General features: G+C 34.9%; 5 protein-coding genes, 1 long non-coding RNA gene and 2 pseudogenes across 7 annotated transcripts; 4 read left to right on the top strand and 4 right to left on the bottom strand.

Moving 5' to 3' along the window:
* Positions 1-4,249: 4,249 nt before the first annotated feature.
* On the top strand, positions 4,250-5,194 carry LOC132304711 (ATP synthase gamma chain, chloroplastic-like; annotated as a pseudogene).
* Positions 5,195-32,546: 27,352 nt separating this feature from the next.
* On the top strand, positions 32,547-54,905 carry LOC132302723 (DNA-directed RNA polymerase 1B, mitochondrial-like). The gene is made up of 19 exons (XM_059799645.1): positions 32,547-33,608; positions 34,781-35,017; positions 35,108-35,241; positions 35,345-35,411; positions 35,576-35,634; positions 35,971-36,088; positions 36,277-36,390; positions 36,582-36,713; positions 36,807-37,223; positions 37,979-38,029; positions 38,468-38,538; positions 47,022-47,106; positions 47,374-47,523; positions 47,704-47,778; positions 52,001-52,090; positions 52,215-52,262; positions 52,869-52,983; positions 53,102-53,205; positions 54,126-54,905. The coding sequence occupies exons 1-19, from the start codon at positions 32,814-32,816 to the stop codon at positions 54,234-54,236; spliced, it is 2,973 nt and encodes a 990-aa protein (XP_059655628.1). The 5' UTR covers positions 32,547-32,813; the 3' UTR covers positions 54,237-54,905.
* A 573-nt stretch (positions 54,906-55,478) lies between these two features.
* LOC132302722 (amino acid transporter AVT6A-like) lies at positions 55,479-63,438 on the bottom strand. Its single transcript, XM_059799643.1, has 5 exons — positions 62,771-63,438; positions 59,531-59,683; positions 58,950-59,153; positions 56,875-57,340; positions 55,479-55,983 (listed from the first exon to the last, which is right to left on the bottom strand). Exons 1-5 carry the CDS (start codon positions 63,213-63,215, stop codon positions 55,836-55,838), a joined length of 1,416 nt encoding a protein of 471 aa, XP_059655626.1. The 5' UTR covers positions 63,216-63,438; the 3' UTR covers positions 55,479-55,835.
* A 618-nt stretch (positions 63,439-64,056) lies between these two features.
* On the top strand, positions 64,057-65,584 carry LOC132302168 (uncharacterized). Its single transcript, XR_009480759.1, has 2 exons — positions 64,057-64,419; positions 65,371-65,584. It is a non-coding gene; the product is annotated as an uncharacterized LOC132302168 (long non-coding RNA).
* Positions 65,585-68,718: 3,134 nt separating this feature from the next.
* Positions 68,719-72,700, top strand: LOC132302721 (putative U-box domain-containing protein 42). Its single transcript, XM_059799642.1, has 3 exons — positions 68,719-69,906; positions 70,417-70,726; positions 71,005-72,700. Exons 1-3 carry the CDS (start codon positions 68,770-68,772, stop codon positions 72,588-72,590), a joined length of 3,033 nt encoding a protein of 1,010 aa, XP_059655625.1. The 5' UTR covers positions 68,719-68,769; the 3' UTR covers positions 72,591-72,700.
* Positions 72,701-74,091: 1,391 nt separating this feature from the next.
* LOC132302720 (transcription factor bHLH49-like) lies at positions 74,092-79,341 on the bottom strand. Of its 2 annotated transcripts, none has more exons than XM_059799640.1 (8): positions 79,023-79,341; positions 77,320-78,346; positions 76,993-77,223; positions 76,838-76,903; positions 76,658-76,726; positions 75,687-75,758; positions 75,396-75,596; positions 74,092-74,826 (listed from the first exon to the last, which is right to left on the bottom strand). In XM_059799640.1, exons 2-8 carry the CDS (start codon positions 78,250-78,252, stop codon positions 74,725-74,727), a joined length of 1,674 nt encoding a protein of 557 aa, XP_059655623.1. In that variant the 5' UTR covers positions 78,253-78,346; positions 79,023-79,341; the 3' UTR covers positions 74,092-74,724. The 2 variants fall into 2 exon arrangements, with proteins under 2 accessions (XP_059655623.1, XP_059655624.1); XM_059799641.1 differs by having other exon boundaries at positions 75,396-75,593; positions 79,023-79,339.
* A 13,450-nt stretch (positions 79,342-92,791) lies between these two features.
* On the bottom strand, positions 92,792-92,890 carry LOC132305769 (small nucleolar RNA R71; annotated as a pseudogene).
* A 17,018-nt stretch (positions 92,891-109,908) lies between these two features.
* Positions 109,909-112,225, bottom strand: LOC132302718 (pentatricopeptide repeat-containing protein At5g48910-like). The gene has a single exon (XM_059799639.1). It carries the CDS (start codon positions 111,995-111,997, stop codon positions 110,099-110,101), a length of 1,899 nt encoding a protein of 632 aa, XP_059655622.1. The 5' UTR covers positions 111,998-112,225; the 3' UTR covers positions 109,909-110,098.
* Positions 112,226-137,288: the final 25,063 nt, after the last annotated feature.

Raw genomic sequence — 137,288 nt, 5'->3', positions numbered from 1 at the left:
GACACATTAAGTCCACTTCTTTATTAAAAGAAATAAGTGACTTTCCCTTACTAAAGGGGCGAGCTGGGTGAAGCTCGTAAAAATATGTTCCTTCGAAAGAAGGACGGGCTGAGTGAAGCCTAGGAAAGTAAAATGAGTTCTGTATAAGGAAACAACAAGTATGAAACAATACCATGAAAGACAAAAGTAGAGCAACTATTCTCTGGATTCAGAGATATTCTGAAAAGTTTTAAAGGAACAACATACTGAGAAATCAAAAAACCTAATATATATATATATATATATATATATATATGACTAATACTATGGAATTCAATCTTTCTCTTCGCTCTCACTTAGAACGTCATACATAGAAAAGTCTATGTCTGGACGATCTTTGCCGACAAGAGCTTTGAACCGGTCAAAACCATCACAGCAAGCCTTGCCTATGAGCACCTTGAATTCATCAGAATTTTTAAAACTCTCCACGGCAGCTAGCTTCTCGAGTTCCAGCTTATCAGAGTATTCTTTGGTAAGTTTCACTTTCTCGTCTTGAAAGTTTAATTTTGCATTAGTCAAGTCATCTTCTTTTATTTTAAGTATAGAAATAACATCTTCATATTTAGCCTTGAGGGAAGCCATCTCTAGGGAAAGCTTCTCATATTCTTTGGCGATAATAGCAGAGTATGTATTGCCCTATAAATAAATAAATAGTGGCGAATAGTTAAAAATAAATAAATAAACAAAAAAAAGAGATGCACATAATAAGGGTAAAATCTCACCTGGCTGATTAGATGAAGAAATTTCTTTGAAAGCTCAGATGCTGGCAGACTCTGCAATCTGGCAGTGTCGTCTTTTACTACCATAGAAGGGAGAGTACTTGACCGGAGTTGGGCTAGGAGCCTTTTACTAAGCATCTTGCCTGCATAAAGAGTAATAAGGGAAATACTTAATGAGATATTAACTAAAATCAGTAAGTTCACATATAAGTATCTTTGTTTTTCTTACCTTTCTCTAAGTGGGTGGAGGTTTCCTTTGAGCTATGAGCTCGTACATACAAATCTAAAGCCTCGTCAGTTATGAGATCGCTAAAGGTCTTCACTGAGTAAGAAGAGGCATTACCAACATGCTTGGCTTCTGGAATGGAGAGGGTTGGTTTGTCCTTAAATTGTGGGAAAAAGAATAATAAGTTGCACTAAATATATATATATATATATATATATTTTCCTATTCATGAACAGTACCCGCGATACTGTTCCCTCGGGTGCAAAAAAAAAAAAAAAATTATTTTCCTATTCATGAACAGTACCCGCGGTACTGTTCATGAACAGTACCCGAGGGTACTATTCCCACGGGTGCAAAAAAATATATATTTTCCTATTCATGAACAGTACCCGAGGGTACTGTTCCCTCGGGTGCCAAAAAAAAAAAAAATCCCTATTCATGAACAGTACCCGAGGGTACTGTTCCCTCGGGTGCCAAAAAAAAAAATCCTATTCATGAACAGTACTCGAGGGTACTGTTCCCTCGAGTGCCAAAAAAAATAATAATAATAATTAATAAATAAATAAATAATAATAATAATTTAGAAACTATATACATATAAATCTTACCTGTTGGATCTGAATTATTCCAAACAGTTGAAAATTTCCCGTATGCATCAGAAATAAAAAAGAAATGACTCTTCCAACCTTTATTATTTTCAGGGGTTGCAACAAGGAGGAATGTCTTCTTTGATCTACACTGGAAGTACCAAAATTTGTCTTTTTTCTTCTTGGGATAATAAAAATGCAGGAATTGATTTACTTTTAGACGGCCATTGCCACACTTTCCCCAAACAATCAAACAGCCTATAATAATTCTCCACGAATTAGGAGCAATTTGAGAAGGAGCTATCTTCAGATGAGAAAGAATTTTTTCTACAAATGGATGAATCGGAAAACGCAAGCTCGCAGCAAAAGTCGACTCGAAAAAACATACCTCACCCAAACGAATAGAAGAACATCTATCTTCTGGTTTGGGTTTGTGAAGACGAATAGATGAAGGAATGGAATATTTAACTCTACAATTCTGTAAATTCTCATCCTTAATTAAGGATTCTTCTTCACGAGGAGGTTGCTTGGAAAAAGCAGTCCTTGGTCTTGAGGAGTAATCAATACTAGATTCATCAGCATAGTCAGGATCGAGTTCTTCAATACTTTCAGAGGTTGAGTCCTCGGATTGAGATTCAGTATTCAAGTTATTTTTCTGCACGAACATGATGAGGTATCGGATATCGCGAAAATAGCGAAACCACTTTGGAATTACACCGATAACCCGGTATAGACAACTTGACCCAATTACGTATCTACAACGATCCATAATAAACTCACAGTTAGGATCCAGTTTGGAGGATTTCAGACCAAAAAGAAAAGGATGATACATAAATAAATATATATATTTATAGGAAAGAAAATTCTTTTTCAAGTAACAATGAAGTTCTTGTAAAGGAGTCCTATTACAATATGGAAGGGGCCTGTAGTAAAAAGGAAACAAATGGAATATAGAAAGTATTTCCTTGGTCCACCACGTACCCGGAAATAGGAGGCAACTGATAGGGAAAAATAACCCTAGCCTATCTTGACTTAACGAAAAAGGTAATTAAATATTGACCGGCCACCAGATTTCTCCAACTCTCAGACGATAATATCTCGTTATTAAGGATAACCATTTCTATTAGATAAGAATGATGACAAATCGTATCTAGGATAGGATTTGTCATGGGATAAATTCAAATCTTATCAAGAATAAGATTTCCACGAGGTAGGCTCCATGGGTTAAGGACGATGAAATTCCCTTATCAAGAATAAGGGAAGTGACTATAAATACAAAGACGACTCGGGAATAAGGTACACACAAAAAAACTCCTACTAAGCGAATTACGATTAAAATTCTTTATCGAGAACCCTTACTAACTTGATCGTCGGAGGGTCAACGGCCGGCACCACACCGGTGTTTGACTTTGCCATCCTTATTTTGCAGGAAACGGTGTCGTACTAGACCGCGGCAAAATTCAACCTCAACAAAATGAATTAACAAAAATTCTTAAAAAACTATTCGAATCAAGAACACGGGTGGAAAAAAAAATAATAATAATATAATAGATGTTATCAATGACTACCATAAAATCTAAAAAGTTTATTTTGGGTAAATTATATGGCTATAACAGTTAGTATAGTTTGATAACTCAATTCAGTGAACCAATTAAGCTTTAGATTCACACTTAATGTCTTGAGAAATATTACCAATTAAGCCTGTTTGATAGCGCAAATTGAATCCACTAAAAATGGTAAGAGCATCTCCAGCGGTCTGTAAAAAAATCATTTTGTGTAAAATATACACTGTCACATAGGATTTGTAAATTTTTTTCATCTCCCACAGTCTGTTAAGATACACTGCCACATCACCAATGTGTAAAAGGGTTGTATATTTTACACAGCACATTTACACTGCCATGTAAGCATATTTTCTCTCTCCTACTCCTTTCCCACTCACGGTTCTCTTTCTTCTCATCTTTCCTTTACACCTCTTTGTTTCCCACTTTTCTAAAGTGCAATAGAGAATAATCTGTAACTGGCAGCAAGGTAAGAACTGTTCGACAATCTTTTATTTATTTATATATATTTTTTAATAAGCATAGTTTAATTCATCACTTTCGTTTGATCTTTGTCTTCTGCAATCATACTGTAGATTCTAAGGTTTTTTTAAATTTTTTATCATTTTACATTCTATTCTAATGAGATAAATATGTACTAGCCAAAGATTAGATATATATTTTAATCACGTAGTCTTTACATACTTATCTTATTTTTATTATGGGTTAACTTCAGTTACACCCTCTGATATATGTTCAATCTTCAAGGTGACCCTCTCACGTTTGTAAAAATTCAATCAGATCCCAATGTCTGTCAGACATTGTCGGCTGACAAAAAATAATAAGTAAATAAAATAAATAAATTATTTTTTTGTCATTTTCTTCTATACACTTAACCAAACCAAAATTTGTATACCTTAAACCCAATTTTGTTTTATTTTGTGAACCAAACACCTTGTAATCACAGTTAAGGGTTATTACCAATTTACCATTTATCAATGTTCATTTGGTAAAAAAATTAACTGATCAAAACCATGTCCGACTCCAATTTTCTTCGTTTCTACAAAACCCTAGAAAAAACCGATCAAAACCATTTTCTTCATTTCTACAAAACCCTAGAAAAAACTGATCAAAACCATGTCCTGCTCCAATTTTTCAGTTTGGATGTCATCGAAAACTTCTATTCATGACATATCTTCACTTTCTTTTCAATCTCGGCTTAACCCATTTTACACACTTCACTATCCTCTCTTCGCAAATGGTTCGTCTAGATCTTCCACAGTTCCTTCAATTCACTGTGATCTTCGTGAACTACATCAATGAACAGATCCAATTAGAAGACGTAGATGCACCTCTGTTGAGCATCAGGCCTGTTCAGAAAGTTGCCCTTGTTGTTATCACTGGCGAACGAGGTCTCTGCGGCGGTTTCAACAATTCAATTCTCAAAAAGACAGAGACCCGGATCACGGAATTGAGGAATCTTGGCTTGGATTACACTGTAATTAGTGTTGGAAAAAAGGGTAATTTGTATTTTCGTAGAAGGCCTAATGTTCATGTTGATAGATTTGTGGAGGGAGAGAGCTATCCCACAGCAAAAGAAGCTCAGACTATAGCAGACAATGTGTTTTCGTTGTATGTGAGTGAAGAGGTTGCTAAGGTTGAGCTTTCGTACACTAAGTTTGTGTCATTGGTCAAGTCCAATCCGGTGATTCAGACGTTACTTCCCTTGTCATCCAAGGGATCTGTGATGTGAATGGGAATTGTGTTTTTTTTGTGTGGAAAGTAATGGGAATTGTGTTGATGCAAGTGAAAATGAGTTCTTTAGGTTGACAACTAAGGAAGGGAAATTGACTGTGGAAAGAGATACTATGAGGACGAAGACGGGGGAGTACTTACCTAATTTACAATTTGAGCAAGACCCAATTCAGATTGTTGATGCATTCCCTGTATTTGAATAGTCAGATTTTGAGGGCATTGCAGGAGTCGGTGGCAAGTAAGCTTGCATCGAGGATGGGAGCCATGAGTAATGCAACGGATAATGCAACGGAGTTGAAGAAGACCATTTCAATGGCTTACAGATAAGAGAATAGCTATTTCAACAACTTGTAACCTTGAATTCACAGCTTGTCTCTGCAACCTCAATTCAGCAACAACCTCAAGCAGAAATTGATTTGCAGGTGAATACTCCTCAGCAGCACCAACACCAGTAACAGCAACAGCAATAGAACCATCTATAGGGTTTCACCATTTCCAAAAACTACGTGTTGATTTTCACAAGTATAATACAACCTTTCTTTGTTGTAATTTTTGTCATTCTCTGTAACCTTCACTATAGCAAAATCCCTACAGTGACAAATCTTGTTCGTATACTGTATATAGCCTCTGCCGCCTCTGTCTCTACCTTCACGACTATTTACGCTTGATTAAGACATCACTTTAAATAGGAGAATAAAAGAGAGAATGTGTCAAACATTGTGCCCAGCTATCTCCTATTTATAGAAGCCAAACATGACCGTTGGAGAGTTGAGGGGCAATCTGGGCATTAACATGGACTTCATGGGCAATCTAAACATTTAAATTGCTTTATAACCTGAAGCCAAACATAACCATTAATGTTTGTAGCCAAACAGAACCATTTAAGGGCAATCTGGGCATTAAAAGCTCCTTTTTTGCTGATGTCGGCAAAAAGTAACTCTGACCAGCTTTGACCGTTGACTGAGGGGGGTGACTAATGTGTGTCAGAAAAAGTAGGGAGTCTGACTGAATTTTTGCAAACGTGAGGAGGTCTCTTTGAAGATTGGACATACTTCGGGGGGTGTAACTGAAGTTAACCCTTTTATTATTTGTTATAAGTTTCCGGTGGTGGTGGCATAAAAGGTTTGCTATTGGCGGGATGGGAAAGTGTAATATAGGGGGAAATTATTATTTTTTTCCTAATTAAGGAGGATTGGGACGTGAAGTTTACTCGTCAAAAAGTAAACTGAATAAAGTATGTTTGTAAAAGTTATGTAGAGTATTGGGTATGACACGTGGTTGGTTGTTATTGGGGATACTTTTTTATACAAAAGGTATAAAACAACCACTGAAACTAAAAATAGTTAGTACAAAATTTTTGTGTAAATCTACTTTGACACATCAGATCTACACAAAAAAAATTTAATATACCGCTGGAGATGCTATAAGTGTCATTTAAAATAGAGATATCACTCATTATTTAATGAATGTTGAAAAAAAAAAAAAAAAAAAAAAAAAAAAGATATCAAAAATTTTTTTTTTTTTAATTACCACTTTAAATCTTCTTTTAAAAGTTTTGGCATTTAATTTTTCAGCTTTATCAAACAATACGGTATAACTATATAAGAGAGACAACTTAACTCCTAAGCTACTATTTTTAGCCTAGAGAAACAAGGAGGAGAACAAGAGTGAGTGCAAAAGAACATAGAATATTGGATCTCCTCATTATATAGACTTTCGGATCCATAACTTTAGTTATGTTATATTTATTTTTCTCACAATTATAGCAAGCCATCTTATATTAAATAAGTTTTAAGTGTGCTTTAATCAAGTTTTATGTGAAGAAAGAAATTAAATTTTAGGAGCTGATGCTACTGATATGATAATGCAAAGGGAAGCTAGGTTTTCCCCCTTGGATTAATGCTTGGGCATAGAAGTTTATGAAGTTAGGTCACTTGTTTTTTTTTTAGGTCAATTATACGGACCTCCCCTATGATTTGATATAACTATCGAAATCTTTCATGTAGTTTGAAAAATTATTTAGACCTCCCTTAAAATGAAACTAACCATGACGTCATGTGATGGTTGAAAAGCTGCGCCAAACTGGTTTGGCAAACCATGCTTAAAACACTTTATTCATACATATATATATACTAGCAAAATTCACGTGAGATGCACATGGTGAATTAATTATGATTTTTTTTTTTTTTTTTTTGTTTTTTGCACACACTAAAATCAAATTGAAATATACTTAAATCCTTGAATAAACACCATTACAAAAAATTTGAAGTATAAAATCGAAATTGAATTCAATATATACGATCATAATTTACACAAATCCATATAATACAATGATATACTATGATTTCAATTCGAATAAACAATTAAAGTAAATACAAAAAAAAAAATATATATATATATATATATATATATATATATTATTAATAAATACAAACATATGTATATTGAGTATTTTGGAACTAATTATAACCAACTTATTAGATATGATTATATAAAAGATTTGAACTACGAATAACAAATGCAATGGAATTGAATATGGTTCACACCATGCACTAAACAAATATTTTATTTTACAAATACTAAAATCAAATTGAAACACACTTAAATCCTCAAAAACTACCATCATGAAATATTTGAACTATAAGCTCCAAAATGAACTCAATCTATTCGATCAAAATTTACACAAACGCATACAATACAATGATGTTCTGATTTCAATTCATATAGACAATTAAAATGCATATAAATAATTAAAATTTTAAAAAATACAAATATTGAATGGACCCTAACTTTCTAAAGGCTTACCGAGATAATTAGAGAATTAATTTATTCAGTTCTTAAAAAAATTAATCTATAGCAAACAAGTATCACAAATTCGATAATGAATTGAAAAGGCAAACACCATTCACTTGCATGACCAATATTTTTCCATAAACAATATCATATGAATAATTTTTTAAAAGACACTAACTGATAAAAGAAAAAAATGAAAAGTTTTAATAAATAACATATATAAAAAATGACTTGAATTAAGGTTAAGGTTACCTAATATTGATGTCATAGTTGGAGAGTTCTTCAAGAATATCCTGCAACAAATAAAATTTTATTTTCTTCAATTCCTTGTTTGAGGTAACAAAACTTCCAATTTTATTGGTAGGAACAACTTGGTTAGAGATTCAAATGAATCTATGTGCATTTTTTAAATCATATACCCAGTTTTTTATGGAGGAAGAATATGTACTCCGGGACAAAAGTGATGGGAGGTAGCTTGTTTTTGCCAAAAGAAAAAGGGAAAGAAATGAGATATTTTATTTTAGTACTAATACATGAACATGTACAAATGTTATTGAGCTAATGAAAACGAATATCAGAGATATATATATATAGCATTCTTCTTCCATTTTTCATATTCGAAATGAGAATGCCAAATGCATTACTCACATTGCTATAGAAGGCAGTAATGCATTATCTAACCCCAACTAAACAAAAAGATGAAGATTCTGGACACACCTTGCAACAATGAACCATCACATAATTTAAGAAAAATAAATGTTAGAAAACTTTGTAGACAATGAACCATCACATAATTTAAAAATACTATTAATAATATTTTTTTAATTTAAAATAGTATAAAAATGTATTGAAATAATTAACTTTTTTATACATTTATAAGTAGTATAGATAGATAAGAATATTATATTGAAAATATAAGTGACTGTGAAACTGAGGTTGGGTGGACGTCTGTTTTAAAAACAAAAATAGTAGTCTCTTTTTTTCTCAGCCTTTTTAGTTTTTTTATTTTAAAACAAAAATGGTAATTTATTTTTCCTTTTACATTTTTTTTTCTTTTTTGTTTTAAGGAGGCATTATAAACCATTATATATAGTTGATATATATGTTAATAAATTTTTTAAATTTAAAATAAAAAAAAAATTGGAAATAGAGAAATTTTTTGAAGTTGGGTGGACGTGTGTTTTAATAACAAAAAATGGTACAATTTGTTCTTTCCCTTTTATGTTTTCTTTTTCTTTTTGTTGTGTTTTCTTAAAAAAAAAAAAAAAAAAAAAAAAAAAAAAAAAAAAAAACATAGTTGGTACGATTTTTTTTTTTTCCTTTTACAATTTTTTTTTTTTTTTTTTTTTGGAATAATGTGAATTAGGCTCTAGAATTTTTCGGGAGGAAATTTTTGGGAAGGAACAGGTTTGTTTTTAAATAGTGGAAATATTATAATTTTTTTCCATGTAAGTTTTTTTTTCTTTCCTTTTTTATAGTGAAGAATAAAAAGTATAATTAATTTGATTTAAAAATACTTTTAATATTCTTTTAATATAAAAACTATGGTTTAAATATATACATGTTGAAGAATCTGAACAATACAATAGAGTAATTAATTGGATTAAAAAACATGTTCTTTTGGTCTTCCTCAACTTTTTTTTATAAACTATTAGGTCATATATAATATATACATTTATATATCCTTATCTATCTCCCAATAGGACTCAAGTGTTGTATTTACATATAATAAAAATAAAATTTAAAAAAATTATAACTTTATATGGAGAGAGTTGTCCTACCGAAAGAAAAATAAATTCTTAAACTATCACAAGCTGAAGAAATCCAATATTACCAACTTAGCCATAACTTTAAAGTAATTTATAGATAAAAAATACTCTAAACTCCAATATTTTGTTCACAATTCATCCTCATCACAAAAGAATCGGCAATTGTGTCATACATAAGGATCTCCACTTACTCGCATCTACAAAATCAGTTAAAAATCTTCTTATTCCAAAACACATAAATTCCGAATTATCAAATTTTGTACAAAAATTCAGTAAATGTACATTTATATACCTACCCCTGTGATCTTTACTTCATAAAAATTATTGACAATAATATCTTCATAAAATATATTGTGTCGCATTTGTGCACCCTATATATACACACATACACAAGATAACATATACATGCATACATAGATATCTATATTATAGAAGAAAAATAAAAGAAATTGGTGAAAGTAAGCTTACGGTTTCCTTACCAGAATAAAGTTGACAATAATATCTTCATAGAATATCTTGTGTCGTATTTGTGCACCCTATATACACACACATACACAAAGATAACATAGACATGTATATATAGATATCTACATAATATATAAAAAATTTAAAAGAAATACAAAGATAACATAGACATGCATACAAATTGGTGGAAATAAGCTTACGATTTCATTACGAAGTTTTTCTCATTCCCAGGACTTTCTCGAGCAGTATCATCTTCTTTATAAAAGTAAGAGTAGAAAAAAATAATGATTATGCAAGTGAGAAATTCAAACGGAAAATGAGAGCAAAGATTTTCTTATGCATGTATGTGTAACACAATTTAGTAAAATTAAATAGAAAGATGGGAAGTCAAAAGTTGTAACTCTTGAAATAAATACAAGATATTTTTTTATTTGAAATAAATAAAAATGTATAAATGTTATATAGAGAGAGAGAAAGATATTCGTGTTTAAGTGTAAGGCAATTTTAAAAAATTAAATAGAGAGATGGAAAGTCAAGTAACTCTTGAAATAAAAGCAAGATTTTTTTGATATAAAAAAAATGTAAAAATGTTAAGAAATTCACAAAATGGCTTACACTTTTAGAATAAAATTAAGATACAATATATATTAAGAAAAAATTTAATAAAGGTAATTTACCTTTTAAATGTATTAATTATTGATTTTAATAAATATAAAATAGACTTGTGATTTAGGAAAAAAAAATAATAAAGGTAATTCAGTTTTTAAAGGTATTACCTTTTTGTTTTAATTCATATAAAGCAATTTATAATTAATGAAAATGTATCTAAATAATTGTAGAAAAAAATGCTTACATATAAGTAATATTAATGCTAGATGGGGCAACTCAAATGACATAGCTATTGAATGATTAAAAGATTTTAATGTAAAGTATTTTATAAAAATTATTTTGTATTTTTTTAAAATCTAAAAATGTTAATAAATTAGCTACACTTTTAGAATAGTATCCTTTAAAATGTATTAATTCTTGATTTTAATAAATATAAAATAGACTTGTGATTTAGGAAAAAAATTAATAAAGGTAATTTAGTTTTTAAAGGTATTACCTTTTTGTTTTAATTCATATAAAATAATTTATAATTAATGAAAATGTATCTAAATAATTGTAGAAAAAAATGCTTACATATAAGTAGTATTAATGTTGGATGGGGCAACTCAAACGACATAGCTGTTAAATGATTAAAAGATTTTAATGTAAAGTATTTAATAAAAATTATTTTGTATTTTTTTAAAATCTAAAAATGTTAAGAAATTAGCTACACTTTTAGAATAGTACTAGCAAAAGAGCACATGCATACGCACGTGGTGTTAATCCAAATTATTAATAAGATTATAATAAATTTTTTAAAAAAAAAAATTTATTTAATCACTGATTAAGTTGATAAAATATAATTTATTTGATTTAATGCTTTTCATTGTGAAGTAAGGAATATGAAAATAATCTTCATATGTCATTTATATCACAAATGAGCTTCTATTTTTAATTTGCGTTTTTGTTACTTGTATTAAATATTTTTTTAGTTTTATCACACTTCTATCTGTAATCATTCTATGTAGAAATCTCTCAGTAGAGCAATTCTCATATAGTTTCACGTCCAAATATTTTAAATGATCATCATGCACCAAAAGATATCTTATTTCGCTTCTTGCGCTTTAAACTCAAAACCATGTATATTAAAATATATTCTAAAATATAGATTCTAATCAATTATATATATATATATATATATATATATATATATATATATATATATATATATGAGTATCATTTTGTAATCCAAATGGATCAAGTACAAAATGAATAACCTTCCAACATTTTTGCATTATAAGAAAGAAGACACTTTTCTTTCTATAACATTATAACATTTTTGTTAAGGCTTTCCTTTCTTGGACTCAAGTTTGTCGAGATGAACGAACTTTTAAAAAATAAATACAATGGAGAAAAAAAAAAGAAAAAAATAGCAATCCAAAACTCACAGAAACAAGTTGACATACAAATACCATCTAAATTTTTTCAAGAAATGGGACCAAGAAAGATTAAGCAAAAATGTTTTAAAAATTGAATTAACAAATGCAAATCAAATGAAAACCAAAACAATTGAAGGCTTTGGATAACATGAACAACCAAACTAAAGTCCTCATTAGGAAAAAAAAAAAAAAAAAAAAAAAAAGGGGGGGGGGGGGGGGGGTACATGTAATCCAAAGGACGAATACAACAAAATACTCATATTCAAATAAGTACTTCAACATGAGTACAGGAAAACTCAATAATTGTTAATTTGTTGAACGAAACCTAATAATCATTTTATCATCACTACGCCTAATATTAAAACAATTTAATATGAATTCATCACTATGAGTTAAACTGAGTAGAGGATTCAAAACAAGCAAATAACTTAACCAAGCTAATTGATGCTCTTGATTTGTCGCACATGAATTATCATCCTCACTACCAAAGCTAATTGATGAAATATGCTCCTTGATACTTCTTCTTCTTGTGATCCCTACTTGTAATACTCTTGTTGACATCTAATCTTACTGCTCCCTCAATATTAGAGCTTGATCTTGTAATTTTTACCACTATTTATATAATAGACTTTTATGTTATTGTTCAAAATTTTAAGAGACATCAAATACTATTAAAGTTTGGAAATTTCAAGAATTACAAAAGTTTTGCATTAAACATAAAAATAATAAACTTTTAATGAAATTTAAGATTAAAAATTCCAAGAGGTTGTACACGTTTTGTAGTCCACTTTTAATGACATTTCTTTAGGTTGAAAATCCCAAAGGTTATTGACCATTAAAAACATGAAATGAAATTCAAGTAATTAATGTCCACTAATACTTTTTAATGAATTTGGATTTAATTTAAAGTGAAAAAAAAAAAAAGTTAAGAAATACTTGGTTGGAGATTTTAAGTATCAAAATAAAAATAATACAGTTTTAATAAAATTTAAGGTTGAAAATTCCAAGGGTACCATTTCACTGTTATTCGGATTAAAAACATGTGTTTTTTGGTTTTCCTCAACTTTTTTCATAAAATATTAATGATGCATGATTCTTTATGCTTTAACCTTCTTTTTTTTTTGTTTTAACCTTTCTGGAGGCATTTAAAACCATTATATATAGTTGATATATATGTTACTAAAATTTCTAAATTTAAAATAACAAAAAATATTTGAAAATAGAGAAAATGTCTGAAGTTGGGTAGACGTGTGTTTTAAAAACAAAAAATGGTACATTTTTTCCTTTCCCTTTTACATTTTTTTTTTTTTTTTTTTTTTTTTTTTTTTTTTTTTTTGTCTATTGTGCGTTTTTTTTTTTTTTAAACAAAGTTTTTTTGGGAGGAAACTTTTGGGAAGGAACGGGTTTGCTTTTAAATATGATTAATCTCTGAATTCCAATAGTCACATATGAGTAATGAGTGTATATATATTTTTATTATTTCTTATCATTTTTAACAATTTTGAATTAGAGTATTTATTTAATGGTTAAAATAAAGAGTTAATAAAAATACTTTTTATAACTAAATACACACATACCGGAATCAATATTCAGAAAAAAGAAAAAAAAAAAAAAGAAAAAAAAAAAGAAAAACATTTTTCATCTCACTTCTTAAAAAGCAACCCATTTTTCTTCCTGAAAAATTCCATGCCCTAATCCACAATATTTAAAATAAAAAAAAATACTAAAAGTGTAAGAATTTCTGAACATTTTTAATTTCAAATTTTAATGTGTAAAGCACTTTCTCTATTTCTTAATATTTTTAATTTGTATTTCAAAAAAAATGTCTCATTAAATTATGTAATTATTCATACCATAATGATTTTTTGGTTATTGCAATTCTTGAACTTCTAACACAATAATATGGAGATATTCAGGTTCTCATTAAATCATGTAATAATTCATACCATAATGAGACTTTTTTTTTCTTTGTTGAAATGTATTTTTTGGTTACATATATTTATGCCTAAAATAATTTATTTTTTATTCTAAAAATGTAAAGAATTTTTTGAATTTCTAAATGTTTTTCATATTTGTTAAATAAAATAATTTTGTTAAATGTATCTTTTTGGTTATATATCTATACCTAAAATAATATATTTTTTATTCTGAAAGTGTAAAGAATTTTTAGAATTTCTAAACTTTTTTCATATCTTTTTGTTGGAATATATTTTTTTTCCTTTTAAGTTTTTTTCCTTTCTTATATTTGAGAATATGAAGAATAAAAAGTATAATTAATTTAATTTAAAAATACTTTTAATATCCTTTTAATATAAAAATTATGGTTTAAATATATACATATATAAAAAGAGTTAAAGAATCTCAACAATCAAATAGTATAATTAATTGGATTAAAAATATGTTCTTTTGGCCTTCCTCAACTTTTTTCATAAAATATTAGGTCATACATAATATGTACATTTATAATCTATACTATTAATGAGGCATGAATTATTATACTTTAATGAACTTTTTAATGAGACCAAAAAAAAAAAAAAATGTTAATAAATTCCCTACACATTTAGAATAGAAAAATAGTATATAATTAATTGGATTAAAAATATGTTCTTTTGGTCTTCCTCAACTTTTTTCATAAAATATCAGGTCATACATAATATGTACATTTATAATCTATACTATTAATGAGGCATGAATTATTATACTTTAATGAACTTTTTAATGAGACCAAAAAAAAAAAAATGTTAATAAATTCTCTACACATTTAGAATAGAAAAATAGTATATATATATATATATATACCTAAAAACTTATACAACATCAATTGTAATTATTATGGGATTTCCTCAGGAATTTACACATCATAAATCAAATGTCAAATTTAGTTCCTATAATTTTTTAATCTTTTACTAAAATTCTAGATATGAAATGACCTTGTTTAAGATTTTAAATTTTTCAAGTTGAGGAGGACAATTCAGATCCCATGGATGTATTAGATTCATAATCCTTCCATCAACAGGTTCCATAACTAGGAAAAAAGAAAATAAATAAATAGTTAAGTGCAAACAAGAGATTAGTCAAAAGATTTGCATGGAAAAAAGCTTAAAATGCTAATATTTGATTATAAATTTGTCATGATTAAAAAGCATGTACTAATCGTTAATGCTCATTATCCACTTCCCTTCCAAAATTCCAATCAAAACCTTGGGGTTGGTCAACAAGGTCCATATTCATTTGTTGAAGAAATGTCTCCCGAAAGTTAAAGGCAGAAATGTTAGAATACATTGTTACCATATATAAGAAAGAATATGCAACTCTCACAACAATAAAGAATTGGTAATGAATAATTGGATAAAAACACCATAGCTATAAAACATCAAAGAGGGAAGCAATTAAAATATCAAATAGAGAAGCTTAATTTGCTTTCCTTTTCGGCCAATCAAAAGATATAGATAATTCTCCATTAATGCAACTCTAGAGAATCTCTCAAATTCATAAACAATTTTGTGCAATTCAAGCTAGCAGACTATTTACAACTTCTTTGGTTCGGTGTAGGAAATGAATCGAGAAATGAAAATGGTATACTACCACTATTCGGTCAAAACAGTGAAAAAAAATATCAAAAGGCACAAATGTTAAATCATAATTAAGAGCAATTGAATTGCAATTATTATGATTAAAAACTATATTAAATCAAATAATAAATACTTTTATTATTAACTACTTAGAATTCCAATAAAAATTGCTGAAAATGTGTAGAAAGGGTCTATAGTTTATAAATAAAAAATGCAATTTAGTTTTAAAAGGTAATGAGAAGAATACTTTTTAACATATTGTATCGGTTGAGAAAAGGAAAAGACATGTGAAGTATAAAAAAGAATTGTTTTTTTAAAAAAAAAAGAAGGTAATTTAACTTTGAGAGGTATTAATTCTAGGAAGGGCTATTATAACACGTTACTAATCATTATATTCATTCACATTACGCTTTTAAAAATGTATGTCCGTTAAGAAAAGGAAATGGTCTATAGATTAATAAAAAAAAATACTTAAAACGGTAATTTAGCTTGAAAAGGTACTCCTAATAATTATTTGTTTTAACCTTTCAAAAAAAATAAGTTACTAAAAATTGTTATAAATATATAAAAATTATTATAAATATAAACACTTTTATATATAAGTATATATAAACAATAATTCCTGTATGTGTGTATTTAATTTTAAAAAGGCACTTCTATTAACTCTTTGTTTTATCGTTTTTTTTTTTTAAAAAAAAAATACTGTAATTCAAATTTGCTGAAAATGTGTAGAAAGGGTCTATAGTTTATAAATAAAAAATAAAAAATGCAATTTAGTTTTAAAAGGTACTCCTATTAACGGTTTGTTTTAACCTTTTAAAAATTATAGGTACTAAAAATTGTTCAAAATGTATAAAAATTATTAAATTTAAAAATTATAGGTACTAAAAATTGTTGAAAATGTATAAAAATTATTAAAAATTTATACACTTTTATATATAAGTATATATAGATAATGTAAAGAAATAGTGGCTATTGGAATTCTAAGTAGTAAATAAGTATATATTATAATGTAAAGTATTTAATGAAAATTATTTTGTATTTTTAAAAAATCTAAAAGTGTTAAAAAATTACTTACACTTTTAGAAATAATTTTTTAGTTTTAAAAGGTAATGAGAAGAATAATTTTTTACAATTGTATCGGTTGAGAAAAGGAAAAGACATGCGAAGTAAAAAAAAAAAAAAAAAAAAAAGAATTGTTTAAAAAAAAAAAAGGAAGGTAATTTAGTTTTGAAAGGTATTAATTCTAGGAAGGGCTATTATAACACGTTACTAATCATTATATTCATTCACATTACGCTTTTAAAAATGTATGTCCGTTAAGAAAAGGAAAGGGTCTATAGATTAATAAAAAAATACTTAAAAAGGTAATTTAGCTTCAAAAGGTACTCCTAATAATTATTTGTTTTAACCTTTCAAAAAAAATAAGTTACTAAAAATTGTTATAAATATATAAAAATTATTATAAATATGCACACTTTTATATATAAGTATATATAGACAATAATTCCGGTATGTGTGTATTTAGTTTTAAAAGGTACTTCTATTAACTCTTTGTTTTAACGTTTTTTTAAAAAATAAAAATACTGTAATTCAAAATTGCTGAAAATGTGTAGAAAGGGTTTATAGTTTATAGATAAAAAAATAAAAAATGCAATTTAGTTTTAAAAGGTACTCCTATTAACGTTTTTTTTAACCTTTTAAAAATTATAGGTACTAAAAATTGTTCAAAATGTATAAAAATTGTTAAATTTAAAAATTATAGATACTAAAAATTGCTGAAAATGTATAAAAATTTATACACTTTTATATATAAGTATATATAGATAATGTATAGAAATAGTGGCTATTGGAATTCTAAGTAGTATATAAGTATATATTATAATGTAAAGTATTTAATGAAAATTATTTTGTATTTTTAAAAAATCTAAAAATGTTAAGAAATTACTTACACTTTTAGAATAGTATAGATATAGATATAGATATAGATATACATACTAGAAGAATCAACGTGCGTTGCACATGATGAAAAATGTTTGTTAATTTATTTTTTGAATTTTTCTTTTTTGTTTCAATGATCTTTATGATTTAAAATTTTCATCTATAATATATAATTTAATTCTAAAAAATATATCTATTTCTAAAGGGTTATCTTCAAATTAAAACATTTATTGTGTTGAATTCTTTTCTTTTTTTTTCCCTATATATATAAAGAGAGATGATGTGAAAATTGGGTGAGCTGAGAATTTTGGAATTAATCAATAAAAAAAATAAAAAATAAAAATTCAATCGAAAAAGATGTGACTATAAAAGAATAAAAAATTAAAGATATCTATATATATATATATATATATATATATATATATATATATATATTATATTGAGAAAACATATCACTTCTACAAACACAATGATGCAAGGTTTCTGGAATAAATCAATAATAAAAATTCAAAAATCTAAAATACGGGAGTATAAAAATAAAAACGCTATTTACTTTTCAAAATAAATAAATAAATAAAAACACTATTTGACATTTTGGTACATTATTTGTATCTACAAAATTCAATATAACCACAAAAAAAATAAAAAAATAAAAAAAAAATAAAATGTAGGAGTGTAGGTCTCCTGAAATTACTCCGTAATAAAATATAAAAATAAAAACACTATTTAACATTTTGGTACATGATTAATACTTACAGAACTCAACATAACAAAATCTATTCATTTTTATTTTGTACATGTATAATTATTTTGGTACACTGGTAAATGAATAGTATGAGTATAGGTGTATAATTATTTTGGTGCATGTATAATTATTGGTGTACCTCACCATGAAGTTGAGAACCAATTTACCAGTGTAGTGTCCTTAATCCATGACATAACATAATATGTCTATGCCTCGATAGAATTGAACAAACTTGAAAATAGAATAAAAGAACATTTTAAATTTAGTAAAATAAGGCAATAAAATAATAAGATATTATATCAAGATCAACATCACAGAAATTCAAGAACGGTGACGCAGAAGAGAGTACAGATTCGGGGTCGGCATGAAACAATTGGATGGATTTTCTTTATTTTAATTTAACCAACACATGTGCTTTCAAGAAAAATCATTCTTTTATTTTATTTTATTTTTAATGCATATGTACTCTCCAATTCAAGCCAACTTTGGGCAAGTGAATTGAATTAAACAAAAAAAAAAAAAAAAGGATTTCATACCTTTGAAAAAATTGGGTTTTGATTTGTAATTTGTTACACACTAATAAAAAATTTGTCTCCAACGAAAAGGGGTTGAAGGTAATTTAGGTTGTTGGAATGTTCATTTACCTTTTTATATGATTGAGTCGACATATACTTTATTGATATATACTTTCAAGAGTCTTGCGGTTTGAAGAATGAAATAGCGTTAAAAAAAATTATTAAAAAATATAATATATACAAAATAATTAAAATATAGAACCGATGCATTTTAATCGGATATTATATAGAGAAAAGGTGTTTAATATGAATATGAAAAAGAAGAGGTGTTCTTTTTTAGGTATTTAAATTTAAAGAAAATCTTCATAAAAGTAGGCTACTTGGTGAGCAAAATATATAAATTATTTATTTTATAATAGGATAGGTGTTGGATTTTTTTTCACTCCGAGGTGTTAGTGAAAGAAACTATTGAGTCCAAAGAGATCGTATTACCTCCAGCCATGAAATCAGTTTGATTAATGCTGTAAAACAAATTTGGAAATCCTAATGATGTTCACGCCTATACAAATCTTTATGGGTGTACTTGATGGAGACAACACAGACTGTTTTTGTTAGGCATGGGACCTTTGTAAGGATTCTGAATAAATGAAACGAGAGAGAGCAATCCATCATGTTAACCCTTGTTTTGAATTAATCAGATGATAACCACCATCAACTTCCCACAACCATGCTGCTGTAACTTCCCACAACGTGTAACGTTGTGTCAGACGCAGTGGATTAGAATATAAATGTATTGTGGCAATATAGGTCACACACGTGTTATAAATATACATGTCTAACATTCTCCCACTTGGTCAATATTGACACACTTACTTTCCTTATAGGTTTCAGAACTAAAACTTTATCTAAAGAATTTAAGTGTATAAAATGATGGCGAAAATCACACTCTATATATGAGTATTACCTTCCATATATCATTATATCATTGCCTTTCTTTAGATAAATATCTTTATGTAGTAGTACTTTATAAATAGTTATTTCAAGAAAAACTATTCAAGGAAGTCAACTTTATTGTCCCAATGGACTATCTGTATGAATAAACTCCCATAAGCCTATTATGAGGTCCTACTTTATTATCCAAAAGGATAATTTGTCATTTATAAACTTTATGTATACTTAAAAATGACAAATAAATACTAAGAATCATCAGAACATAAATACAATTGCAAACTTTAAAGTGTCTTAGTAAATCAAACACAAGACATATCAATAAGCCCCATATGTCCTACATGTTCCTTAAAAAATTTGGGTGGCAAACCCTTTGTCATAGGATCTGCGACCATTAACCTTGTTCCTATGTAATCTACTAACACTTGATGATTCTGAACTTTTTCTTTAACAACAAGGAACTCTATGTCAATCCACTTGTTTGAACTCCCACTTGTATTGTTGTTACAGAAACGAACCGCAGCGGAATTATCACAATAGATTCTCAATGGCTTAGAGATGGAATCCATAATTTTAAGACCTATGATAAAATTCTATAACCATAAGGCATGTCCTGTAGCCTCATGACATACTACGTACTCCGCTTCCATAGTAGAGGAAGTAATTGATTTCTGTTTTAAGCTTTTCCACGAGATAGCTCCTCCTGCAAAGAGGAATATATATCCTGATGTTGACTTTCTAAAGTCAATGCATCCTCCAAAATTAGAATCAGAATATCCAACCACTTCCAAAAGATCTTATCTTTTGTATGTCAGCATGTAATCCTTTGTCCCTTGTAGATGTTGCATCACTTTCTTTGCAGCTCGCCAATGATCCATTCTTGGATTACTTTGGTATCTGCCTAACATTCCTACTGCAAATGCAATGTCTGGTATAGTGCATACTTGCACATACATTAGACATCCTACTACAGATGCATAAGGAATGACTTCCATCTCTTCCCTTTCCAAATCATTTTTTGGGCACTGATTTAGATTGAATTTGTCACCCTTGACAATAGGAGCAACACTTGAAGCACAACCCAACATTCAAAATCTCTCTAAAACTTTATTGATATAGGCCTTTTGGGATAATCCAATCAATCCTTGGGATCTATCTCTATAAATTTCTATACCAATGACATAGGATGCTTCGCCCATATCTTTCATATCAAAAATTTTAGAGAGAAATTCTTTAACTTCATGTAGCAACCCTAAGTTGCTACTGGCAAGCAAAATATCATCCACATATAGGATCAAAAGAATGAACTTACTCCCACTAACCTTAAGGTATATACATTGATCAACGATGTTCTCTTTAAACCCAAAAGAAGATATAACATCATGAAATTTGTAATACCACTGGCGTGAAGCTTGTTTCACCCCATATATGGATTTCTTGAGTTTGCAAACCATATTGTTTTCTTTATCTGAATGAAAACCTTCAGGTTGTTTCATGTATACCTCCTCATTCAAGTCCCCATTAAGAAATGTCGTTTTCACGTCCATTTGATGTAATTCTAAATCAAAATGAGCTACCAATGCTATGATAATACGAAGAGAATCCTTTGTAGAAACGGGAGAAAATGTATCATGGTAATCAATGCCTTCCTTTTAGGTATACCCTTTGGCTACAAGTCTGGCCTTATATCGTTCAATCTTGCCTTTTGGGTCTCTTTATAAACCCATTTACAGCCAACTGCATTAGCCCCTTCTGGCAATTGAACCAAATCCCAGACTTGATTTTTAGCCATAAAGTCTAGTTCCTCTAACATGGCATCATACCATAACCTTGAATTTTCTCCACTCATGGCTTGTGAAAATGTAATTGAGTCTTTATGAATTCCAATATCATGGTCAATTTCTTGTAAATATACAACATAATCAGAGGGGATTGCAGGTTTTCTTACTCTTGAGGACCTTCTTAACTCTATATGTTCATTTAGAACAGGTTCATTGACAACAGGATTCTCGTGGGTAGGAATTTCTTGATTTACCTGCTCTTCCATAACAACATCTTGAGAAATGTCTTGAAGTACATGTAAGGGTTCTTTAGTCACAGGTCTAACAACCAAATCCCGTATTTCCTCAAAAATTAAATTTCGAGATTGTTCACTCCCACGAATGTCAACATCCTCAAGAAACCTAGCATTTCTCGCCTCAACAATAATGGGTTTAAGCGAAGGACAATAAAACTTGAACCCCTTGGACTTTTTTGCATAGCCAATAAAAAACCCACTTATTGTCTTTAAGTCTAACTTTTTCTTTATAGAATTGTACACCCTGACCTCAACTGGACAACCCCATATGTGTAAGTGTCCTAAACTTAGTTTTCAACCATTCCATAACTCAAATGGTGTTTTTGGAACCAATTTGGTTGGAACCCTGTTTAAAATATACACAGCAGTTTTTAAGGCCTCACTCCATAGAGATAAAGGGAGAGAAGAATTACTAATCATAATTCTTACCATGTCCATTAGCGTTCAATTCCTTCTTTCTGCTACACCATTTTGTTCTGGTGTGCCTGGCATCGAATATTGTGCTACAATGCCATTCTCCATAAGGAATTTTGCAAATGGACCTGGTCTTTGTCCTTGTTCTGTATATCTACCATAATATTCTCCTCTTCTATCCAATCACACTATCTTGGTTTGTTTTTCCCTTTGTTTCTCTACCTCCACCTTATATGATTTAAAAGCATCAAGTGCTTTACTTTTATCATTTAGAAGGTAAAGATACATAAAACGTGTGTAATCGTCAATAAAGGTGACAAAATATTTTTGACCATTGAAACATGAAATTTGAAAAGGTCCACATATATCAGTGTGTATGATCTCTAAAACTTGAGAACTCCTTCTGGCACCCTTATTGGTTTTGTTAGTCTGCTTACCCTTTATGCAATCCACATAAATACCAAAATCAGAAAAATCAAGAGTATCAAGTACTCCATCATTTACTAATCTTTTAATTCTTTATAAGGAGATATGTCCTAATCTCATGTGCCATAATGAAGAAGATTTCTCTATTTTAACCTTACGCTTGATGCCAATATTTCCATGCTAGGTTAAGTGGTTATGGTCAATATTAGGGTTTAAATCTAATTTATATAAACCATCAACCAAAATACCATTACCAATAACAACAAAATCTTTTACAATACTTAAAGAAGTATTAAAGAAATTAAAACTAAAACCAAATCCAATAAGTTTCGAAATAGAAATCAAATTATTTGAAAAAGTTGGAATATAAAAAGTTCTTTCAAGTCTAATGTAAGGCCAGATGGTAATGTGAGTCTGTAGGTTCCAACCGCCTCCACATGTGAACTCATTTTGTTTCCCGAACAGATGAAACGTTCACTTTTCATCGGTTTCCTTAGGTTGATTGAACCCTGCATGGTATTGGCAATGTGAATTGTAGAACCAGAATCAATCCACCAAACATCATTAAATGTATTAACTACATTTGATTCATGAGATTACCCTTTTTAAGTAGCCAAGCCTTATACTTTGGACATTCCTTTTTCATGTGCCCTTTCTTTTTGCAAAAAAGCATTTGATGGTATCCTTATCGTCAACTTTGCTAGTTGATGCATTCCCCTTCTTCTTAAATTGCACACCCTTTTTGATATGTCCCTTTCCATGAGTCACTAGATGGGCATTTTCTAGCTTCTCCTGATTCAATCTCCTCTCCTTTTGAACACACATGGTAAGCAATTCATTAACTAACCATTTTTTCTTATATATGTTATAAGAAATCTTGAATGGCCTATATTCAGCAGGCAGGGAGTTAAGTATAAATTGGACAAGGAATGTTTCTGAAAAGGTACACTCCAATGAGTTCATTTGGGCAGCTATATCTCTCATTTTTATAATATGTTCACGGACCCCTTTATTACCCATATGCTTCATTGATGATAATTTGGTTATTAGAACTTACAAACTGTTGTTCAATTACTGTCATGTATTCTTTTGCCTTAGTACATTCAGGAATTGAACTCTTTATATTTTTCCCAATATGACTTTTAATGAGACATATACTTAAGCGACTTGATCGCTCCCACCTCTCATAAGAAGCCCTTTCACTTGGCGTACTTGATTCCGTGGGGATGGGTGGTTCATCCACACAAAGTGCCAAATCAATGTCCATACACCCCAATGTCAGAAGGATTTTCTCCTTCCAATTTGAGTAATTATCACCAGTTAAAAATGGGATATGAGATGAACCAATATTGACAGAACCAGATAAAATTACTGCAAAAAGAAAACATGCCAAACATTATTTTACTATACAATAAACTTTATTGAAATTCTTAACCCACGTTAAAATTTTCATATCAAAACAATGTGTTATTATAGCCTTCCTGTGGGCAGAGATTTTAATACACTAAAGTTTTGAAAAATATAACCAAAATGGGATAAAATATTCTTTATTGGCATTAAACTGATAATGATACAGTCCTGTGGGCATTTGTATTCATTGCCAGTTTAATTTCATATCCCTTTTTTTTTTTTTTTTTTTATTTTTTATCCACGTTCATTCATAAACAATGATTATTTCCCTGTAGGGCAAAATAAAATACTTTTTATGAATGAACTATAACCTTTTAATGCATAATCTTTATGTGATATAAATATCATATATTAAAAATTTTTTATTTTTTTTATTTTTATTTTATATCACAAAACCAACAACCAAAGATGTTGTGGCTACTCTCTAGTTAAAAAATACACATTAAAATAGTAGTAATACTCATACTTTAATAAACTGCATGTATGAGAATATATTGGATATGAATTTTTTTAAAAAACACAGTAACTGTACAACTCTGGAGTATTCTTCATTTGCATAGAAATTTCAAAACTATACAACTCCAAAGTATTCTGCATAAATAAAAATTCATTATAAAACAAATCTTAATGGTCTTATGATGAGATTCACCCTTTTTTAAAGCAGTCGTGAAACTGCTCGGGTCTGAATCACTTTTACCATAAAAAAGGCCAACGTTGTTCCCACTGTATAAATCCACGATGACATTCTCCCATATTTAAAGCAGTCGTTAAACCGCTCGGGTCTGAACACTTTATTCATCGCAATCCTTATGGGTGTAGTATTCTACCACTTCATTCCGGCTAACGTAACCAAACGATAAAACAGTACCGGAAAGATATTACAGACAGAAACACACCCACCAAAAATAATACAGAACAAATAGAACACAAAAAAAAATATTACAGGCCAAAAAGACAATGGCGACATAGCCGCTAAACAAATCTTACAGGCCAGAAAAAGAACGGCAACACAGTCGCTGAACAAATATTACAGACATACAAACCGAAGGATAACATAGCTAAAAGGTATCGCTCTGATACCAAATGAAAGAAACTATCGAGTCCAAAGAGATTGTATTACCTCTAGCCATGAAATCAGTTTGATTAATGTCGGCAAAACAAATTTGGAAATCCTAATGATGTTCACGCCTATACAAATCTTTATGGGTGTACTTGATGGAGACAATACAGACTGCTTTTGTTAGGCATGGGACCTTTGTAAGGATTCTGTATAAATGAAACGAGAGAGAGCAATCCATCATGCTAACCCTTGTTTTAAACTAATTAGATGATAACCACCATCAACTTCTCATAACCACGCTGCTGTAACTTCCCACAACATGTAACGTTGTGTCAGACGCAGTGGATTAGAATATAAATGTATTGTGGCAATATAGGCCACACAAGTGTTATAAATATATGTGTCTAACAGTTAGTAGTTAAGAAGATAACTTTTGAAGTGTTTTAATTTTATATTTGAAATTGCATGTATTGGCAAGGAATATTAAAAATATTGAAATGCTAAAAGGTGTAACGTTTAGGAATTCAAAAGGTGTATAATGTAAAATAAAAAATATGTATATATATATATATATATATATATACATATTTACAATACAAAAATATATATTATTTTAGAATAAAGAAGGTGTTTGCGGTTAGAAAGTGTCTGTTATAAGAGTTTAATTATTTTATTATTATTATTTGAAAAGTCATGTTTCTTGAGAAAAAAAAATTTAAAGTCATGTTTTCTTTTAAAAAAAAATAAAAAAAAATAAAAAAATAAAAAAAATAAAAAACTAATTTTAGTGTATATAAATAATACAAAATAAATCCCCATTTATAAGGGATATAAATATAAATCTATTCAATACACATATTACAGATAAATATATAGCAAAATGATTGAATTAAATACCATTTTTATTCTAAATGCAACTCTAAACAGTTTCTTAACTATTCTTATCCTAAATCTTCATGGGACATACTTCCAAAAATCTATTCCAAATATATAGATATTGCATACGGGAATCATAAATACTTTGAAGAGAATTAGGCAATGTAGAGAACCTACAAAAGAACAATATTTCCTACAGAATTAAACGAAAAAAATACAGAATTAGACATAAAATCAACATGGAACAATAAACACATTATATACGAAAAAAAGATATATAGATGCTTTAGATTGTTGGGATCACAATATAGTTAGACAAAAATAATTTGTTATAATATAATATAAATAGTACAAATAAAGTATTATAAAATAATAATAGTTTAGTAAAATATCAATAAAAGTATATTAAAATAAGAGAAAATAAGAAACTTACTTCTAACCTCTTGGAGAGTCATGACTATGAAAGGCTCCAAAATTGTCAAGTTGAAAAACATTGATCAAGCCTTACATTGCCATGTGGTTCAAAAAAGAAACATTGATCAAGTCTTACATTGGTTGGACCAAAGAAGAAAGTTTAGAAAAGAAACAAAGTGAAAGATGTAAAACATATATTGTTTTTATTGGATTACTATTTTATTTATAAGCTACTACACACCTATTCAAGAAAGGATATGTCTATTCAACTATAAGAAGTTTTTACCGTTAACTTTTTTCATAACCGTTCATATTTCTTTCACACCATTCATCAATAGATTTTTAAAAACTTTATTTTGTTAAAAACTAATTTGATGCATGCTAATAAAAAATGTGTAGGGGTTAAAGATGACTGTAAATAAAACCTCTACTAAATTTTTGCAGAGAAATTTTTACATAGAAAGATAGGGAGAGAGAGAGAGAGTGTAAATTTGGGAGTGTAAATATCCCTCCATGAAAGAAAAGGTGTTTAATGTGGATATGTGTGTGAATTTAAAAGAAATTCTTTTCTAAAAGAAGACAACTTGGTAAGAAAAAAATAAAAAATATATATTTTTCATATTAAAAAACTATCTAATGTGTAAAAGTGGCATGAAAATATTAAAAAATGTTGAAATCCTAAAAGGTACAACGATTAAGAATCAAAAGGTGTCGAGTAATGAATTTTTTAAATAAATTAAGTGTTTTAAAATAGATATAAATATTAGAAAATGAATCCACTTTTATTAATAGTATATATATATATATATATATATATATATATATATATATATATATAAATAATAATATTTTTTAATCTTAGTTTTATAGAGGGAAAACTACACATAAATAGACTTATAAGTACTAAATAACAAAATCATCTATTTTCAAAGCTCATTCTTTAACTTGATTGAATTAAACAAAATAATTTCAAATATATCAAGAATTATTACTGAAGTCCAAAATACCCTCCAAACTTCTTATTCTAAAATATCAAAATATTATTCTTAAAATTATATAATTCCAAAATTCCAGATTATTGCAGAGAAAATACCTTTCCGATGTATTAGAATGAAACTGCATAGCACTTGTAATCATCTTGCTCCAGAAGCTTCCTCCCTGGTCCCTGCCGATACCCCATCAGTGATTATTATGTTTATTAGTAGTAAGTATACATTACTGTGTCTTTTGGATGAAAACCACATATATTAGTGTGTGTTTTGTATGAAAACCACCCACCACTGTCACATATGCAATTTTATCTTTTGGCTGATAGAGTCTCAATCAATTTAGTCACCATTAAATCATTCTCCATTCATCAAAACTGGTCGTTGAGCCATTGCTTTATTGACTAATGCAGGTGAGGGAAGAGTTCTCTTTCTTCTTTTTTCAATTTACACTGTAAATGGGCGGGTCACGAAGTGTTGCCATATATAGTGGCACTGGTAGGCTAATGTAGGATTAAAATATACATAAATCTTTATCATTCAATTATTTGACTGAATCTTGTATTAAGGTATTTTCATATTTAGTTTCTGTGACCACTTTAGTTATTCAATTTGAAAATTATACTTTACTTAAAAACAAAAATTATTACAACGGATTATATATTTTGTAATCAATGTTTGCCCGGCCAAGTGGGAGAATGGAATATTTTTTGGGTTTCAATTGATTAAATAATATGAAAACTGGATTAATAATTGAAACCATAAACAGATTACTATACCCAATGCAGTTATAATTGTTGAACTAATGCTATATTTGGGTGCATCAAATCGACGCATTAGAATTAGAAATACAAATGCAGTATTCAAATTTAATGTGCCGATTCAATACTCACAAATGCAACATAAGTAAATTTGAACCAAGTAGAAAACAAATTTCACTTAAAATCAAATATAATTTTAACTAACAATTAACAAAAATTCAAATAAGAAAAAAATAACTAATCAATTAGCAATTAGCATATAAAAATTAGCTCTTAAACTTTTAATTTTATCACAAACACCATCTAAAATTGTTTGAGAATCTCTTTTATTTTTTAAAATTCATTGTTTGAGAATCTCAAGAAGTGATTTAAGTTATGTTTATTTAAATAATAGGGGTGCCAACACAATTGAGTCAGGTCTTGGCACATTTAAATCCTGTTTATTAACAAAAATGATTCCTAATTTCTACTACCAATTCCTAAAATTGAGAATTAAAAGTAAAAATTATATTTAATAAAATACTTTTACTTTTTAATTTTAAGAAAGTACTTTCTAATTTTGTGAAGGGAAGGGAAAGTGAGAAATATGTGCTTTCTCTAATTTTTACATTGTTCACATAAATTACTTCCTCAATTGTAGTATTAATTTTAAGAAAGTACTTTCTAATTTTGTGAAAAGAAGAAAAAGTGAAAAATATGTGTTTTCTCTGATTTCTACATTGTTCACATAAATTACTTCCTCCATTGTAACATTATTAAAATAAAATAAAATAAAAAAACCATCTAAAATCAACAACCATCTCTATCTTAACAAACCATCTTTTTCCTCACCGCCTGACGATGGAGTTGGAGTCACATCCGATGAGAGGAGAGAGAAGACAGAAACACTCTCTTTCTAGTTTCTCTCTCTACTGGTCTCTAGGAGGTGAATATCAGTCGCCTCAATCTCTCTCTATACTTTTTCTATATACCCATGGAGATAGCATCAGGATCCCATCTTGCAGAAACCAAACCAAGTCAGTGAAATTCTCATCGGTTAAGTGATCTAATAAGGGGCTTCCTAAGTTCAATTGTAAACATGGGGTTTTGATTTGCCTAAAGGTGGGTGGAGTGAATCCAATTGATCTAGAGAATGACATCTATTTACAAAGGTTGTATATATATGTGTGTGTTGTAATCATTTGTGCGTATATATTTGGGTGGTGGTGGGCAGGTCCATGCTGATAGAGTGAATTGGGTTCAATTCAGGCCAGAAATGTGAGAGAAGGGTTGAAGAAATTTTGTACCTACAAAATAAAAATTCTAATTATTGAAAATGCTTTTGTATTTCTTGCTTTGAAAATACTGAAAGCATAGAAAAATTAGTGAACATGATTATATTTGGTATTTTAACTTCCGAAATGAAAATCATAATTTTGCTTTTGAAGAGAGTAAAAATAAAAAAGTAAAAGCGGCCCCTTAATAATTTTCTTAATTAATTTTGTAGTAGGATTATCGGGAAGCTAAAAATTCTATTTAGTAAACGGCCCCTTAATAATTTTCTTAATTAATTTTGTAGTAGGATTCTCGGGAAGCTAAATCAATAGTTTTAATTGTTTTTAAACATAAATAAATTTTTCATTTTAATATAAAAAAAAAATGTAATAAATTTGTCATTGGCAAGAAATGAACCGAGTTGTTCATGAACAACTCGTGCTTGGCTCGTTAAAAGTTAGGTTCGGGATCGTTCATTTAGTAAATGAGTCGACCTCGAACTCAACTTTCAAGCTCATTTAGTAAACAAGCCGAACTTGAACAACCGAACTTGAACAACCTTGAGCTTGGTTCGGTAGGCTCATGGACAAGCTCATTTAGTAAAGGCCCATTTGTAAATTTGTAATGCTATCTAAAATGTTTAGCCCACATTCTATCATTTTGTATTTTAAAAGTTTATAGCCCAAACAAGTTTGGCCCAATTAACACCATTTATTAATAAGGCCCATCATTCAAATAAGATTGAATCTCAACCATTAATCATTAACGCATTTCAGCCCTTGATTTGCTAAAGTTAATAGGAGGTAAAAATATGCTAGACAAAGAATTCTACAGCCGCAACACTCTTCTCACTTCTTTATCTCCTCCCTCTACCGAATGATCTAGTCGGCATTCTTGTCTCTAATAGCTCTCATCAAGTAACACACAGTTATTCTCTCTCTCTCTCTCTCTCTCTCTCTCTAACAGATTTTAAGGTGTAGATTGGGAATAAAACCTTGGAAAGTTTGATTTCATTTTTAGACTTATTCTCTATATATATATATATATTTTTTTTCCTTTCTTGTCTAACATGGAGTTCGAATGGTTTTTTTTTCTAGTCGGAGATGGAGATTTGATGAGTTTGTTTCAACAATTCAACAAATTACCATGATCTCTGCTATGAAATCCGATCTCCATCTCTAACCATCCTGCGCCAAGTCGAACCTGAGCCCGAGCCTACCGAATCTCCACCAAGCCGAGCTTGAGCTTGGTTAGGCCGAGTTTTGTGGAGCCTAATAACGAGCCGATCCCGAACAAGCCAAAGTTTGGCTCATTTGCAGCCCTAACACTCACACACCCATTTTGCTTCTTTAGCGAGTCAAACACTCGCCATCCACTTTGGGATTTTGCTTCTTTAGCAAGTCAAACACTCGCCATCCATTTTGGGATGTAGAAAAAATACTATTAGATTTGGTAAAAAAAAATGTAGTAAATTTAATTATAGCCTCTATTATTTTTCTCCATCCATTTTGGGATGTAGAAAAAATACTATTAGATTTGGTAAAAAAAAATGTAGTAAATTTAATTATAGCCTCTATTATTTTTCTCCATCTTATAGCGTACAAGAGAAATGTATGTGTTGATTAGAGTTAATTCTCTACTTTGTTTTGGATCAAAACTTGAAATAACCAAGCCAAATATATATATATATATATACTTTTAAGGTACATTGAACATTTCTTGAGACTTAGGCAAATTACACATAAGTAAAGCATTTAACCTTTGTTTAATATTTTCTAAAATTTGACGCTTGTGCTCAACGACACCCTTGTTGTTAATAAATATTTTTTTAAAAATGACTAAGTTGCCCTTTTTTTGTATTAAAAGAATCTAATAACCTTATATTTTGATATGAAATGACATTGAAATTCCAAGTATCAATTTTCGTACAAATTTCATATTATTATATTTTACAAAAATAAATTATTTATTTATTTTGGTTAATGACATTTGATTAGGTTTCTTTTTATGATTAAAATCACGCCCCCATCTACTTTCAAAATTGTGCATAAAATCCCACAAAAAAAAAAAAAAAAAAACCCTCCTGAAATAACAAAATTTATCAAGTTATCCCCAAATTCGTGATCTTCTCGTTAAATGGGTTGTGAAATGTCAAAATTAACTTTACTATTTAATATTAAAATAAAAGCTATTAAATCAAATTTGATTTTCAAAGCGTTTGGGAAGAAGATAATGGTATTTTTGTAATTTTAAAATAATAATTATAGCATTTAATTTAATATTAAATAGTGTTGATATGAAAATCAGCACGATCCAGAAATGACGATGTTTACTTGTAAAACAATGGAGATTATGTCACTTTGAATGGCATCGGTGGGGTGCCGACCGAGGACCCTCCGACGATTAAGTCAATGTTTGAAACCGCATAACAGAAAAATTAATTATGTATTCAATGTTCAGGAGTTTTTTTCTCATACATTGTTTAATGGCTCTCTATCGTATTTAAGGTTGTCTTGAGATCCAATTGGTTGCGTAGATGTCGATTGGAGAGATTTTGTTTATATTCCTTAACCGATCTCTCTTATTTCTCGTCAACTGAATGATAATAGCTTCCTCATTATCGTATGTTGTTACTATCCTCTTTTCCACAAAAAGAGAGTTGAAGGGAACTAATTAGTCAAGGCGACTGGTCAAACTTAGGGTTATTTTTTCCCTATCAAATGGTAAGGTCAAATTTGACATTTCATAACTCATTTAATGGGTCTATAACAAATTTTGGGATAACTAAATAAGTTTTGTTAGATTATGATGTTTTTTAATTTTACTGGGGTTTTATGTTCGATTTTGAAAATAGAGGGAGGTTTTTTTTATTTTAACCCATCTTCTTATGGTTTGAATATGTTTTTTTCCCAAAAAATAAAAAAGTAGAATAATATAATGTTTACAAGAAGGAAAAAGGGTAATAAAGTCTTTTTGTTCGACAGATCTTTTTATTAAATTAAATAAGGGTATGAAAAATAGATGAAAGTAATAAAAACTAAATGTTGTGTAATTTGTTCAAACTTTATAAGATGTCATTGTAATTTTTTCATTTATAACATTGAGTAGTTTGATTTTTATACTAGCGGTTGGGTTAACCCATATTTGAACCCGCTAACGTTTAACGGGTCAGATTGTTGAACACTACTACACTGGAAATTCGTACTAGGTTTTATGGAGGGTTTATGGCGGCTACAAACCATCTCATCATCGCCTGGCTCTTTCTCGATCTCAAGATGCTCAACCTCCCAAAATCTTCGCTCTCTCTCGCTCAGCGTGTGTAATTCTCTTCGTGCCCCTTATTTACTCTTTGCCTCTTCTCCATAAAATTTCTCGGAAAATTTGGTCTTTTTGATGTGCTGCATCATACTCTCACATTCTCCACTAATTTTCTCAGAAACCCAGTTCGCAAACTCAAATCTCCCAATAAAACAAATTTATAAACCATCCGAAAATGTGGAGAAGTTTATCCAGACAAACCCATTTGAAAAAGTTAAAATTTTCGTCCGAACCCCCTTCTTTTTTACCTCCTTATAGCTCCGCAATACTTCCTCAAGATTCAAGGTTTTCCGAGAAAACTGGGACCCAAAGCCATGTTGGTTTTTCTTACCCTGTAGTGGGTTTTCGAAGAATCGGTGTATTATTTTCTGGGAAAGATGAAATGGGTAGGCTTGCGTCTCTGAGTAATCCTTCTAGTCTTTTTGGGTTCTGTAATTATCCGAAGGGTTATGCGAGTATTGCCGAGGCCATTGCTTCGACTGAAGAAGAAGATAGTGACGAAATACAGGAATTGGTAGAGCAGATGAACAAAGAAAGCAAGGTGAAGTCCAATTTCCAGCAAGCCAATCAGCCTAAATTGGTGAATGGAATTGGGCAGGGAAAGTACTATGCGCTTCGGAGGCGGCAGGTTAAGATGGAGACAGAGGCATGGGAAGAGGCAGCCAAGGAGTACCAGGAGCTTCTGGTGGACATGTGTGAGCAAAAGCTTGCACCCAATTTGCCTTACATGAAGTCTTTGTTCCTCGGATGGTTCGAGCCTATACGGGATGCCATTGTGGCAGAGCAGAACTTGTGCAAGGAAGGGAAGAACCGGGCTGCATATGCCCCGTATTTTGATCAGTTGCCAGCTGATATGATGACTGTTATTACAATGCACAAGTTGATGGGATTATTGATGAGTGGTGGTGGACAAGGCGGTGCCAGGGTGGTTCCAGCTGCTTGCCAGATTGGTGAAGCCATTGAGCAGGAGGTGTGTTTGTTGATACTTTAGATTTTCATTTCTTCTCTATTTGTGGATGGGTCATGGAAAATGTGTAAATTGTGGCGACTCTTGTTTTTTGTGATTATTTCTAGCCATAAAGTATGTGGAAAATACTTTATAACACTGAATAGTTTGTTGCTAAAACCCTAAGACTGCAACTCATATTTAGCAACTAATTTTTAACATCAATGTATATGGTAGAAATTCAGAAGGAGAGTTCATTTGCATTTCAAAACAATAAGTTTCCTTTGGCTTATGCTATTGTCATTATTCGAGAATAGCCTCTCTTTTTCCCCCCCTACAATCTTCAATAAATATCAAGACTATTATGTAAAAACACTAACATGGTATGATATTGAATTAGCACCTGTTTCTGTTGTTTTCAACATTAGCCATCACTAACATGTTATGGCTACTTTTTGCATGTGAAATATCAATGCTTTGAAATCGATTTTAAAGGTTCGTGCAAACTTCTAATGAAGTGGGAATGTGTTCTTCTAATCGTTTGCCTGTCACTCTTGCGGGATACATGTTTGTGTTTTGTGGTGAGCGTGTCTGGCATATTTCTCTTCCCCACCGATGTTGTGTCACTTCTAACATGGGTTGTCCATACTTTTTTAATTATCTTCATAAACTAGAAATATGGCATTCAAACATGGTAAATTCAGTTCTTTTGAACTATCCCAACTTCACTCATCTTTAATGGGAAAAATTAAAAGTGGACATCAAAACATAGTATTTTTGCTTCCATATATATATATATATGTATATATATATATATATATATATATCTGTTTTTCTTTTTGATCCTCAACTTATTTTTGGTAGTGAGAATCTAACTATTCCCTTTAGCCTTTTATTATGATTCTGAATTCTGCATAATTTGGCATCTTTGATAGACGAGCTTATTCAGTGTGTGTGTGTATATATATATATCTGCAACCCATCTTTTTCATGACTGGACACTATCTTGATTCTGCCTCCTGTCTTGTCTTTGACGGCAACCTTTCTGGGCTTTGGGAATGAGCTTCTGGATCTTTGTATGCGCTTGTATTCGTTTGGAATCTGTTGTTCTTTGGTCTGAGGAGGGACATCTACTAGCCTTCATCCGTTTTTTTGATTCCTATATATATGTGTGTGTGTGTGTTTTTGTGGATCAGGTTAGGATACACAGGTTTTTGGAGAAGACAAATAAAAAGAATGCATCAATTATCATTTCTGAAGAAGGATCTGAATCATCTGATCCTGTAGCTAAAGCGAAACAGAAACTTGAAGAGCAACAGAAACTAAGGAAAAAAGTTAACATTTTGATGAAAAAGAAAAAAATGCAGCAAGTAAGAGGGATAGTGAAAGAACAGGATGATTCAAAGCCCTGGGGCCAGGATGCTCAAGTCAAGGTTATACCATTTAATTAATTATCATCATAATAGTCATAGTTGTTGCCATTGTGGGTTCAAGAGGTTTTATCCCAGTTATGTACTTTCCAGGTTGGTTGCCGTTTGATTCAGTTAATGATGGAAAAAGCTTATATACAACCTCCAGTTGATCAAATAGGAGATGGTCCACCTGATATACGCCCTGCATTTATACACACTCTTAAAACTGTCGCCAAGGAATCAAAGTGAGTAAAAGTTTCATCTCTCTCTCTCTCTCTCTCTCGTGAGAGCAGGCGCTCTTTCACTTTTAGCTATGGATAAATTTTCCCAATTCTTTTGTTTCAATAGGAATTTCAGCAGGAGATATGGGGTTATTGAATGTGACCCTCTAGTTCGAAAAGGAATGGAAAGAACTGTAAGTACAACATGCTGTTTCTTCTATTGTTCATATCACCAGTTTTTGGTTTAAATCTAGCAAGCTACCTGGACTTTAAAGTTTGAATATGCATCGCTATATTTTTTTTCCTGCACATTATCTTTGAAGAATCGGGATGATTATATTTTTTGTTGTCCAAGCAGGCTAGACACATGGTGATTCCATACATGCCAATGTTGGTGCCTCCACTAAACTGGACAGGGTATGGTATTTCAGCTTCTGTTTTTACAGTTCTTTAAGTTAGGTTTTCAAGATCCGGGCATGTTTAGTCTAGTTGAAAAGATGTGTGCTAACTTCTAATATACAGTTATCTTGAATACAGACAAGTTGATTGTTATTTAAGAAAATCCCTCTTGTTTTTTAATCCTTTTAAGGTGGAAATGATTTTATTTGGGATCATGACTGCTTCTCAAAGGTTGAACATGCTGCTTAGATATTCAAGACAAAATTATAGCTTAATTTTTTTCTTCTGGGATTATTTGGTTAGCTTATTCTTTACTGTGTTTGTATAAATTTTTTTCTTTTTATATTTTGGCAGGTATGATAGAGGAGCACATTTGTTCTTGCCATCCTATGTGATGCGCACGCATGGAGCAAGACAACAACGTGATGCAGTTAAAAGGACTCCAAAGAGACAATTAGAACCTGTTTTTAAGGTCTGGGGACCTTGGGATTAATTACTTTTAACTTTTTTCATATCGTGTGCTATTTGATTATTTCTCTTAATCCCCTTTTGTGTTAAATAGCCTTGGGGAGTTGATCTATATTTTTCATGTTTCCACTTCATGTGGAATTTGAATCTTTTGTTTGTTGCAATAACGCTGTGAATTTTTCTGTGATGCAGGCCCTTGATACACTTGGCAGTACCAAATGGAGGGTTAATAAAAGGGTACTTGGTATCATAGACAGAATATGGGCTAGTGGAGGTGGTCTTGCAGACTTAGTTGAGCGTGAAGATGTAGGTTACCTTTTCATAAGAATCCAGAATTTTTTTTTTCCTACTTTATGTTTTCGCAAAAAAAAAAAAAAAAAAAAAGAACTCGTCTTGTTCATTAAAAATTGTATAACTCCATTGTCACTTTGCAACGTCGAATTAGACATTAGGACACTGGTTTTAGTAATTATTCTTTGCAATTTTTGCCATTTTAGGTTCCTTATCCAGAGGAACCAGACACAGAAGATGAAGCAGAAATCAGGAAATGGAAATGGAAAGTTAGAGCTGTGAAGAAAGAGAACATTGAGAGGCATTCACATCGGTGTGGCACAGAACTCAAACTTGCTGTAAGATACTTTGTTAAACAAGTTCGCGTCGTGCCATGAATGTTCTGATGGATTACATATTAATGTATACATATATATTATCGTGGAGAGCAGGTTGCGCGAAAAATGAAGGATGAGGATGGCTTCTACTACCCACACAACCTTGATTTCCGTGGCCGTGCATACCCCATGCATCCATATCTGAACCATCTTGGATCTGATCTGTGCCGAGGTGCCCTGGAATTTGCTGAGGGGCGCCCTCTTGGCAAGTCAGGCTTACGATGGCTGAAGATACATTTGGCAAATCTATATGGCGGTGGAGTGGACAAGTTTTCCTATGAGGGTCGAATAGCGTTTACTGAGAATCACCTGGATGATATCTTTGATTCTGCAGACAGGCCTCTTGAAGGAACGCGCTGGTGGTTGGGTGCAGAGGATCCTTTCCAGTGCTTAGCGACATGTATTAATTTGGCTGAGGCATTGAGAAGCTCCTCTCCGGAGACTACTATTTCACATATGCCTGTGCATCAGGTATTACGGTCTGACAGTCTCAAATTTCACTCCGGGGGTATTAATCTGCAAGTGCGGTTAATTTTCTGAGGATATATATGTATGCATGCCTGTATTTATTTTTATGTGTGCGCTTGTGTATGCTCAACTACTTTGCCGCGCCTTGGATCCTAAAGTAAGGGGAAAACAAGAAAGAAATAAAGTAAATGAACCCAGCGATTTATAAACGTAAAAAGAATCTTATTAAGATTTGATCTTCTTGGTGAGGGATATCTCTGTTTCAATCACGTCTGCATGATACTGCATGCATGCACGCACGCACAAAATCAACTCAATTCAACAAGCATTGATGCCATAATTCACACAAATTCAAACATTGTTTAAGATGTGGCTCACAAAATATATGTACAGTTACCTTATGGATCCATGCTCCCACGCCATGATCTTTGGTGGCTGCCCTTTTTGACAGTCTGTTGGAATTCGGCACCATCTTCTTTTCTGTCCACAGATCAACTTTATGGCGTAGTGTTGCTACTTTTGAAGCTCAAAAAAAAAAAAAAAAAAAATCTAGTGTAACCCAGACTTCAATTTCTTACTTTCAAGTTCTTGCATTTAGATATTTTTATCCAAAACTTTTTTTGAGGTGTGTTGCTCTTCTTTCTAGGATGGTTCATGCAATGGCTTACAACCCAGACTACAATTTCTTACTTTCAAGTTCTTGCATTTAGATATTTTTATCCAAAACTTTTTTTGAGGTGTGTTGCTCTTCTTTCTAGGATGGTTCATGCAATGGCTTACAACACTATGCTGCCCTTGGAAGGGACAAGGTATGGACTTCGTTCACCCTTAAATGATATTTAGTTGTTGACTCCTGGCAATGTTGCCCCTTTTTCTGGAATGAATAACACTGGAAGATGCATCCTATTTATCTCAAGTAACAAATCTTAGTCTTCATTTCTCAAGTATGGTGGCTCGTATTCACTTATAAAAAAAACGTATGGTGGCCCTTATTCTAATGCATTTTTTAATGGTTGTTATATGAGAATAGTGCGTTAGGGCATCTGCTAAGGGGTCATAGTACTTCAAATGATTTTCCAAATAGTTTTCCCGAAGTAGCAAATTCTACTAAATCCAAATTCTACTAAATCCTTAGTTTTGTTGGCAAATTGATTCTTACCTTCCTATGCAATATTTTGTATGTGCATTTAACTGATTTTTTTTTATTATTCTGGTCATTTCTCATTTGAAATGCTCCATTTGTTCAGTTAGGAGCAGCTGCAGTCAATCTTGTTGCAGGAGAGAAGCCTGCAGATGTCTATTCAGGAATTGCTGCTAGGTAAGCTAACATTTCTAATAAGATGATTGATATTTTTTAAGGTGAGGGGGTTATTATGATTTATTTATTAATTTATTTTCTGTGTGTATGGGTGGGTGCATAGAAATGAGGTGGGATAGGAAACTGTTATGTATTGTTAATAATACTATAATTGCCATTTGCATGAGCATGCCCACTATCTTTGCCACAATCTGAGGAAACTAATTTGCAGATCTATGAAATTTTCGGGTAGAGCACCTGATTAAGTTCTCTATAAATATGCATGAGAATTGGTCTCAAATATCAGCAATAGGCGACACTCCCATCCCTGCCCTTGAGATTACTTTGACATTGATGTGTGTGGGTGGTCTCAAATATAACACTCCCATCAGAGGCAACGTTGATAGTCCCTGTCCTTGAGATTACTTTGACAGTGATGTGTGGGATATCTGGTGTCTGATATGAATTTGCGGATACATCAAGGCCCACATCATTAATAATTGCCTGGAGCTCATGATATTAGGATTACCTTTTTAAAATATACCTACTACTTATACATAACTGGAAGTGCTTGGAAAGCTAAATTATGAAGCAGTGGGCTAAGAAGCATTGTTATGGATATGGGACATGGAAACAACACGACACGGACATAGCGACAGTGCAAATCCTAAAAAATTAAGACAAACAAGGCGGGGACATGACAAATAATAAATATATATTTTTATATATATGATCATATATTATAAGAATCTAATATTATTTTTCATCAACCTGTGAATCAAAAGCCCACAAATCACAATAACTAATGAGCTACTACAATAATTCTCACTTAAGAGAGAAAAAAGAAAGAGTGGGAATGGGCTGGAGTAGAACTGCTAAACTCCCTTTATAAATTTTTCATGACTAAAACACAAAATTAAACAGAAGATTGTACTTGTAGATAGAAAGAAAGATGACTCTGTTAGGGAGAAGGAGAGAGAATCAGTTAAAAGAAAAGAAAAAAACAAAGAATAAGGGAGAATTTTGGTTTTGTTGAGGCAAAAAATTGGGCTTTGTTGATAATAAAAGAGAGAATGTGTAAGGGAGGAAAAGGGTTTGTGATGGAAAGTGGACAAAAAGAAACGAAAAATAGAGACAGATAAGGAGGAGGCTTGCTGGCAGCCAACTAGCCAAGCTTTAATGATTGGTCGTAGTGAATTCGATGGCTTGATTGCAAGAGAGAGCAAGACTCTTCTATTTGCTCTTCTTGATCTTTTACAAATTTTAAAGTAAATTGCTTGATAAATTTTAAAAACAAAAAAAAAATCTATTTTTTTTTTTTTTTAATTTTTTTTTTTGGCCTCTGTATTATTGAAACTTCTCGAAAATGGTCACATCCTTTCTAATTTAATCCTTTTTTTTAAACTTTCTAGAGAATTTCCTTTTATTTGCTGCTTGTTCGTGATGTGTCTACCTTGTGTCCATTGTGAGATGTTTTTTTGGCATTGTCCGACACATGTTAGTTCATGTCCAATGCATGTCTGTGTCTGACACGGATACTTCAACTTTTTTGGCCTGTCGTGCATTCTAATTGGTGAATGTGTGCTCCTCTTCCATCTCATTTGTGGAAGTTTGAATCTGAGTCTCTTTGCATACATGTAAAAGTTAATCTTCACATAGAAAAAAGGGTTAATTTCACTGACACCTCCTCAGGTTTTGCCAAATATCACTCTCAAACATCTTTCGAAAATAACTATCTTTTAGGTCCATTTTTACTTTTCCGTCACAGTTTCCGCATGTACCTCTTGTTTTGGATTGTGGTGGTTTGAGGTCTAGACGCACTCCTTTTAGATTCGAAAACATGTGGCTTAGATCTGAAGACTTTCAAGGGAAGGTTCAGTCTTGGTGGCAAAAAGGGTCTTTCACAGGCTCTGCTAGTTATGTGTTAACTAGAAAGCTTCAGTTTCTTAAAACTGAGCTTAAGAGATGGAATAAAGAAGTTTTTGGGAATCTTGAATGGAAAAAGAATAGAGCCCTTGCTGATATTGCTGAGCTTGATCGTTTAGCTGAGGTGGGACAGAGTAGGGAGTCTTTACGCTCTCAAAGAGCCTCTTGTCAAGCGGTTTTTGCTGAGATTGCTCATATGGAGGAGATTTCGTGGCGTCAAAAGTCTCGGGCTTTGTGGTTAAAAGATGGTGATCGGAATACAAAATTCTTTCATAGACTAGCCAATGCTCACAGAAGGTGTAATCATATCGGACGTATTCGGGTTAATGGTTCTGATTTGTGGAGAGAAGAAGATGTGCGCGGAGGAATTGCTTCTTTTTATCAGCAGCTTTACACTGAAACTTTGGATCGAAGACCTACTCTTGATGGTCTTCCATTTAATACTATTTCTGCGTTGGATAGGGATAGTATTGAGATTCCATTCACGGAAGAGGAAGTGCTTAAGGCACTTTCTAGTTGCAACGGGGACAAAGTACCAGGGCCAGACGGATTTACTATGCGCTTTTTTAAGGAGAGTTGGGAGGTGGTGCGAGAGGAGGTGATGAGCACTTTTCAGGATTTTTATTCTCATGGCACATTTGAAAAATCTTTGAGTGCATCTTTTATTGCTCTCATCCCTAAAAAGGGCGGTGCATCTGATATCAAGGATTTTCGGCCAATTAGCTTAATCGGATGTATGTATAAGCTTATTGCCAAGGTTCTTGTCTCCAGGATGAGTAAAGTGTTGGATGGTCTTATCTCAGAATCGCAGAACGCTTTTGTTGGTGGAAGGCAGATTTTGGATTCTGTTCTTATTGTTGGGGAATGTGTTGACTCTAGATTAAGAAGTGGGGTTCCTGGCGTTTTGTGTAAGCTTGATATCGAGAAAGCTTATGATCATGTTAATTGGAAGTTTGTTTTGTATCTTCTTCGGAGGATGGGATTTGGTGATAGATGGATAAAATGGATTGACACTTGTATCTCATCAGTTATGTTTTCTGTTCTTGTGAATGGCTCTCCTGCGGGTTTTTTTGCTAGCTCACGTGGTCTGCGACAAGGTGATCCATTATCTTCTTTTCTTTTTCTCATCGTTATGGAAGGTCTGACTAGATTAATGAGAAAAGCGGAAGATTTGGGTTACATTAGGGGGTTCAGAGTTGGCAGAGATGTTGATCATCAGATCCAGATTTCCCATCTTTTATTTGCTGATGATACTTTGGTATTTTGTGATGCTGATATTTCTCAACTCAGATATCTGAGGTGCACTCTTGCTTGCTTCCAAGCAGTTTCTGGGCTTAAGATTAATGTCGGAAAGAGTGTGCTTGTTCCAGTGGGGGATGTTCAAGATATTTCCTCCTTAGCTGCTATTTTAGGGTGCGGAGTTGGTTCTTTTCCTCTTCCTTATTTAGGATTGCCTTTGGGAGTTTCTTCTACTCTGGTTGGGAATTGGGATTCAGTGATTAATAGATATGAGAAAAGATTAGCAGGATGGAAAAAGCAGTATCTATCTAAGGGTGGGAAAGTCACACTTATAAAGAGTACTCTTTCATCCCTTCCTATCTATTTTTTTATCTTTGTTTCAAATTCCATGTTCTGTTGCTGATAGAATTGAAAAAATTCAGAGGGATTTTCTGTGGGGTGGAAGGGGAGAGGAGTTTAAGTATCATCTTGTTAATTGGGATCAAGTTTGCCAACCATTGAGATTCGGAGGGTTAGGCATTCGAAAAATTGTTCCTTTTAATTGTGCTCTCTTAGGAAAGTGGTTATGGCGATTTGGAAGGGAACGACATCGTCAATGGAGAAGAGTTGTCTAGTGTCGTTTTGGTGAGGGGAGTGGGGGTTGGTCATCTCTTCCAGTCACTATTACGGGAGGCGTTGGTTTGTGGAAATTTATTCGGAAGGGATGGGATGTCTTCTCTACTCTTATTAGATTCAAAGTTCGTAATGGCAGGCATGTTCGTTTTTGGGAGGATCTTTGGTGTGGCGACCAGTTGCTTTCACACTCATTTCCTAGGCTTTATAGCATTGCAACTATTAAGCATGTTTTCGTGATTGATTGTTATCATCTTGATAACAATGGAGTTACGTGGGATGTGCGGTTTAGGCGGTCTTTTCAGGATTGGGAAATGGAGGAAGTCTCTGCTTTTTTGGATATTTTGTATAGGCAGAAGGATATTGGTAGAGGGTGTGATGATATTTTGTGGGTTCCTTTGGCTCATGGTCGGTATGATGTCCGCTCTATGTTTATTCATTTATCCAATTTTGTTGGTTCTGAGTTTCCTTGGAAGTCCGTGTGGTGCTCTAAAGCCCCTCTTCGAATCGCGTTCTTCGTTTGGACAGCTACATTGGGGAAGATTTTGACTTTGGACAATTTGAGAAAGAGAGGCAACATCATTGTTAATTGGTGTTGTTTATGCAAAGATGATAGTGTATCCGTGGATCACATTCTTTTGCATTGTCCTGTGGCGTTTGGTTGTTGGAGTTTTATTTTCAGCATATTCGGCATTTTTTGGGTAATGCCTAAGCACTCCTCTCAATTGATTAACGCTTGGAAAAGCTGTCCTGTTAAGAAACAAGCTCGTGCTTATTGGAAGATTGTTCCTCATTGTGTCTGGTGGTGTTTGTGGCGTGAGAGAAATAACAGATCCTTTGAAGGAAAAGAATCGTCCTTAGCTAATTTAAAAATTCATATTCTTCGTTCTTTATTCTTTTATGTTAGAGGAAGTACATGCTCCTCGATTGATGATTTCTTTGATCTCTTGGATTCTATTGGTCCTTAGATCTTTTCTCTTGTATTAGGGATGCGTTCCCCTTTTGAACGTTTTTCTAATATATTTTTACTTATCAAAAAAAAAAAAAAACAAACATGGGAAAATACAACTTTATCCCTAATTTTTTAATCACATTTATTCCAAAAATATCATATTAATTAAAAGACAATTATACCCCTTACAATTATGCTCCTCTGGACGGCAGCCTTGGAGGCATCCATCGAATCGAGATATTCTTGGCAAAGAATAGATCAGGAACGACACTTAATCTAATTGATGCTTATCATCATCACAAACAAGAATCTAATCACAAAATTCTCCACCCCACAAACAAAATCCCTAACTTCATCATCTCTCTCCGACGATGTCAACGCCCTCTTCGAATGAGACAAATCAGATCATTAGGTAGATGGTGTTGTTGGTTGTGGCGGTGGTTCCAAAAATTGAGACTTTTCTGGTGGTGTTTTGAGTGTTGCAGAAGAGAGAGATAGTGTATAAAGAAAGTGGTGGTTGGTGGTTGGCGATAATGGGTGGTGGTGGTGGTGCCGCCGGCGACTGTGGTTACATAACCCAAACCCAGTTTTGTTTTTAGATATGTTAAGGAAAATGATATATTTTTCAAATTTGGAATAACCAAAACAAAATTTTGATTAGAAGTGAGGAACACGACCTCCAATCCAGTCCCCAAACACTTTAATTGATTATTTTGTTTGCATATTGATGTGTATGATAGAGAGAGAAAGAGATGAAGATGAATTAGGAATATAGAAAAAATAACCGGGTTGGAAGCAGTGGTGTGGTTCACAACAGCAACTTCAGGTGACAGAAGCGGCAACATGGTTTAAGGCGACGTCGAGATAGTGACGGTAGGGTGGATGATTTAGGGCTTGATTTATGAACGATTTATAGATAATATGGGTTACAATTGGTTTTGGGAGCTCTGCGATCCATTGATGGATCTGAATTACCAGAGAAGAGGTAGCGTCGAGAGCAATCCTGTAGGTTTCACATACCAAGAAATCAATGGACTATCTTATTTGCAGATGCTTCCAATTAAAGGTTCAAACCAAAATTCCTAGGATTTTATCGTAACTGTAATCTAGTTTGTTCAAATTGGGTTTATAGTATATCCATTAATTGGGTTAATAATTTCAGGCCTGAGAACAAGACGTAGGACCTTCAAATCGGAATATATGGAGTTTTACAGCATATGATGATATATATATATATAAGAAAAAAATAAAGATATATAATATAATATGTAAATTTACAAAATAGTTAAGGATTAAAATTGATTTAAAAGGTCTATCTTGAATCTTCAAAAATATGTGAAGTACTCACGTTGAACATGACTCTGGCATAGGAATGGGCATGGATACATATCCGGCATGTCTATTGTTGGACATGTGACCAGCTGGATGTGGTAGTATTATGTTCAATTTTTTTTTTTAAAAGGCCACATAAGACATTTTAATGCAAATAAAATGCTAAAGGTTAGGTTCTTATCCGATCAACCCCTCCTAACACCCTTGATTAACGGGAACCACCCGGAGTAATGAGCCTTTACAAGAAATTCTAATATGTTCCTTTGTTATATGGTTACTTCAAAATGGGCAACATATTTGTTTGAAAACACGGCGTTAAAAAAATACACCATATTTGTATGAGAAAAAAAGAAGAGACACTAAATACTTTGGCTATTTTTTTTGTGGGCCAAGTCCTTGAATTTTGGGATCTGATGAGAAATTGGCATTTGAACACATGCCTAACATGTAACCAACTGGACGTGGTAGTATTTTGAACATTTATTTTTAAAATTCCACAGAAGACATTTTAATGCAAATAAAATGCTAAAGGTTAGGTTCTTATCCAATCTACCCCTCCTAGTACCCTTGATTACTGGGAACCCCCCGGAGTAATAACCCTTTACAAGAAATTCTAATATGTTCCTAATGTATTTGTTTGAAAACACGATGTCATATAAATACACCAAATTTCTATGAGAAGAAAAGAAGAGACAATAAATACTTTGGCTATTTTTTTTGTGGCCCAAATCCTTGAATTTTGGGATCTGATGAGCAATTGGCATTTGAACACATGCCTAAATGGCACATGTACGCATTCCATGTAGCAGAGGTAAAGGTAGACATTAGAAGGGGTCCAGTGATGAGAAACAATATATTGGAAATTTAATTTGTAGTCTTGAGAAAAATCCTCCTCCATGGACAGGTAAATCACATAAAGGATTGGCTGTAGGTTTTAGCTTCTTTTGTGAAATAAAGTATCCGTTATTCGGGGAAAGCTGCAGAGAAAGCAGATTAGATTTTCTTAAAAGATTTAGAAAACCATAACAAAATGGGCAGCAAGAAATACTAGACATACAAAGCATCATAAAAGAAATACAACTATCAGTTACCCCCAGAAATAACATGGGAAATTATTAGAAGGGGTCTAGTGATGAGAAACAATATATTGGAAATTTAATTTATAGTCTTGAGAAAATCCACCTCCATGGACAGGGAAATCACATAAGCAACAGATGATTGGCTGTAGGTTTTAGCTTCTTTTGTGAAATAAAGTATCCGTTATTTGGGGAAAGCTGCAGAGAAAGCAGATTAGATTTTCTTAAAAGATTTAGAAAACGATAACAAAATGGGCTGCAAGAAATGCTAGACATATAAAGCATCATAAAAGAAATACCACTATCAGAGGTAAAGGTAGACATTAGAAGGGGTCCGGTGATGAGAAACAATATATTGGAAATTTAATTTAGTCTTGAGAAAAATTCTCCTCCATGGACAGGGAAATCACATAAGCAACAGAGGATTGGCTGTAGGTTTTAGCTTCTTTTGTGAAATAAAGTATCCGTTATTTGGGGAAAGCTAGATTTTCTTAAAAGATTTAGAAAACGATAACAAAATGGGCAGCAAGAAATGCTAGACATATAAAGCATCATAAAAGAAATACCCCTATCAGAGGTAAAGGTAGACATTAGAAGGGGTCCAGTGATGAGAAACAATATATTGGACATTTAATTTATAGTCTTGGGAAAAATCCTCCTCCATGGACAGGGAAATCACATAAGCAACAGAGGATTGGCTGTAGTTTTTAGCTTCTTTTGTGAAATAAAGTATCTGTTATTTGGGGAAAGCTGCAGAGAAAGCAGATTAGATTTTCTTAAAAGATTTAGAAAACCATAACAAAATGGGCAGCAAGAAATGCTAGACATACAAAGCATCATAAAAGAAATACCACTATCAGTTCCCCCCAGAAATAACATGGGAAATCATTCCGAATTAAATCTCAAGTTTGATCTGGTTTGTCTTCTGTATTTTGGCTGAAGTACAGATGATCATATTGGAACTTCATTAGTGATTAAGTATGTAGTCAAATAGCGCATATATTTTTCACTCGCTATAGAAATTTCATTAAGTTTTTAAAGTTCTTGTTTTGTTGCATTTCATACTGTTGCCTCTAAAACCTGGCTGAGATGATGAGGTAAATCCTTGTTCATGTACTTTGAAACAACAATTCTATAATTGAACTGATTGTTGCCATACTCCAAAATCTAGTAAAAATGGAATTAGTTTATATTTGACTTATGTGAATGTAGGCAAATATAATTATAATTCCCAATTTTTGATTGTATTTAGTTGCCCAAGTGGTTCAAAATTGTTACCATCCAGGTTACTCCTGGTACAAGCTAGTGAATTTTGCCTGAAATGTAGATCATCTCTGATACGTTGGAATTTTTATGTTGCAATGCAGAGTTCTTGATATCATGCGGAGAGATGCAGAGAAAGATCCTGCAACTGATCCTAATGTATTACGTGCCAGGCTATTAATCAATCAGGTTTCATTTTTCTCATGTTCTTTTAATTTAAATGGTGTTATCATATTAATAAGATAGCAAAACTGAACTAGTTGCGTGATACTTGTGTTTCCTTTGTTAGGGCCACAATAATTCTTTAGCTTTTCCAATGATTCAGCCAATTCATTTATGTTTTATAGAAAATTTGGTAGCTCTGCCTTCCTCTCGTCAGAATTCTTTTCCTGCTTATACCTGCAGGCATCTGATTGATGTTGTATCACTAATACCTTTATAATTATGATTCCTCAGGTGGACAGGAAATTGGTTAAGCAAACAGTGATGACATCAGTATACGGTGTCACTTATGTTGGTGCCCGTGACCAAATCAGCAAGAGGCTCAAGGAACGTTGTGCTATTGATGATAGTCAGCTGTTTGGCGCATCTTGTTATACAGCAAAAGTAAGAACACATAGCTGCTGTATTCTGCAGCTTTCTTGAGTTTGCTTTTATCTCTGATAAAATAACTATAGTTACACAATGTTGAGAAAATGATTGATCACTATGAAATTATCTTTCTCCATTTGTGTGGACACATGTTAATGAAGGTTTGAGCTTAATTATATTCCATTGAATGAGCAGATCACCTTGACTGCCTTGGGAGAAATGTTTGAATCTGCACGAAGTATCATGGGTTGGCTTGGTGACTGTGCAAAGGTGTGTTTCATTTTAACTTGTGATTTTATCATAGTAAAATACATTTGTCCAGACTCTACTATCAATAACTGCATGGGCAGTTCATGTGCGTGGATTAGGGGTTTTAATATACTGTATTATAGGTTACCTATGGAGGTTATGGAAATAAAAATCCTGAACTGATGATTGTATTAAATGAATGTATGCCTCCTAGTATAGTTTATCATTCATTTTAAATAGTTCTATAATATGGTTTGTTCTGATATTTCTATTTGCTTCCTATTGGACATAGTGTTCTTTAGTAAAATTTTACAAAGTCCCCATGCATCTTTATCCCCGAGACTATAAACTATGGTTCACAGTTGCAGCCCTAGACTTGGACGCAGACTTGGTGTAATAGAATCAGGCTCATATCGGCGTAATGCAATGGAATCGGTTATTGCAGTCGTGAATTATTTTTGACCTTGCACATCAGGATCAAAATGTACTGATACGCAACTATATAAAATCTAATTCGCTAAAGATGATTAGTTAGTGGAATTTAGTGAATTTTTTAAGACCATTTAACATGAGTAATAACCAATTTATGAAAATGATATAAAATTAGAAATTAATGACAAAATAAAATTAATTATGAAATAAATGAATATTAATCGTACCATATATAACATGTGAGAATTAAAAAACAGAAAACAAAATTAAAAAAAAAAAATCAAAAAATCAAAATGAATTAAAAATATCATTTTTTCTACATTTAAATCAATTAAGCCTAAAATATGTGTGATTTTATGGTAAAAATATAAAATAAATTAGGCACATAATATGTAATTTGTAATAATTAACTAGCTAAAGGGTCTTTATTCAATAAATACGAAAGGAGTCCTAAATAGGACGAGATGATGGGTGGATGGGTGGCAGGAGCACTCCGCTACTCACAAAAGGTGCCAGGTTCAAACTTCAGGGAAGTTTATTTTTTATTTTCAGACCACTAGCAAGTGCGGTCAAATTTTGACCGTCAACTTAGGGAATGATGACTGAAGATTCCGCAATTTAGTGGCCGCTAAGCACCAGAATTGGCCAGTTTGCGGCCAAACTGGGCGGTTCTTGTGTGGATATGAATACCAACCGGTATATCGGTGAACTGGTCTAACGGTGGCTCATAAATCCATTGCGAACTGGCCAATTTTACTGAACCAATGCTACAGACCATTCATAATTATTATTTTTCAGTCTTCTTCTTCTTCTTATTATTTGGTAAAGACCATTTATAATTACTTCTATAACATAGAAATCACTTGGTTGTTTTGATCAAAGCATTATAATGATGAAATTGTATATGTAATTGCGGATAGTGGTAAACATTGTTGCTGTTGAACTTTGAGTGTTGAGAATTCCGTGCTGCAATTACAGTCCAAACTTTTGTCACCCTATGAGCAGATAACTGGGCTACCCGTTTTCTTTTTGCAGTATTCCCACGACAACAAATTATAACCGCAAATTAGTTATCTAATAAAGTTCACTTTTATGATTTCAAATTTAAAATTTCTACTCCTGGATTCATACATTATATTGTTTTAGGTGGAAACAACTAAAGCTTTGTTGTTTAGGCATTCGGGAATCAGAACCAACATGCAATGCCTTCAGAGTAGAGAATTTAAGGCTATTTGCTTTGATGTCATTTTCTCTCGCACTGAAAAAAAAAAATCTCTTACACTGGAGGGAGGTTGATTGATTTAGGTTTCATAGCCAATAAATTGTGCACTTTGATAGTTTTGTTTTGTGATTTATATGGAAAAAATGAGGGACTTTTGAGGTCCAAGACAACTCTGGGTTAGGAAGTTTGTGACATGTGTTCTTTCTTTTTCCTTATTTACTATCATTGTAATATACATGTATTATTGTGGGTTCGCTTGTGGGAAAATTATGGTTTAGTCCCATGTTTGCATGTAAATAGGGTTTTCTGGTGGTAGGAATTGGTTTTCACATTGACTGAAGTTTTCTGGTGGTAGGGTTTTCAAAGTCTTCTTAATATGGCTGACTGAACTGTGGAACTTAAGGAAAAATTTCTAGGTCCAGGTTGGGTAAAGAAGATGAAGACCCTTTTGTTGGTTGAGATGTCACTGGGGTACATTTTTCTAAATTTTGTGGAGGTCTTGGTGATGGTCCTTTGTTCCTGAGGTTTCAAGACTGGGTACATTATGTACCACACACTATGTTTTGGACAAATTCAAGGTCTGTAAGCTGGTTGAGTATTCAACACAGCTACTCGAATGCCCTTGTTGCCCCTTACAAGAACCACTGCGGGGACCTGGAGGGGTGGGAAGGAGTGGGGGGTGGGTATAAGGAAGAAGTAGGACAAATTTGAGGAACAATATGCTGCAAGCTAATGATGACACAGTTCACAATTGATGTAGAACATAACTAAAGAGTTTGTTTAGGCTAATTTGAACCAGTTTTTTGAGGCTGAAAATGCCGGTAAAGATGCTGAATATCAAGGTTGGAGTGTGGTGGAGTAGGTTTTCCGAGATCATGAAGGCATTATCTTGAAGGTTGCAGCTCTGAGTTTCCCATCTTCTGATGCATGCATGTCTGAAGCAATTACTTTGAAGAAAGCTGTAATTATGTCCTTGGAGTTTGGCTTCTCACGGGTTTGCTTTGAGGGTGATTCTTTGATTGTTAGCAATGTAGTCTCCAATAAGAGCAAGGGTCCAGTTTAAATCCAAAATTTAGTAGCAGACATTTTAGAGCATCTTTATGCATTACACAATTTTCTGTTAGCCACTCTCTAAGAGGGGCTAATATATGCTGTGGCTCATGAAGTTGCTAAGTATGCTTCTAGATCAGTCATTGGTATGGATAGGGTTTTGGATTGTATTCCTTTAGACATCCAATCTGCTGCTGACAAAGATTGAACTCTGTTTTCATCTTAATATATGTTTGTTTTTCCAGGAAAAAAAAACATAGATCTGGTTCTGGTTGTTTTGAAGGCTTAAAAATGCAGAAAAATGGAAGAGAAGAACAAATAGAGAAACTGATTGATTCCTAAGGTCCCTTATATGTTACATGTGGGGTTTGAATTGCATCACACAATCCAGAAATAGCATAACTGCTAGAAAATTTCTCTAAAGGGCTTTCTACTTCTAATAGGTCTTGGACTCCTTATTAGAAATTAGGACACTTCGAATAGTAAACCTTACTGAATCATACAGATAATTATTCAATATTCTAATCTGGTCATATTAGTGTACAGATAGTTATTCAATATCTAATCTGTTCCATAATATGACCCATTGACCCTCCTACAATCCACGTCCAACTAATTTTGAGATTACAAAAATACATTTAAATCAAAAACATTAGTAAGATAAATAAAATTATACTAGAAGTGAACTAGTATAATACAAATAAAACATAAAATATGGCTTGACGCAGTCTAAACTTTATTCTAAGAGATCCCCAGTGGTTCTTGGCTTGACATTGACCAAATTCTGAAGTTTCTCTTGTTGAATTTGCTTTTTTTTGAACTTCTTACGGACTGCATATCTTTGGTAATTGTTCAAAGAAACTGACATCCAAGCTCATAGTTCTATTGTTCAAGTTTGGACCCATTGGTCTTGTCAACTTTTTAGTTGTCCTTTGCTAGTCAAATTAGCTTTGAGAGATCAATGACGCATTCTAATCTTCACTTTCTCGAGGCCTTGTGAATTATGATTGCGGGTTGGTGACTAAAGCATTGCAATGACCTTGTCACATTTTTGTTTTAATTTCAATGTAATGCATGTGTTCGTCAACCTTAATCACACTAGTTTGGCCCTCTTGCACGGTAGCACTCGTCTTTTAACTTCATGTTTGTTGAAATGTAAAATCATTCTTTTATCTGAGGTTTTGGATACAATGTCTAACTTATTGACCATGGATACCTTTGGCATGCCTGACCCATAAATATTGCAATGACCTTGTCACATTTTTTTTCCCAATCTCAATGTATGCATGAATTCGTCGACCTTAAGCACACTGGTTTAGCCCTTTTGAACTGTAGCACTCTTGTCTATTAACCTTCTTGTTTATTGAAATGTTGTATTATAGTTGTTTTATCTGATGAGGTTATGGATACAATGTCAAACTTTTTGACCCTTGGGATCATCATTAAGTAGCCTTCATTCTTTTTATTTTTTGCTTCTTTTATATTTGCATCTGGTGGTGTTCATTTACTTTGGTGATGGCTAAAATTAAACATGCACAGGTTATAGCTACGGAGAATCAATCAGTAAGGTGGACTACTCCCCTTGGACTTCCTGTTGTACAACCGTACCACAAATTAGGAAGGCATATTGTAATGTTCTAAGACATTCAAACTTCAGAAAATTCAGTATCTATATTCCAATACTATCTTCTCAATGGAATACAAAACCCTTTTTGTTTCTTTTTCATTAATTTGCTTGTTGAATTGGATGCAGATCAAGACATCTCTTCAGGTGTTGACACTACAACGAGAAACTGATAAGGTGTTTCCCCCCTTTCTTTTATCCCTTTTTGCTTTATTGGTCTTACTGGTTAAGAGGCTATAAATTTGCTGTAATTTGTAGAGATGTGATGAAATTTGCTCTCATTTTGCTTACATGTTTCCTTCCGTACTTTTTTTTGGATGAATTACCCCGACCTTCCATGAGGTTTGTGCTTTTTACCCTTTAGATTAAACATTTTGAAAAATCACTCTGACCTCCCCTATCAGTTTTAGAACCGTTGACTGACACAAACAGATAAAGCATATTAACTATGTTACCCTATTGCATAAGCATCAAAATTACTGATGTTTTACTGATGTAATGAAGAGATTTTTGAAATTGCAACTTTACCCCTGATTGACCATAATTTTGACCAAACCTCTAGGGAGGTTAGGGAATTTTTCGTGTGTAAATTATTGGATATTTTGCATTGTAAAATTATTGGAAATATCCAATTATCAGTGAAGTTTTTGAGTTGTGATCTTTTCATTATATTATAAGCCCATCTTTCATTTCATAACATTCTCCATAGTCGTCAGCATCATTGTGAAGCCTTTCAAGCACCAAATCTCAACACTTTGTTCCCCTGTTTTTAACTTTTTATAGGTCTTGGTTAAGCGGCAGAAATCAGCATTTCCTCCAAATTTTGTTCACTCACTTGATGGTTCCCACATGATGATGACTGCTATCGCCTGTAAAGAAGCAGGCTTAAATTTTGCAGGTTTTGTAGTGCTCTCTCTCTCTCTCTCTCTGTGGGGGTGTGCTTGTGCTTGTGCACACAAGGTATGCCAGACTCGCCAGTACTTCTAACTATTTTGAGCCCAATATCTGATTTACAGGAGTCCATGATTCATACTGGACACATGCATGTGATGTTGACAAAATGAATGGGATACTCCGAGAAAAGTTTGTCGAACTCTATGAGGCACCCATTCTTGAGAATGTAAGTAGCTGTATTTTTACCTTCTTCAATGTAGAAAGCCCACCCACTTCAGTATAATTTATTGTTTGCTTTGTTTATGGTGCCTACACTAAGTTTGCCTGAATATCTTTGACGCCGTAATCCACTCAACAGGAAAGAAAAATAAATTTTAGTAATTTAAAAGGGTTATTACCCAGTGTAGTCTCCGTTAGATGAGAGGGTATTAGGAGAGTGATAGACCTATCCCTTGGCATATTTGCACAAAGTGGCTGCTCACAAAATTCAGACCCTTGTTCTCATGCTTGACAATTTAATGATTGTTCTTTTGTTTCATAAAAATCATTTCTATACACTTTGACAGACAGCTTATCGTTCAGTTGGTTCCTGTAGGCTAAGTTTAATCTAGAAAAGAGTTTTCTCGAGGATTCATGTCGAAGTTATTTTCCTCTGCATTTTAATAGCATGGGGATAAGTGGGACATGTGAAAGTATAATGGTTACTCTTTGAACTTAGAAGCCCTTTTATGTTATGAATTTCTTAAAAAAACGATTTAAGTTGCATCAAACAAAGCCCCATGTTTCTATCCATAGGAAACAAAAATAAACAATAAATTGAACTAGTAAATTCTTTTCTATTTTAAGTGAAATTCACCCCTACTTCCTAGATATTTATTGTTCTTTTTATTTGAGAGATTATATAAACATTTTTGCAATAGTTTGATATCTTAATTTTCTTAAGTTCTTTTTGGTAGGTATGTAGATTCATATAAGTTTCTATTAATTAATATAAACACCAATTATTTATATATTTTTTATACTGAGTGTTGTACTTATTAATGGTCATGACCTTGAATTTTTGAAGTTCAGAAATATTTTGAACTGAGAATCTGCATTTAGAAGGTTATAAGATTATTAACTTCTTTGATTGTTGCTTTTGTGCAGTTGTTAGAGAGCTTTCAGAAGTCCTTCCCTACATTGAAGTTCCCTCCCTTACCAGAGCGAGGGGACTTTGATTTAAAAGAGGTGGTGGAGTCTACCTACTTCTTCAATTAACTTGAGAAGATGCTTCATTTTAGCAGTTGTGTTGCATCTCCGCCTCCGTCATTCAATGACCAAGTGAATGCAATATTTGTATTCTTTGATTCAATGGCAATATAAATGGCAAATCCTCCATCGCTATATATATTAGTAAAGGTGAAAGAGAGAAGGGAATCCAACTTAGAAAGTTGCTGCCCTCCATTTTGTACATAAGTAGAAATATGTGTTCAACGGTTCAACCATTAGATACTGGTTATTCCCTTTCAAATCTGCATATTGCGGACTCAGTTCCATGCTCTGGGCTATATTCTAGTCGATAGGGTTTGAGATGATAGGGGTGGCCCTCGTTTGGTGCAACGCCCTTGCAGCAGGAAAAGACAGTTGTAATGCACAAGATGTGGCAGCAGCCGGAACAGTAAATAGAGGAAAATGAAGTTTCAGCAGCTAGTCAATTGATTGAAGCACTGCAGCCATTGTGGACTTGTTCAAGAAAACTGCAGAGAGAGAGAGAGAGATAGCAAAGTAGATGTTGGCTTGTGTTCTTGTAATACTTCATTTTTACCTTTGTACCATTTGTTTAGCGGGACGTGGACATTTTGTTTAGGGATTTGTTGAGGCTTTTCTATTTCCTACTACAATATTTGTTTGGATGTCCTGAATTAATAAAATAAAATTTTATAGTGATATGAAAGAGATAAAACTAAAGTTGATAATTTGAAGACCTCTGAGCTATTACCAAGTCCTCTCATTATCTTAGCCTGTTCTAGTTTTTATCTTCTGTAAATGGAAAGACAGAAATCTGACTGGATTTAATAGAAACATACACACTGATGTTTTATCTAGTGAAGAAGCTAGAATGCAAGTAATATATATATATATATATATATATATATATATATATATTTTGGCTTCTTAACCGAGTTATAAACTTAAATTTTATAAATTACTGAAAGTTGGTGTTCTAAGTTGCTTTTGAACTATGGAAGTTCACTGGCCTCCATTGATCAAACGGTTTACACTGTAACAGAGAATTTCAGAATTCTAAATGGCTTAAATTGCACGATAAGATTGGTAAATAAACGGACCTTGCAAGATGGGTCGGTGTTCATGTAGACTTTTTAATTTCACAATGATAAAAGACACTAAAAAGCGTGAGTCGACTTAAGTCACACAGTAAAAGGTGTGCGTCGACTTAAGTCACACAAAGCGAAAATGAGTGCAAGAGCGAAAAAGTGATAGAATCTAAATTACACAGAGTTAACATGAAAGCGGTCTGTACCCGTTTAGAAGAATTGTGCGACAAGAATATCTCAATTACACAGAGTTAACAAGAGAGCGGTCGGTACCCGTTTAGAAGAATTGTGCGACAAGAATATCCACTATCAACACACAGTTATTGTAATCCAATCTCAAGCCATAAGTTGCACAATACAAAGGGCACATATATGGTATCTGAGGACACCTCAACTTAAGCATTGAGTTTGTGTTCCACTAATGGAGACATCAACTTGTATATTCAGTTTCTTCTCCAATTATCGAATTCACAAACCTACCCAAAGTAAAATGATGTAGAAATCTCAGCACTGTCTTGTCTTGATCTGCTAATTAAGGATGTCAAGAGAGATCATGAATCCAGGATGCAGCCGTCTTAAACAGTGCGTGGGCATTACTGTATATGGCCACAAAATTTGCAAACACGGCAAGACCAATCATGAAAACAGACAACATCTTATCCTTTTTTGTAGCTATGCCATGAGGATCCCTGAAATGTGGAGAGCAGAAGTCAGATGACAAATAGAATAATAACCTGGGCAGCAACAAAACTTAGCAAATAGAAGCAATTTGTTTATGTTATTGTTGTTGTGGTAAGTAAGACACTCGCATTCCCCAGTTATTACCCCTAAGGGGGACTTAAACCGTCACCGTCCACTTGGAAAGTAGAGGAGATACAATAGACCTAAGCTCTTTGTGGTTTAACTTATGCATGGAAGTAAAAGGCCTACACACTATTCCAGGTGGTTTGACTTTATGCATGGAAGGTATCAGATTTGAAACCAATACAAAAACGGTCACCAGTCCGGAACAATTCAGTGGTACTTTAAATAGGTTATATCACTTCAATATTACTACACGTGAATTTCAACCAAATGGGAGAACACAAGGCCTGAGTCATGTTTGTCGAGAAGGGGGACACTGGACTTGTTGCAATGCGAAGGGTTTTAAATTCCATTTGAAAGGGGCAGGAGCCTAGTACCAAATTATACTTCCACCAACAAGTACGGGAAGAAATAAAGATTATCCATCCCTTTGCCTTCGAGTTTCTGCAGATCAGTCACATGCACAGGCTGTGCCATATGTCATCCATCATCAATTTTCGAAATTGGCAGTGCATTTTAGTAACACCAAAAAATTGTATTACAAAATCTGGCCAAAGCTTTCAGCTGTTGCAATTTTTATTATTGTTTACTTATTATTAGTATTATTATTATTATTATTTTTTTTTTGTAGACCAAGAGTCACATAAAATTATCAACTATGATGACCTTTGCTGTGCCTACAGTGTTTTCAGCAATCCGAAGTAATTTCTAACATTAGACATATAAAATGATAAAAACAGCACATTTACCAATTTCCAAACCACAAGGATACTCACCTTAAAGCAATTGCTGCAGGAAAGATGAACCCAAGGCAAACTGTAGCAGTAGCTCCAGTGAACTGGAAAGCATCCCAGATGCTGGGTACATAGTTTGCACCCAAGAAGATGAGAGAAATGAGACCTATGCTGATCAATGAAAATCGATGATTACTCAACACTAAAGGCCTGGCAGAGGGAAAGAGCATAGCATCGAAACTGATGCGCAGTGGATAGAAGATGATGGGGAAAACAAGCATGAGATGGAGGGCATAACTAACACGAACAGCATCGTTGAGCAGAGAGCTATAAGGGATGCCAAGGTTGGTGTCAAAGTTGGCCAGCACATCATCAAGAGTTGAATCACCAAATAGAAGGAACCCAAAGAAGCTTATCATTATGTAAATAATTGAGCACATAGCCAATGAAGTTCGCACAACAGATTGCATTAATGAAGAGTCCTTGAGTTCATTGCCAATTGTGTGCACTGCAACATATTGTAGTTCTCATGTAAACCAGACATCCATATGGTTCTATCAAAGCAAAATAGTTGTCCAGGATTGCATCAAAATGCCAAAGTAAATAAATGTGAACCTATCTGGGACATCAAAAATTCAATTTCTAACCCATCCTACCATGTTTTGTTGTTGATATATAATAACAAACATATATAAGTCAAATGAAAAAAACAAGATATGCAGCACAGAATTTTAGCAAAGCAATCACTACAAGCCTCCCCAAGTGAGCTGAATGGCATGTTACCTAGAATATTATCAATGCCACGGAAGGAGAAAGGACTGAGAGCCTTGCCAGCTGTAATAATCACTTCTACAATGACATAGCTTCTTCAAAAATTATGCAACTCTATACACCTACCTGATCTGTTCTTTGATAATAATCATGAACCTCTATAATGGCATCTTTGGGTGAATGGTATTGTCCATACCAATAGTGCTTTCAACATTTCATAAGAAGAATTTTTTCAACAATAATTTTGTTTAGAATGTCAAGTTGTCAAAGACCATGGAGGTATCAATAAATACTCGGATATTTTTCATTTTTAGAGGTTTTAGTTGGCACAATACGATTCCTTGTTAAAAAAACATAGTATCAGAATGCCAAATAAGAAAATGCTCTTCTAGTCAATTAGAGGCTAGACTGTTCAAAGATAGTAATACAGTTATGTACTGGATATTTATTCTGAACCCACAAGTGATAATGCACTTTTTAGTAATTGATTATGTAAATGAAAATATTAAATAGAATCTCATACAAAAACTGCCAACACAATCTTACATGAACAAAATTTGTTAATCACCAAACAAACAAATAAATACATAAAAGAAGATTTATGCAATAAGCATGTGCGGAGGTGACACTACAAGGAAGAAAGCTACATTCAAAAAGAAGTTAGAGATGACAAGATTATCAACATCTAGTTAAAATAACCTAATATATACACTTGAATCTAGTCACTTTATCACAATAGATCAACTTGATTACATGAAAGCTCACAAGCCATCACTTGATCACAACCATCACATACCATAAAGCAATTGCTATACAATTATCACAAAGTTCATTACCAACATGGGAAAGATATTCTTTCCTTCTCACTTTTCCATTGTGTGCCTAGTGCTCAATTTTAAGAATGCTGTGAGAAATCCTAAACAAGTGTAGTCATATGTAAAATCAATATCCTGATTACCAAAAAATGAGGGGTTAACGGATGGAGTATTAATAAGTTTAACATAACCAGAACACTCGGAAAACTATTCGCTCAAATACCTAGCTTAATTCCTAAATATCATGCCCTGGAGAGTAGCATCAAGTCTCTTTTTTTCATTGGCAAGAAACACACTTACACACCCACTTTTTGTCCTATGGAGACTCGAACCCATGACCTTCTACTTTGAAACGTGAGGAAGTACCATCAGGCTATAAGGCCTTTGATGAATAACATTAAGTCCTTGGTGTGTCTTAACACTCTCCTTCACATAAAATTGACAAAAATGATATAGAGTGATGTCAACTCTCCACAAAATACTAAGTTATTGCCAATGTGTGTATGTTATGGATATTGCCATCTTGCATACCATTGTAGTGGCAGATATATGATGTCACAATAACAGGGAATGCAGTAAAGAGATTCCAGACCGAATGGATATCCGTAATCTGAGGCAGCATTCTGGGCATTGCAATACTTCCATCTAGTAATTTATAAACAGTGATTCCTGCAGTAATAACTAGAAAAACAACTGCCAATGCGACTGCCAAGGCAGATGTGAATCTCAATGAATCTGCAAGAATAAAAAGACACCATTTATTTACAACATAAAATTGTAACAATATCAACCAAAGATAAAGTTCAATTGCTGAAAATCCTCAAATTCATAAAGAAACTAATGGTTATTGATGAACAAACAGTGAGAAACAACAAAAACAACAATGTGCATGAGTTCTCCTAATAAGCATTTCTACAAACACAATACAGACTTAAAAGTTCAACCCAAGTGAAATTTTCTAAAACACATTGTATGTAAAAACACATAAGCTATTATGAAACCAATTAAATGTTGCTTAAAAACACATAAGCTTTTGTACCCAAATGATATGTATACCAATAAACTCCACATGCACAATAATTACAGCGAAAATTAACTGGGACAAGTCTTACCAATCCGCTTTAAACATGCCAATGGAGCAAGCACAAGAAGAGTTGTTACAAGAAGAACAACGGTACGCCCAGTCCACCAATGTTCCCCAAACCATCCTTCCAGCACACCAGCATGATGAATCCCACTTGAAGATGTCCCAGATAGCACATCACCTTCCCAAATCAAAAATCAAAAACCCATAAAAAATCTATACATACACATACAAATGCACATTACAAATTACATAAATCTATATGTATATATATACACACACACACACACACAAGTATGCATGTGTTTCTCAATTTCATCATAGTGCTTTATTTGAGGTGGAGAAATCTTTAGTGAAGGTGGAGCTATGAAGAGATCCTTGTTCGAGGTGGAGCACGTACGTGAAGACATATATTGATCACGTGTTGATTACATGAAGAATTGGAGAGTTCAAAGTTGTGGATTTTAAGTTGAACCGGTTCAAATGGGGCTGTACCGGTTCAACTTGGACAGTGAGTTATTGGAAGCTGCGAGAAACAGTTTTCTAATTGGTTTTGGAATCCGTAAGCCTTGGGGAAAAAAGCGAAAGATTTGGGGAAGAAGTTGTACATCTATTTTAGAGTTGGAGACTGGTACGGTGACTCCTTGTAGGCAAGTTAATCCTTGTCCAACAAGGATTTAAGTTTGAAGACTCTATAAATAGATATGGGTATGAGAGAGAAAATTGTAGAGAGAAAAAGAAAGTTGAGATTGTGAGAGAGAAAATAGTGTGTAATTAAGTTTTTGAAGTAAAGTTAGTCGTTCTTCGCCCGTGGCCTGGGCAATTTGCTAAACCACGTAAATCTCGTTTTTTGATTGTGTGTGATTTTTTATCTGTTATATTTGCCAATTATGAGTGTGAAACCCTAACAACTGGTATCAAAGCCATGGCAACAACTATTACAGATGGAAAGTACGTGGTCGAGAAGTTTGATGAAAGAAAGAACTTCAGTCTTTGGCAAGTTCGGATGCGGGATTTACTGATTCAGCGTGGTCTAGAAGATGCTTTGGGTAAGCAACTAGAAAAGACGGAAGATGCAGATTGGGCGAAAATCAACTTGAAGGCAATAAGTGCAATTCGATTAACATTGGCGGATGATATTGTGTTTGATGTGATAAAAGAAGATTCAACAGCGGACATGTGGAAGAAGTTAGAGAATCTGTATATGGGAAAAAATCTCACCAACAAGTTAGTTTTAAAGCAAGAGTTGTATTCCTTCAAGAGAAAAGATGGGGTAAGCCTTCAAGAACATCTTGGTGAGTTCAACAAAATTATTTGTGATTTGTCTAACATTGATGTCAAGTTCAGTGATGAGTATAAAGAAATTAATTTGTTAACGTCTGTAAGTTCTACTCATAAGCATTTATTCAATACTTTGCTTTATGGGAGAGACACTATATTGGTGGAACAAGTTAAGAGTGCTTTGTTCTCTAATGAAAAGTTGAATGATGAAGAGAGTTGTGATGCTCAGGCTCAAGTTCTTATTACTCAAGAGAAGAAGAGATTTGGAGCTTCAAGAAACCTTGTGCCATTGTCAGAGAAAAGATGCTACAAGTGTGGAAGAAAGGGGCATATTTAGTGGTATTGTCCAGAAAGAAAGGAGAGCATGCCGTTGTTGTGTCTGAAGATACGAAAGAAGAGAGTGATAATGATGAAGCATTATCAATCATTGATAATAAGAGAGAAGCTAAGGAATGGATAGTTGATTCTGCTTGTTCCTTTCAAGTGTGTCCTCATAAAGAATGGTTTGCTACCTACAAACCTGTAGGTGGTAAGGTATTTATGGAAATAATGTCTCTTGCGATATTATGGGAATTGGAACAATTAAAATCAAGACAACGAATGGTTTGGTAAGAACTCTAACCTGTAGGTGGTAAGGTATTTATGGGAATAATGTCTCTTGCGATATTATGGGAATTGGAAGAATTAAAATCAAGACAATGAATGGTTTGGTAAGAACTCTAACGAATGTACGCCATATTCCAAATGTTAGAAGGAATGTGATCTCTATGGGAGTATTGGATTCCAAAGGTTGCTGGTGTGAAGTGAAAAATGGATTGATGAAGATTAAAAGAGGGGCACGTGTCATGCTTTTGTGAAGGAAGGAAAAAATCTCTATATTCTGTTGGGAAATACTATGCTAGGTGGAGCAATTGCAAAGACGGAATGAAAGCCTGTTTCGAGATCCACTATAATAAATAATCAAGAACAATAAGAGAAGGAAGAAGTCTTGACAATTGCAAGAGCACCAGCCTTTATCCCAAAAGCAAGAAGAGTTCAATTTGGTGATGCGAATGTAGATTCCAAGTCTAATTATTTGAACTTGGAATTCGCTAAGAATAGATGAGTATAGTGGTGCAATGAAAAATGACAAGAAGAAGAATGATGAATTTGAGAAAAAGTGGAGATTGTTAGAGTGTTTCTCAATTTTATCATAGTGCTTTATTTGAGGTGGAGAAATCTTTAGTTAAGGTGGAGCTATAAAGAGATCTTTGTTTGAGGTGGTGCACGTACGTGAAGACATATTTTGATCACGTGTTGATTACGTGAAGAATTGGGGTGTTCAAGTTGGTTCAAGTCATGCCCGTGTAGTTTTTTGGCTTTCGCTACTGCCAAGGTTGAACCGGGTTTAACTTGGACAGTGAGTTATTGGAAGCTGCGAGAAACAGTTTCTTAATTGGTTTTGGAATTCATAAGCCTTGGGGAAAGAGCGGAAGATTTGGGAAAGAAGTTGTACATCTATTTTAGAGTTAGAGACTAATAGATATGGGTACGAAAGAGAAAATTGTAGAGAGAAAAAGAGACTTGAGATTGTGAGACAGAAATAGTGTGTAATCAAGTTTTTGAAGTAAAGTTGGTCATTCTTCGCCGTGGACTAGGCAATTTGCCAAAGTTTTTTGCTTGTGTATGATTTTTTATCTGTTATATTTGCCAATTGTGTGTGTGAAACCCTAACAATATCATCATTCAAAGAAAGAATCAAGTACAATCATTGAAGAAATTACTAATAATGATCATGCAAACAACTAGTATACCGACATAATTGATTAAAACACAAACTTGTAACTAGGTTCGGCCAAAATTTCCCAAAACAAACAACGAAGACCCATAAAAAATCTATACCTACACATACAAATGCACATTAGAACTTACATAAATCTCTATATATATATATATATATATAATAGTTTAAAGTAAGAATTGAAAGTACAATCATTGAAAAACTTACCAATGATGATCATGTAAACAACTAGTATACCGACATTGTTGATTAAAACACAAACTTGCAACAATGTTCGGCCCAAATTCCCAAATGCATCAGCCATAACACCAGCATAAGTGATCGACCCACCAATTCGACTGAACCTCAACAGGAAATCGATTGAAGCCTCTGCCAAAAAGGCGACGAACAAGACAATGGCGATGCCGAGGCCGAGACCCAACACTTTCATGGTGGCAGGTAAAGCCATAATACCAGCACCGATGATGGTGGTGGACAGATTGAAGACCGACCCAGTAAATGAAGCTCCATTGAACTCTCCACCAGACCCATGTTGGTCCTCCTCTGTTTTCTTGGGCAACAGAGGAACTTTCTCGTCACCAACACCATCTTTCTTGCTCTTTCTGGTTGATTTCTTGGTGTTCTTGCACTCATTTACCACTTCAATCGTCATGGCTTTTTAATAGATTTCTCGAATTGGAAGAAGACCATGGGTTTTGGGTTCGAATTCTATCTTGAATTTGAATCTGTAGAAGAATATATATCATTATCTATATATAATATATACACACAAGCATGTCACCGTTCTTATCAATATGCTATTGTCTGAAACATAGCATCAGTGGTGGACTGCTCAACAATCGATAATAAATTTTGTCGTATTGTTGTATTAGAGTAATAAAAAAAGTTGGCTAATGCTGATCAGTCTAATTGATTTGTTGGCACGTTGAGAATATTTTTCATTTTATTAGAGTGGCGTTACACGTGACTTTTGCCCTGTTTGGACGGAGGGAAGAAAAAAAAAAAAATTGAAAGAAAGAAAATAAGGAATGGATGAAGAAATATCCTGGCAAAATTGATAATGTATTCTTTCTATTTTTTTTTGTTTGGATGAAAGACAAGAAAATGAAATAAAGAGGGTATGCAGGAAGGACAATGATGAGGAGTAGAAAGAAGGAAATCAAGCAGAGAGGAGACAATGGGTTAGAGAAGTACATATTGGATGGAAATGAAAGATGGATTATTGCAGGTGTGTTAATTTCTGTCCAGGAAAAGAAATCATTTATATTGGAAATATTTTAAACATGGCAATAAAATGAAAGATGGTTATTCTAGATGTGTTTCTCTCCAGGAATGAATGATGAATTCAATTATATAACAAAAATTTAAGCATGGCCGAAATTGTCTCAATAGCTGACTAAATATAGAATGGAAAGTGCTGACTTTTTTTAGTGGAAGCCCCATCATAAATTACTATTACATTATTCATTTGGATAAGATTTTCTTACTTAGTGTGTGTGGTGTAATTTAAATAAAAAAAAAAAAGAGAAAAGAAAAGTTAATGAGTGGGACCACAAGCATTTAAATGGTCATGAGACCATCTTTGCTCTCATTTTTTTTTTTTTTTTTTTTTTTTTTTTCTCATTCGCGTAAGGTTATCTCTCCCGTCCAGAACTCCTTTTTTTTTTTTTTTTTCTTTTTTGGTTCCAATCTTCAAGCTTTGATTCCATTTTCATTACTTGCAGGATTTAGGTGCCGTTTGAGGCAAAACGACGAGTGTGACGAGCTCTACGTTCTAGTACCAGCAATTCCAGTTTTGCTACCTTCCTTGGAGCTCAAAAATTTAAACCCATTTCTAGGGTTTTGCCTATTTTGAAGTAGGGTCATCTTAATCCACTCTAGTTTTGTTCTATTATGAATTTTACTTCCATGTTGGATTAAATATGCTTAATTTAGAGTTAATTATATCTATGATGGTATTAATGATGTCTAGAGGGTTTTCACGATCTTGAATATGGTTGGTTCATGTGCAAATTATATTTAGTTGTTGATTTCCTATGTTTACTATGTGCTAGCATGCTGAAATTGATGTATGAGAGTATGCTTATTTAAATTGCGCCAAATTTCCCAATTCATGATGTTGAGCTCATATATATATATACATGCACATGCTTAAATGTATTTTGTTGTATCTTAATGTGTTAATAATTACTTGGGAGATGTTGAACATGTTGAATGTTTAATTTTATGATGGAAAATTTTAAATGCCATGACATTGAATGTATGGAACATATATACATGCACATACCATTGGGTTTGCATGAAATGGGAGAAATTGTTCTTGAAATAAATATGGGGAATTTCAGGGAAGTATTTTTGATAAAATGGTTTTATGTGAAACCCGGTCGCTGCGGGGTTACCAACGGGCCGGAGGTTAATATAGCCTAGAGGGGACTAGGGAGTCGCCCTAGCGTGGTTGAGTTAGCTAGGCCCCATAATAACGCCGCGGGGTTACCAAGGGTCAGGGACACTAACCAATCCTCCTTTCGTGTCGCGGCGGGGTTACCAAAGGGCGGGCTGTATTAACGTTTGAAAGTGATGATTTTGAGAATGAAAATGGGGAGTGTCATGCATTGCATGTCATTTCATTGCATTGCATCGTTTATACTTGGAATTGACTTGTATGTTATATTTGATCCCCTACGTTGTATGATCCCTATCTCCCATTGGCCTATGCTTTGCTTGAATTCACAAGGACACAAGATTTGTGTCTTAAGTGTCACCTACTGAGCATATAGCTCACCCTACTATTTATACATTTTTTTCAGGTCTTGGAAAGAATCGGTGGACGGCAACCCACCTCAAGCTTGAGCGATACTAGAAGCTCACTTTTGTGTCTTTGTATATTTCCCATTATTTTTGCAAAGCACTAAAGTATAAAGGTATATATGTATATTTTGCAAAACTTTGTCATGTAACCTTGTTGATGAACGGGAAGGATAATTTTAGTTAAAGTAATTATCGGTGTTATTTGATTGTGTATGATCATATACTGTTGCCGTGAATTCGGAATTTGAGCCATGATAGGTTAAAAATGAATTTAAACAGGGTATGGTAGGCCTATTTTTAGGGGAGGTTATGCCGAATTTTTTGTAAAATTCTTGGCATCAGCTAGGGTCGTTACATAATCTGTAATCACAATAAATCACTTCTCTGATTTTCTTATTTATCACTTTTTAAATTTTATAATTACAGACTATTTTTGCATTTGTGATTGGATCACAATAGCGGTCATTAGGAATAACCTACCCATCGGTGGGTAACAAGTCTTATCATTTGACATGCAAATAAAAAAAAAACTGACTAAATCTTAGGACAATACTTGCGCCCGTGAGTAGGTCATTCTTACTAACCGCTGATCTAGTTCAATCACAAATGCACACATAAGCTCTGATTGCAATTTTGTAATTAGAAACTATAGTGCATTTGTGATTGGATTATATCCGCGGTTAGTAGGATGCAAGTAAGCAAGTATTATTCATAAAGAATCCCATGAACTTCTTATGATCAATTGGGCCATACTGGGCTGCCTTGCATCTATACCTCTTAGTTTGGCTAGTCCTAACTCAATTGTCTAAAGGCCCAGTAATTAAAAGAGCTGGCCAAATTTGACAAAAGCCATCAGCCCTTTCAAACGAGCCTGGCCATACGCATAACATTTTCGTTAGTCCAGTATGGCCCAAGCAGCCTCAGTACCCAACCTAGACCAAGCCTAGCCCAACCCATATTGAGTTTCTGGTTAATGATTAAATGGGCTTCACTAGTTGAGACCTGACTAGCTCACACTTGAGCCTAATATTTTTGATGGTACGACGAGCTGCAATACAATTTAGCCCAATCCATATTCGATTCGTTAAAGTAACTGATTGTAGGATTCAGATCATTATTGGATTATCAGATTTTTTTTTTTTTTTTTTTTCAATCCATATTCAGCTAATTGTATCAAATTTGAATCAAAATCCGATCCATTGATGACAGCTCACACTTGAGCCTTGTAGGCTTGTGTCAGCATGATGGTATGATGAGCTCCACTACAATCTAGCCCATAAACATCCTGTGATTTCATATGAACAAGAAACTGGTGTTCAAGATAATGATGGCGTGTCTCATTACCTGAATTTACTGGTTGAAAATGTAATAATAATATAACAATACTGGTTGATAAGTTTCTTAATGATAAATATGTTGTTTTTACAAAGCAAGTTGATGTAACTATCTTAACCACTCAAAAACCTAATCACGTATCTAGAGGAAATTTAAGCAACCCTGAACAAGTCAACAAGCCAATATATATATATATATATATATATATATATATATGTATGTATGTATGTATATATATATATATATATATGTATGTATGTATGTATATATAATCCCTTTAACCAAGTCTTCTTGAGAGCGATCACGGCACGTTGAAATGCGAAGACTAAGGATGGAAACCTTGCTGTTAGCATTCAAAAAACAGTGCATGAAGTGGATCAAGTGATTGGAAAGGTTTCTTCTCACTAAGAAATAGTAAAAGTCAAAATGTTAGAAGTGATGAAATTGAACCAAACAATATGCATTTTTTTACTTCTGGATCTGACTGAGTCTATGTCCTTGAAATTTTCTTCCTTATAAAGAATCAACCTTAGAGCACAAATATACATATCTATATATATATATATATATATAATGTAAGTTGCAACAATCTCTCTTTCACAGTGACGAAATCACTTTCACAACGGTTACAAATAATTAATGTAGACAAACTATCAATGACAGGTTCAATGGTCATCCATTAAAATGCCCTCTTCAAGTATAGTGAGGTAGCATCACAGAATCTTTGCAAGCTCTGGTTATTATACAGGGAATTAAGATCATGTCAAGCAGTGGATCTGATTGGATGCGGGTATTGTTTTCTTTTCCTGCTTTTTTTCTTTTTCTTCTTCAATTGATCATGTATCAATGAACTCCCATGAGCTGAATAAACTTCTATGTTTGAATCTGCATGAAAAATTGTATAAACTCATAATTGATGCTAGTTATGACTTCAACGAAGATCGCATAGCAAAGAAGGTAAATATTTTTATGCATATGGTGAGAGATAATTTTTTTTTTTTTTTTTTACAGCAAGATAATTTCTTCTGAACATTCTTAATTTCCCTTTTCTTGAAACTAACATTGGAAGATGGAATAAATTTGAGTGATGAGAGGTAGACCTGAGTAAGAAATAGATCGAAGGCAAGGCAGAGCTAAGCTTTCTCCCCCGACAACAACATCAAGCTTTCCTGCACACTGAAATAAGTTCCTATTCTTTACAAAAGAAAAGTATACAAGAGACATTTATTCCAATTAGATTCTCAAATCATACAAATTAAATTGTTAATATAGGAGTATTATAATACATTAAGCACGAAGAAGAATGAATATTTTCGAAGAAATCAAAGAAGCCAGAGTTTCAGTTTAATCCTAATTGAAATGAAGACGGATAAAAGTTCATAGATAGATATGAAACAAGTGAAGAACTTGAAATATGAATCTAGGGCATTTTAATTATTTCCACAACCCTAGAAATTTCAAGGATACAATCAACCTATTTTCCTTCTTATGGAGGTTTTGACCGCTGCACCTCCCTTCAACTTTAGTACTTCATAGACAAAACCAATTTATTTATTTAGTTATTTATTTATTTATTCCAATAATAAAAACACTATATTCTACTTGCATGGTTTTCAATTGGGTCCTAATTTCTCTTATTAGTCAATAGAATTCAGTTTTTCTTGTATCTAATGTTCATAAATTCATTGTATATTCATCAGATTTCTTATAATTTGTGCAACAATATATGAGCTGTACAATACATAATGAGAAATATCACATCTCATCTCTTCCATCTACTGTCCATTTGGTTTGCCAAAAGAATGATTTGATGTAAGAGTGTGTGTAGAAATGCTAAGGAAGCCATTTCATAATTTTCACCTCTCATTCTTTTTGAGAGCCTAAGTGGAATGAGGCACAAACTCATGATCTGGTGATCACTATTTAAAAAAAAAAAAAGACACTCTTGGTTGAAGATCAGTATCAACAAAATCAAAAGTATAATGTTGTATAACTAAAACAATTTATTTCCTCTCCTTCAGCTTAAGGAAGACAGAACTCCAAACACTAGTCTTGCCGAATCAATGTTAGCATCTATCTCAGAGATCATATCATCAGTTGTATGCATAGAAGTGGAAAAGGAAAACTTCATTGAAATCGGATGCTACTTCTACCGGGCTTCAGCAGCCATAATGGAGCTGCAGACAACGGAGAACGCACCAACAAATGCAATAAAGATTCTACAATCTCTTGCCAAAAGTATCGATTTGGCAAAAGGCCTAGTCTTGAAATGCCACAAGGGTGCCTATACAATTCTGAATCGTGAAGTCAGAAGCATCATAGAACAGCTCAAAGATGTTATTAAACAAATAGGGGAAGATCTGAGTTTAATACCATCATCAACATTTAAGGACCACGAATATGCAGAAGCTGCAGTTCGCTCTCTTTCAAAGGAGATGAAAAGTGTTTACTTTGAAGTTACCAAAAATCAAATATCAGGCCGGAAAGAGGTTGAGCCACATGTCTTGCCTTCAGAGGAGGTACCAAAGAAGGAATCGGAACCAATACAAACAGATCTCTATTCCATCAATGTTGAAGTTTCTATGGAGATTCCTCAGTTATCAGACATACCACATCTTCATCAGATTGAATTCCCTGGAAGCACAAAAAGCAGGGGCCAAAGAAACCATGGAAAAAGAAGGTCTGGATCTGGATCCTTGACGGTTTTGCCACAAGTGGCTGAGTACATGGAACCTATGTATGAGACTTTCTTCTGTCCATTGACAAAGAAGATTATGGATGAGCCAGTCACCACAGAAACTGGAGTAACCTATGAGAGGAAGGCAATCATTGAATGGTATGAAAAGTTTGAAAACCCAAAGGACATCGTCTGTCCAAAGACACGGCAGAGAGTGAATAGAGTTTTAAGCACCAACACGGCTCTAAAAGCAACGATAGAGGAATGGAAGAAAAGAAATGAAGCTGCAAGGATCAAGGCTGCCCGGGCAGCTCTGTCGCTAGCCATTTCAGAGAATATGGTCCTTGAAGCACTCAAAGACTTGCAAGATATCTGCAAGAGAAAGCATTACAATAGAGTACATATTCGCAGCATTGGAATGGTAGCACTGCTTGTTAAGTTTCTTGAGTACAAAGGCGGAAATGTGAGATGTGCAACTCTGGAATTATTGTGCCTGCTGGCTGAGGATGATGATGAGGGCAAGGTTAATTCAGTCTTCTCTTGTTTCTTGTTTCTTCTTTTTTTCCCAAAATATAACAATAAATCAATGAGCTCTACAAAACTAAAATTTAACTGGCTTAAATATGTTTCTTCTTTCACAACTTTGAAAGTAAGAAATTGCAACTGGTGTTGTAAGAAGACAACAATCCCCTTATCAGCTTTATGAACAAATTTCTTTGTTTCCCCACTTTTCTAACTCTCTTGCATAGAGGTGAAGATTCTCATCAGCAATACTTCAGCTTGCAATTGTCAAACCTAGTATGTGATTTTTGTTTTTCTGTTTTATACAAGATAACTGAAAACCAAGGGCTAAGCTCTTAATAATCTATGCTTTAAAGTATTTTCCTATTAGGATATGAGCCCTTGTTTTCTTTTTACACACAGATAGAAAGGCACAAGAAGTTTGTAAGCATAAAAATTTGTGTATGTATGTAAGATTGCGTTACTGCCTTTCATACCAACATATTTTACCTTGGTGCTTATATGTGCACAGAAAATGGTCGCCATGGCAATTGACATGTCAATCATAATCAAGATGCTGTCAAGTAATGACCAGACCATAAGGCACACATCCCTGCTACTCTTGCTTGAGCTGTCAAGGTCTCGATCTCTATGTGAGAATATCGGATCAGTTACTGGAGGGATTCTGATGCTGATCACAGTCAAATACAAAAGGTCCTTGGATGCTTTTGCTTCCGAAAAAGCAGATGAAATCTTAAGGAACTTGGAGAGGTCTCCAGAAAACATCAAGTGCATGGCAGAAAATGGGCTCTTGGAACCCCTTTTGAATCATCTTATTGGAGGTGATTTTCAATATTCACTCCCACCACAATTATTGTTTAGTTCTTATACTTCAGGAAACAATTCCTTTGAACAGAAAAGCATAGGTCTTCCAAAAACCATATGTGAGTGTGTGTGTGTGTTGTGCAATGCAGTTTGAAACCAATTATAGAAGCAATCTACCTAGTAAATGAAGAGGAAGCTGGGATTATAGGAACTCAAAACAATTTTAACATGACATTGTATGTAAAAATCAATTAAAGTGTTATACAGACTAACTATAACAGTAATAGTTAAATAGGTTCGGAAGAAATGAAGATGGAGATGGCAAGCTACCTTGGGGAAATTGTTCTTGGACATGACATTGGAACCCATGGGGCAGAGAGAGCTTCTCCTGCTCTCATCAAAATGGTGCAAAGTGGAACCTCTCTGACCAGGAAGGCGGCATTTAAAGCTCTAAAGCAAATCTCATTATACCACCCAAATGTGAAGGTACTTGTAGAAGCTGGAATTGTGCAAATCATGGTCGACGAGATGTTCACGAGGACAATCTACAATGAGCCAATGAACTCGAAGAAAGAAGCCTCTGCAATACTTGCAAATGTGCTGGAATCCGGGGTAGAGCTAGAGACCCTTCAAGTAAACAACCGTGGCCTTAAAATGGCTTCGGACTATGTTGTGCACAACATCATGTACATGCTGAAGAGCTCAACCCCAGATGAAATCAACTTCAACCTCATCAGAATCCTCTTATGTCTAACAAAGTCTCCCAAATCATCGACTACAATAGTCTCCGTGGTCAAAGAGACGGAAGCAAGCTACAACTTGATTGAGCTCATTAATAACCCAAATGAAGAACTTGGGGTTGCATCAATTAAACTACTCATCACACTCTCACCCGGCATGGGCCACACACTAGCAGACAGGCTATGCAAAACCAGAGGGCAGCCTGAGAGCCTAATTCAGAGTCCAACTGAAGCAACCCGAATCACGGAGAAGCAGGCAGTTTCAGCAAATTTCCTGGCAAAGCTGCCTCACCAAAACCTTACACTCAACCTGGCTCTGCTCCACAAGAATGCAATCCCTACAATCCTACAAAGTGTCAGTCAAATCCAGAGAAGTGGCACAAGAACAAGCAGGTATGCAAGTGCTTACTTAGAAGGCCTAGTAGGTATTCTTGTCAGATTCACGACAACATTATACGACTATGAAATACTGTTTGTAGCGAGAACCTACAACTTCACATCAATATTCACAGAATTGCTCATGGAAACATCAAGTGATGAAGTTCAGAGGTTATCAGCAATTGGGTTGGAGAATCTTTCATCACAATCAATTGCCCTATCGAAAACACCAAGCATCAAGAAACCCAGGAAATTATTTTTTTTAACTAAATGCATATCCTGTAATTCGTCGAAGGAAAAGAAAATACCACTATGCCCAGTTCACAGAGGGGCTTGTTCCTCACAAGAAACCTTTTGTCTGCTTGATGCAAAGGCAGTTGAGAAGCTGTTGGCCTGTTTGGATCACGAGAATGTTAATGTGGTTGAGGCTTCATTATCAGCTATATGTACATTGTTAGATGACAACGTTGATGTGGACAAGAGTGTGAGCATGTTGAGTGAAGTGAATGCTATACGGAATGTACTGAATGCAGTGAGGGAGCATAAAGAAGAAAGTCTCTGGCAGAAATCATTTTGGGTGATTGAGAGGTTCTTGATGAAAGGCGGGGACAAGTCTGCTTCAGATATATCACAGGATAGGCTGCTCCCTGCTATGTTGGTCAGCGCTTTCCATCACGGTGATGTATCCACTAGGCAGATGGCAGAGAAAATCTTGAGGCATTTGAATAAGATGCCCAATTTTGCTACCGACTTTACCATGTAAAATGTTTCATGCATTTCCGATTCTGCTGTAAAGCACATGTTATGTTATAATGCTAGTAACCTGGAAAGATTAGAGTGAGTTTGTCATGCTAAAACAGATATCTATGTCTTCTTGTTCAGAATTGGAATATCAAAAATGTAATTTTGGAAAAGAGAAATTTGATTCATGACAGTAACAACTAAGTTCTGGCAGGCATACACCTAAGGCCTAAGGTTATCATTTTATCCGAAGTCCTAATACTCCTCCCACAGTCCCCACACATCCTCTCTCGGTTACTAATTCCAGTCAAGTCTTCACCTTGATGGTGTTCTTGTTTTAGTGTTTCCAGAATTTGATCAAGAGCAGAGAAGGCCGTAACGATATAATGACTGGTTGCTTATTGGGATCCAGTTCTGTTGCCAATCCAGTACCCCAAAGACTCCTTACTTCCTCCATCCACATTAACTTTGATCTTCCCATTCCCTTTCTCCTAACAGTACCTTTACCTAGACTGTGTCACTCATCCTAACTGGCGCACATAGTAGTCTTCTTTGAATATAACCAAACTATCTTAGTGATTTTCTCCGGATGATTTTAAATCATGAACAGCTTTCTGTTTTTTGGGTGAGGTTAATAATGAGCAAGTTACCACAGATTCTTTATTTTTTTTTCCTTGCCCTGGTATGTAGGGAATTTGTATAAAGAAATAGTAAGATTGGGGTATCTAGGTGTGATGTCCCACATCATCGTCTGGGGAGAAAAGTTGTTGAGACCTATATGTGTGAACACATCCTAACTATGTATATACTTTTTGAGAAAAACTGTGAACACTAAGAGGAGTGTGCAAATTGGTTAGCATCCACCGTGCGGGTAGGGTCATGACAAATGATAAAAAGAGCCAATCCCCTTAGATGTGCACAAGCCCATGAGGGACAAGAATACAGTAAGGATGCAAGGTCCTAGAAGGGTAATTGTGAGGTCCCACATCTCTTGAGAGAAGTTGTTGAGACTTATATGTGTGGACGTTCCTGAACAGTGTAGACACGTTTTTGGAAAAAACTACAAGCATCAAGAGGAGAATATCTACAAAGTGCAAGTCGGTCATGATGGCAGGGTTGTAAACGCGTTTTTGAGAAAAACCATGGGCACCAAAAGAAGAATATGCAAAAGAGAAAATGTGCAAAATGGATGGTAATTATACAGTGCGAGTCGGGTCATGACAGTAGGGTTCGACATGAGAAAGAATCTCTTCATATAACTAGTGGGTGGTGCACAATCAGGGTCCTCCCTCCTCCCCTCTCTCTCTGATCAAAGAGATCATATTAACTGTGAAAATATACATATTGCTTCAGAAAGATGCATTAATCAGTAGCAAAGTATAATAGAATTATCTATAATACAACACAATAAGCTATAGAGAAGCATGATAGAGTACTAATAAGACAACTCACCTCTAAAATTGGGCTTTTTCTAGCAATGCCAAACAAGCGCCCCAAAGAATAGCACATAATTGAATGAAATCTTATTTTCAAATAGAAAGGGAATGACATTTCATTTTCATTCATCAATATATGATTAAAGTACATAGATTTCAACCTCTCATTCAATGAATTAAACAAGATCACACCACCATGGTTCAACTGCAATCTTCTCGCGAATCCTACCCGTCAGCTTAATACAATAGTCAAACAACACACCCCACTTGAGACTCGCATGTCTCCCTTTTGGTGTTTTAAAGAATCATGTACACCTTCATGGAGTAATTCGGATCCCAGGAATAATGAATTTTCACTTTCTGACTCTAGTATTTAGTTCTTGTACAAAAAACAAATTATGCTGCCACTGCATCACCTACATGAGAGAGCCTCCTGGGTATGCAAAACTGACCCTCCAAGCTTCAACACCAAACTGACAATACAACAATTGGTAGACAGCTCTTCATCATCAGAAATGACCAACAATGTAAATCATGAGCTTTGTTGTCCCACGAGATAAAAGTACATAAGGGGGAGTAGAAACAATCTTCGGTTCAGAGAACTACAACAACGATCAAGGTTCAACTTTCATGTGGCTTGGTGGTGGAGACCCTGAAAGGAATCTGAGGTTATCTCAAGAACTCTAGTGATGTTTTTTAGAGGAGAGGTAAATTCAAAAATTAGCAGGTTCGACCACTAAAATCTTGACTGTCACCGGGTGCACTGGAATTGAAGCACGTCTGGATAACATTATTGAGCTCATCCTCCCACACATTAGGTACCTGTATTGTAGATAAGACATTGAAATCAAAGGTAAACTATGATGCTCGAGGACTATTGCAGGCGAAACTGAAATAAAAATTTTTCATCACACCAGAAATGCAAGTGACCTGGCCAATTGGAACTTGCTTGTCACAACATGACAATTTTAGCAAAGCCTAATTAAAATATCTCATCGATTATAAATAATTACCAATAATGGGTTTCAAGATGTACAAGCTATCAGGGCTAACACTAACAAGTAGATTATGCAATTCTAGGTTTTATCATCATTGAGTCAAAAAGATAGAAGGAAAAAAAAAAAAAATTGTTGGAAAGATCAAGAGCAAAACATCATACGTACGTCACATGTAGATATTACATATCAGAGCAAAGCAGAACTTTGAGAACAATAAGAAATAAATTAAGTTTTCGAGGAACATAAACTATATGACGGAAAGATACCCGAGCAGACAACAAGCTGTTACCTTGGGTGGTATCTCCTGCCACCCCCAAAGTGGAAGGAAGAGGGTTCAAGTCCCACATCAGAGTGGTGGCATTTTTTGCTTAATCAAATAAAGCAATATAATACCTGTGTAGGCACCTTGCATCCTCTTATGGTAGTTAATTGGGAATTGAGCATTCTCCGAAGAGCATCAGGTGAGTGTGCAACACCAGGAATACCAGCTTGGTCCAACCCTGGTTGAGATAAATGCACAAGGGGAAAATGCATATTCATATTTGGTGAAAATCCAGGAGCAGATGGAGCAGCAGCTTGTGATTGGAGGATCTGCTTTATAGAAAATGCATTTCGGTGACGATTGTATACAGTATATAAATGCATGTATGTAGGTAGTTAGGTACGTGCTCAGTGTTCACTTACATCTTTTGCAAGGAGCCCATCAATGTTGAAGTCCAAACGTGGATTCACTGTTGCAAGCTTCATTGATAGAAACTGAAGAAAGGGAGGGAGGCGGGAGAAAAAGAGAGATATTAATCATTACCTCTTAAAAGAAAATAAAATTTTCAAATCAGTTGGTAAACAGTATAGAAATGGGTTTTCTGTAAGCAGCATAAAATTATTAGAACGTAATGAGTTCTGCAAAAGTTTCAGGTAGTTGTTTTTGTGAGGAGTATTTTTTTATTTGTGGAGGTATATAATCTTATGATTGGGAATACATACTTTCAAAAAGAGTAACGAACATTTAATAACATTTAAAAGTGGATCAGATATAAGTCAAATCAACTTTTTTCCCAACTAAAAAGGCAGATTGATTAACATGCAAAGGTTGTAACATTATTCTAGGAGAGAGCGACATCACAAGACAGACTAATAGTTTTAGATGCATATATAAAAAGAAAATCTAAAGGGATAAATAAATATATAAAGTCAAGAACTAGGTGGTGGAATTTACAAGGGGAGAAAGTAGAATTATTTAAGAATAATATGTTACAAGGAGCAATATAAAATTTAGAAGATGAATTTAGCTTAATGTGGAATAGGATGAGCAAGTGTTTTAAACAAGTACCAAAAGGGGTCATTGGAGGATCAATTAGAGAATCAAATGAAAAGAGCCATTATCTAAGAAACTTGGTGGTGAAATAAAAAGGCCCAAACCATTATAAAAGCAAAACACGAATGTCATGAATTTTGGCAAAGAAAAACTAGAAATAGAGAACCTTTTGAAAAATATAGGATCTCAAAAAGGAAGTTAGAAATGTCGTGAAAGAAGCTAAATATAGAGCATATGTGGATCTTAGATACCAAATTAGATTCAAAAGCTGGGGAGAAGAATATATATATAAGCTAGCTAAACTGAGGGTGAGGAAAACTAGAAATTTTAACTAGCATACCTCAACCTGTCGTTGTAGCGATTGTACATAGTTAATGATTTCGTCTAGCATAACTGCCTTGCCTGTGACCTGCAAAACCCAATAAATTCTCATGAATGAACTGTTGTAATAACAACACTTAATTATATTGATAAATTTACTTAATTATAATCCCAAGGTCATTAATTCCAACAAGCCAACCTTGCTGCAACCAGGTACAAGGTCCTGAAGAAACTTCATTCTTTCACTGATCTTTTCCCTTCTCACCTATCATCCAAATCAATCAAACTCCAACAAAAGACTAAGAAAAAAATTCGTCTTTGCAGAGATGAAAATCTTTCATTCTAAAGTCTTACTCTCTCTGCAAGGCTGTGGCTGTTTGTTGCTTGGCCTCTTCGTGCTCTAATATGTATGTATTCTTCCTTAGTTGAATCTGAAGCTTGAGAACCTTGTTTACTTTGTTTTCCACTAGGTTTATTGGTTGCTGAAGCCGGGTTTTGATCTCCCTTCTGTAGAATTTCAGTGTTACCTTTCGTAGCTTCATCAGGTGGCTTGGGGGCTCCCTTGGCTTGATTAAGCTCAGTATCCTACCACATAAGCACAATGATTCATATGAAGTAAATAAAATGAACAAAAACGAAAGCAGTCATTGATGAAAGAAATCAATTGCAAACAGGGTATACCCGTCCACTTCTTTTCCTTTTCGTTGAGCCAAGCCCTTTGCTAGAAGAAGGTTCTCCACTCGTACCTTCCGACATTGATGGCTCCTCTTGATCATCACCCCTAAATTCGGCTTCATTGGACTCAATGCCAGACAGACCAACACCTTGTTTTGCTTCATCATGAGACTTCACAAAGTTCTCATTCTTTCTCTCATTACTGAGTGCTCTCTCTTTGGTAATCTGATGCTCAACAGGTAACGCGAAGTCTTTGGAAACTTCAGCCATTTTCACCTCATTTTTCTGAGACTGCCCACCAGATAAAGATCTCAACCCAGTGCCTGCCAAAACCTCTTGTGGCCCCTGCATCACTGATGTACCCCTAGAATAAGGACTCACAGATTCAGGAAAGCTAAAAGGGTTCACCATATCACAAAAATTCCCCCCACTGAAGCTCGAGAACCTGGCTGCTCGCTCAATGAGACCTGAATCTGCTGGAAACTGAGGTAAGCTCTGTGGAAGCATCCCAGAAGCAGTTGGTGAAAATATACCCTCCTTTAACATTGAATTCATTGTAGTCCAACCCACATCAAGTGTTCTCTCAATTCCAGTTCTGAAAGGGCCCAAGCTTGCTTTTCCCATTCCCATTATGTTTGAAATGCTAGCATTATTCTGGGTATTAATGTTACAAAAACTTAAGTTCTGTGAACTGGTGGGGTGGTCCCAACTGGTTGGGCAAAATGAGTCCACCATGGAGGCAGAGGAACCGGAAGAAGACTCCATTCGATCTCCTTTACAAACCGCCATATGATTGCCTTTGGGAATCAATCCCATCGACGTATTCATGAGATTGTCACCACCAAATCGCCAGTCCAAGGATATATTGGATGAATGGTAGTTTATAAGATCCTCATTCAATTTTTCTGGGTCAAATTTATCTTTGCCACCCGTATCCATTTCTCCTTGACAAGAATAGCAAAAGTAGCCAAAAACAGACACCTTTCTGTTAGAGTTGTCTTTCAACAACCAAGTAACTTGTGGAAAATTGAATCTGCAAAATTGATCACCCCAAAAAAAGCCCTAATTCATCAATAGCTTCAACAAAGATCAAAGACCCAAAGAAAAGGGCAAACCCATGAAATTTCCAAACCCAAATAATATATATATATATATATATATATATAAGTACTTCCTAAACAAGTTTTATTAAAATCCACAAAACTTGCAACTCAAAACAAGAAGAAAATGCCAAGTGGTTAAATAACAGAGATTTTCTTTCTTATGAAACTGGAAACACCCATAAACAAAGAAACTACGCAAGATTGCATACTTGTACGGAGCGAGAAAAAGTAAAGAAGAATGACCCACTTCAATTTATGAGCTGAAAAAACTAAAACCCTAAGCATTAAAACCAAACCAAGTACCAAACTGTGCACCAAAGATCCAAAGAGTAAATAGCTACTACTATTTCCAAAGCTATCACTGAATTTCAACCAGTTGTCCCAAATTACACAAGTGAAGCCCTCCAATGACAAAGAAAACATACACCCAGTTCAATAAAGAGTCCAAGAAAGGAATCGTACACAATTAATTAAGGCAAAGCGCATTGATTTCAATATCATAAATACACATTCAAAGCCTACAGAAAACCCTAGTCAGAGCAATAGACCCACCAGCTCTGAAACACAGAGAGAGAGAGCAAACTAAAAGTGGAAAAGGAAAGATACCCATTTCAAATTCTGCGCAACTTTTGATTCTCTGTCCACCATTTTGAAGCTTTTTACTGAGAACTTTTATGAATTTGGGGGCTTTGTCCAAACCGTCCTGGCTTTTAGCTCTCAGCCAAACTGAATTACGCTGTCAACGTTTCGTGCTCCAAGGAAAAAAAAACACATGAAACAAACGTAGAGAGAGAAACTAGTCAGAAAGAGCTTCGGAAGTACAGTAGAGAGAGAAACAATGCAGTAGAGAGAGAAAAAGGAAATGGGTATCGGAAGGAAGTGAAAAAGAAGAGCAATGGCAAAAGGTCCTGCATTTATACCCACGCCTGCATCAAATGAAGAGCTCTTGATGATTAACTACCTCCACTGTAGTAATAGTAAATTTCTACACAAATATAGATGTATTTTTTCCCTATCAAGCTTCTTTACCATCTTTACCAAAAAAAAAATATATAAAATAATAATAATAAAATAACAAATTTTTTTTTTTTTTTTTGAGGTGCAGCAATAAAGTTGGTGTTAATTAAGTTACCATCTTTCTCTGGGTCGTTTTTAGTGTCCTGAGTGTGTTTTCATTTTTACACTCCGTACATAAATTGATTCAAATTTTTATTATTTATAACTTAATTCTGTTGTTCTTGCGCTTCCACCCTCAAATTTATCAAATTCACTCTCGTTCTCTTTTTCGTTTTATATGACTTAGAGTGTTAATATATTAAATGTAATAATTTAGTACTATCTCTTTGAACTCTAGGAGAATTTGAGTTGTTAACAAAATCGGGGATGTAAATTTCTTGGTAATGAATTATTTATTTTTTTTGGCTGCAGTATTATTTGAAGGTTATGAATTTAAAATTACATTTCTCTAAGAATCTAGAAAGTAAGACGGAGTATATCCTAACCTTTGTTTTCTTTACTTTATTTTAATCTCTATATTTTACTGATAACCATACCAGCATGAGCTAGCAACTGACATTGCCAACTCTCACTAGCGATTTAAATCATTTATATCTTCTTTAATTGCAACTTCAGAGGAGAGCTTATAAATTTATAATATTTATTGGGTTTGTTTGGTCAAGACCACGGGACTTATGAATTAAAATCCCCCCATATTCATGTCTCATTTTCACATTCTTTTAGATCATTCCATGGATTATGCCTTATGGTATCTCATTTGTGATAACTTGAGTAGCTTATCCTTGTTGTCTGTATAATTTTTGAAAAATAATGCTTTTTTTTTTTTTTTTTTTAGTTTTTAAAATTCCAATTAATGAAAAAATATATTGTGATTTTGCTTACTAATTTAAAAATAAATTGTATGTGCAAAATTCTTTTTCCTTTTTCCAAACATTATTATTCTCTCCTAATATTTGACAATTATTCTCAATTATATTTTTCACCTAATATTTAACATAACCAATGAATGGGATAGTGCATGTGTGTATTTTTAAAATTTTGTTGTTAGAAATATATCCTATTCATGGTTTGCCGTATCGGGCGGTTTCGTAACTCAGGTCCGATACCATCATACACTTTCATAAACCGGTCGATTTAACTGATTTACATCGATATTTGTCCAGATATGTTACCGCGACCGATATTGCCAACTATATTCCTACCTATTGTAGCTTCAATTAGATTTGGGCATAGGGTCCAAAGTTGAAGTTATAGCAGTTAGTGCCTATCACAGACAACAAGAGCAAAATGCTGTTTATGTGGAGTCCATTAAACCTCAAATTTGTAATTTGTAAAGAGTGGTCCTGTTCTGTGTTGGTCCTTTCAGTGATAGGTATGGAGAGGGATGCATTGTTTCATAAAGTGATTACTTTTACTAATATATTCTTATATTGAATCAATTTTAAATTTTAAATTCAAAACAATGTAAATGTTTTCTATTGATTTCAGAATATGTGGGCATACCAAACATTTTAACACTTTGGCATAAATCGTATTTATAATGAAATAGGACCATGTTTGTACACCACACTTGCCAATTGAAATGTATACCACAAATTGGTACCTTTAATTACATAACCAGCAAGATGGACCCGCTAATATTCAGGAGCATTTGGATCGAGCTTTGGCAACGAAGGATTGGATATCTGATTTTCCTCGGGCTCAATTATCTCATCTTTCAGTGGTGGGATCCAATCACTTTGCCTTGCTTCTTGAACTTTTGCCTGTCGTACGGCCTCAGAAAAGGCAATTTCATTTTGATGGTCGCTGGACTTTGTTGGAGGATTGTGGGCAAATTGTTGATTCAGCTTGGTCTATTCCGATATTCATCTCATTTCAGTGGGCTCAGAAATTAAGGCACTTTAAAGCTGATCTTATTAGGTGGGCTAAGCTCCGAAATCTTAATTCCCGAACTCATCTTGATAGTACGACTGCTCGGCTTCGTGAGTTGAAAGCTCAAACTTCTAATTATTGTCATGCGGATGTGGTTCACTTAGAAAACATTTTAACTTCTTGTTGGTTAGAGGAAGAATTATTTTGGAAGCAGAAGTCTCGCCTCCTGTGGTTGCAAGAAGGGGATCGTAATACCAAATTATTTCATGTCACTGCTAAAAGGAGGTGCGGCCGCAATACCATTTCAGGGGTTTTGATGCAGGGAACCAGTGGGTGACTGACGAGCATTCCGTTCAATCGGTGTTTTTGAGTTATTTTCAGAATTTATTTCGGTCTTTCTATCCTACCAATATTGATCAGTTCTTGCGGTATATTCCTGTGCGGATTTCTGATGAGATGAATGTCAATCTTTTGTTGGCCCCGTCGGAGTTGGAAGTGAAGCAGGCTATTTTTTCAATGCAACCGATGAAAGCCCTTGGACCAGATGGGATGACACCGCTGTTCTATCAGAAATATTGGGAGGTACTTCAAAGGGATATTGTTGCTGCTGTCTCTAGCTTCTTTGATACGGGAAATTTGTTATCCAGTTTTAATCATACTAATGTTGTTTTAATTCCTAAGATTCCATCTCCGACACAGGTTAGTCATTATAGACCTATTTCTTTGTGTAATGTGTCTTATCAGCTTATTGTAAAAATAATGACTAATTGCTTGAAAGGGATTATTGGCTCCTATATCAGTGATTCCCAAAGTGCGTTTGTTGCATATTGTCATTTTACGGATAATATTTTAATTACTCATGAAATTTTGCATTATTTATAAAATAAAAGAAAGGGGAGTAAGGTGTGGTTGGCGTTGAAACTTGACATGAGTAAAGCTTATGATCAGATTGAGTGAGAATTTTTATTGCATATGCTGTCTAAGCTGGGCTTGAACGATCATTGGATTCAAATGATAATCGCATGTATTTCCACGGTTTCTTACTCTTTAAAAATTAATGGGAGTTCGATGAGTTTTTTTACACCGTCAAGGGGGTTGCGTTAGGGCGACCCTTTATCTCCGTATCTTTTTATTATCTGTGATGAAGCTCTTTCTCTTGCTCTTTTGCGCGCCTAGCAAGCCCGGTTGTTATCTGGTATTCGTATTTGTCAGGGTGCTCCGTCTATTTTGAATTTTTTTTTTTTTTTTTTTTTTTTTTTTTTTTTTTTTTTTTTTTTGCTGATGATTCTATTGTGTTTTGTGCTGCAGTTCAGGAGGAAGTTTCTGTTTTGAAACGCATTTTGACCAATTATGAAAGGGCCTCTGGATAGCAAGTGAATTTTAGTAAATCATCTATTTTCTTTTCGAAGAATGCCCTAGGATCAGTGCGTCGTTTTCTTAGTCGATCTTTGGGATTGCAAATGTAGGGTTTGCATAATCGGTATCTTAGTGTGTTGGCAATTTTGGGAAGATCCAAGAGAGATGTGTTTCAGTTTTTGCTGACAAAAATCCAGGATCGGTTATCTTTTTGGAAGGCGAAGTCTTTGTCCTCGGGTGGGAAAAAGGTTTTGATTAAAGCTGTGTTGAGTTCTTTACCTACTTATATTATGTCTTCTTTTAAACTTCCCATCTCATTGTGTCAAGATTTGATGAAGTACATTCGTTCATTTTAGTAGTGTAATAAGGATAAAAATAAGGCAATTCATTGGATTCATTGGGATCTTCTTTGTCGGAGTAAGAATTTAGGTGGACTTAGGTTTCGAGATTTGGAGGCTTTCAATTTAGCCCTTTTAGCGAAGCATACTTGGCATTTTCAGGTTACGAAGAAGGGGTTGGTGTATCAGCTTTTTAAGGCCAAGTATTTTCTTTCTTCGTCGTTTTTGGATGCTTCATTGGGGTTTAATCCTTCATGGGTTTGGCGTAGTATTTGGTTTTCTCAGGCTTTGTTGCGTCAGGGCTTACAATCATTGATTGGGAATGGTATCTCTACCCATGTTTGGAATGATCATTGGGTTCTTACGCTGCTGTAGAAACTTTCACCACCCACGGTTTATGTTTCTTTATCTTCTGTCGCGGATTTGATTGATCCTGCCACGTCTTCATGGAAGGTGGATGTTTTGGATCAGTTTTTCCATCCTCTTACGGTGCAGGAAATTCTCAAAATTCACATCAGCCGATGGAATAAACCGGATGTTGTCATTTGGGCTCCGGAGAGGTCAGGTAAGTTTTCAGTTCGTTCTGTTTATAAATTGGCTATTTCAATGTCTCACTTTTTTGGGGTTGCTTCACTCTATTGTTCTTGGTCCTCTATTTGGCGGTGTCGTACTCTGTCTAAGGTGCAACACTTTTGTAACGACTCGAACCCGAGGGTCCAAATCGCTAACCGGGTCCTTATCCGAACTCGAGGTCAACAAAAGACGTTACCATTCTTTCATATGGCAATACATAATATACATGTCATCCCAGGGTTTATAAATAATAATAATAATAATAATAATAATAATAATAATATGAGATCATAGTTATAAAATAGGTCAAACAGTCCACTAACCCATCAAAACCTGTAGAGGAATGTCGTCCGCCACTTCCTTTCCCAAATTTGAAAAATGTTAAAATAATGGGGTGATCATAAGCTCAATAGGGGTGTCTAAGACACACCTCTTATGACCCCGTGAATCCACGTATAGAATAAAAATCAAGAGAACGGGATCATACTATACCAGGGATGCAATCCATATCCACAACGTCAAATATAAACACAATGTCATCCAAGTCACAAATACACCATATATGCCAATGAAGTGCAATGACATGCCCATGTCGCTCCCCATTTCTGAAACATTTCTGTTTCAACTTCCAAACCATTAGTGTAATCCAACCCAAAGCACTTCCAAGGCACCACGAAAGGGGGATTGACTAACTATCCACGACCACAAGGCACTTCCAAGACATCGTATCTGGCCTAGTTAGCTCAATCCCTAGTACTCTCTAGACTACACTAACACCACGGACCACTAGGCGCCTCTTAGGCGTCTGGGTTTTCACAAACACTGTTCCAAAAACTTTTTCTCAAAAACAATTTCATTTGTTTTTCAAACAAACCTTTCCCTTTTACTTTTCCCAATGAATGCATGAATGCTTCATGCTTCCGAATGCCAAATTCAACAATATAATTTTACATGCTCTTCTATATCATCATCATTTTTTTATTATTATTATTTTTTTTATAGAAAATTCCAAACAATTATTTCACAACCACAACATCAATTTCTATAGTAATTGGGAATTCACAAGTCATATAATATACCAAAATTAAACATGCTTCTTCACAATAATGTAAATAGCCATGTATATAACCCAATTAGCATGTAAAACACATTCGTCATTTTGAGCACATACAACCACAATAGTAATGGACAAGATAATTAAAATTAAGCATGTTTAAGGTCAAATTAAAGAAAAAAATTCACAAAAATCCAAGAAGTCATGGATTAGAACACCCCAACCTCAATTTTGTAGAAAACCCTCAAATTTGCTGAATCCAAACCCTAGAATTCAAAATTCTTAGGGTGCACCAAAACCGTCTTTGCTCCGATCAAATCAAAGATCTCAACGCGCTCTTTAATTTGCCGCAAATGGCATCTAAAAACTCCAAATGGTGAGGGATATATCAAGGTTTGAATTTTTGAAGTAAAAGGAAAAAAGAAAAATCTAGAAAAAGAATGAGAGAGAGATAGTTACGGGAAAGGAAGAAAAATGAGAGGCCTAAATGGCTTCTTAGTCTTTAAAAGAGGTGGTGGGTCCCACCACCAAAAACATTTTCTTTTTCTTTATTCCTTTTTTTTTTTTTTTTTTTTTTTCACACACAATAATATGTTTATACACAAATTATATATAACTCACATAAAATACATCAATTAAAATGCATGAGATGCAAATGGACCCAACTAAAATTCTCGTACGTAACAAATCCGGTAGCGGGTCCCACACGGAACCGTCCGACCTCGAAAAACTAAAAAATGCCAAAATGGCAACCCTTCCATTTCAAATAGTCTTGAACTCAATGAAATACCCCAACCATCTCTCGGACATAACCAGCACACCCCACGGTGTCTGGTACACAAAACGAGAAAAGACGAAAATGCCCTTGCAACAACAAAAATTCTAAAAAAAAATAGAAAATGACAAAAAATGAAAATATTACAATCTACCCTCCTTAAAGAGATTTCGTCCTCGAAATCTACCCTCCTTATAGAGAAGGCCCACAGCCACACTTTACGAGAACACCTCACAAAACTCCGAGACTATGAACTCACCGACATTATTGCATTTGACACTAGACGTAACCAGGCAATCAGAAACCACTACCACTGAAACCCAATGCTCACCACCCTATGAGGGTACTCATTTCTCACAACTTTGCAACACAAAACCAACTGGTTCGCTTTAAGCAATACTGAACTCAAAATGGACATTGGTCCACTCAACACTACCATGAAAGGCATTCGAAGCCTGAAAGAAGAACAGTTACAAGACCCCTGAACATGACAACATCCGATCTTAGCCCATCCTTTAAAGGACACACAAAATCCGAAATAAGGAACCCCGTTCATTACACAATTAAGCTCAACTCTAATCTACACGTCTCTATCAAACCAAACACTCACTACCTAATACTTAACTACACCATTACATACCCGTACAATGACTACCAACCACACCAAGCGGCAATCACTAAACTTATCATCATTAAGATGACTAAATAATGAATCTCCCAATGACTACATAATCATGAATCACTAGAACAATAAAACAAATTATCCTATATCCAGGTCACAAATCCCCAAAACAAAATCTTCAATAATTAATGATCGAACCGCAAACCCTATACCATACACTTGGTACTACCTAACACGCTTCGTCACCCAAAACAAATCATCCGAATCCACACTGTCACACCGACACAATGCGCAATACCGTGCTCTCACTATCCTTGACAAATTGAAACAACCATTGACCTTTGACTCGACATCATGCTAAGAGGGACTGATTCAGGAGAAATAGTTGGCCAGGCCATTCTTCTCATTAATCCGGTCTCAACACAGATGTCGTTCCTGTCCTCAGGTCTAAACCTCAAACACACTCTTACACAGTCCACAAGGCAACCATGAGATTCACTCACTATCAATCCATCGTTCTACGTAACCACAACGGCTAAACAGTTATATACTTACTCTAAAAATTCCAATCATGCTTTAATCATACAACCCTAACAAGCTAGTAATAACACAGCACTAAACATCATAATCATCAACTAGCGTAAAAACTCTCTAATGATCTCAAAGCACCCATACTAGGTAGATGACTCTATAACATCATTCGGTTCAATTCTTACTTCTTTAAAACACACAATACGACTGTCTCATGCTTGAAACCTCAAAATCAAAATCAATCATTCCCATTATTCCTCAACGGGATCCCCATATTTACTTTCTTTAATCACGTAGTTCTAAGGCAACATCGACACTTGTCCTCAAGACACTACTCGAATCAAATGCCTATAAAAACATCCGAGTACAGGACTCATATCACGTCACTTAACTATCCTTAAGCTTACAATTCACGATACAACCCTAGCCATCACCAATAGTACTAGACGCCGGAAATGCAACCCCTATTCAGCAACTTGTGCAGTCAAAACCACTCTCAAAACAAACACCACCTAAAACCAATGACTTTATCTCCCTCCGTAGGAGTGAGTCGACTAAATCAACCAACCTTTACCGATAAACTCTAAGAATATAACGAACCACACATAGGTCCGTCCACCCACGGACGCGCACATCTCCTAAATGGAGAACAAGACTCGTGACAATCGACGTCCTTGCCAGGACTAGAATAAATGAAAAGGTAATGAACCCTACACTCACCAAAGACTGACAACTACTACCCGAATGCACTTGACACCCTGTCACACTTTGTTCACCAATCAACCAACGACGGATAACCAATCTCACCTGAGATGAACTAAACTCCTTACACATAAGGAAAAGAACCAACTGGATACCTATACGGAACTATGAACTTAATTCTAGGCGATCTCACCACAAATGAACCATCAAATACTATCACACAGAAACCTCACACACGATACACCGCGACACCCATGCTAACCAAAACCAATAAGGCAAGAGCACCAATGCTCACAACACACTAACATTAGAAACAATCACAACCTTTCGGACACCGCATTCCATCCCATCTAGAAACCGTCACTCCCAAATGATGTAAAACAATACTTTACCACCCATTCCATCTCTACCTTCAAGGTGACACTCCCTCAAACACTGTGCACACAAGACTCGTGACCTCAGTTACAACAACTCACTAACTCGTCAAAAGAAAAAGATGCCCATATGGCAACACTACTCTCACTGGCTCTAAAGACTAAGCTGCCCACCATTACCTCGACTGATGCATAATCCTATCACCTACTTGATAACACACAACAAACAACTCACAATATCTAAGCCACATTCGGATCATACCTCAAACCATTAAGCCCATCAGTATTAAACATCATGCTAGAACACCTCAACCACCATTCTTTCCAAACAACAATCCAAACCTATCGTCCCACCGGACCATCAAGCCATTGTTAAGCGATTCTTTCTCATAATCCTTAAGTAAGCATTACTCTCGATACTCCTCACAACGACCACCACATAACACTAGAAAAAGGACCTCTATACGGCAATGCCATGCCGACAAATCCATAAAACAAAATGAGCATAATCTCAGAATGCTCAACACCCAATAGTCTCCTCAAAACCACCAACGATGCAATCAATTATTAATGCTTCACCAACTACTTAAACCACTTTTTCTAAGGCGATCTACATGCCGACACAAGAAAACTTCATGTCTTAGGTTCAACATCATTAGCTCCCATTTTCGCCATTCCTTAGAACACCCTTGGCCCCAACAAAGGTCAAATAGGGCTAACAACTAAACCCACAAAATCAACCTCGTCCTAATCATTCTAATCATCAGTCTACCTTTTCGAATCCTCAAACACCAAGCACAATCTCCTGATACCTCAGACATAACATAAAATCCAACTCTAGTCCATAACTTTCAAATCCTATAACACAGTCTATTTGGTAACACCGTACCTACCATCAATCATTTCATCCGTAAATGACCGAGCACATCAATGACCTTATACAACTTGCCTTATAGTGCAATCCTGTTCTACACAACTAAAACCAACCACTATACACTACCTCGAGACTCTCTTGACAACTTATAACCCCACTCATCCACCGAACCACGTAATCAACTCATTGAGAGTTAATTATCCGTAACACGCTCCTACAACTATCTAAAATGAGAATTACTCCTTGACAACTCAGTCTCCAAAACAGATTCTTACAAGACACAAAATGCTCCCCACCCTGCAACCGGTCCTATATCACCCCAGACCTACAGAATTCAATAAGTACCCATGACAGTCAGAACCAACACGCCTCCTCAGACCATACCAGAAGATACACATCTACATCTTATAGACTACATTCGTGACTCAAACAACTTTTGACACACCTACCATGACTGGTTCGAAAAGAACCTCCGTACCAAACTATGACTCAAGTCACAAACACTAACCTTCTAAGGTCATACCTTTCTCCCTCAAGACTCTCACTCGCACACCTGACCTCCATGGTTACAAGAACCCATCCACCAATGCATGAAACTTACACACAACAAAGACACTATGCCATGAAATATGAACCCGTTCTAAAGTCGTGCCCTAAGTATCGCACAAAATGTAACAAGAAAAATCAGAATGACTACACACTAAATAGCTCAATTCATGAGCTAGAAGTCCACGCCATTCGTTTGATAAGAATCGGTACCCCAAACAACCTTGGAGCAATCGAGCTCCTCGCCTACTCAGGTCAAAACCCACATAACCATCTATGCTCAACTGCATACTCCTATACATGTATACATATATACATAATAACCGTATCCCGTACCATGATACAATCGTGTCCTATTATTTATTTATTTTAAACACTCCGTCTTTCATTAAAAAAAATACTTGCATAACCATGCCTAATAACCGTCACAATACCATACGAGACATGCTTGCACCTACCACGCTCACTACTTGCCACATTATCATTTAAATAAAACTGCACACACCGTGCCTATTACTTGCCGTTACCACCTAAATTACACTTGTTATCATATCATAATTAATGTGTTTTCAATTATTTATATATTTCATTGTCATGACCATATAACACACATTTTAGCAATTAAACACGTAAGCATGTGAACACTTAGTAAATAAGCATGTCTTTTAAAAACGTAAACACATAAGCAATTAAACAAGTAAGCATACTTCTCAGATAACAACACTTTAACACATAAACACATAAATAATGCAATCCACCTTCCACACAACCCTAGGTAAGCCTCTGATGAGCGTTGAAAAGTGTGTATTTAAACCCCTTAAGCTTAGGCATTCTAGTACCTTTATCTATCTTACTTTACCGTTTTAGATTGATTTTGTTTTATTTCCATTTTCAGGCACTTATCCTGAAAATAAGCTAACTCAGCCAAATAAGAGCAGAAATGAAGCAATTCTGGGATAAATCAAAGAAAGGAGCCAAGTGGAAGCAAAAGGAAGAAAAAGGTGGAAATCAACATCTTCGATCGATCTCAGATCAAAATTCGATCGATCCAACGTGATCGATTTCAGCACTTCAAGATGGATCAAAGCCATGATGACATTTTCAGAGATCTCAAAAGTTCGATCGATCCAACACCATTCTTTGATCGATCGAACTTCCTCCAGTGTGAAAAAGTTAAATTTCCAGCTCATTGAAAGTTGTCCTTTATCCAATCATTGGGGAATATTTTGTGCACGACCCCAACTCATTTTGTGTGTCATTTGACCTACCTATATAAGGATAATGATTACTTTTTACATGGAGAGGACCTCATACCACATCATACCATATCATATCATATCATCTCTTGGAGAGCAAGCTTAGAGGAGGAGGAGGCTAGAGACATCATTGGGGACTCTTCATCAACCAAGGAGTAAATCTCTACCATGGAGTTAGCCCTTGAGGTTAGAGAAGCACTACCATGAGTGGCTAGATATCCTCTTGGGGCTAGAGTTAGCCCCAATCATGCTTTTGACATCTTGATTTTGTGTATTATTAAGGGATTAGTGTTGTAATACATGTTTTGGCACTTATATATATATAGATCTTGTTTGTTCAATGATTTATGTGGTTTAATGCTTCCAATTGATCATTTCATTCTATCCATATGTCTATGTATGCTAGAATAGATGTTCATGTGTTTGTCTCTATTTCTTGTGTTATTGACGTATGTCTATGTGTATTAATACCATACATCTAGAGATTGTCAAAACATTGTGCTTCATGGAATGCTCTTGTAATTTTCTAGATGGTTTATACTCATTTCTTGATGGATTGTGCCTCTCCCTTAGCTTAATTAGCTTAATTTCATGTCATTAGCTTAATTGTAGTGTAGTGGTAGCATAGTTGTTAGATGGGAGGACAATCCATGCTTGTTGTTTGATGTTCCATACTTTTGAATGCAAGTAGCATATGTCTCCAACCTTGTGGTGTATTTGGCTTATGAGCTTAATGAAAGGATTAATGACTTGCTAGATATATTATGTTTTTCACTTGTTATTTAGACAATATATGCTTAATTGTTAGATATATTGTGCTTTTCACATGTTGATTAGACAATGTATGCTTAATTAGTCACCCTTGCTAATTGAATCAACCAAACACACACACACATCAATATTGCAACACGCATTTCCCTCATTAGTCACTAGTTAAGGGTGTAGAAAAACATTGTTTGGTGGTGACCTCTAAACCCCAAGATCTCTCTTTCTCTTACTTACTCCTTATTGCATTCAATTACTTAGTTTAATTTGCTCTCTAGTTTAATCAACCAACCAACCATTTGTTTGATCACTCGACTTACTAACCCTAATAGTGATTTCGCAACCAAATTCGACTCCAATCCCTTGGGACGATCCCTACTCGCCCTAACTATATTTTTAGTGAAGGTAGTAGTGGCTTCTATAAATGTAAAACTTGGCCCTCGCCTTAATGCACATTTTCTAAGCTTGTGGTATAGCGACGCCCCATCAGTTTTTGGTGTCGTTGCCGGGGATTAGGCAACGTCGTATTTGTGGAATCAATTAGGAATTAGTACTCTTTTGATTGTGTCTTTACTTTGTTTTTATTTTTCTTTTTGTTACTTATTGTGTTTGTTCATCTTTGAAGGAGCATTCAAGCAAATGAGCATTTAAGCAAAGGAGCTAAGCAAGTAAGGAAAAATGCTAATTTTTTTTTAAAAAAATTGCTAAGCTAAGCTATAAATTTGGAGTTGAAGTGCTATAGGACCTTTGTGAGCTCTTTCTTTACTCAATCCTTTAGTTAAATCGTCGGCCCGCGTGGAGGCTTGTTTTTAAATTCTTAGATAAATCGTGAGCCCGCGTGGAGGCATTTTAATTGTTTTTTGCATCATTGTTGTTAAAGCATAGGAGTATGGGTTAACTGTTTGTGGAGGAAGTTTCATTGAAATTGTTGTGAAGTTGAAGTGTTTGTTCATTCATTGTGTTTATGTGTTTTTACATTGTGTATGCATGGTCATAGATCACTAAGACCAACTCTTGTCCCTCTTGATTTGCATCTTGAATCCGTAGTTAGAAATCCTAGGGGAAGAGGAAGTTCTAGTTCTACCCGATCCATTACATCAATAGAAGGCCATAATGAAGAGCATGTAGAGGACCTTGGTCACATAGACCAACAAGGTATCTTTCATCCAAATGTGCATCATGAGAACATTCAAGCACCATTAGATATGCCTAGGCCATTCATTCACCAACCACAACAACAACAAGGCCAAGTTCCATTTGGAATGCCAAGGCCAATGTATGCTCCACAACCTCTCATCATTCATGGAAATCAAAATCAAGGTGCCCATGTTGCACCTCAAATTGCTAATCCTCCACTTGCTTTAAGAGATCACTATGTGCCTAATGAATACAATGCACCCACATGCATTCAATTGTCACCATTTAGAGCACATCACTATGAAATTAAGCCACAAACCATTCAAATGCTTCCTAACTATCATGGACTTCCAAGTGAAGAACCTTACAAGCATTTGGATGAGTTTCTATAAGTATGTTCCCCCTGAAAATATACGGACATGCCGGAAGAGGTCTTAAGACTCAAACTTTTTCCATTCACCTTAAAAGACAAGGTAAAGTATTGGTTTAACAATCTTAGGCCTTTTTCAATCACTTCTTGGGCAGAAATGCAACAAGAGTTCTTGAAGAAGTACTATCCGGTTTCTAAGACCAATGCCATGAGAACCTCAATTCGAGAATTTTCACATGGGGATGGAGAAACGTTTCATGAGGCATGGGAACGCTTTAATGAATTGCTTAGGAAGTGTCCACATCATGACATGCCCAAATGGCAATTAGTTCAATATTTCTTTGAGAGCTTATCGGATAATTACAAAGGCATGGTTGATGCTTCCATGGGTGGCTCATACATTGATAGGCATACGGATGACGTGTGGCATCTTTATGAGAGCATGAGTGAAAATTCTTTGCATAGAACATTATCATCCAAGAATAGTAGAAATTCACAAGGTAGGAAGAGTGTTGGCTTACATCAAGTCGACCATTCAAATGAAATAGCCGCCGAAATGAAGTCTTTGTCTCAAAGGTTTGATCAATTTTTTATTAACCAAAACTCGACGAACCAAGTATCTTCCTTCCCCAACCATTCTCATTGTGCATCAAATGAAACATGTATGACTTGTTCCAGTGTTCTTTATTCTACTTCTCATTGTCCTCACAGATAAGTGCAAAATGAACCTAATGAACAAGTCAATGCAGCTTTTGTGAACCAAGGGAACAATCCTTATGGTACTCATTATAATCCAAGTTGGAGAAATCATCCGAATTTCTCTTGGAAAAACCAAGGAGAGGGCTCAAACCCTTCCTAGGGCAGTTTTCAAGGGAAGTACATTCCATCTCCACTTCAAAACCAAGGATCCCAATGTTATAGACCTTACCAATTACAAGGGAATCAATTTTCTAACTCTCATTTTCCCAACCAATCTTATTCCCAAGGAAATGTTAGAAGTCCCGCCTTTGAAGAAAAAGTTTTGAATGCTTTGGGCACTCTTGAGGCTAATACTCAATTGCTTCATTCTCACTCTCAATCCATTGCGAAGCTAGAAACCCAAGTAGGGCAAATAGCAAGCACTTTTAATGCTAGAGAGAAGGGAAAGATGCCTATGAATGCCCCACCTAAGTAACAATGTGTTGTGGAAACCCATTCCTCATCGGAAGGCCACACCATTGAACATGTTAATGCGGTGACTACCTTGCGGAGTGGTAGGATTGTGGACAATCAAGTTGAAATGTCCAATGAAGAGAGTGAACCGGTGCAACCTCAAGTTGTCACCCGTCCCGTTTCACATCCTATTCCTCCTTCATTGCATATACATGATCTTGTGAATGAGAAAACTTCAAAATGTGATTTGAAGAGTGATTTTGAAAATGATTTGAAGAAAAATTTGCCGAAAAATGAATTTGAAAAGGTTTTGTTGAAAAATGATTTGAAACAAAGTGATTTGAAAACTTCTTGTGTTGAAGAGACTTCAAAGAAAAATTTTGAAAAGAGTTTTGAACCAAAAGTTCCATTTCTGGATGCCTTAAAATGATACATTTCAAAAGACAAGCAAAAGGCAAAAACCAATGAAATCATGGAAATGTTTAGGCAAGTGAAAGTCAATCTTCCACTTTTGGATGCAATCAAGCAAATTCCGGCTTATGCCAAATTCTTGAAAGACTTGTGCACCCAAAAGTGGAAGAACAAGAGCCAAGCACCAAGAAAGTGGTTTTGACCGAGCAAGTAAGCTCAATTTTGCAACATAACACTTTACCAAAGTTTAAGGACCCCAGTTCACCTACTACTTCATGCGTTATTGGTGATCATATCATTAATCGGGCGCTTTTTGACTTAGGAGCAAGTGTTAACCTTCTTCCATACTCGGTTTATGTCAAATTGGGCCGAGGTGAATTGAAACCAACGTCGGTAGTTTTACAACTTGCCGACCGATCCATTAAGAAGCCTAGGGGTATAATTGAGGATGTTTTGATAAAGATTGATAAATTCTTCTTCCCCGTTGATTTCGTTGTCATTGACATGGAACCGGTCCCCAATCCTAAAAGCCAAATTCCCGTTATTCTTGGCCGTCCTTTCTTGGCAACTGCTAATGCCAACATCAATTGTAGGACGGGGATAATGAAGATCTTGTTTGGCCATATGAAGGTGAAGTTGAATATCTTTAATCCCACACCCAATTCATTTGACAAATATGAAGGAGAGATTAATGTTGTAGACAAATGTCATGATCTTCAATGTTAAGGAAGTGAGCTTTTGTGTAAGACCAAAACTTCAAAGGGATCATCTTCAACCTTGCATTCTCAAAGTGTTGTTTCAAATTCTTGCTTTGAAAGGGCATAGAAGCCCAAAGGTTGTGATTGCATTGATAAGGGATCAAAAGTTTCTTTTGAGCTTAATCTAACAAGTTCTTCAAAGAACCATTTGTTGGGTAGAGTTCAAAGCATCTATCACCCCAACAAGGAGGGGATGCATTACAAGATCTTTGATCCGGGCTAAAAGAGCCCAATGTCTTGCTAGAGACGTTAAAGACTAGTAAAGCATTTCGTAGGGTGTCAAAACCCTATTCCTCCCTCATTTCTATCTTAAATTTCATTTCTTGCGAAGTCTAGATATTGGCTTTGGGTTCATATGCATTGCTAGGAACTGTGATTAGGATTGTATGAATTTTATGTTGTGATTGAGCATTTTGCATAAGTTTGATCGATCTCAAATGAGAGTTCGATCGATCGAACTTCCACCTGCATCCAACACTTAGAAAAATTTTCGACCTGCATCCACCTGCATCTAAATCACCTCTCTGTCCCATTGTTCGAGCTTATTCTCAGATCGATCAGAAGACCTTTGATTGATCCAACTTCAAAGTTTGATCGATCTCATGCTCCAACACTTAGAAAATTTTGAGCCTGTATCAACCTACATATTTCAGCTCTCTGTCTCATCGATTGAAAACATTTCAAGATCGATGTGAAGTTCTTCGATCGATCCAACTTCAAAGTTCGATTGATTTGCAAGTTCCAACACTTAACCAAAATTTTGAACCAAAAACCTGCATATTTTTGCTTTCTGTCTGATCGATCGAACATTTTGTTCAGATCGATCTCAGTTCTTCAATTCTCTATTTTGACTTTCGATTGACTTTATTTGACTTTTTTTTTAATTTTCAAAAATCCAAAAATATTTTTTTATTTTACTTTATTTTATTTTATTTTCAAAATAAAAAAAAAGAAAAAAAAAAGAAAAGATTTTTACTTTATTTATTTCAAAAATCCAAAAAAGATTTTATTTTCTTTATTTTATTTTATTTTATTTTTCAAAAAATCCACAAAAAAATATTTTTTATTTTTCCATTTTAATTTTTAATTTTAATTTTTAATTTTTCAAAAATTTCAAAAATTCCAAAAACACTTTGAAGAGAGATCATCAAAGTTCGATCGATCAGAAATCTCAGTTCGATCAATTGAACTAATCGGGAATTTTTTTTAAAAATAGACCTGGAGAGTCTCAAGATTGATTTGGTAGATCGATCCAACCCCCCAAACCTTTGTCCCTCATTTCCATCACCGCTGCACTTACCCATCTTCATCATCTTCTCCGGCGAACCTCCGGCGAGTTCCAAACTTTGATTCTCTCTCTCTCCTCTCGGATTTGCATCACCATCTTCCTCTCATCATCTCTCGCGACTTGAGGTAAGATCCGAGCGACACCTTGTCATTTCAAGCTTCAACTTGACAATACATGTTGCCTATATGCTAGATCTAGGATGAATGATGATGATATCCACCATTGATGAGCTTGAAGCATGTTTGTGTATATATGTGTATATATATGTATATATGGTTATATATTTTTGAGTTTTGAATTGATTATGGGAGTATGGGCCATGCTAAGTAAGTAGGATTGATTGAATTGTTGTGTTGATGGGCCCACGACCTTGTTCGTGTGGCCCTCGTGCTTCCAAAGTCACAGATCTGTGACCTTTCAGTTCTCACCTTTGCACAGTTCTATCAATCAAATTTATATCTCAGATCGATCTTGAGAGATCGATCAAACTCATATCTCAGATCGATCGAAGTTTTGAGATCGATCTCAAACCTTTTTGTGATCGATCGAACTTCATAGATCTCATACACACACTTCATTTATCATGTATTTTGTTCATGCTATATTATATATGCCCAATGCCTGTGATATTCCACATTGGATGCATTTCATACTTACATTGTTTAGCATGCTTCATATCCTGTCACTTGTATAGATTCATGTCATCTATATAAGTTGTCTATCTTATTTGACATGCATGTTTCTATTTTGTGCCTTCAATTCTTTATTCTGGTATTGACTTCCCTTGCAAGTTTTTAAATTATTTTTTAGGCCATGACTAAGCGCAAGACTGTTGCCAAGAGGCAACACAGGCTTCAGAGACATATCAGACCGAGGATAGAGGAGCCAGCAGAGCCCTTTCATGCACAGGAGGAGCCACTACAGTCTACTTCACCACAGTCACCTGCTCATGAGGCTGAGGATGATCATATTCCATCCACTTTTGTAGCTCAGCCTGCGTTTACACCATCCCCATCTCCATCACATGCTGGAGCTGAGCATTTACCATTACCATCTCCACCACACTAGCCAGCTCCACCAGCTCGAGAGCGTGATAGGCCCGCGCCTAGATATGCGCATATGGTAGTGGACCATGAGTCAGTATTCAACACAGATTTTTTCTTCAGATCGGTGCTGACTCGATCAGCTTACCATGACATTATCCAGAGGGGCCTTGCAGCTATTCTTGCCCTAGTTACAGAGCTAGTCTACCCGCGGCTGGTACAGATGTTCTTCCAGAACCTCCAACCGTCCCCGCGCACCACAGTAGAGCTGGTCACTACTATAGATGGCCATCAGATTGCTATTACTGTGGACTCGCTAGCCTGCTCATGCCATTGTCCACACAGATGCCCTCCGGAGCTACAGGAGCTATATCCGAGGCTATACAGGCCTTCTTATGCTGACATAGCAGTATTTCTTACAGGTCACCATGCCGATGGCGAGACTTTCGCCATCCGTACCTTTCTTCCAGATGACCTATGGTTCTTTGATTCTGTTTTTTTTTGGAACATATACATGGCCGGGCACAAGATTCAGCGGCGAGGAGACTATTTGATAGCCCTCTACGCATTTTATACAGGCCACTGGGTATCTATCCTCGCGCTTATCTGGAGCGTGATGAGAAATCTCTTTGACGAGTATATCAGTAAGGAGAAGCCCGGAAGGGCTAAGTTTCTCCCTTTTGGCCACCTCATCACCCAGATACTTATTGATCAGCGCTACCCTTTCCATCCTCAGGAGCACCCTGAGAGAGGTTCCTGTCACTTCTTGACGAAGGACTGGGATAAGAGCTACAATACTATCATCACTAAACTGCAGGACCACGCAGTAGTGGCTGCAGAGGAGCTCGAGGCTGAGGAGGCAGAGGCAGCAGTAGCAGATCCCGCAGTGGACGATGTACCAGTAGGTCCAGCTGCTGAGCATATAGGCATTGATTTAGAGCGACCTGCAGATGACGCAGAGCAACACTCTCCAGCTGGGTCGCCAGTACATGAGGAGGAGTAGGCTCAGGATCTTTCTTCTGATTCATCCATACCTGAGGCTCCTAGTCATACCCCCGGCTTTAGAGAGCGTCTTCAGGCTCTTGAGGATGTAGTGGTTGCTATCAGAGCTGATGCTGCTACAATTCGAGCCGATACTGTAGCCTACCGAGCTGATTTTGCTACATTCGGCACGGATGTCATAACTGCACTTCGAGACTTATCTCGTGATATCCGCGGAGCTCGCCCTGCCCGACCTGCCTCGTCCACCTGAGATTTCCAGTTCTTCTACCTTTTTATACTACACCTCTGTGCTCTATACTTCCTTGTTGTCACTATATATTATTTGCAGCCGGTTTGTCGGCTTTGATCTTTTGATGTATCCAGTACTTTATTTTCTTTATATATGCTTTTGTTATGGATGTCATGTGTTATATTCTTATATTTGTCTGTTTGACTCCATCAGGTGCATCACAGTGACTACAGTAAGAGAGAATGCTACACAATTTTTAGGACCACCTTTATACCTCTCTCACTGTTTTATTTCATTTACACTTGCATGTCCACTATGCACTGATTATCCCTTTTTGTTATCTGATGAGTTTATCCGAGTGCCAAATTTCAGGACCATAGTTAATTCCAAGTTTGGGGGGGCCATGCCACCCAATTTGGATACTTCAGTCCTGATTATTCTATACCTTAATTGCACCGGTATACTCTTTCCTTTTGTTCTCTTTGCACATTGAGGACATTGTGCCGTTTAAGTTTGGGGGTAATAGTGTATGTTACAGTGTTTACTTTTAAATTCAAATTTTGAGCATGACTTGTGTATTTGATCCATAACTAGCTATGATTTTGATCTTTTGAGAACTATATTGCTTAAAATTTTAAAAATTACTTGACTTGAGAGTCCAATACTCCTTGTATGCCTTATGAAAGCCATTTAGGAGTAAATTTTTCGAAAGATTGATATCTTGCTTGCACTTGTGGTCCACATCATCTTGATTTTGTGATTGTTTTGAGATTCATTCTAGGATTCTACACTAGCACAAGCGCACACTAGCATTCATTTGTGGGGTACATGCTTTGTTGGCTATTGAATTGGTTGTATCCCAATTGAGCTAGTAGTGCATTGAAAACTTTCATTCTTGATAAAAGTGGATAACAACCCTTTTTCACTAAGTAGCTGGTATTCTAGCCTCATCAAGTATTGAATTTCTCGCGCCGAAAAGTGGAGGGCCCAAACTTTAGGTTAATAATTGAACTTGCTTATAAAAAAATAAAAATAAAAAAAGAAAAAGTTGCAAAAGTAATAAAAAGTGAGGACTTCTCCCAAATGGTGAGAAGTGGGAAATGATTAGATGGAGGTTGTCTTGATTTGTAACCTAGTTGATTTGAGTTTGTAAGTCCGTAGGGGTGTTTGAACGCCTAATGCCCTAAAGTCGTCTGGTTTGGGAGTCATTGACCTAACGCTCGACCTCATGAATCGCTAGAAAGCTTAATAGATCAATACATTGCACCATGCTTCCATCTTTGATCCTATTAAATATATATTGCACCATGCTTCCATCTTTGATCCTATTAAATATATATATATATATATATATATATATATATATATATATATATCGAGTGAAAAGAATAAGCGCACCTAAAACAATAAAACTTTAATAAAAGGTCCATTTTTTGTCTTGATGATCGGTACTAGATTTGCGTGCTAGTTTGAGGGTAAGGATGTGATCATTTCTTTAGTTGGCTAAGATAGCAACATATTTGATGCTAGTCCACTCAAAAGGATTCTAGAGTTGTTTTGATTTGCATGATCATTTTCTTGATGTGTGGAGGACCATATTTGCTTGCTTGATGTTGAGATTTTGGGAGATTATTTGGAAAGGATTGAAAAATTGTATACTTGAGGTAATTTTCTCCCAATGCTTGTTTGCAATATTGGTACCTCTATAGAAAGAATGAGCTTAATGTTTGTGGGTATCATTTCTGGAAACCCTCACGAGACTTCACTCGTCCACTAGGGGTAACCTAGGGGTTTAAAAGGCTTGTTGCATATGCTAAGTGCAATCGTGTTCCCTACGAAAGTGGCGTTATCCATTTATTGTTTTCTAGATTCATACTTGCATAGTTGTTCATTTCATTCCTTTACTTTCTAGTTCATTGCTAGGGACTAACAATATTTAAGTTTGGGGGTGTGATGAGCACTGAAAAGTGCGTATTAAAACCTCTTAAGCTTAGGCATTCTAGTACCTTTATCTATCTTACTTGACCGTTTTAGATTGATTTCGTATTATTTCCATTTTCAGGCACTTATCCCAAAAATAAGCTAACTCAGTCAAATAAGAGCAGAAATGAAGCAATTCTGGGATAAATCAAAGAAAAGAGCCAAGTGAAAGCAAAAGGAAAAAAAAAGGTGGAAATCAACATCTTCGATCGATCTCAGATCAAAGTTCGATCGATCCAACATGATCGATCTCAACACTTCAAGATGGATCAGAGCCATAATGACATTTTCAGAGATCTCAAAAGTTCGATTGATCCAACACCATTCTTCGATCGATCGAACTTCCTCCAGTGCAAAAAAGTTAAATTTCCAGCTCATTGAAAGTGGTGCTTTATCCAATCATTGGGGAATATTTTGTGCATGACCCCAACACATTTTGTGTGTCATTTGACCTACCTATATAAGGATAATGATTACTTTTTACATGGAGAGGACCTCATACCACATCATACCATATCATATCATATCATCTCTTGGAGAGCAAGCTTAGAGGAGGAGGAGGCTAGAGACACCATTGGGGACTCTTCATCAACCAATGAGCAAATCTCTACCATGGAGTTAGCCCTTGAGGTTAGAGAAGCACTACCATGAGTGGCTAGATATCCTCTTGGGGCTAGAGTTAGCCCCAAGCATGCTTTCTACATCTTGATTTTGTGTATTATTGAAGGATTAGTGTTGTAATATATATTTTGGTACTTATATATATATAGATCTTATTTATTCAATGATTTATGTGGTTTAATGCTTCCAATTGATCATTTCATTCTATCCATATGTCTATGTATGCTAGAATAGATGTTCATATGTTTGTCTCTATTTCTTATGTTATTGATGCATGTATATGTGTATTAATGCCATAGATCTAGAGATTGTCAAAACATTGTGCTTCATGGAATGCTCTTGTAATTTTCTAGATGGTTCATGCTCATTTCTTGATGGATTGTACCTCCCCCTTAGCTTAATTAGTTTAATTTCATGTCATTAGCTTAATTGTAGTGTAGTGGTAGCATAGTTGTTAGATGGGAGGACAATCCATACTTGTTGTTTGATATTCCATACTTTTGAATGCAAGTAGCATATGTCTCCATCCTTGTGGTGTATTTGGCTTGTGAGCTTAATGAATGGATTAATGACTTGCTAGATATATTGTGCTTTTCACATGCTATTTAGATAATATATGTTTAATTGTTAGATATATTGTGCTTTTCACATGTTGATTAGACAATGTATGCTTAATTGGTCACCCTTGCTAATTGAATCAACCAAACACACACACACATCAATATTGCAACACACATTTCCCTCATTAGTCACTAGTTAAGGGTGTAGAAAAGCATTGTTTGGTGGTGACCTCTAAACCCCAAGATCTCTCTCTCTCTTACTTACTCCTTATTACATTCAATTACTTAATTTAATTTGCTCTCTAGTTTAATCAACCAACCAACCATTTGTTTGATCACTCGACCTACTAACCCTAATAGTGATTTCACAACCAAATTCGACTCTAATCCCTTGGGAAGATCCCTACTCGCCCTAACTATATTTTTAGTGAAGGTAGTAGTGACTTCTATAAATGTAAAATTTGGCCCTCACCTTAATGCACACTTTCTAAGCTTGTGGTGTAGCGACGCCTCATTAGCCTCTACCCGTCGTCTTACTGGTTTTCGAACCATTGCTCTGATACCAAATTTGTAACGACCCGAACCCGAGGGTCGGAATCGCTAACTGGGTCCTTATCCGAACCCGAGGTCAACAAAAGACGTTACCATTCTTTTCTATGATAATACATAATATACGTGTCATCCCAGTGTTTATAAATAATAATAATAATAATAAATAAGATCATTGCTATAAAATAGGTCAAACAGTCCACTAACCCATCAAAACCTGTGGAGGAATGTCGTCCGCCACTTCCTTTCCCAAACCTGAAAAATGTTAAAATAATGGGGTGAACATAAGCTCAGTAGGAGATGTCTAAGACACACCTCTTATGACCCCGTAAATCCATGTATAGAATAGAAATTAAGAGAACGGGATTATACTATACTAGGGATGCAATCCATATCCACAACGTCAAATATAAACACAATGTCATCCAAGTCACAAATACACCATATATGCCAATGAAATGCAATGCCATGCCCATGCCGCTCCCTATTTTCGAAACATTTCCATTTCAACTTCCAAACCGTTAGTGTAATCTGACCTAAGGCACCTCCAAGGCGTCACGAAAGGGGGATTGGCTAACTATCCACGACCACAAGGCACCTTCAAGGTGTCGCATTCGGCCTAGTTAGTTCATTCCCTAATTCTCTCTAGACTACACTAATACCATGGACCACTAGGCGCCTCCTAGGCGTCCGGGTTTCACAAATACTATTCCAAAAACTTTTTTTCAAAAACAATTTCATTTGTTTTTAAAACAAACCTTTCCCTTTTACTTTTCCCAATGAATGCATGAATGCTTCATGCTTCCGAATGCCAAATTCAATAATAAAATCTTACATGCTCTTCTACATCATCATCATTTTATTATTATTTTTTTTGACAGAAAATTCCAAACAATTATTTCACAATCACAAAATCAATTTCCATAACAATTGCGAATTCACAAGTCACATAATATACCAAAATTAAACATGCTTCTTCACAATAATGTAAATAGCCATGTATATAATCCAATTACCATGTAAAACACATTCGTCATTTTGAGCACATACAACCACAATAGCAATTGACAAGATAATTAAAATTAAGCATGCTTAAGGTCAAATTAAAGAGAAAAATTCATAAAAATCCAAGAAGTCATGGATTAGAACACCCCAACCTCAATTTTGTAGAAAACCCTCAAATTTGCCGAATCCAAACCCTAGAATTCAAAATTCTTAGGGTGTACCAAAACCACCTTTGCTCCGATCAAATTGAAGATCTCAACGCGCTCTTTAATTTGCTGCAAACAGCATCTAAAAACTCCAAATGGTGAGGGATATATCAAGGTTTGAATTTTTGAAGCAAAATGAAAAAAGAAAAATCTAGAAAGAGAATGAGAGAGAGACAGTTACGAGAGAGGAAGAGAAATAAGAGGCCTAAATTGCTTCTTAGTCTTTAAAAGAGGTGGTGGGTCCCACCACCAAAAACATTTTTTTTTTTTTTTCACCACACAATAATATATTTGTACACGAATTATAAATAACTCACATAAAATACATCATTTAAAATGTATGAGATGCAAATGGAGCCAACTAAAATTCTCGTACATAACAAATCCGGTAGCGGGTCCCACACGGGACCGTCTGGCCCCGAAAAACTGAAAAATGCCAAAATGGCAACCCTTTCATTTCAAATAGTCCTGAACTCAATGAAATGTCCCAACCATCTCTCGGACATAACCAGCACACCGCACGGTGTCCGGTACACAAAATGAGAAAAGACAAAAATGCCCTTACAACGATAAAAATTCTGAAAAAAATTAGAAAATGACAAAAAATGAAAATATTACAACTTTCTTTGGCGCTGTTATCTTAATGCGTTGCCGGTTCGGGTTTCTTTGTTGGCTCTTGGTTGTATTGTGTCGCCGTTTTGTCCTCATTGTGGTTTATATGAGGAATTTGTGGTGCATCTTATTTTTTTGTGCCTCCATTCTATTCAAGTGTGGAAGTTATCTCTGTTGCGTCTTAATTTTTCGGATTATTCTTTTTCTACTTTTTGGGATGGATGGAGATTTCTGATGCATCGGGCTATGATCTCTTTAGAGTTTGAGGGGGTGCTTAGTCTAATTTCCTTTTGTCTTTGGGGTATTTGGAAGGCTAGAAACCGGTTGGTCTTTGATAGGATTTTATGGAGGCCTGAGGTTGTTGTGCGCAAGGCGATTGTAAACTTTTGGGAATTTACAGATGCTAGGTCCCTTTGTTCCTCCTTAACTCCTGTGCAGGACAACAATTTGGTGGATTCTTGAGTCTTCCTCTGTCTGGAATTATTAAGTGTAATTTTGATACTTCGTTTAGTCAACAGTCTTTGATGGGGGGAGGTGGAGCTATTTTCCGGGATTCTAGTGGTGCTATGCTTAAGGCGGGTATTTTTTGCCCCATTTCTGCTTCTTCTTCTTTGTAGGCGGAATCTATGGTGGGTCGACGTGCTATTCTCTATGCTTTTGAGTTGGGTTTTTCTTGTTTATGGTTTGAATCCGATACCAAAGTTGTTGTGGATGGGGTGTTGGGTCGGGTGACTTGTCCGTCGAAAATTGCTTCTATTTGTTTTGATATTAATCTGGATCTTCGACGGTTTTCGTCTGCCACTTTAACTCATGTGCGTTGTTAAAGTAATAGGGTGGCTCATGCTTTGACATCTCTTCTGCGGCCTGGGCTCGGGATGGATCAGTTGTTGAATTCTCTTCCTCCTTTAATTATGCCTTTTACGGTGGCGGATGTTGGAAGCTAATTTTTTTGTGATTTTTGGATCGTTGTGGTTAGGTTGTCTTTGCCGGAAAAGAAAATAAAATAAAAAATAAAATAAAATAAAATAATTACATAACTAACTTACTGACAAAAGAGATCATCTAGTCTTGGGTCAAACTGGCACATTTTATGCTCTCTGTCACTCTAAGAGCCATGCTTTTATATATATATATACATATATATATAAAAGATCAAGTTACAACCGCAATTATAAAGCTACTCTTGCTTTTAAAAAAAAAGGGAAAGAAATTATAAACTTACCCACCCAATGTCTTTCCAGAGAAAATAAAAAAATGGAAAGAATATTTTTATTTTTATTTTTATTTTTTTACTAAGTCATTGGCATGTCATTATTAGTTGGCATTGGAACTTGTAATCACAAGGACGACTAGAGCTTTAAAATAATGGAATCCCTTCTCCACTTCTCTCTATAAATATCAATCTATACTTAGGCCTAAAGCCTAAGCTTTAGAAAATTGGCTATGGAAGATGTACAAATTATTTCTATTGATTGGATTAGTTTAACTAGTTGTTGTTTAATTTGTTACAAGGGAAAAAAATAAAAATAAAAATAAAAGACTGTAAATATAAGTATATACCCCAGCTTCCTCTGTTTCCACTTGATTATATATATAAAAGTTTGTATTATTACATATTAATACCCCAAAATGGAATAAGATTCTAGGGTATCAATTTCTTTAGAGTTAAACATAACTTGATGTTTCGCAATCTAATCGTAAAACTTAAATTGTTAGATAGAATTAACATTCAACTCATATATACCTATTTTATTTCTCATTCGAATTTGGTGTAGGACAAATCTCCCAAAATATGGTGAATGGGGCACTAACACTAAGGTTGGTGGTTAATGGGGTGCTGGCACTGAGGTATCCTTAAGTGGTCCGTAACTATGTAATTCCCACCAATCACATTTGATTATGCGACAATTTTTTTTTTTGAATAAATTCAATACATTTGCTTACATATTTGAATGTGATTGTTCCCATACCACGTGGTTACCTACTGCCTAAAAATTTCTCGGTTGATTGATTGATAGGTATTGTACATGTAAAATAAAATAAAATAACCTAGTGTGAGTAATAATTTGAGTTGGCTAATTCATGGTTGGCGCGATTATTCTTTTGGGGAAGCAAGACTTAGAATGAGAGCTCGGGTTTCGAGATATCTTAAGAAGAGCCTTAGAATTCTTTAACATAAATCAAATACTTTATCAATTATCATTGATGATCTCTCTTTCTCCTAAGCAAAATATTCATATTCTATGATATGAATTTATAAAAAATTAATGTGTGATCATAATTTTTTTAAGTTGGAGCACTTTCGATGGTAAAACCAACTATTTGGAGCAATTAAGGCAATCAAATTGTTCTCAAATTTAAAACGGGTTAAGTAGCAGAGCATGACTATGAAAACGTGATCCCAAATAATTATTTATATTTAATTGAGAGTTGATATTTCATGAGACATTAAGGTTAAGTAACCTTGCAACCGAGCCAACCCTTGGTGTGAATGTTTGTTGTCAACATTTTTTTAACCACTTTTGGATGTAACCTTTTGGCCAAACCCAATTTTGTAAAATCCTTCTTTCTCCTAGCTTTTTCTCACATTTTTATTTTCTCCATCGTGTGTTAAATGTAAAATATGGGACCCAATATATAGTTCATTGATATAGACCGTACCTGCAGTTCAAATCCTTTTGTCTCCCCTCCATATTTATGACTAGCTCAAGAAAATCTGGAGATTAAATCAACTGTATGTAAATAGGTGAAAATCACAGAAATTGTGAGTAATTGTCAAATAAATAAACTCGTTGCTTAACTGTCCATCAAATTAAACCAAATTATAGGTTAATCACTCAATCGAGCTTTTTCAATGCTACGTGAAGCACCATATCAACATTTTGGAGTTGAAATTGGAGGATATTTAGTTAACGCTACATTAGTTTTAGTTGGGTTCTTTGTCAACCAATTCCGAGTGAACTACCTGCTTAATTCGTCTGTTTGTGTGTGTGTGCGCACGCACGCGTGAGAGAGAAGACTTACCATTTATCATCAAGTTTACTAGTGTAGTGTTTGAGAACATGTTCCAAATCCAAAGCACCGATTTGATGCTCCCAAACATAGCATAAACTCATTTATTGTAGTTTAGGTACATTAGACCTTATATAAACTGCATTAAACAAAATCAACAATCTTATGATTTGTCCCTGCAGTTACCAATGTTCTTAGCTAATTCAAGAAAAGAGATCGACCTAAAATGTAGAGAGCTATACATGTCAATTCAAGGCACAACATGTTATCTATCTTTAGAATTTATTGCTTTACCATTGAGAACTAGTGTCCTCATTAAGGTATCATACATCATACATCTTGCCTCAAAGCACGTTTTTCTTCCATATGTTATGCCTGGGAGTCAAGACTTAGAAACAAGGACGACGACTTTATGTAGCAAAAATAAGAATGTTAAGATGGAAAAGTGGAGTGACCAGAAGAGATAGGGTCATTAATGAAAGCGTCAGGAAAATTAGGTGCAACACTTATTGGCAGGAAAATTAGATAAAGTAGACTTAGATGGTTTGGACATTATATGGGAGACCTAGCAACACAGTGTTCAAATGAGAAAGATTGTTGTAATAGAAGGTAAGAGAGAGAAGGACCAAAAATAATATGGGATGAGGGTATTTAAAATGACTTTAAAAAGTTAAATACAATAGTTGAAATGACATGTAATAGAAAATATTGGAGTGAGACAATTCATGTGGCTGACCCATTTATATGGGACTAAGGTAAACATATATATATATATATATATATATATATATATATATATATACATAGAGAGAGAGAGAGAGAGAGAGAGAGAGAGAGAGAAATTTGTAAAGGATTCTAGAAGTGTGTTTAGTGAGTGCAACACATAGATGTTGGGGATATTTGCATTCCTTAAAATGGTTTAGTTTGTATCAACTATGAGATATAGATTTTGTAATTGGCTAATTTCGTTGTCAAAATAAGTCCGATCGAGTTGTAATTTTTTGGTTAATAATTTCAAAGTTCAAAGATAGGATGCGGCTTTGAAGAAGCAAGTCAAGTGGTCATGATAAACTACATTCCGAGATAATGAGGACAATGCTCTAAGAAGGTTGAGAGGTAATGAGAACAGTTAGGAAGGGTTCTGGAAGGTTTGGAACAAGTTTATTTGCAAAATATTGCAAAATTTCAAGACTACTCATCTTGAACCGGTTCAAGACGGCTGAACTGGTTCAAGAATCCGTGGGATTCCTTACTGTCCATCTTGAACCGGTTCAAGATGGCTGAACCGGTTCAAGGTCTTCTAGTAGCACTTGGATTTTAGTTTCCTTTTTGCTGAAAGTTTCCTTTTCGATTCCAACTTTTTTACAAATCCTATGCACGAAATTTATCATATTTTCTGAGAGATTAGGACTTTCCAAACTCTATATAAACCATGTCATATACATTGGTTTATTTACGGCTTTAAGGAAAATCAATTCTATACTTTCAGAAAGCCTTTAGAGAGAGAAAAATTCAGAAAATCAAATTTGATTATTTTGAATTTATTTTTTAGAGCATACATATATATTCATGAGTGATTTAGTTGTAGTGTTCTCTATTTCATCGGAATTGAAGCTATATTGAAGATTCAGATATTCCGGATGATCAGCAGGATTTAATTCTTTTACAATCGCATTCAGATCTTGAAGAACAGAAGTAAACGCAGTCACACTTTGAAAGGGTTGGAGCAACGTGGAGTATTGTCTGATCTACCTGCTACTCTTCTACAAGTATCAAGTGTAAGTCTGAGGTCGAGTTGCTGTTGAACGGGAAGTCGCAAAGCCAGAGGATTGTCAGCGGTTGGTGTGGTGTAGAACGATAGGATGTGAGCCAGAGTCAAAATTCGGTATACTTTGTTTCAAACATAGTGGATTGATTTACTTTGAACTGCATAGTACACGAGGTTTTTCCCATGCAAACAGTTGACGTATTTTATCAATTGGGGTTTCTTCGCTAAAATCCTGGTGCAATCTCTCTAACTTTAACTTGCTTTACTTTTCATATATTTGTGATTGTGGATGCATGTTTAAATTGGTTATATAATTTAATTAATCATAAATTGAGCAAGTTGACCTAATAATTAGATCTAGGTCATTAAAGGAGTTATTCACAATTAAAATCAACTAACTGTTTCCGCACCCCGCATTACTCTTGTTTCACATCAACAACTGCATATGGAATCCTAGCACAAGAGAACGCATATACATCCCACCAAGGAACAGAACATTTAAGGAATGCAAACATTCCCAACATCTATGTGTTGCACTCACTAAACACACTTCTAGAATTTTGTCTAGAAGTGTGTTTAGAAGTGTGTTTAGAAGTGTCTAGAAGTGTGTTTAGTGAGTGCAACACATAGATGTTGGGGATATTTGCATTCCTTAAATGGTTTTGATCACTTTGAGAGAGGATGTGACATCTGTGTTGAAGATTTGGAGTTTCATTCATGTGATGTAAAGAAACAGTTTGGTCCTCAAACACTAGCAATGTTTGTGGTTTACAGTTGATGTTGATTAGTGCTATATAAAGTCTTCATGGTGGCTAGGATGGTGATATCTCCACATTAACAAAGTTACTTTGTTTGTCCAATCAGATACTTGCATACAAAAACCCCTAGAACTAAACTCTAAGTCATGATGAGAATACAAAGCACAGACCTATAAGTCAAGAGATGAAATGGATTCTCACATGCATAATGATACCCCACACACAACTTTCTGACAAGATACTTGAATGCCACAAGTGTTTCCATGATTTGCATTTCATTGTTCATCAAATGTGACAATGTGATGTTCATGACTTGTGATTGTGTAATCCATGAAGATATCAATCTTCTCTAAATGCAAGTTCAACTGGTTTCGGCTCAAGCAAATTAATTATAATTGGTTTAATAACATCATGTCACTCTTGTGCAAATGATAGCAACTAAGCAAGAAGCATATTGGAGTTTGAACATCACATTTTTTCATTTTTGCTTTCCATTTTTTATTGCACAAACATGTACAGGTGCTAATTGGGTGTAAAAAAATCATACAATTTTAAAAGGAGAGATTTTACCAATAATCCATGCAAGAACATGACCCCTCTTTGAAATGGTGAAACCGATTTGAATCCCGAACAACTATATCACGGTTGTAAATCAAAGACAGGAGCTTCAAGGCAGAATGACAATCACCGCACACCCGAAGATTTTTCATCACTCGGATTGTTGTTCCAGGTCTTGTGCTGATGAAGCCAAAGGCCACTGCCAATTTTTCACTGTGGTGACCCAATGAAGTTTGCTTCATTTCTTCCTCATCAATATCTAACAAAACTTGCTTGGTGTCTGGCTCATACCCTGCTAACTTTAATTTGTCTCCCATCTCATCAAGCATTTCATAGATCTCTTTCTTCCTCGGATGGATTATATCTCCGACAATAAATTCATGAACAACACCATCCAATTCAATTGAACTGCAACCAGGTGGTTTCCTTACACCTCTCTCCCACATGTTTTTTCTCAGTTTATGAATTCGATCCCATTTATTAGCCATTGCATACGTGTTTGATAACAAAACATAGCATGCATGATCATCTGGGGCAAGTTCAATGAGTTGAAGGCCGGCTTTTTCACCCATTTCGAAATTCCTGTGGATTCTACATGCACTCAATAAAGCCTTCCACATAACAGCATCAGGTTTCATTGGCATTTGTTTAATGATCTTACCTACCTTATCAAACAAACCAGCACGACCCAGGAGATCAACCACGCACCCATAATGTGCTATGTCCGGTTCAATTCCATAATCAATTTTCATCTTGCTGAAATACCCCAAACCATCTTCAACCAAGCCTCCGTGGCTGCAAGCATTTAAAATGCAAGAGAAGCTTATTGCATTGGGACGAATCTTAGAACACTCCATCTTGGAGAAGAGCTCAATAGCTTCTAAGCTTTGGCCATTCGCGGCTAGCCCTCCTATCATGGCATTCCAAGTGTCAACACTCTTCCTCTCCGTCTCACTGAATGCCTCAATTGCACCCTCTAAACACCCACACTTAGAATACATGCTTACAAGCGCCGATCCAAGGTTCTCATCAAGCTCAATTCCCCGCTTCCTAATATAAGCATGAACCCACTTTCCTTGAGCAAGTGCACCCAAATGGGCCACTGCAGTTAAAACACTGACCAACGTCACTCTGTCAGCTGGTTCCCTTTCTTTCTGCATCAGTCCAAACATCTCCATTGCATCGCTAAACTCACCCACTTCCACAAAATAAGCAATCATAGTATTCCAAGACACCACATCTTTAAAAGGCATTGTATCAAACATTTGATGAAGTGATTCACCATCTTTATTATTGGCATACCCTTCAAGCATGCTATTCCATGTCACAATGTCTAGTTCAGCACTTCTGTCGAACACCTTCCGTGCATCAACCATCGACCCCGATAACGCATATACATGAATCAGCTTATTTCGAACAAAGATACTATTTTCAAGCCCCATTTTGATGATTTGTGATTGAAGCCGTTTCCCAATTTCCGGCTTCGACAATTGGGTACATGCTTTGAGGACTAAAGTGAAGGTAAAGTGATCGGGTTGGACTGATTTGCATATCATTTGATTATAAATTGAAATGGCTTCTTGGGTTCTATGCTTTTTGAGGCTTCCTCTAATGAGAGAATTCCAAGCAAAAGTGTAAGGCTCTTCCATGGAGCTAACCACCATTTCAGCACATTCAAGGCTTCCATTGTCCGAAGTGGCGTAGAACTCGGCAAGCCGGCTCGCCGAGTAAGTGTGGGAGATTTGGGAGGTCTTGATCATGAGAGCATGGACTTGTTTGGCTTCTTGGAGGTGTTTACAAAGGTGTAGGAGAGAGTGGTTTGTGTTTGGAGTTGGTTTCTTCGGTGGGTTTGTTATGGGTAGTGAAGTTTGAGTATTTGAAAGAGGGAGGGAAACAAGCCGGACCATTTGGATGTTCAAATACAAAGTGGACTGTTTAAATTGGGAACATAAAAGCTTTTGTATCTTAAATTAGAATTATGCTTTAAATTAACCCTGCAGTCAATTGAGTTTTCTGGAATAGCTTTATGATTTCCTCAAACTTCATGGATAGCCTTTAAAGAATCCGATTAGTTGAATTAGGTTCACATTTCCTTTTAACTAGTGAGGTTGGGAACTGGTGCATTTCGTATGAAATGCTATACTTCGGTTGCTAAAGTTGATTGGGCATCTCCCTCTTGCTTTTATAGTGCACTTTATTTTTAGGGCTAATTTCTAAAGACCCCCCTCTTGTTTATCGAAACTATCTACTAACCCCCTCGAGTATTAAAAAAACCCTCTGATATAACAGAAACTATAAAATTGCCCTCATTCCGTTACAGAACCGTTAAGTTACTATGAAATGTCAAGAATACCCTTAATATGATTTTAACATGAAAATGTGAATTTTGAATTGGCAATATACCCCCATATGAAACGATGTAGTATTGTGTTGTTTATGCCTCTTTGTGAAATGACGTCGTGTAGGGGTTGGGTTGTATACCCTAAATCGATTTTTATGCCTCCATTTATGTTCTGTGTTTGTGTGCGCGCTGAGTGTTGAAGAAAGCAAGTGTAAGTCTTGATGAAAGCGACTGTTGATGAAAGCAATTGTTGATGAAATCGAGTGTTTGAGTGTTGATAAAATCAAGTGCCTGAGTGTTGATGAAATCCAGTGTCTGAGTATTGATGAAAGCCAGTGTCGAGTGTTTATGAAAGCGAGTGTTGTGTGTGTCTTTTTTCTGTAATCGCTCAATGGTTGAAGATCTTGGTGGATTCCAACTGGTTCGTATCACTTTTGTTCGACACAATGGTGCTAGGTATGGACAAACTTTTACCTATTGTCGTTGCTTTGTAGTTAGGGTTTTATATTGTTTTCTTTTCAATGTGGGTCTTTAATGTTTGGTAGGTATAATTTGATGTTTGGTGAAAAACTTTTACCAATGTCGTTGCTTTGTCATTGCTTTATAATAAAAATTAGGGTTTGTTTATAGGGTTGTGGTCCCAGTGATCAAAAATTAGGGTTTGTTTATTGTTCAAACAATTTATTCATAATTTAAGGTTTAAGGATTTATTATTGAAATTAATAGTAAATACTATATTTTTTTGGGAGGAATTCTTAGGGTTTTATAATCTTTCCTTTTCAATGTGGGTCCTTATTGTTGGGTGGGAGTATTGATATTAGGGTTTAATGATTTTGTAGTACTTAGAGTATTGTTGGTCTTAGCTAGTGATCATTAAATTAAGTAATATAGGGTAGTGGTCCCAGTGATGTTTGACTATACTTGTTTAAAATTACTGTAACTGTGTCAGAATTGATTTTTTAGTTATCTTATGTTTGGTATTGTTTTGTTGAAATTTATTGCTTTAGGTTTTAATCCTGCTTTTCAAAAGTTATACACACTGGAAATGCATTATGGTGGTCAGTTTGGTAGTACAGAATTAAATCCATATGTTGGTGGGTTTGTTGAGATATATGAGGGTATAGACAGCGATCTCATGTCAATTATAGAACTTACATACATGATAGGTCTGCTTAGTTGTCCTACTACAACAAGTAAACTATTCTACAGGTCTTACATTGATGGGAGTTTAAAAGAGTTGAAGACTGACAGGGATGTCATTGACATGTTTGAACACAACCAAAGGTTCTCCCTAATTAAAATATATGTGGTGTCAATTATTGAAGAAGGAAATGCAGAAGGTGAGAATAATGGAGATAGATCAGTAGAGGTGCCTGCAATAACAATTGAAGATGACAGTCATTTTGATGTGCTTGAAATTGAAGATGAAAATGAAGATGACAATGATTTTTATATGCCTGAAATTGAAAATGCAGATGACAGTGATTTTGATCTGCCTAAAAGTGAAGATGACAGTGATGTTGATAGAAATGGAAATGAAATTGAGGACGAGGATGTGAATGGTAATGATATTGAAGATGTGATAGATGAGGACTTTTATGATGAAACTTTTATGATAGATGAGGAGGTTGATGAAGTAAGAAATAATGAAGATGCAACTGAGATGAATGAGGTTACAAATGATGAAGAACCTGAGATTGAATCTGATAAGGATGATGGCAGTTATCAAGCTTCTGAATATGCACCAAGTGAAATGTTGATGAGTTTGGTATACTCAAGTGGTGAAGAATGTAAGGATGATGCCACAAGTGGCCCATCTTATCCAAATTTCAATGTTCATATAGACTTGGGGAAAAAAAAACTTCAAATAGGCATGAAGTTTGGTTCTGCAGCAAAATTTAGAGAAGCAGTAAGGGATGCAGCTATAAAAGGCAAGTTTGACCTATCATTTGTGAAGAATGATGGAGATAGAGTCACAGTGGTATGCAAGGCTAAATGTGGGTGGAGGATTCATGCCTCTGAAAATGGTGAAGATAAATCATTCCAAATAAAGACATTCAATGATACTCACAATTGTACTGGTGTAAGGCACAACAGTCAGCTAACATATAGTTATTTAGCAAAACATTATACTGAAAAGATTATGGCTGATTCAAATTGCTCATTGAAAGGTTTTATGCAGACAGTTGAAAGTGAATTTAATGTTGAAGTGACAAAACAAAAGGTGGGTAGAGCAAAGAAGTTGGCTTTACTAATGATTCAAGGTGATTATTCAAAGCAATTTGCAAGAGCTAGGGACTACTGTGCCTTAATCTTTGAAACAAATCCCAGGAGTGTTGCTAATGTAAGAACAATACCCTATAATGATGATGGTATTTCATTCTATATGTTGTTCTATTCCCTAGAGGCTATGTGGAAATGATTCTTAGAGGGTTGTAGACCATTTATTGGTCTAGATGGATGTTTCTTGAAAGGACCCTATGTGGGACACTTATTGTGTGCTATTGGTAGGGATGGCAACAATGGCTTTTATCCAATTGCAATTGGTTGTGTTGAGGCAGAATGCAAGGACTCTTGGGAATTGTTCTTGGATGAATTGATGGCTTTAGTTGGCAATTATCAGAAGTACACATTTATCTCAGATCGACAGAAGGTATACATGTTTATCTTTCAATGTATATGGTCATTTATTATCTTACTTTAATGTTTTACATATTTATAATATTTTGTTCTCTTATTTTCAGGGTCTACTTGAGGTATTTGAGCATAAATATCCTGGAACAGATATCAGGTTCTCTATTAAACACATGTATGAGAATTTCAGGCAGGAATACAAAGGCAGAATACAAAGAAACATATTCTGGAATGCATCCACAGCATACACATAATCTAATTTTGTGCTACATATGCAAGAGATGAATGAAGTTAATAAGGATGCACATGATTGGTTAATGAAGATTCCCTTAAAGGTTTGGGCAAGGTCAGCATACATTACAAAGAGTAGGAATAGCCTATGTGTAAATAACATGTGTGTGTCATTCAACAGCTACATTGGGAAGGCAAGGGACAAGCCTTTAATTTACATGTTTGAGAAGATTAGAAAACAACTGATGGTACGGTATCAAAGCAATAGAGAGACGATGGATAAGGTTAACGGACTATTGTGCCCAAAAATTAAAGAGAAATTGGATAAAATTTCTGAAGATGTCAGAAGACTGCGTGTGAGTTATGCAGGAAATGACAAGTATGAGATGGAAAACATGACATGGAATGAAGCTGGGGTTAGTGATTATGTGAATCTTGCTACAAGAACTTATTCATGTAAGTATTAGGATATAACTGGCATACCTTGTAAACATGCAGTGGCAGCAATTTTGGATAGGAGGTTTGATGTAGAGTTGTTTGTTCACCCTTCTTACTATAGAGAGACATATTTGAAGTCTTATGGATATGTCATAACTCCAATGTCTTTAAGGAATCTGAAAAGAGAAGTTGGTACTGCTCCAATACTGCCACCACCTCATAGGACTAGACCTGGAAGACCTAAAAAGATCAGGAAAAGAGGTCCAGATGAGAGTAAGTCAAAAGGTCCAATGGTGAAGAGGTCAAAAATGAGATGCACTAATGTTTTGTCTTGGGTCATAATGTAAGGACTTGTAAAACACTTGAGCAAGCTACGAGATAACCAAAAGGTAAGGGTGGAAGACCAAGAATAGTTAAACGCACAGGTGGTGTAGGTGGTGGTAGAGATAAAACTGTTACTGGTAGGAGTGGGAGGAATTATACTACAGAAGGTGGGAGGTCTGCTAACGGAGGTGGTGGTAGAGGTGGTGTGAGAGTTAACAGAGGTGGTGTGAGAGTTAACAGAGTTGCTACTAGGGGTGGTGGTGGTGTTCACATAGGTGGTGGTGGCAGACCTGCTAGAGGTGGTAGTAGTGGTGGCACAGCTGCTAGAGCTGGTGGCAGTGGTGGCATAGCTAGTAGAGGTGTTAGTAGTACTACTAGAGGTGGTGGCAGTGGTAGCAGAGCTGCTAGAGGTGGTGGCAGTGCTGGCAGAGCTGGTAACAGACCTGTTGTACTTCATTCAGAGGTAAAAATTATATTTTTTTATTTCATATTTATTATACATTATAAACACATGTAGGTTGACATTTTTTGCTTTATTTAATAGCCATTAACATCCACCCAACATTATGGTGTTGGTCTTGGTTTTGGTGGAAGAGCTATTGTTGGTCATTCATAGGTATTATTATTCAACCTCTTATTATTTTATTTTACGTTACATTAAACAAAACTGAACTAACAGATACTTTCCATCCATTGAATAGGCATCAACATCCACCCAATATGAAGTGGTTCATATGGACTTTCCTTCCACACTTAACACACAAGAATGATGGCATGTTGATGAAAGCGGTAGCAACTTTTTTGTGCAGCTTTTTTGGTGGACAAATTGAAGAAATGGTTGACTGCATATTAGTATTTTCTTATGTTTTTAATATAAAGCTAAGTAATGACAGTGGTGGGTTTGTTTTGGATAGTGGTGGGTATTTTGTACTAATGGTGTAATGTGGATGGTTTATTTTGGACAGTGGTGGTTTTTTTAATGTGTGGCTATTTTGGACAGTGAATGTGTTGGTTTATTTGATAATGTATGGCAATGTAATGACAGTGGCTTTTTTTAATGTATGGCTATTTTGGACTGTGAATGTGTTGGCTTTTTTGACAGTGCATGGCAATGTAATGATGGTTAATGTTTTTAATGTATGGCTATTTTGGATAGTGAAGCTGTTGGTTTGAATATATGTATGCAACTTTACCTTAAATGTATTTTGACAAATTGTAACTTGTCAATTTGATTTTTTTCATGCAATTCGAAACACAAGGCTCAACACTTACAATTCTACAATTTAACTTCAACATACACTTTTACTCATGCACTTGATAATTCAGAAAATACATTGCATACACACTTCATACAGCTTCAAAATATATTTTGCATACACAGCCTCATATTAAAACCAACTGACTACTTTCTTCCTAAAGTTATTATACATGCAACAACACTGAACATAACAAATGCTACAACTAATTGCTTCATAATTTTTTGGATTTGTTCCATACTTTTTCCCATTGCTTCCAAACGGAACTTCAGTTCTGCAATTTCACTAAACTTGCTTTCATCTACTTCAGTATATGCTGGCATTGTACAAATCGGATCACACTATGCCCATAAAGAGCATTTTTTTGTACCACAAGAATAGTATATCTTCCCTTTGTTGTTATACTCATCTGAACCTATAACTTTCACTACAGCTGGATAGCCACAACCACATATTATGTTGTTATACCTGAGATCTTGCTGATTAACAGATTGTGTGCTCGAAGAAGACATTTGGGTTCCCTGATCGCGGGTTAGGGCTTCGAATAGGGCACATAGTGGCTACGATTTTGGGCTTCAAATAATCAATTGGGAACTTCAATACATCGATTAGGGCTTCAAATCATCAATTGAAGAATTTAAAAGATCAATTAGGGCTTATGATACTGCTGTTATGGAGAATCCTCAAACCACTTCAATTACAGACAAAAACAAGAGAAGACAAGAGCGAAGAGAGAATAGAGAAGAGAGAAGAAGGCACTTAATGAAGAGATAAGAGAGAAGAGAGAATAGAGAAAAGAGAAGAAGGCACTTAATGAAGAGATAAGAGAGAAGACGGCAAGTTAACGAAGAGAGAAACGATAGCAACGAACGAGAGAAGAGATCTTTTATGGCGGCAATCCTCACTAACCAGTGCAATGCAACAACAGAGAAGGAAGGAGATAAACAATGCATAACCGAAAGGGTGGGGTTAGATAACAAACCTGAAGGTTTTTTTTTTTTTTGTCATTTCCATACAATAAGGGTACTTTTGTCATTATATTGGGGTATCTGGTGCATGTGACGCTTACGTGATTAGAAGACGTTAGTTTTAGACGGTCAACTAACGGGGAGGGGGTCATATGATAGATTTTAAAATACGTTGAGGGGTTTTATGATAGTTTCCATACTTGAGGGGGTTAGTAGATACTTTTTTAAAACAAGAGGGGGGTTTTTAGAAATTAGCCTTTATTTTTATTTTAACTTCTAATTTAATGAATTTATTTATGATAATTTTAAGGGTTAATTACACTGACGTTTCCTAAGGTTAGACCTAATTACACACGACGTCAAACTTCTACATTTTATTACAATAACCTCCCATGTAGTTTGCTCCGTTATGACACATATATCCCCTTTTGTCCAAAATTTGGCCAATGACGTCAAAAAATTTGGTTGCAAGGATCAAATTTTGTTACAGATTGTAGATATGGAGAGATAGGATGGTAGGATTTGGGAAGAGAAATTAAGTATTTTGACGAGATTAGGAAATAAGATGGAGAGAATCAGAGAGTGAGTCGAATTATTTCTTATTAAAAATTGAGGGCAATAGGGTAATTTGACATATTTAGATATTTTATCATTTCTAGTAGATAAAATAATTGGATAAAGCTTAAAATTACCAAAAAGTTAATGTAGGTGAGGCCCACACCGTTAGAAGGGAAGTCATTGCAACAAAATACAGAATTTTGATGCGGTGTGTAATTAAGTCAAATCTTAGAAAAAGTTAGTGTAACAAGGTGTTTTTCTTTGGTGGGTAAACAATTGCCCCTCTAACTTTAAAATTTTGTAATCCAAATAATTTTCCTTGATATGAGAACCGAACTAAACATTCGAATCAGAGGCCGAATCTAACGTGGCTTATCCACGTCAAGTTATTTTCTAATCGCGTACCGCGCGTGAGATGCTACGCACTGTCTCTTCATTTTTCTCTCCTTTATTACTCTTCGTCTCTCTCTCCTCTTTTCTCGCTTCCTTTTATTAATTCTAGTTCTATTATGTTTTGATTTCTCAAAAATGAAGGTAAAAAAATAAAACCATTAAAATTTCTTTCAAAACAATATGCACAAAAACAAAAAAGAACAAAAGGGAAATTTTTTTGGCTGCAACTGTTGTTTCTTTCCTTCGGACTTTGTATCCATGCAAATCAAAGGGAAACTTTAAGATGATTCATCCTTTCTCTTCTCTTGGTTAGTTTTTTTGTTAAAAAATAAATAAATTGGTTTTCTTTTCAAGTATATTTCCATTCTGTAAGAGAATAAATATCTCTTGTAATGGAAATTCTTGTGTATGACCACCAGATTTTGAGATAGAGGAAAGGTGAGAAGAATTTGTGAGATATTATTTATGTATTGGCAATTATTGTAGACATAACAAGTTCAAGTTGAGTTGTAATTTATATTACTTGTCCTACAAGTCATCGAGGTCAAGAATTACACAACTGGGAAGGAGTTCAGACTTACCATACTTGAAGAGTTTGTGATGAAAAGGGTAAGGACACTACATTAGGAAGGAATATGAACGAGGTTGGACATTCTACATATTCCATGTTAGACTACAATTTTCGTAGAATGAACCAAGGCTGAAGTAATTCGAAATCCACAAGTCTGCCAACTTTGAACCGGTTCATCTTCCTTGAACCGGTTCAAGATGTTCAACTTTGGCACACTACTAAACTTGAACCGGTTCAACTTTTCTTGAACCGGTTCAAGATGTCCTATATGCAATACAACTGCAGTTTCCTTATTCTGATTTATTTCCCAATTGGTCTAGAATTGTACCAAATCCTATGCTCAAAATCTACCTTATTTTCAGAGGGATTAGGTCATTCTAGAATCTATATAAACCATGTCATATACATTGGTTTAGATACGGCTTTTACATTCTAATTCAGATATTATTCAAAGCCTTATGAAGATTATTTGTGCAGAAAATCAGAGTTGATTTTTCTGATATCTTTCTAGAACACATACACATATTCTCCTAGATAGGTTAGAGTTGTGGTGTTCGTATCTTGATCGTGATCATACAGTTGTATCAACATCGATCAGACGAAACAGATCTTTTTCTACATTATTCAGACGATTGAAGAACAGAAGTAAACGCAGTCATACTTTGGAAGGATTGGAGTATTCGTGGAGTGCTGTCTAATCTACCTGCTACTCTTCTACAAATATCAAGTGTCAGTCTAAGATCAAGTTGCTGTTGGACGAGGAGTCGCAAAGCTAGAGGATCGTCAGCGGTTGGTATGGTGTAGAACGATAGGGTGTGAGCCAGGGTCAAAGTTTAGTATACTTTGTTCCAAGCATAGTGGATTGGTTTACTTTGGACTGTACAAGTCCACGAGGTTTTTCCCACAGTTGACGTATTTTATCAACTGGGGTTTCCTCGCTAAAATCCTGGTGTCATCTCTAACTTTATACTTTGCTTTATTTTATCTGCATGTGATTAACTGTTTAATTGCTAAAACATAAAATAAGTAAAGTAAAGACACAGATTTGTTTTATAAAAATAAACAAAAACTTTTCTATATACATTCCGCTGCGTACGACTCACAATTTGGTATCAGAGTCATCCTCTATACATTGAGTTGATCCTTGTTGGAAAGTTTTGTGTTCAAAAAATTGTTTTAATCATATCTTATGCGTTGAAAGAAGGCGGTTCTAATCAACGTGTCCCTTATTTGAAGGAGATAATTACAATTTTTGGAAATCAAAGATGAGAGCCTATTTGCAAAATTCTGGTGGTAAAACTTGGGCAATAGTTGAATCTGGCTATACACCTCCTACAGTAGATACAATTGTGGATGGTAAAATAGTCAAAGAGTTAAAAGATACTTTTGCTTTTACTACTATTGAAACTGAGCGTAATGATGCTAATGGCAAAGCTTTATATTCAATTATCAATTCTGTTATTCCATCTAAATATGCTAGAATTTATGATTATAAAACTGCTAAAGAAGCTTGGGATATTTTGCAGGTTACTCATGAAGGAACTTCAAAAGTGAAGTTGTCCAAAATTCAGTTGCTCTCTCATAAGTTTGGCAACATCATAATGAAAGAAGATGAATCCTTTTCTGATTTTTATTCTAGTCTTCTTGAAATATTCTCTGAACTGCGTCACTTAGGGAAAAAAGTTAGTGATAAAAAAATCTGTGAAAAAATCTTAAGGTCTTTACCTAAGAGATTTCAGATTAGGGTTGAAACCATCTCTGAACATTGGGATTTGACTACTTATAGAGTTAATGAGATGGTAGGTTCACTAAAAACTTTTGAGATGCAGAATTTTGATTTAAATCAGAAGGAGAAAAATCTTGCTTTAAAATCTACACAGGTTGAGAATTCTGTGAATGATGACTCTGATGATGATATTGCATTCTTGTCAAGGCAATTCAGTTAGATTTTGCAAAGGCAACAGAGGAGAAGGAATAGCAACAAAGCTAATCCTCAAAATTTTGACAAAACATCAAAGTTTAGATTTAATGAAAAGAAAGTAGAAAAATCAAAAGAAATGGAATTTATTTGCTGGAATTGTGGTGGCAAAGGTTATGCAGCCAATGTTTATCTTAGTCTAAGGAAAGAACAAAAGGATAGGAATAAAGGAAAAGCAATGAAAGTTTCTATGGTTGAAAATTCTACTTTAAGTGATAGTGATTCTCCTCAGGATGATACTAATGATCTTTCATATGTCGCTTTTCTTGATAGGGGTCCTCATGTCGTTCATTTATCTGACTCTAATAGTTCAGATAACGAAGAGATTGAAGTTCATGATGAACAGATTAAAGAAGCTGAAAAGGACAATGAAAGATTGAAGAAGATGGTCAAAAAAACCATTGAAACCAAACAGGCAATTAATAAGCTAGCAAATGAGCTTATCCAAGCAAAAGGAGAGAATGAAGATCCAAGAAACATATTGCTGAATGCCAACAGAAGGCTGTTGAAAGAGAAACAGTCATCACTGAGCTTGAGAAATAGATCATCATTCTTGAGGATAAGGTAAGTGTTGCTAACTTATTAAAGGAATGTCTTGCTTTGAAAACTGATTATCTTGAAATTGAGTTGAAATCTGAAAGAGATAAACTGAAAGGGTTCAATATGAGTCAAAATAGTTTGAATAAGATAATCAACATGGGTAAGGATGTGAATGATAAAATAGGGTTAGGATTTGTTAAAGGTTCTCCTGGTAATCAAAGTAAAACGATGTTTGTTGAACCTGCTATTATGCCTAAACCATGTTTGCCTATTGCATCACATTCTGCTATGTCTTATGTGCCTAAATTGTTGTATTGCACGTTTTATGGGAAAAATGGACATAAGTATAACTCATGCCTTCATAGGAAAAAGAAAGACTTTTCTAAAATTCATTCTCAGAATTCTTATGCTAAGAAAAAGGGGCGTTCTAGGAAGAAAAAGAGTATGTCACCTAAGTTTTCTAAAGCTGATAATTTGCCTAAGAAAGAAGTAAAGGATGTTAAAGAATTTCAAGAGTTGAGAGTGAGAATTGTTTGGATCAAAAAACCTGATTTGATCAAGTATGTGCCTGTTGAGTCCTTGGAACAAGTTTTCAAAAGGATTTCACCTTCAAACTAAGTCCTATGAATTTCAATGATCATGGCTTGTTTTTTATAAATTTTTTTTTTGTTGCCATTGGATCACTAGCTAGGGTTTAGTTTAGAATTGAGTTTCTAATCATAGTCTTCATGAAATATCTATGAAAATTCTTTCATTGAATTAATGATTTATCTTGAATGAAAATTTGGACACATGATTTTTAATTAAAAATAGATTCTTGGCTTGTAATCTATATAATGAAAGTTCATTTGCATTGATTAAGGGATGTTTAGATTTTAATCTCTTAAGTTCATAGCCTTTGTGCACTAGTCCAAATCTGAAATATTTGATTGAAAATCTTTAATTTGTTGATTAGGGTGTATTGATCACAAAAGTTATAAAGGTTATTGTTTAAAAAAAATATAGGAGCTTTAAAAACAAAATGAAAAAATCAGCTTGAAAAAGAAAAAGGAAAAAAAATGCTGAATTCTCTGTTTAGAAAAAGGCTACCTATTGAGATGTGTTCGAAAGCTCTCATTAGACTTTAAAGAAGAGCTAAATGAGTAAAAAGAAAGGTGGAGACAAGTTGAATTGGGAAATTGCTGTCTGCTCTTTAGAGTGAAAGCCACCTAACTTAGAAAAATTGCTCAAAGACAATTTTATCTTGATGCTTTTCGATCAATATAGTTTAGACAATGTTTTATTGATAATTGATTGGAAATTGAGGAGATGGATTGCACACACACACTTGAACTTGCTAGATTAATTTCTAACTGTTTCATTAATATTTGCAAGTGAAAATTCATGTTGTGATTACTTCCTGAGAAGTGAAATTGACTGATTAATCTGTGGTGTCAAGATTTTGTTCATAGATAGCTTTATAATTCTTTGGGAAATTGGATCAGGTATGAACTTGAAAATTTTTGGTTAAATTACACAATGTTTGGTTTGTTTTATTTTATTTTAAAAATGAAAAAAAATAAAAAAAAAGAAAAAAACTGAAAAAAATTCAAAAAGATTTTTGTTTTTAGCTTATAGTGTTTTTTTGGTTTTAATTTGATCATTGAGTGTATTCAAAAAGTCCAATGAAAATTTCTAACAAAATTTCAAGTTAGAATGACATACTGTCATGTTCCTACCGGTCCCCAAAATCCCTTACCGGTTCAAGTATGTCATTTGGCCATAGGCATGTGACTGACCAACTTGAACCGGTTCAAGATTGTGGAACCGGTTCAAGTCGTGTGCACTAAAGTGCACTGCCCTTCTTGAACCGGTACAAGAAGGCTGAACCGGTTCAAGAGCACGGATTGTGGTTTTTAAAACAAGCCTCAGGCCTCATTTTTGCATATCATCCGCTATCTCTCTTGTTCTCCTTCACTCCAAATCCATATACCACTCACATATATATATATATTTACATGCATCATATCAATTACTTGTCATTCATCCATGATATACAATTGATCATTACATAGTCTATATGAGATTGAAAACAAGAATTGAAGATTGTGAGGGTTGAAATTTGCAAAATGGGTTTGAATGGAAGTTATGGAATTTGGGTTTAAAATCTTAAAGGATTGATTCAGTTTTTGCATTGATTGAAGAAATTGAAGCTTCGTTAGGCTAGCGGAATATAATCTTGCAATTATTGATTGATTTTTGGGATATTGAAGAAGAAATCAAGCCATTCTATCAACACTTTTGGGGTTGCACACCAAGTGTTTGATAAAATTTTTGAAAGAGTTACAAGCTTCAAAGTAAGAAAATTCCTAAAGACCATGGCTCCTAAATTGACTAAGGAAGTAAAGGGAAAAGGAATTGCAGATCTAAGACCACCAAAAAGGTCTCGTACTGGCATCTCCATCCAAGAACCCCAAAGTGGTTCTCAAGCTCCAAGCATGGCTCCTATTCGTTATCCTTCAGTTTCTAGCACTGAAAGGATTGAATTTACAGTATCACATTTCTATAATGAAGAGGCTTGGAGAGTGTATAACTCTGTATACAAGGATAGGCCAATCAAAACAGAGAGAAATGTTAATCTACAGAAGCTACAAGACACTGCAGGATAAGATCTAGTGAACTACATTAAAGTTTATCATTGGCTTTATTTCACTAGAGTCAGTAAAGGTATTTATTGTCCGGATATGATTAGCTATTTCTATGCTAATATCCGTGAAGTTCATGACAACTACTTCGTTGTATCTCTGTTTGGAGTTGATCATACTATTGAGAAGGAGGATATTGAGACTATCCTTGGTCTTCAGGACAGTCGTCTTTTGAGCGGACATACTCTCCCTTTGACAGTCTCAGGTCCTGATTTTTCCCGGATTGTTCCAAAGATATGTGTGCCGAACTTCTCACTGAACCGAGATAGTATTCCAACTCGATTTCTGACAGGTGAAGTTGCTTTCTTCAATCTGTTTGCTATGGCAAATCTGGGCTACTTTGGGAAGAAGGATGAACTCTCCCTTAAGTGCGCACAAGTGCTTTATTTTCTTGCTAATAATGAGTATATTATGCTTGGAGAGTCTATTGTACATCTTATGCTAGCTCATTACAAGAAAAACTCGCGCAAGTACTCTTCTCCTTTCCCAATGATTATCATGGAAATTCTGAAAGCAAAGAATGTGGCAATTCCTCCAAGGGCTAATTATAAGCCTATCATGACTGAGTTAGACCCTCACGCTTTGCACAAGTCAAAAATTGTTCATGAGAATGCTAGAAGGGCGAGGAGATCTATTGAGGAGGATTCGTCACAAGGATCAGAATTCACTCAGCTATTTTCTTCAAGAGGGACTTTCATGAAATCCGATGCCAACCTCATGTATTCTCATTTACTTCAGCATCAAAATTCATTATTTGAGAAGATGATGGTTGAGATCTGAGATCTCAAATTACAGGTCACTCAGCTGAAAGGACAGCCATCTGGGGTGCCGAATGAGGATATCTACAGGCCTGTGCCTCCAGATCCGTCTTAGCAAGCTGAAGATGAGGGCGATGATGAAGAGGGGGCTGAATATACAGATAAGGATGAGGAGGATGAGGATGAAGAAGAAAGTGGTGAAGACTAGATGATGTTTTCTTATCTTTGAGTGGTTAAGGGGACATGGTGCTGTTTTTATTGATTTTTCATCATGCATCATGACATCATGTTTTGTTTTAATTATTGCACAACTTGTCTTTGTTTTTGGATATTCCTGGAATATGCTTTCATAGCTTTTATTATGCTTATCCGGATTGTGCTTTCCTTGACTTTTTTGAATTGGACTTTACAGTTTTTTTTCCACTCCTTTGTCAATTTGTTACAAAAAGGGGGAGATACAAAACTGAAGGTAAAAACAACAAATGGGAAAAAAAATGCTACTTGGATATTTACTTCAGGGGGAGTTTTTAAATTCTTATTTATTAAACTTCACTGGTAGTTGTTGCTTGAGAGTGTGCAGGAAACAGGTCAAGTTTTAAATCCAAGACGAACATGTTTTCTATTACCTTTAATCAAATCATGTAATTTACTTTTCTGCTTTGGGTAGATTGCAAATTTAGTTTTCAGGGTTTTGTCACGAAATTGCCAAAGGGGGAGATTGTGAGATATTATTTATGTATTGGCAATTATCGTAGACATAACAAGTCCAAGTTAAGTTGTAATTTATATTACTTGTCCTACAAGTCATCGAGGTCAACAGGAATTACACAACTGGGAAGGAGTTTAGACTTACCATACTTGAAGAGTTTGTGATGAAAAGGGTAAGAACACTATATTAGGAAGGAATATGAACGAGGTTGGACATTCTACACTTTCTATGTTAGACTACAATTTTCGTAGAATGAACCAAGGCTGAAGGAATTCGAAATCCACAAGTCTGCCAACTTTGAACTGGTTCAGCTTCCTTGAACCGATTCAAGATGTTCAAGTTTGACACACTACCAAACTTGAACCAGTTCAGCTTTCCTTGAACTGGTTCAAGATGTCCTATATGTAATGCAACTGCAGTTTCCTTATTCTGATTTATTTCCCAATTGGTCTAGAATTGTACCAAATCCTATGCACGAAATCTACCTTATTTTCAGAGGGATTAGGTCATTCTAGAATCTATATAAACCATGTCATATACATTGGTTTAGATACGGCTTTTACATTCTAATTAAGATATTATTCAAAGCCTTAGGAAGATTATTTATACAGAAAATCAGAGTTGATTTTTCTGATATCTTTCTAGAACACATACACATATTCTCCTAGATAGGTTAGAGTTGTGGTGTTCGTATCCTGATCGTGATCATACAGTTGTATCAACATCGATCAGACGAAGCAGATCTTCTTCTACATCATTCAGACGATTGAAGAACAGAAGTAAACACAGTCACACTTTGGAAGGATTGGAGCATTCGTGGAGTGCTGTCTGATCTACCTGCTACTCTTCTATAAATATTAAGTGTCAGTCTGAGATCAAGTTGCTGTTGGATGAGGAGTCGCAAAGCCAAAGGATCATCAGTGGTTGGTGTGGTGTAGAACGATAGGGTGTAAGCCAGAGTCAAAGTTCAGTATACTTTGTTCCAAGCATAGTGGATTGGTTTACTTTGGAATGCACAAGTCCACAAGGTTTTTCCCACAGTTGACGTATTTTATCAACTGGGATTTCCTCGCTAAAATCCTGGTGTCATCTCTAACTTTATATTTTGCTTTATTTTATCTGCATGTGATTAACTGTTTAATTGCTAAAACATAAAATAAGTAAAGTAAAGACACATATTTATTTTATAAAAACAAATAAAAACTTTTCTATATACATTCCGCTACGTACACTAGATGATCCAAAGAGAGGAGAGAGAAACAAAGAGATAGAGAGAGAAAGCGAAAGTGGGGAGAGAAAGTAAAAGAGATGATAAGGAATTATTTTACGCGTAATGAGTCTCACGTGGCAAGTTCGGTAGAGAAAGTAAAAGAGATAATAATGAATTATTTCATGTGTAATGAGTCCGACGTGACAAATTCGGTGTTTTTTTTTGGTAGAAAGCTTCGATTTCCCTCTCGGTCCTCCTTATCAATTACATAGTCACACCGCAATCCTGGCATGGAGAAAAACTAAACTAATTGTATATGGAAAATGTTACTTTTCACAAGTAGGTTAACCTAAAATTCGACTTTGGGATTGTATATGGAAAATGTTACTTTTCACAAGTCGATTAATCTCTAATTCGACTTTGGGTTGGCTTCGCTTATTTGGGTTAGACCTTATTTAATGTACAATTTTCATCCCATGTGTTTTTCATAGAAGCCTATGGTCGATTGGGCTATTCTCTAATTTTGACTTTCGGCTGAACTTAGCTTGTTTGGTTAGATCTTAGTTAATGTATAATTCTCTTCCCATGTGTGGTTTATTGAAGCCTTTGGCCCATGTCCATTTATTGATTTTTATTTTTTGACCTTTGTCAAGAACATAACAAACTCACTTTTCTCCTTAATTGGATTTAAACTCTCTATTTTCCAAGCAGAGGATAACCAATAGATCATGGATTACAACCTTTGTCATATTCATTTATAGAATGCATATCCAATAAACAAAAAAACATGAAATACATATCAATACTCAATAGTTTATTTTTATTTATTATTATTTTTGGGTAAATTGCACTCACACCTTCCAAGTTTGGGTTAAAAACAGGTAGTTATAACTTAGGCACTTTTTAGACAATGACACCCCACACATTTGGTAGATTGAAAAATGACACCCCCAAATCAAGTAAAAGTACCTTATTGCCATTTTACTTATGAATTAAATTATTTGAATTATGAATTTACCATTTTAACCTTTTTAAAACATTTAATGGACACAATTGATCTGAGAGAGAAAAAGAAAAAAAATCATTTCGGCCACCCATTGACGAACCTGCCACCATCACCACCACCCACCACAACAAGCTCGACACCACTATCGTGCTTCACAATCACCACCACTATTCCCACCTCACCCATTTCGCGGCCTGGAGAGTCAGTCGCTGTCATCCCTTCCTTCACCACCACCAACCACCACAACCAACCTTAACACCACCATTGTGCTTCGCAATCACCGCAACTATTCCCTCCGCACCCTTTTAGCGGCCCTAAGAGTTAGTCACTGCCATCATCCCTTCCTTCACCGATGTGTGTAATCAAGGACATTAACATAGACCCCAATACCTCTATGTCCATCTGTCTTCCTCCCCCACACCTGTTTAGTCTCGCACAATTCAGAGTTTCAAATTCTCTTGTAAGGGCTTCTTGGTGATGCCGAGAACCCTTTCGACCTTATTATGTGGTGTGCTGGCATCGATCAGTTACGAGGAGGACAACGATGAGAACATCAAGGCTAAGAGTCCAAGAGAGGCAGCGGTAACATCAACTATGGTTTAGTTTTGATGATTGGGTGTTGGAGTGGGTCTCAATAGTGTAAAGCTGAAGGACTTGGCAGTGGTTATTTTGTTTTTGACGATGGGTTTTGGCGTCAATGGTGGTGGTTGTGGGTGGCGGCGGCGGCAATGGAGTTTGGGTTTCAGATTTTGTCGCTTGGAGATGAAGAGGTTAATTTTGTTCATTAAAATGCTTTGAGAAGGTTAAAATGGTAAATTCATAATTTAAATAAGTCAATTCATAAGTCAAAGGGTAATAATGTACTTTTACCTTGATTTAGGGTGTCATTGTTCAATATATCAAACTTGGGGATATCATTGTCCAAAAAATGCTTAAATTGTAACTATTTTTAACTTAAACCCAAATCTAAAAAAGTGTGAGTGCAATTTATCCTTATTTTTTAAATCTTGCAACTAATTCCCTGAACAAACTAACTATATTTATATTCATTGATGGGACTTAATGGTCCAGCAAAAAAACAAATAAGACCTATTTGTATTAATTTTAAAAAATATCTATGTCATTTGTGATATTTTGTTAAAGCCGAAGCTATATATATATATATATTAACTTTCAAAAAAAAAAAAAAAAAACAGCAGAAGCTATTTATGTATATTTAATATTCCCCTCATTTTACCTATGTCACGTTTTAAGTTATAACTTATAATAGGCTGACCAGCCTTACCTGCAAAGATAAAAAATCGAGTTTGCTAATAATTGTCGGTGTGACCTCTATGGAATGTATGCAGATTTCAGACAATAAAAGTTGAAATATATATATATATATATATATATTTAAATAAGAAGTGTTGGATTTTTAAATAAGAAGTGTTAGACGTTAATAGGGGCAAAGAATTAAAATTTGACACTTTAAAATTTATAAAAAATACTAATTTCCTGAATTATCTCAATGTTAAATTGATGAGTTAAAAAATAAAATAATAGTAACAGAAAACACAACATCGTTAATTAAAAAATTATTAATGGTATTAGATTTTCTGTTACTTAGTGGTCCACTTTAATTAAAATTAATGTAAATGTTCTGATTTTTTTATTTTTTGTAATATATATTTGTTAATTAAAAAATTATTAATGGTATTGCACTTTAATTAAAATTAATGTAAATGTTCTGATTTTTTTTTTTGTAATATATATTTATAATTTTGGTGTTCCACTTTTTTAATTATTCCTTAGTATGAATTGTAGTGGACCACAAACTACAAAGTGTGTAGTCCATGATCATTTAATAATATATTCTATTAACGATTTTTGCAGCAATTTACTTAATCTTATACTGTAATTAATGCATGAAAAGAAATTAATTGTAATAATAACACAGAACTTACCAAAATTAAAAAAAAAAAAAACACAAAATTTTTTTGATGATTTTTGAATGATTTTTTATGACCTCTCCGATCACCTATAAAAATGAGCTCTAGTAATCGTTGAAATGCAAGCAAACAACATAGCCATCATCGACATGGATAAAGCTCTCTTCAAGTTTGCCTTTGTGATGTTGCTTGTGGTCAGATCATCTGGTAATTGAGTCTCATCAATTAATATTTCTTACTTTTGTAGTATCTTAGGAATGGTGGTATGGGTATTGGGCTAATACGTGATCTGTGGGTGGATTCGTAACTCTATTTCAGGAGTTCGATAGTGTTATCTTTTCAAATTTATTTTTAGTTGAATTTTAAAAAACAGTTAATTAAACAAAATTTTGATTTTAAGCTGTCATGATTTGTCTAAATTGCAGCACAGCAAGTAGAAGATCGAGCGAGATGCAGAACTGACAATGACTGTTTTGTGAATTGTCGGGGTATGAAAAACTGCAGTTGTACATGTGTGGGCGCGGAGGGTACAGCCCCACCAGCAAAGCCTGGTTGGTGTATTCATGATTGTTCAACCCCACCAGCAGAGCTCACAGCTGAACCGTAATCGGAATATATAAATATACATATACGTATATATATGTAACCTAATGAATGAATGAGGATTTGAAGAAAGAATTAATAAATTGAATGATATAATTTCTATTTATATATGGAAGTTTGATTTCCCTTTTCATTTCTTTTTTTTCTCTATAGATGATTACAATTTCTTTAGGGTGTAAGGGTTGTGAGCTTGAGATTTTTCTAAAAGTTTGGATAGAAATTAATTAGAAACAAATTTGGCTTGAAGAACAGTTTCCTTGTTGAATTTGACAATATTAAACTGGTTGATGAATTCCAAGAACCGGTTCTGAATAATTCTAGAGCAAAAATAAAAATATCTTGGTACCACTTTATCGGATCATATATTTGTTTAATAACAAATTGGATATGAATTTTTTTATAAAATATTTTTCAAGTTATTGAATCGAATCGAGAAAAGGCTTATCAGATTCTAGATTCGATTTGGATCATTCCTGATTTGATTCAAATCCAATCTGTTTATAGGTGTATATAGATCATGAATGTTCATGTCAAAATATGAAATAAATTTTTTTATTTATTTATAATTAACATAAGGTGTCCGGAAAGGAAAGAACCCTTAAAATCCCTCAACAATCCAACTAATCCCCGAAAATCTAAAAGGACGCCTTCCCACCCAAGGTGTAAATATGAATTACATGTTAATACTTAATAATTTTTTTTAAATTTTTTTTTTTTTTTTTTTTTTTTTTTTTTTTCCATTATTAAAGAATAAACTAATTTGTAATTTTTCCTAAACACTCTATTTCATTCATTTTACTTTTGTCACTCTCACTTAAATAGGCTGACCAGTCTCTACTGTAAAGATAAAAAATACTGGTACTAATAACTGTCAGTGTGACTTTGCTGGAATGCATGCAGACAATGAAATTAACGGTTGAAAGAATGATGAATTGAGGTGTTTAAAAATAAAGGGTTGAAAATTGAGGATACATAAATATAAATGGAACAGTAGCCGTTTGGATTTACCTATGGTTCTTCTATCCATATTCGGGGCGACAATTGGCTGCCGGATCCCTCCAACCCTTTTATCTCATCACCTAATATTAATCGGTCATGTTGGTCGAAGAGCTCATTGATCATAACACTAGATGTTGGAACCGTGCCTTGATCCGTCAGCACTTGAATCTCAGGGATTATAATCTTATCCTCCAGATCCCTCTTGGGATGTCAGGGGGTCCTGATACCAGGGTTTGGTCCCCTTCCCCAAACGGCAAATTTTCTGTGAAGTCTGCATATAGGTTGGCCCGGTTGCTTAAAGCGGTTGATTGCTCCCACCTCCCATCCTCCAGTCACTCACAAGTGCAATTGTCCCTGTGGAAGTTCATTTGGAAGATTAAAGCTTCCCGAAAATTTATTTTCTTCCTTTGGTAATGTTGTCACGAGCGAATTCCATCCCTTACCACGCTCTGGTCAAGACGAATTCCATCCCTTACCAAGATCTAGTCACGACGAATTTCGGTGGACACAACTTGCAAAATTTGCAAAATGTGTGGTCTTCATGAAGAGTCAATTGGACATTTGATTTTCACCTACCCCTTTTCACGAGTGGTGTGGAAAGCCTCACTGCGTAGAGCTGAATTCGAAGTTTCAGAATCTCAAATTTGGTCTTCTCGTGTCAACTTGGTCACAAAGCCATTTGTTTAATGATTTTTGTAGTTTGGGGAGCTCCATCTGCTTGCACATTTGGAAGGCTCGGAACCACCTTTATTTTAAACATATTCGGAGTGATGCTATGGAGGTGGTTCATAAAGCTATCTCATCCTTTCAAGAATTCTCCGAGATTGCGTCTCAACAGACTTTGCTTCCCAAGACTTTGGACCCTTTGCCCTCCTATTCCCTCTCGTTGGTATCCTGCAGTTCTGGGAAGAGTGAAGCTGAATTGTGACGCTTCTTTCTCAGTGGGCTGCAGGGAGTGTGGTGGTGGTTTCATCCTCAGGGACTCCTTGGGACGTCCCCTGAAAATTGCCTTCGTTTTTTAAGCAATTCATTGGTTCTGCTGAGATGGCCGAAGCTTTGATCCTTCGTGAATGCCTCTCTTTTTGCACGACTGGGGCTACAACAATGTTGATGTTGAAGGGGAATTTTTGTCAGTTATGACCCTTTCTCCTCACTCATCTTCCCTATCAGTTGTGTTGTGTTTGAAGATATTAAAGCTTCTAATGGCCTCTTTGGTGGACTGCAATCTTGTTTGCTCGCCTCGTACTCGCAATAGTGTGGCAGATGCCATCACGAGGTGTTTCGTTTAGCTTTCTGTTTGTTCCCTTTGTCTATGGTTTTTTTTTTTTTTTAAGATACAACCCAACACTAATTAATCACGTGCTATCAATGGCCATTACAAATTGATTGGTTTTACACACCATTCACGTAAAACGCACTCAAATCCTAACAATTATTCAGTACATAACGAATGAAAAGAGATGTAAGCAATAAATAACACAGTTTTTGTTGGTCCCAAATATTTTGGGCTAAGACAATCTTTCAAAATATAAAATTAACGATGCAATGAAATGTCACTAGAATGTTTACGTGGGAAACACTACAAGAAAAGATGGGTCTAGCAGGTAAAACTTAGCAGTAAATATTAAAAAATGCTGTGAGAAATAAAAAAAAATTGTTGCACGTCCTCCGTTTCTCTCTCTACCCCCACTCCTAATTACTGATCACTTTCTCTCTCTACCCCCGCTCCTCTGTCTTTATATCTCCTCTCTCCCTCTATCTTAATTCTCATCTACTACTCTCCCTCTCACACACAAATTCTCATCTACTACTCTCCCTCTCACACACAAGTTAAGCCTTGTGTATTGGGGATGGTAATGGTGTTGGACCCGTATAAATGAATCGGAGTTTGAAGGAATCTCTGATCGGAGGGAGGTCGCAGCACCAGCGAGGTCTGAGTCTCAACGGAATCGCTTCGTCCGACGAATCAGACGGTACGATTCCGCTTCATATGCACCGCATTATCCTTCTCTTTGAATCTCACTACTCCTTATTTACTTGTGGACTGTGATATTTCATTCAAAGTTGTATGATTTAGTTTAGTGCACAGTTAATTTTGATTTGATTCTGTTCAATCAGTTAATTAATGCCTTCACAACTTGTTCATAATTTAATTCATATATGTCCAATTATTGGGATTTTATGAAGCCAGAGCATTTTGATTTCAGTGTTAATTTACTTTCCATTACCTAATTGCAGTTTTAGTGAAATTGGGGAGACTTTCAGTTGGATCAACGAAACCCTACAAAATATATGTCTACCAGACCAACTTCTTCTTCCTCCTCGGACACCAATTCACGGGCCGTTCATGCCTAGTCGCCGCTAGACTGCACTAGTAGAGTATTGAATTTTAGGGAAAATTCAGTTTCCTGATCTGTTTTAACTTCCTTATTGGTTCAGGGAAAATTCAATTTCCTGATCTGTTTTAACTTCCTTATTGATTTTGGATTCTACAAAGATAAGTTCTTATAGGACAAGTTTGAAACTCTATAAATATCAATTCTAATAAGATTTTAGAGGGTGTGAGAGTTAGAGATAAATTTGTGCCAACACAAGAGAGAGCAATTGAGAGAGATTGAGAGAAAATTCTCCATTGTAATTTTGCATCTTCTTCATAGTGAATTTGTTCGGTATGTTCCATGGACGTAGCCCTAAGACTTAGATGAACCATGTATATCTTGTTTTCTTGTGTGTGATTTTTTTTTTTTTTTTATTCTTCGTGATTGCTTATGTATTTCTTGAACAACGTCGTTTATTTTGCATTTCTGCCACAATAACTGGTATCAAATTCGGTTGATTGTGCAGAGAAACTCTAACAACTGGTATCAGAGCCTTTGGTTGAGAACCTAGGGCACAGAAGGTGTTTGATAAAATTCTAAAAGTCTTTCGATCGGATCTGTCCGTTTGAATAGGAGTAATGGCATCAAAAGATAAGACATCCACATCTATAATCAAGAAGTTCGATGGCATAAACTTTGATTTCTGGAAGATGCAAATTGAAGACCTCTTGTGTCAGAAAAATCTGTATCAACCTTTGGGAGAGAAGCCAGAAGAAACAAAGTATGTAGAATGGAAATTACTTGATGGAAGGCTCTTGGCACTGTCAGATTGACGTTATCAAAATCAGTTGCCTTTAATATCAAGAATGAGAAGACGACGAAGTCTCTCATGGCAGCCATTTCTAGTATGTATGAACAGCCTTCTGCAGCGAACAAGGTGCACTTGATCAAGAAGTTGTTCAACATGAAGATGGTCGAAGGTGGTAAGTTCAATAAACATCTAAATGCGTTTAGTGAGATAGTTGGACAATTAAAGTCTGTTGATATTGACTTCAAAAATGAGGTTCGAGCACTGCTAATTCTAGGGCAGTTACCCGAGAGTTGGAGTGGCACAGTTACAGCGATCAGTAGCTCTGCAGGGAAGACCAGGTTGAAGTTTGATGAAGTTATGAGCTTGATTTTGACTGAAGAAATCAGAAGGCAAACAACAGGGGTTTCCACCAGTGGTTCGGTATTGAATGTTGAAAGTAGAGGTAAGGGTTCAAACAAGAAAGGGAACGGTAATAGAAACAGAGGCAGATCCAAGTCAAGGAATAGAAGGACACAGTCTCAAAATTTCAGGAATTCCACAGATCTCAGTGACGTTGAGTGTTAGAATTGTGGAAAGAAGGGACATTACCGTGTTGATTGTAGACTTCCAAAGAAGGGAACTGAAAGAAAAACTGAATCAAACGTTATCTCAGAAGAATCAGATGATGCATTGATATGCTCTTTGGAGAGCAAGGCGGAGTTATGGGTTTTAAATTCTGGCATATTGTTTTACGGCACCTCAAGCAAAGAGCTATTTAATAGCTATGAACCGGGTAACCTTGGAAAGATGTATCTTGGTGATGATCGTTGGCAAGGGTAAATCAAGTTGAATGGGTCAGCTTGGAAGTTGAAGGATGTGAGGACTTAAGGAAGAATCTGATTTTGGTGGGATAATTGTTAGAAGAAGGTTTTGTTACAATCTTTAATGGAGACTCATGGAAAGTTTCCAGAGGCACTATAACCATTACACGTGGTAAGAAATCTGGCACTCTTTCCACAACTCCCAGTGCTTGTGGGTCTATAGCAGTTGCAGAAAACAGAGAAGATCATAAAGTTTGGCACCAGAGAATGGATCATATGAGTGAAAGGGGGCTCAAGATTGTACACTCAAAGGGGAAACTACCAAGCATACGGGCAATTGATATTGACTTTTGTGAGAGTTGCGTGATGGGCAAGAAGAAGAGTCAGTTTTAAGAAGAGTGGCAGAGATCTCAGAAAGGAGAAACTTGAGCTAATTCACATAGATGTCTGGGCCAACCATTGTCTCATCCATTGGCAAAAAATCATACTTTGTGACTTTCATTGATGACTACACGAGGAAGGTATGGGTTTATTTTTTGAAGCACAAATCTGAGGTATTTGATATGTTCAAGAAGTGGAAGGCCATGGTGGAAAATGAGACAGGTTTGAAGATTAAAAGGTTGAGGTCAGATAATGGTGGTGAATATGAAGACACTTGACTCAAGAAGTTCTGTTTTGATAATGGGATCAGATTAAAGAGGACTGTGCAAGGAACCCATAGCAGAATGGGGTGGCAAAACAGATGAATCGAACATTGATAGAGAAAGCCAGAAGCATGCGTATATATTCGGGTCTACCCAAACAGTTTTGGGCAGAAGCAGTCAATAAAACATCCTACCTAATTAATCATGGACCATCGGTACCTTTGAAGCATCGAATACCAAAAGAGGTATGGAGTGGCAAATAGGTAAATTTTTTATGGTTGAAAGTTTTTGGTTGTATTGCATATACGCATATTAGTGACCATGCTAAGGGAAAGCTCGACCCCAAGTCACTAAAATGCATCTTCGTTATGTATGGCGGAGATAAGTTTGGTTATCGACTCTGGGATAATCAGAACAAGAAAATCATTAGAAGTAGAGATGTGATTTTCAACGAGAAGGTGATGTACAAAGATAGAGATGCAGCACAGTTAAC

Source organism: Cornus florida, unplaced genomic scaffold (assembly GCF_030987335.1).
Source record: "Cornus florida cultivar Cherokee Brave unplaced genomic scaffold, ASM3098733v1 CherokeeBrave_3.0.0_Hap2_Chr04, whole genome shotgun sequence".
In the NCBI taxonomy this organism is placed as follows: domain Eukaryota; kingdom Viridiplantae; phylum Streptophyta; class Magnoliopsida; order Cornales; family Cornaceae; genus Cornus; species Cornus florida.
This window is presented reverse-complemented; position numbering and strand designations above follow the sequence as displayed.

Bases quoted from the DNA above. Each gene is read 5' to 3' on its own strand.
- LOC132302723 (XM_059799645.1), top strand. From the start codon at position 32,814: ATGTGGAGAAGTTTATCCAGACAAACCCATTTGAAAAAGTTAAAATTT. The intron at 36,089-36,276 runs GTCTGGGGACCT...TCTGTGATGCAG, and splicing joins AATTAGAACCTGTTTTTAAG to GCCCTTGATACACTTGGCAG. The intron at 47,524-47,703 runs GTAAGAACACAT...TTGAATGAGCAG, and splicing joins CATCTTGTTATACAGCAAAA to ATCACCTTGACTGCCTTGGG.
- LOC132302722 (XM_059799643.1), bottom strand. From the start codon at position 63,215: ATGACGATTGAAGTGGTAAATGAGTGCAAGAACACCAAGAAATCAACC. The intron at 57,341-58,949 runs GTATGCAAGATG...AATATGTTGCAG, and splicing joins ATATATCTGCCACTACAATG to TGCACACAATTGGCAATGAA. The intron at 55,984-56,874 runs GTGAGTATCCTT...TCCACATTTCAG, and splicing joins CCTGCAGCAATTGCTTTAAG to GGATCCTCATGGCATAGCTA.
- LOC132302721 (XM_059799642.1), top strand. From the start codon at position 68,770: ATGTTAGCATCTATCTCAGAGATCATATCATCAGTTGTATGCATAGAA. The intron at 69,907-70,416 runs GTTAATTCAGTC...ATATGTGCACAG, and splicing joins AGGATGATGATGAGGGCAAG to AAAATGGTCGCCATGGCAAT. The intron at 70,727-71,004 runs GTGATTTTCAAT...ATAGTTAAATAG, and splicing joins TTTGAATCATCTTATTGGAG to GTTCGGAAGAAATGAAGATG.
- LOC132302720 (XM_059799640.1), bottom strand. From the start codon at position 78,252: ATGGATACGGGTGGCAAAGATAAATTTGACCCAGAAAAATTGAATGAG. The intron at 76,727-76,837 runs GTTGGCTTGTTG...TGGGTTTTGCAG, and splicing joins TTGTACCTGGTTGCAGCAAG to GTCACAGGCAAGGCAGTTAT. The intron at 75,759-76,657 runs GTATGCTAGTTA...CCCTTTCTTCAG, and splicing joins CGCTACAACGACAGGTTGAG to TTTCTATCAATGAAGCTTGC.
- LOC132302718 (XM_059799639.1), bottom strand. From the start codon at position 111,997: ATGGTCCGGCTTGTTTCCCTCCCTCTTTCAAATACTCAAACTTCACTA.